The sequence below is a fragment of the Mytilus californianus genome, unplaced genomic scaffold, assembly GCF_021869535.1.
Source record: "Mytilus californianus isolate M0D057914Y unplaced genomic scaffold, xbMytCali1.0.p SCAF_3, whole genome shotgun sequence".
Lineage (NCBI taxonomy): Eukaryota > Metazoa > Mollusca > Bivalvia > Mytilida > Mytilidae > Mytilus > Mytilus californianus.
Window position 1 is genome coordinate 43599006 of NW_026262679.1, and position 118851 is coordinate 43717856.

Consider the following 118851-nt stretch of genomic DNA (forward strand, 5'->3'; position numbering starts at 1 on the left):
TTACAAACAAGAGGATCTGAGTCAAGAGCCTGAATCGCTCACCTGTAATTTTTTGCTTAAATCTTTCATCAGTGATTATTTTTTGCTTTTCAATATATATTAATGAGTGGCTTAAAATGCCATTAAAATGTTCTTTGTATCTGTCATATTTTCTTCAAAAGCAACAAAATGCATTTTACCCCTATGTTCCATTTTAGCCATAGTGCATGGTTTTCTGGCGGATTGGCTCTTGTTATATTTCAACATGGCTTTGCTTCCAAAGCGAAAGAAGAGCGTCATATTAGAATACATGAATTATAATTTTTCCTTTGATTTTTTATCGAGTTATATAACTAGATAACTGTGGTAAACAGGACTGTTTTTATGCAGCTGAGATGCCTTATGCGAGAACCCTAGATTTGTGTTAAATAAATAAATAAATGCTGAAATACGTGCCATTGTTATTATCTAGCGGGCTATTATGTTATTTATAACTAATTGGACATTTTTTTAATACTTCTGGAATACAAAAAATATGACCAGAATGATCGTCGAACTACCCAAAACTTTTGAAGTTGCACATAGGAAGTAGTGCTCAATAGAAATCCGTACGTAGTTTTTTTATCCCCTGTGCTTTTAGCTACGATGTCAAAGAACAATTGTATGAAATATTTCATCGCCGAAAATCGGTAATTACAAGTCGTTTATATTTCCCAAATGGCAAAATGCGCAGGAATATTGTTCATGTACAACAAATCTCTATGATAAAGGAAATAAAGTTATATAAGTGGGCGGTATTTTTTAACTTATCTTGCCAAATAAGGTTGTTGTTATTTTATGAATGAAACGAGGTCATGAAACAGATGCGGAAATCGACGTTGATGGGATGTTTTAAGTAATGTGGACAACTCGTCCCCGGGACATGTCGGACCGAATCCACTCAAACCGTCTAATAAGACAACTTTGACCGTTTGTCAGATTTACTTAGGGTTTCATAAAATATTAGACTAACATGTCTAGCGGAGCCATTAATCTTTTGTTTGTGCATTGGGGTCTATTTAGGGGTATTTGGAGGGGCATGAAGAAGGGAGGGGTTTACTATAGAACCCTATGGGATTTTATTTTTTTTAATTTTCAAATTACTATTTCTCGAAAACAGTAAGTGATAGACACATGCAGTCTTCAGTAATGAGAACAGGACAATAAAAAAAAATCAACCAAAATATAGTGTGAGTCCCTGGGGGGTCATCCCACCCCCTTTCAATTTGAAAATGTACTTTTATCTTGTAAACCGTCGCGATCCCCACCCCTAAACAATATATATACTTGTATGGGACATAAAAGAAATCAAATGAAAATAATTTGGGGGAGTCCCCGGTGTCATCCCACCCCTCTTGTTTGAGAACTTGCAAATGGTCGAGATCCCCGACCCTAAATCATAAATATTTATGTATGGGACAATAAAACAAATCAAATGAAATATAGGGGGGGTCCCTGGGGTAACCCCACTCCCTCATGTTTGAAAACTTGTAAACGGTCGAGATCCCCACCCCTAAACCATATATATTTTGTATGGGACAATAAAACAAATCAAATGAAATATAGGGGAAGTCCAGGGGGGTAACCCCCACCCCTTTCTTTTTGATAACTTGTAAACGGTCAAGATCCCCACCCGAAACCATAAATATTCTTGTATGGGACAATAAAACAAACTAAATGAAATATAGGGGAAGTCCATGGGGGTAACCCCACCCCCTTCTTTTTGAAAACTTGTAAGCGGTCGAGATCCCCACCCCTTAACCATATATATTCTTGTATGGGACAATAAAACAAATCAAATGAAATATAGGGGAAGTCCAGGGGGGTCACCCCAACCCCTCTTCTGTTTGAAAACTTGTAAACGGTCAAGATACCCACCCCGAAACCATATATATTCTTGTATGTGACAATAAAACAAATCAAATGAAATAAAAGGCGAGTCCCCTGGGGTCACCCCACCCCCTCCTGTTTGAGAACTTGTAAACGGTTGAGATCCCCACCCCTAAACCATATATATTCTTGTATGGGACAATAAAACAAATCAAATGAAATATAGGGGAAGTCCACGGGGGTAACCCCATCCCCCTTCTTTTTGAAAACTTGTAAGCGGTCGAGATCCCCACCCCTAAACCATATATATACTTGTATGGGACAATAAAACTAATCAAATGAAATTTAGGGGAAATCCCCTGGGGTAACCCCCACCCCCCTTCTTTTTGAAAACTTGTAAACGGTCAAGATCCCCACCCCCAAACCATATAATATTCTTGTATTGGACAATAAAACAAATCAAATGAAATAAAAGGTGAGTCCCCTGGGGTAACCCCACCCCCTCCCTTATATTCTTACCCCACCCCTTCAATTTGAGAATGTGCTTTTATCTTGTAAACGGTCGAGATCACCACCCCTAAACCATATATATTCCTGTTCGTCATTTCAAGAAGATTTAAATGAAATACAGGGTTAATCCATAGGCGTCACTTATGCATATCACAAACCAATTTGTACTGGACTTTGCCCAATGTCAGGCGACCATGGGAATGACGAATTATTGGAGCTTTGTTTGGGAGACTTCGTAACAGCATCCTGTTACAATTATTTCTTGTCATGTATGGGACAATAAAACAAATCAAATAAAATATAGGGGGAGTCCATGGGGACACCCCACCCCCTCTTGTTTGAGAACTTGTAAACATTCAAGATCCCCACCCTAAACCATATATATTCATGTATGGGACAATATAACAAATCAAATGAAATATTTGGGGAGTCCCTTGGGTCACCCCACCCCCTCCTGTTTGAGAACTTGGAAATGGTCGAGATCCCCACCCCTAAACCATATGTATTCATGTAATTCAAACATTCTCGGGCTTTACACTGCTTGAAAGATTTATATATTTTCTTTAAAATGATATAACAAATCAAATGAAATATAGGGGGAGTCCCTGGGGTCACCCCACCCCTCCTGTTTGAGAACTTGTAAACGGTCGAGATACCCACACCTAAACCATATTTATTCCTGTTCATGATTTCAAAAAGATTTGAATGACATACAGGGTCAATCTCCTAGGTGTCACATATGCATATCACTTTACTTGACCAAACCAATATGAGCTGGACTTTGTCCAATGTCAGGAGACCATGGGAATGACGAATTATGGGGGCTTTGTTTGGGAGACTTCGTAACGGCATCCTGTTACAATTATTTCTTGTTTATTATAAAATTTTATTGATGCAAAAAATGAGTCTAGGTTAATTGAATTTACTTTAATTATTTATTAAATTATTTCTGGGCCTATCATAATATTCATTTATGGCTCATTTTAAAGAAAACATATAAATCTTTCAAGCAGTGTAAAGCCCGAGAATGTTTGACCAACTGTTTTATAATCACCTGTCATTTTATTCCAAACTTGGTATGGAGTAACATCATGCATATGGGGGTGAAGATGGGGGTCATTTACATTGATATATGAGTTGCTTTTGAAAACCTTGATGAAATATTAATTAATTTGCCTTAATAATCAATTCATTTAATGAACATCAGTGTACAAAATACGAATGTTTAATGTTTGTTCTTTCAAATCTTTAAAAAAAATTGAAGCAACACTGCCACAGTTTTCATAATTACGTTTGCCTTGGTTTTTGGTTAACTGCCTACAGCGCTTACAGTGCTTTGATTTTTTTTGGGTCGCCCCGCTATTCCGATACCACATTGGTCCGACACCCCATTGGTCCGACACCCCATTAGTCCGACACCCCAATAGTCTGACACCCCATCGGTCCGACATCCCAACAGTCCGACACAAGCTGTAATTGAAAATCTACTTCATACAAAGAAATGAAAAAGACAGAACTGGTAAATGTATGTACGAAATACCATTATCCTATAAATATAAGGCACTCTACAACCTTGCAGTATTTTGCTTTACAAATACAAAGTGTGACCTAGCTCGTTCATACAAAACACTACTCTAAAAAGGAATTTGATTGATTGATTGCTGTTTTTTTTACTTTCAGTGTTAAATAGTTCATGCATGTTAAAGAATAAAACAAAATAATAATTAATACAAAAGGTATGTCCTGTAATAAGGAATCGACCGGGATTGAGGGCGGAAATTTTGGACTGCCACGGGAAAATAAGGGTATATTGGATAGGCATAGAAATTTGGCCTGGCAACATACTGTCATGAAATAGACGTTCCTTTATAATATATGTCTTAAATATGGAATATTATTTTCACTTGAAAAAATATCACGTTACTTGTTCCTGACGAAATAAAAGGTATATATAATATTTGTTCCAAAAGAAACAGATATTATAGGATTGTTTATAATAAAGTTTCCAGGGGACCTTCTGTTAGGAGGAACAAATATAGGTAAACAAGTGTGGTTGCCACCTACTACTAACCTACCATATTGTTGCAAGGTTGCCGCTCTCTCTACACGAGACATCGGTTTTGATGACCTTTTTCAGACCAACGTGTCTGCGTATTTATACATCCAGCACAACCAAAGGACGCCCCACTTGGTAAGGAGTTTACTTTGTCAAAAAAAAATCAAGTTTACATTTTTTTATACCCCAGTCATCCGGAGAATTTTGGAAATTGAAGAACAGTGTCTCGTCGTAAAAAAAATGTCCAGACAATATGCAATATACTCTCCGAAACTGACGAACTAAAAAGATTTTATTAACAAACAAATACAAACTTATTTTATCCAAGCATGTCGGTTTCCATCTCCACCGAATTTGAATTCAAAAATCGAAACTTTATAGAAAAAAATGAAATTAAGTCAAAATATCCCCATAGTAAAATTGAACAATTGGTTATATTTGGTTCTTTATTCAAAGCTTTATTAAGGTTGTTAAATTCAATTAAATGGACTTGCAGTGAATATTACTGCTTCATATTACCGCTCTTCATTCTGGTCGACCCCTATAACTGGCTTTATTGTTAATTAGTTCTTATCCTTTACATGCATGAAATATTTGCCACTGGATGTAATGACAGATGTATCTCCCATTGCGTCTATGTTGTTGAAAAACGACATGCTTGTCAGTTACGTTGCTTTCGCCGGGAAATTAAATTTTTTTGACCTGATTGAAACAATAGCTGAGTAAGGTATAGTCGTTGATCGGGAAATCAATATACATACTTCTGGTATAAGAATCACTTAGGAAGGAAATGAATGCCTTTATAAGGTATACAGTCACATAGAAATATTTTTAATGAAGGGTAGGCTATTCGTAATGGCGACTTAGATCCATTTAGGGTTTTCAGTATACTGATGTTGATAGTAGACTGCATGTACATTGCTAAAAAACTACGAAATATTGATGCCTGATTAAAATAAATGGAGAATGTGTCCATGGGACACATATGAAGCCCCCGCTTGCATATAACGTTATAAAGGGATATAACTAGAGAACTGTAAAAGTGACGCCACCCTCATTCGAACTTGATCTGTGTTTTAAGGTAATATGCATTGGGTATATTAAGTTTCATAACATTTGGTTAAGGCAAACTAAAGTTAGAAAACGGAAACCAATTTTGGGACGGACGTTCGTTCTGACGGACGTTCGTTCTGACGGACGGACGGACGTACGGGTGCTTAATGCCCCCTTCGCCTAACGACGGGGGCATAAAAATGTTGATCTGCATACCGAGTCCCTGTGCGGCGAACGCGTCAAAAACTGAAGAGTATTATTTGGAAGAGAGATAATCATTGAACCAGCTTACCCACTATTTGAAATACAGAGTGTTCTGTCCTAATTTCACTCTTTCTTAAATATTGGTGCCCATATATACAAACTAAAGTGGTGTTCTTCTTCAACTAATGGCATTAAACTGTTAGAGCACCGTTATTACTTTTTGTAGCTAGAGTTATACCAGAGAAACGGTACCGTCTTATTCACTCATATAATCGTGTACGCAGCAAAGCTTCCTGGTTTCCTTTATTTTCTTACTCTTAGAAAAAGGAAAGAACGGGAGGAGCTTAGACCAGTGCATTCAATTCATTCAATTCTATCACAAAAGTTGTAATTGCACTGACTTGCTAGTCCGTGTAAAACATGTAAAAATAAAGCAAAATGTTATATCTATTGATGTAATGTTCCAAAACATTTGGATAAATGCAGACAAAACAAGTAAACAAAACATTAATTTTGGGGCTTTATTTACTTTATGGAATCCGAACAATATAGGGCTTATCCAAATTTACCATAACTCTAAAACTAGGTCCTACCAATACCTAATCATAATACTAGTCAAACATCTAAATACCTAACCCTAAAATTTAAATTAAACCAAACTCTAACCTAAACCTGAAAATACAGGGTCCCCAACAGCAAATGGAGGGGGAGCTACAAAAGGGAATAGCGTGTTTGATAATGAGTTACTGATTAAAAGGTCGAAGATACCTTAAAAACTGTTTACAGGAGACCAGATCCTCGGTTTTCTCCCTATTTTACCGACCCCTCTCAGTATATTTACATTATTTGGTCTCATTGGCACTTAAACCACATCTTGTTTCCATGCTTATGTTGTTGATGGCAGATCTTTGACTCGGTGTACAGCTTGACCAATAGTATAGTCATCAGTCTATTTTTCGTTATCGTATGATGACTCAAGATGTCTAGTTTTATTAATTGGCGTCGTTCGTTTGCTGTCTCAAACAATCGTACCTCACATTTCCTTTTATTCATGTTTGAATAACTATCGATCAGGCCAGGGTACTAAGCCAACAAAACCTGCCCACCCCGTATTACACAATGACATCCATGTTCAAAGAAACATTCTGTACCAGGTTAGGCGCCCGCAAACATTAACCCCGCCACATTCTGTATGTGCCAGTCCAAAGCCAGGAGCTTGTAATCCAGTGGTTGTCGTTTGTTGCTGTATATCATATGTGTTTTTCGTTAATTGTTTTGAACACAAAACAGGCCGTTAGTTTTGCCGTTTTAAATGTTTACATTTGTCATTATGGGTCATTTATAATAGCTTGCTATGCAGTATTGGATTTTCTTATTGTTGAAGGCCGTATGGTGACCTATAGTTGTTTTTTAAAACGTCTACGTCTTTTGGTCTCTGGTGGATATTTGGCAACAATACCACTTTTATATTCTAGCGGGAACAAGTGAAAAAAGCTGATACCTCAAGAAACCGATCCAAATTAACCCTAACTCTTAAACTATGTCCTACCAATACCTGATCATAGCCAAACATCTAACACATAACCCGAAAATACAGGGTCCCCAAAAGTAAATGAAGATCCGAGGGGGAGCTACAAAAAAGAATAGCATGGTCGATAAAAGAGACATTAGTAGTAAATTTCTTTATCAAATACTTTCAAATTTCTAGAAATACCAAAATGGAGTTATTGATAAATTTAATAAGTCGCTGGTACCGTAAAAACTGTTTAAGGGAGACCAGATCTTCGTTTTTCTCCCTATTCTACCGACCCCTTTTTGTATATTTACATAATTTTGTCTCTGGTGGATACTTATCTCATTTGCAATTAAACCACATCCTGTTTCCATGCTTTAGTCGTTGATAGCAGATCTTTGAGTCGACTCGGTATACAGCTTGACCAATAGTATAGACATCACTCTATTTTTCATGATCGTATGATGACTCAAAATGTCTTTTTTTATTTATTTTGCGTCTTTCGTTTACTTCCTCAAGATGTCTATTGCTTTTTAGTTTGCGTCGTTCGTTTACCGTCTCAAGACGTCTATTGTTTTTTTTTTGTGTCGTTTGTTTGCTCTTTCAAGATGTCTGTAATTTTTTTTTTGTGTGTCGTTTGTTTGCTGTTTCAAGATGTCTTATTGTTTTTTTTGTGTCGTTTGTTTTTCTTTTTTGTGTCGTTTGTTTTTCTTTATTTTTAGTGTCGTTCGTTTGCTGTCTTATGCTTTGAGTTTCTTGACGTCGTTTGTTTGCTGTTTCAAAATGTCTATTGTTTTTTTAGTGTCGCTCGTATGCTGTCTCATACATTCATAACTCACATTTCCTATTCATGTTTGAATAACCATCGATCAGGGTACTAAACCAACAAAACCTGCTCGTCCCGTTTTACACATCCATGTTCAAAGAAACATTCTGTCACAGGTAAGGGGATGGTTGGGCGCCCCGCACATGTTTCACCCTGCCACATTCTGTGTGTGCCTGTCGTAAGTCAGGAGCTTGTAATTCAGTTGTTGTCGTTTGTTTCTGTATATCATAGTTGTTTTCGTTTATTGTTTTATAAATAAATCAGGCCATCAGTTGAATCGTTTGAATTGTTTTACATTTGCCATTTCGGGGCCTTTGATAGCTTGCTATGCGGTATAGGATTTGCTCATTGTTGAAGGCCATACGGTGACCTGTAGTGGTTAACTTCTACGTCATTTGGTCTCTGGTTGGCAACAATACCACATCTTATTTTTATATCCTAGTGGGGACAAACAACATCATAAAACTAAAAAGCAGACAAAATAGTGACAATAAAGGTAAGAGAAATAAAACTAGTGGAACTGTTTTCTTGGACTAAAATTAATGTACAGCCTTGTGAACTAAAACTAACGTATCGCCTTGTGGACTAAAATTAATGTACCGCCTTATGAACTAAAACTAACGTACCGCCTTGTGAACTAAAACTAATGAATCGCCTTGTAGACTAAAACTAATGTATCGTCTTGTGAATTTAAACTAATGTATCGCCTTGTAGACTAAAACTAATGTATCGCCTTGTAGACTAAAACTAATGAATCGCCTTGTAGACTAAAACTAATGAATCGCCTTGTAGACTAAAACTAATGTATCGCCTTGTACACTAAAACTAATTTCTCGCCTTGAAGACTAAAACTAATTTCTCGCCTTGTAGACTAAAACTAATGTATCGCCTTGTAGACTAAAACTAATGCTTTCACCTCTAGAAGTCGGTCAAGTAAAGAAAAGGTCAATAAAACACAATTGCTGAAAAGGTATTGTCGTGGCAAATAAGAATATTATTTATGCTTAATGAATAGGAATTTTAAATGTTTTTAATATATTGAACACATAATGATATTTAGGTATGGGCAATGTCTCCCTTCCCCAACTAAGACAAAATTAATGGTGCACTTAAAAGGTCTTATGACAATTAAGAATATGTATGGTTTAGGTTTTTTTAAAGATATTAAATAATGAGTGGTATTGAAGGGATTGGGCATAACACACAGAGACAAAACCTATATGAAAAAGTTAATATAAATGTAATTAAGACTATATATTATCTAAGTAAGGGTGGATAATCAATGATGTTCATGAGATTGGGCATGTCCCTCAGGGACGAAACCTTAGTTGAATTAAAAAATATTATCAAGGCAATTAAGACCAGACATCGTAAAAGGGTGGTCATCTGAACAATTTTTGAGATATTTAACGATTTATTACACGAAGGACTGGAGCATAACCACCCAGTGGCAAACCCTTAGTTGCATTGAACAGGTCTGGTCATGGCAAGCAAGAAAATATATGGTTATGGAGTGGACATATACAAATCAATAATTTTACCATTAAGGTCAAAGTTCAAGGTCAGTGTCAAATATCAAAACCCTATGTCAACGGATAAAAAAGTTGTTTTAGACACGAAAATTTCCTAAAATCAAGTATTTCAAAATTGAGGACCAAGGTCAAGGTCACACGATAGTCATTGTTATAAGCGACTCACCATCTTGACTCACCATCTTATCGTGATACAACTTCATACCTAATATCAAAAGCCAGTATCAAAAGACAAAAAAATTTGGCCCGGGCATGGTTGTATGAGAAGAATCAGAAGAAGAAATACTACTATAAAATAGTGTCGCCCTCCGTCGAAGAGGAGACATAATTTAATTCAGTACACAAATTGAAACTGATATATATTTATATCTTTTTAGCTAGTTTCCTTCATCATATACTAAGTACACATCAAGCATATCAATTTGTATTTTAGTTTCCGTCAAATTTATTTTAGAATAAAGGGAAAAGAGAAAATAAATAATTTTTTATCCTAACAAAACAATACTAAATGAAACCATATATATTTAAATGATATCAACGAAAAGATTAATTTAATATCCAACAATTTTGTTGTGTTCCTCCGATATCTTTTTATCAATTCCTTTCATCTTTTTCATCACTGAGCCAAGTTGTTTATTGAACACGTTCACATCGTTTCCTTTGTTTGCACTTTTCAATTCTTTTTTCAATGCTTTTGACTCAAACGCGTCACCCATTTTCACCTTTGAATGCTCCATGTAGTCTAAAAGTTTTAAAAGGTCAACTTCAAGATGCATCAGACTTGAGTACATAGGAGAGTTTGCTCCATACAGACCGTCCATCGAGACCTCATTCTCCTTATTTTTTTGTGTAACTATATCGTCGACCTGATTCTTTATTGTGTCAGCCATTTTTTCTATTTTTTTAGCTAATTTTGGTGAAGCCCCTTTTTTCTTCGTATTCACCCTATATAACATCTTTTCAATTTTAGCTTTGATTATATTAGCTTCTTTCTTTACTTGAATTCCCTTTTCCAGTATAGATGCATTCCCTTTCTTTATAATGGCCTTTTCCGTGGTGTTTTTTGAAGTATTTTTGACACCTATTTCGGCAGGTTTCGTTGGATTAGGTGTTCCTAGAATATTAAGTGTATTGTTTTTATTTACGCTTTTTACTCCTGGTTTTGTTCCGTTTCCCTTGACAAGTGTCTTTACGGCTTTCATTGCCGCTTTCTGCATAGTTTTCTTCTTTTTAGAGCCAAGTAAATCTGCAAGTTTCTTTTGTTTCAATGCTGTTCCTTTAACAATTTTTTTCACATCCTTCATAATTGTTTTATGTAATGGTCCCTTCTTTTTTGAGCCAAGTATTCTTGCAAGTTTCTTTTTTTTCAGTGCTTTTCCTTTAACAATTTTTTTCACATCCTTCATAATTGTTTTATGTATAGGTCTCTTCTTTTTTGAGCCAAGTTTTCCTGCGAGTTTGTTTTTTTTCAGTGCTTTTCCTTTAACAATTTTTTTCAAATCCTTCATAATTGCTATATGTAAAGGTTTCTTCTTTTTTGAGCCAAGTATTCCTGCAAGTTTCTTTTGTTTCAGTGCTTTTCCTTTAACCATTTTTTTCACATCCTTCATAATTGCTTTTTGTAAAGGTTTCTTCTTCTTTGAACCAAGTAGTCCTGCAAGTTTATTTTGTTTCAGTGCTTTTCCTTTAACCATTTTTTTCACATCCTTCATAATTTCTTTTTGTAAAGGTTTCTTCTTTTTAGTGTCAAGTATTCCTGCAAGTTTCTTTTGTTTCAGTGCTTTTCCTTTAACAATTTTTTTCACATCCTTCATAATTGCTTTATGTAAAGGTGACTTCTTTTTAGAGTCAAGTTTTCTTGAAAGTTTCTTTTGTTTCAGTGCTTTGCCTTTAACAATTTTTTTCACATTCTTCATAATTGCTTTACGTAAAGGTGTCTTCTTTTTGATAGATTTAAGTATGTCTGCAGTTGTTTTATTATTCAGTGCTTTCCCTTTAACAAGTTTTTTCACGTTAACAAGTTTTTTCACTTTCTTTATTATTGCTTTCGTTATTTGTTTTTTCTTACTAGGCTTTATCTTTTTTGCAAAAACATTCTGCTTCAGGACTTCTCCTTTTACGAGTTTCTTCAACAATTTTTCCACTGCTTTCTCTTTAGGTTTTTTCGTTTTATTTCCAACTTTTATTGAAATACTTCCGTTAGTCTTTTCTGGTTCAAGTATTCCTTCTACAGCTTCTTTATTTAAAGCTTTACCTTTGACTAGTTTCGTCACAATATGAACCACTCCTTTTTTTGAAGGTTTCTTCTTCATTTTAGATTTATCTTTAAGGCTCGTTTTAGACTTGACAGCTACTGGTTTTAAGTCAATTTGTTTTTGCTTAACTTTCAACGTTTTAATCATTTTCATCATCTTATTTAATGCTTTCTTTTGCTGAACGTTGGTCTCATTTTTCGTTTGTTCAGTAGCTTGCTTTCTCTTTAGTTCGGCTTTGAGTGCCTTTTTGTTGGCCTTTTTTATTTTCTTCGCCGCCACTTTGAGTTTCTTTTCGGTAGCCTTCTCTAATTTCTTCACCGCAACTTTGAGTTTCTTCATTTTTTCCTTTTCCAACTTCCTAAGCTTTGTTTTGAGTTTCTTTGTTTTTGCCTGTCCCATCTTCTTAATCTTAGCTTTGAGTTTCATTGTTTTTGTCTGTCCCAACTCTTTAATCTTAGCTTTGAGTAATTTTGTTTCTTTCTGTTTCATCTTTTTAAGGTCAGTCTTGAGTTTTTTAGTTTTAATCTGTTTCATCTTCTCAAGTTTGGTTTCGATTTTTTTTGCTTTAACTTCTTTTATTTGATTAAGCTTAGCTTTGAGCTTCTTTGTTTTAACTTCTTGTTTCAATTTACTTAGCTCTTCTTTGATTTTCTCTGATTCTGGTTGTTTGATTTTCTCTATTTTTGTTGACAGTTTCATTTTTTTAATGAGTTTTGATGTCTTTGGTTTAATCTTTGGTTTAATTGGTGTCTTTGTTTTTTCTTTAAGTATTGCCTGTATGTCTGATTTTAGATTCTTTGCTTTAGTATTAAGTTTCACTGATTTAGTTGGTTGAGACATCAAAGACTTTATCTTTCCTCCTGTAATAGCTGTACTAATAACAATAGGGTTACTTTTCGTTTTCTTCACCATTTTCTTTATTTTCTTTGTTTCAACCTGTTTTAGTTTATCTATATTAGCCTTGATTTTCTTTGTTGCAACTTTCTTCATCTTTATAATCTTATCTTTGACTTTCTTTGTTTCAACTTGCTTCAATTTCTTTAGTTTAGCCTTAAGTTCTTTTTTTTTATCTTCCTGCACTTTCTTAGGTTTTGCTTCGATTTTTTTTAATTCGACCTGTTTTACCTTCTCAAGTTTTTTATCGACTTTTTCCATGTTATCCTGTTTTATGATTTTAAGCTTAGCATTTAGTTTCTTTGTTTCAACCTGTTTTTCTTTCTTGATCTCAGTTTTGAGATTCTTTTTAGCCTGTTTTATTTTCTTAATTAATTTGACTTGCTTTTTTCCCGTAGCAGCTGTACTAATAACAGTTGGTTTACTTTTCATTTTCTTCAGCTTCTTCACGATTTTCTTTGTTCCAACCTGTTTTATGTTCGCTAGCTTAGCTTTGATTTTCTTTGTTTCAACTTTCTTCATCTTTATAATCTTATCCTTGACTTTCTTTGTTTCAACTCGTTTTAATTTCTCAACTTTAGCCTTGAGCTCTTTTCTTTTAACTGTCTGTACTTTCTTAGGTTTTGCTTTGATTTTTTTGGTTCCGACCTGTACTACCTTCTTAAGTTTTTCCTTGAGGTCTTTCATTTTATTCTTTTTTACGTCTTTAAGCTTAGCAGTTAGTTTCTTTGTTTCAACTTGTTTTGTTTTCTTAAGCTTAGTGTCGAGATTCTTTGCAGCCATCTTTATTTTCTTAAGCTTTGCATTGAGTTCATGTTTTTGGGCTTGTTTTATTTCATTAAGCTTAACACCTATTTTCTTTTTTTCCACCTGTTTTATTTCCTTAATCTTTGTATTAAGTTTCTTTATTTTAGTTTGTTGTTTGTCTTTTGGCTCTGTCTTGATATTGGTTTTTTCCGACTGTTTGATCTTATCAAGCTTGGCATTGAGAGACTGTGTTTTGACTTGTTTTATTTTCTTAAGTTTGGTATCGAGTTTCTTTATTTCTTCCTGTTTTATTTCCTTTAGCTTGGCTTTGATAAGCTTTGATTGAGTCTTCTCTATCTTCTTAGGTATAGCTTTGAGTTTCTCTTTTTTAGCCTGTTTTATTTTCTCTATCTTTGCACTGATTTTATTTGTTTTCACCTGTTTGATTTGTTTAAGTGCTGCATTTATTTTCTTTGTCCCAACCCGCTTTATTTTCGCCAACTTAGTGTTGAGTTTTTTTATTTTAGCCTGTTGTTTTTCCTTAGGTTTAGTTTTGATTTTTGATGTTTCAGCTTCTTTGATCTTCTCAATTTTTACCTTAAGATTCTCTGTTTTAGCCTGTTTTATGCTTTTAAGCTTGGTATTGAGTTTCTTTACTTCAGCTTTTTTCACTTGCTTCAGCACATTTTTGATATTCTTTGCTTCAGTCTTTTTGATCTTCTGACGATCAGCTTTGAGTTCCTTTGTTTTAAGTTGTTTTATTTTTTCGAGCTTAACATTGAGTTTGCTTGTTTCATCCTGTTTTATTTTCTTAAGCTTGTCAGTTAATTTCCCTTTTTCAACTTTTTTCATATTTTTAATCACAGTATTAAGCTTCTTTGTTTCAGCCTTTTGTATCTTCTTAGGCTCATCTTTTAGTTTCTTAGATTGTGTCTTTTTTATTTTCTGAAGCTTCAAATTGAGTTTACTGGTTGCAGCTACTTTCACTTTCTTAAGCTGATTAAGAAGTTTTTTTGTTGCAATCTTTTTAACTTTTTTCAGCTTAGCAATGAGCTTCTTTGTTGTTGGTTGTTTTAATTTTATGCTTATAGGTTTAACTTTGAGTTTCTTAGATTCAGTTTTGAGGTTTATCTTTATATCCACTTTCTTTTTCTTTGGGTCATTTTTGATTACTTTGTTAATCTTCTTTGACTTAGTGTCAGCCTTTTTCTTTTTCTTTGACACATTTTTGAGTACTTTTTTTACAACCTTTGTTTTAACCTCCTTATTCCCTGACTTATTTTTAGTGACTTCCTTTATCTGCTTTGTCTTAGTTTTAAGTACTTTGTTCCTGTTCTTTGACTTAGCTTTAGTCGCCTTATTCTTATTTGACTTCTTTTTACCATCTTTCTTGGTCGTCTTTGACTTAGCTTTAGCCAATTTATTTTTGCTTGGCTTAAGTTTTCCGTTTTTAGGTTTGTTTATAATTTTCTTCGAATTCTTCACTTCTTTCTTCTTTATCTTGGTTGAATTTGACTTTGGATCCTTTGCTTTTTCTACTTTAGTTTGGGTTGCCTTTTGAGTGACAGAGGTTGATTTGGATTTCGGAGTTAACTTTTTTTGTAGCTTTTTAATCTCCTTTTGCATAGATTTCAGTGCTTTATTTTTCTTGCTTTTGCCTGTCCCATCCTTCTTAGTTTTTACCTCCGTGCCCTTCACAGTCGGAAGTGTAGTTTTTGTGTTTCCTTTCTTGGTTTTAGATTTCTTTGGTTTCTTGAACTCTATAGGTTCGATTGCTTTTATCTCTGATTTTCCATTCGCCTTAGAGTTGAGCAGCTGTAAAACTTGCGATTTAATACTCCCATCTTTACTTGTCGTTGGCTTCTTTGGACCTGCCGAAGATATAACATTGGCTTTGCGGGTTTGTCGTTGAAAATTTTCAAGCGGACTGTTTCCTGGCAATCTGGAAGAAAGAAAATATAATTGATAAACTGGTAGAAGGAAGACCCTAGATAAAAACCGGATGTTACTAGTAAATCATGTCCACATACTGACAAGTTAGTTAATCGAAAAACAAATCTATGAAATGTGAAGGAGTCCACAGAAGGATTGGTTTGAGTCGGTTGAATTTTATGTATGGACTTAACTTGTGGTGATTCAGATGAATAACTTGATTAATTGATTGCCTGATGCCTGCCGTCGCACCCGGCACCTGTACTGCTTTGGTATATGTAGGTCAACTAAGGAGAACTTGGTTAATCTACTACAAGTCGAAGTGTTAGCGTAGTAGATTATATGGTATGTACTGCGAATATTTTATGTAAAGTGGATAATTGCGAAGTTTCTGATTTTTGTCAGATATACACTCTTCTTTGTGTTTGTCTTTTAGCTATAAAGTAATACACAAGGTAAAAGCGAAGTAATCAATGACAGTACTGTACACGTTGGTAAATGGAAACACGAAAAGACAATTGAATACAAAAACAACATTGATGTTGTTGATAAAGTAAACGAATTATTGTTGAATGTAATGTCTAAATATGAGGATATTATTTTAGTTGATCAAGTTACCGTAGATGATATTGTAAGTGATATTACGACTGTACTATTGAGTGCTGCAAAAGACACATTTGGGGTATTTACTAAAAATTCTAATGGCGAGAAAGGGAACTTTTCGAACAAAGATTTGTTTAATAAAGAATTTAAAAAAGTTAGACAAGAATTTTGAAAAAGCTGAAGACTTTATAAACACTATGGATCTAATTTATTTAAAGAAAGACTTCGACAGTCGGAAAAACATTACAAACAAGAAGCTCTGAGTCAAGAGCCTGAATCGCTCACCTGTAATTTTTTGCTTAAATCTTTCATCAGTGATTATTATTTGCTTTTCAATATATATTAATGAGTGGCTTAAAATGCCATTTAAATGTTCTTTGTATCTGTCATATTTTCTTCAAAAGCAAAAAAATGCATTTTACCCCTATGTTCCATTTTAGCCATAGTGGCTATGTTTCTTGACGTACAAGGAAATACAATACAAAATTTATACTAGATACTCTGAAACTCATTCAGCCCAAGTTTGGCTGAAATTGATTCAGCAGTTTCAAAGGAGAAGATTTTTAAAAGTAAGCAAACTAGATGAACAAATTGTGAAAAATTGTCTTTAAAGGACAATAACTCCTTAAGTGGTCAATTGACAATTTTGGTCATATAAAACTTATCTGTAGATCTTACTTTGCTTAATATTTTTGCTGTTTACAGTTTATCCTTATCTATAATGATATTCAAGATAATAATCGAAAACAGTAAAATGTCCTTAAAATCATCAATTCAGGGGCAATAACCTAAAAATCAGATACCTGATTTGGCTGATAATTTCAGGACAGGTAGACCTTGACCTAATGAATACTTTAACTTCTTGTCAGATTTGCTCTAAATGCTTTAGTTTTTGAGATTTAAGTCAAAAACTGCATTTTACCGTATATTCTTTTTTTAGCCATGGCGGACATGTTTTCTGAGGAAACACAAAATAAAACACAAACTTTATTCTAGATTACCTTAGAATCATTCGGCTTAAGTTTGGTTTAATTTGGTTCAGTAGTTTCAGAGGAGAAGATTTTTTAAAGTTAGAAAACACGATAAACAAATTGTGCAAAATTGTCCTTAAAGGGCAATAACTCCTTAAGAGGTCAATTGACAATTTTGGTCATATAAATTATTTGTAGATTTTACTTTGCTGAACATTTTTGCTGTTTACAGTAATAATATTCAAGATAATAACCGAAAACAGCAAAATTTCCTTAAAATTACAAAATTAGTGGCAGCAACCCAACAAGCGTTTGTTAGATTCATCTGAACATTTCAGGGCTGATAGAACTTGACCTAATGAACATTTTTACCCCTTGTCAGATTTGCTCTAAATGCTTTAGTTTTTGAGATATAAGCCAAAAACTGCATTTTACCCCTATGTTCTATTTTTTGTTCATGGCGGACATGTTTTTTAAACAAAACAGAAAATAAAACACAAACTTTATTTAAGATACCCTAAGGATCATTCAGGTTAAGTGTTGTACGAATTGGTTCAGTAGTTTCAGAGGAGAAGATGTTTGAAATAGTTTAACATTGGAAACACAAGTTATCTTTCTTTGTTGAATGATTGTATGATTGATATTTATGTGTATATATTCAATTAATATTATTTTTGATTCGGGTAGAATACCCGAGACATGGATAATAGGTAACGTCATACCAATCTTTAAGAACAAAGGTAGTAATACCGAACCACAGAATTACCGCCCTATTACTCTTTTGTCTTGTCTTAGCAAGATTGTTACTTCTATTTTAAACACTAGATTATGTGATTATCTTGATGCGTATTCTATTTTACTAGAAAATCAAGCCGGTCAATCAAATCAATTGCTATTCCACTATTGATCATTTATTTTCATTGTATGCACTATTTGAGTTACTTAAATTAAGGAAGAAAAAACTTTACTGTGCCTTTGTCGACTTTGAAAAAGCCTTTGATTTTATTCAGAGAAATTTTTTATTTAATATTTAAACTTTTAGAGAATAATATAAACGGCAAATTTTTCCGTATTATACAAAATATGTACGAAAATGTAAAATCACGCATTATATTTAATGGCGAGAAATCAGAGTTATTTGCTTGTGAATTGGGTGTAAGACAGGGAGAAAATCTTTCCCCTGGTCTTTTCGCAATATTTGTAAACGATTTACAACATTTTTTGAAGGCAAAGATGTACTTGGTGTTAGCTCTATTAGTGATAACCTTGAACACGAGTTGACAGTATTTTAAAAAAATATTTGTTATTATATGCGGATGAGACTGTGATGTTTTCCGAGAGTAGTGAAGATTTACAAAACATGTTACAAATGTAAATGAATTTTGTGATTATTGTAAAAAATGGCAACTAAAAATAAATATTGATAAGAGAAAAGTTCTTATATTCTCCAAAGGGAGACAACCCAAAAATATTTAAATTTTTTATACAGAATAGAGAACTAGAAATTGAACTGATTATAAATACCGTGGCATATTTTTTGCTAGAAGTTGTTCATTTCTAAAGACCCGAAAATACATTTGTGAACAAGCTACAAAATCAATGTATGGTATATTCAAAAAGTGTAGACAAAACAGTTTAAGGCAGCTGGGGTGTCTTCCTTTTTCTTGGAATTTGAAATAGCAGATAACAATCGATCTAAATCTTTAATAAAATGTGCAAATTTCGAGAGTAGTATGTAATTCATGTGTAAGACTTTTCATGTTAATATAGAAAATTAAGTGTTTTATCATATTTACGGCTGTATTCTACACAAGACAGAGTATTTTTATTTGATTTTTTTTTTCAACTTTGACCCATAAGGGGAGATAACTCAGATAAAGTAACTTTTATAATAGAATGTGTTGTGAATTTACCTATTTTATTATGTAGCAAGAAAATGAGTCCGGTGACCCCATTTGACACGAAAAAGCAACACAATTTTATAAAACTTTCTTATATTAATTAAGGATGATCACTCCTCTATTTCAAAATAACAAGGTTTTTAAAAGACTGTTATAGATTGATAGAATATGAATAAGGTAACTTAAAGATTAGAAAAAAATGATAGGTCTGTGTTTTAGTTTTTGAGATATAATCAATTGAAAATTTGGCGGGAAATGGTTCTCTCTAGATTTTTCATACATCTAACACTGACACCCTTTTCCTTTCAAAAACTATGAAAAAATAACAAGGATTTTATAAAATGTTCAAAAATGACTTTTAAAACTATATGCAATAAAATTATGAAAAGAAAAGTATGGGTCAGTGGGCAAAATTTTTATTGGCACTACATGGATAAAACTAGAGGATTCCGAATATCTGACAAAAAGTCAAAAACATGAGTAGCGTTAAATTTATTCAAATTGGCCCACTTCATCTTTAGTGAAAGTATGAAAAAAAAGTTTAATTGTGAAACTGTGATTTTATTAATGATAATAGCCCAAAAATGGGTAAAAATTGATGAAAAATGGGAAAATCATCAAAATTGGGTACTTTCAAATGGCCGTAGCAAAAAAAAAAAAAAAAGAAAGTGCACCACCACATGATTTTTTCTTCACCAATTATTTTTTTTACAGTCATATAAACCTAAAAATCAAGTTAAGAAAAAAAGTTTCATTCTAGAAATTTTTGGCTCCTCAGAGGTGTACATCTCTTTTCAAAAATGTCAATATATAAATTTTTATTGTGTAAATTTAAATGTGGAAGTCACCGATTACCTATTGAAACGGGAAGGTGGAGCAACATATCCAGAAATGATAGGGTGTGCTATCTTTGCGAATCAAGAGACATCGGTGATGAATATCATTATGTCATCAAGACAGAAAGAGGTTGTTACCTAACTATTGTAATTTTTGTCCAAATATATATAAATTTCAACAATAAATTAAACACTTTCACTCCTGAATTTTATTTTTTCGTGGGATTACCTGGCCGAAATTTTATTTGCACGAGCCGTTTGCCTGACCGGAATTAATTTAACATGTGCTACAGCAAAAACGACCTCGTAGTTTTGATCCTTGAAATCTCATGAACCGTAGCGAATTATGCGGTCAAATTTTGATTAAATGTAGATAAATAACTAAGGTTGAGCGTCTATAAACTGTTTGAAGAGTAACAAGTAGTTTACCTTTAAAACGTGTGTCAATAACTTAGTTTGATCGAGTCGAAAGATATTTTTGTCATTGCACCACCGTATAACGCGTTGACTAATAATGCATTCGGAAATATCTTTTAAGCAAACGAGTGTTTCAAAACGTAATTTCTATAAGCCACTGAATCATTTAGCTTCAAAAACCGTTTCCGTATTCGTTTTTCTGACAAGAATACTTGTAAATCTAGCTTGTCGTTCACGTAGATTTTGGCAGCCATTTGTTTACATTTTGAGAAGAAGAAAAAAACTCGAGCTCGAAAATGGCCAACAACTCTTCCAGAGGAATTATATAATATTCCCCACTTTGATGAGTCAATTGAATATAAATTTAACTGCAGCAATAATTGATGTGACTTCTTTACTTTATGTAATCACTCCAGTATTATATGCCTTAATTCTTCCACAAGTGAATGAGATGAAGCTTTCCAATAAAAATCTCAAATTAAACAAAAGGAAATGAAACCAAGAAGTGCATCTTTTCCGAAACGTTGGAAAGTGGTTTTCCAGTAAATTAAAAGCCAACCATTTAGGAACACATTTTGATAGTTATTCTTAGAATGAGGACGGTAACAAATAATTCTTATTTTCTTCGAATAGTTATTCTATAATGCATTCATTTCAAAATGCACACCGAACGTCGACATATGTAGAAATATCATAAAATTACAATACTAGAACCTTGGAAAACTGCAAATAAAGTTCGACAAAAATTCACTGAGGTTTTGAAATGAAACAGTACTGCAAAGGCACATTTATCATAGCTTAAAAAAAAAACAATTTGGCTAATATATATATCATTTTAGAAAATCTCAACAATATTACAAACATTTTTAACCTTCCAGACTTTTCTTGAAAAACAAGCACGGTAATCTTTGTTTTATTTTATGATTTTTCAAAGACCTCAACATGTTAAAGCTATATTTGATATATAATGTCAACATTTAATTTTATAAAACAATGAACAAGAAGTACGCTCAAAACAAAAGTTTTATCGGTTTATAGAATCTAAAGTCTATATAATAAATATTGTTATATCGAAGGGTGAAACTGGAATATAGTGCTGCTGATTTTGAGGCTTATGATAAACGATCATAAATAATATATAACAATAACATAAATATTCCTAAAACATGAATTTAAGCAGGTATTGCATTAATCTATAATCAAAAGGTCTTAATTAAGGGCATACGATACAGTTTTGGTCCCGTATTGGCGTAATGAAATTTTGATGAAAATTTGCATATAGGCTATTTTTTACCTGATTAAATCAAATATGCAATAAAAAAATATACCATCATGTGCTACTTTTTGAGAATTGGGGTTGAAATTTCAGATATATCCTCAAAATTCGGATTTGTGGACGTATTTTTTCCTTTCGACAGAAATACATAACTTTTTTGTTTTAAAAGATAAACACAAGCTGTTTTTTGTTAAATTATTTGTAATTTCTGTTTTATATAAATGTTCTATAAATTTGTACATGTTATTTTTACAAATAACTCATATTTAACAAATGTTCATGAATGTAGAAAAAAAACGTCATTTTTTGCTGTATATTTATCAAATTTAAAATAATTGCACTATTGACTTTTTCATGAAAATTGGTACACATAATCTTCATACGTAATCAAACCAAATGTCATTTTAAAAAAGAAGGGTTCAAGAACTCGTTTTCAAGTTAAATCAGTTTGAATGATAAAAATCAGTCGAAAACTGCATCTTTTCCCGATTAGTCACAGTTTGACGTCGCGAAAATAACAATTTACGTTAGCAACGTCATTACTTCCCCTGTAACTGTATCGTATGCCCTTCACACTTTCGCTCCTGAATTAATTTTTTTCGCGGGATTTGGTGGCCGAAGTTTATTTCCTCGAGCTAATTCCCCGACCGGGTTTCATTTTGCAAGGTTCTACAGAAAAAAAATCGTGATTACGGAAATCGTCGAATTCCAGCAAACGACAGTAAATTGGTCGTTCATAAGCCACGTGGTGAAAGAAAAGTTTGTTCTCTAAGGGGGGTTAATGGCATTTTGTTGATTGACTGCGATTTAAAGCAAAATTATTCTACTTTCCGGTTGAAAATTTGCGTACGGAATTTTTTCTACCTCGGTACTATTTACAGGGGCGGATCCAGGATTTTGGAAAGGGGGGGCGTAGTATTAAAGTTTGCCGAGCGGAGCGAGGCGAAAATTTTCTTTGACCTTTTTTTGGCTAAAAAACATAAAATAAGTGTAAAATGCATTTTATAGTTAAAGTGTAGGGGTTGGACATTTTTGGTGCCGTATTCTCTCCATTAATTGTCTATTATAAAATGATTGGATTGATCCAAAGCTATGTACTAATAAATATTTTTGATGTGGGATTTGTCAGTAAAAAATGGAGATGGAAAATTCTCGTTTGTTGTATGGTTAGTTAGCATAACCTCACAGATTTCTTGTTGTAAACAAGATATACGGCTATTCAATGAAATTTACAATACGACCGACACGAAGAAAGACAAACAAGCAATTTTTATCCAAATGTTTGGTTGAAATGTTTCATCCAACAAGGGAAGTGAGGGGTTCCAAATCGACCAAAGGCTACGAATGAGTCGGAAATGACAATGAAGTTGTGAATGACGGTCGACACATGGAGACATATAGGCCACACCCAGCAGGCAGGTTGCAGTCGGGCCTTGATAAAGGTATTCAGTATATCAGTTCGGCGAAACAGACAACAGACATTCCGGTCAGATATGGGATTCACATGCAACCCCAACCCCCCCTCAAAAAAAAAAAATTACGCCCGTTTTTTATTCATCATGTTCATTTAATGCTAAATAATTTAGTTGAAAATATTTTGTTCTAATAGCAAAAAAGTGGACAAGATTATTGTTTTCAATCCAGATACGGCCAGAATTTTTATTTAAGGCAAAAATTAGGGTCAGTATTTTTTCTCTTAAATATCTCAGACTGCCCCCTTAAATCAAATGGTCCGTACCTTAGACTTTAAATCTATATCTAGAGCTTACTGACTGGGGATCACTATTCAGCAATGTTATTAATGGGCTGGGGCGTGTGGGGTTAAACATGTTTTCGTAGGTAAATAATATTGCTGTGGAACTTTTTTTTTCATGAGAGTGTAATAGAGTATTACTTTCTGTTGGGTGGAATTGTGAAATAGAAGTCAATACGTTCTTGCTCAATACTTTGTCGCTTTGAAGGCGTCATGCTTGTCATCCTCAGCCTAAGCAATGTGTTACTGTAATTTGAATTTCAAAATGACTGAGTGACGTTTTTTTCGACGCACTGGTCAACTCCACCGTAGCGAATCACATGACTTTGACATAATCAATAATATATTACAGTAAATACGAGCGAAAAATATCTTTATAAGTAAAGAATTGTCGCATAAAAATTAAATACACGGGAAATGGCAAAGTTCGCGAAGTCTAGTCTGATTAATCATTTTACAAAAAAAAAAAAAGTGCAAGCAAAGGGGGGGCGTACGCCCTCTACGCCCCCCTCTGGATCCGCCACTGATTTAAATGCGCTTAAATTACGTTTGAACCAATTTTACTTCAAACAAGTGTCATGCAAACGGATAACAGTCGTACTACTGAAGTTCCTTATCCATAAAAAGTATTCCAATCGATGTCTCCAGGACAAAAAAATGCTTAAAAAAGTGTCTGTCGTACGAGAAAATTGCGACCGCCATATTGTTTACATGGTTAAAGAAGAGAGACAACTCCAACAAAATCAGGAACATTAATCCTACCATAAGCAAGAGTTTGAATTTGGAAACTAACAAAATCCGTGCAAAATTGCAAGCAAAATTAAAACCAAAATATTTTATCGAGACAAACAATAAAATGTTGCAGTATTTTATCATTTTCATCCCCATTTGGTTCAGCAAATAAATTTACTTTACACAAACCATTTGTTATACTTCAGTAAATTCCTATATGTACTGTACATGCTGTATGAGATAATTATACAGATCTATGATTTTTTTTTACTTGATGAAAATTTATTGTATTTTGATTTGTAAATCATTATCTGTTTGTATACGTGCATGCATTAAAAGACTGGATGAAATTCATAATTAATAGTTCATGAGAAAAAGTTTTAATGTTGAATTTTTTTTTAATAGTTTATAAAATTTTTGGCATCTTTTAAAATTCATATCTTTTTCATGTTCATACTTCAAAGTTTCTGTCTAGAATTTTTTTTTAACTAAAACTATTCTGCCAGTTCATATGATTTTTAACAAAAATATATGTTTAAAATGTAACATATATAACTTACAAAAATTTACAGATAAATCCTCTAACTTGAATATCAACACTGGCCTGCCTGCATGAATTGATATCGGAAATAAGGATTGTTTATATGTGGTAAATGTCCAGTTTTTTTAAGCAACTAGTCAACAATTAAAACTTTAACAGACGTCCAAACAGCGCAAAAGTAACACTCAAAATTAACAAAACAGTGCTATCCACTTCCATGATCAGTTGTAACAATTCCTTACAGTGTGGAATTTGGTAAAGCATTAAGGCAGGCACAGGTGTTTTCCACAATCATTACAGCCAAATTTGGTTTGTTTAACCGTCTCCTGATTTCCATTTTTTGTCCTCATGTAACATAAATGGCATTTTGACTTCTTGTTGAAACTAGATGGCATATGTCTCTGAACAAGTCTGTTTTCAAGTGGAACTTGTGATGGTCTTCCCCTGCGGATTTCGGATGAATAGCCTGCGACTAATCCTTTTGCAATATTTAAAGTAAAGTCAAGGAATGTCATTGAAGATGGATGGTTATTGCTCATGATAAACAGTTTAAAAGCATTAAATTTTGCCATTTCCAGTAGTACAAAGAAAACCCTCTTACTCCATTTGATTGTTTTATGATTATAGCAGTAGTATTGGATATACTGGTCGGCACGGTCCACACCTCCCATATTACTAGTATAATCTGCAACCATTTTTGGACAAACAAAGTTTTGCCTAGAGAAATTGCCATCTGTATTGACTAGTCTCTGCACTTCAGATGTACTGTCGTCATGAATAGTTGACAAGACATTTACAATTTTTTTATCTTTCCAAGCTGAAGCTACAAGACATCCTTTTTGGAGGAACTTCATACCCCCAGGTTGATTTATGCCTTCTGGTGGTTTACAAATTATATCAACGGGTAGTCCCCTACGGTTTATTCGGACTGTTCCACACGCTGCTGTACCGTAATTTTCAAATAAATCTACAAAAAGCTCTGGACTTGAAAAATAATTATCAGTATACACATGGTACCCTTTACCCTCTAGTTGTGCTCCCTGAAGACACCTTTTGACAACATTACTGGCGAGGTGTAATTGAGGAGTTGCACGTCTCCCTGGATATATGTCTACCCACTGTATGTAGCTACTCTGAGACTCAGCTAGCATCCACACCTTCACTCCCCATTTATGTGGCTTTTCTGGCATGTACTGTCGAAACTGAACTCTACCTTTAAACGGAATCATACTCTCGTCTATAGTGACATTTCTTTTAGGGCTATACTCCTGGTTGAAGCAGGAATTGAAGTGATTTACTAATGGTTTGACTTTAAACAAGGGGTCATAATTTTCAGCACCTGGTAATGGTTCTAACTCTGAGTTTGAAAAGTGGAGGTATCTCATTATCTGTGTGAACCTGTCATGGCTCATGGTTTGCGGAAATACAGGTGTATGCAAAAAATGATCAGTTGACCAGTACATTTTGGCAGATGGTTTCCTATCAACACCCATTTGGAAACAGAGTCCAAGAAAAGCATTCATCTCAGCAACTGAAGGTCTTACCCAGGCCATTTTGTTCTGATTTGGGTGTTGCTCTTTCTGTTTGAGGGCATAGCGGTCAGTTTCATCAATCAAATTTTCAATTAGCATGTCAGTCAGGAAAAGCTTAAGGAAATCTATAGGATCCTGGTCTTGTGGCATGATCCTAGTTGGCCCTGAGATTCCAGAGGGTGTGAAAAGGTGAGGCATTCCTCGTTCATGATATATAAAGTTTTCATGCCAACCATTATGATTATGAAAGACATTACCAGCATCACCAGCAGGTCCAGGGATATCACCATTGATATCAATGTCTGAATCACCGGATTCTATGTAGCCGTCACTATCATCACCTAAACCCTGCTGAAGTAACTGATGCTGGTATCTAGCTTCAGTTTCATCTATTTCACCTTGAGAAAAGCCTTCAAATTCGTCAGATTCATCAGACGACATTTTTTAAACCTTTTTTGACTGAACAAGTGACCCAATGGTGATACGAGACTTACCTTTCATCACTTCTTTTACTTAAATTAACAGATTAAAATAGCAGAAAACACCACTACAGTGTCAGGTTACATGTCTTACTAAGTTGATAATTTTATTTTTACTTCTAACTAAACGAAATATAAGCGAAAACAAACTTTTTTACCGGAGTGCATAAATTGTGTAATATTTTTCCGCCATGATTGTTGACATATTTTCCATAACGATGTCTATTTCCGGTTCAATTTAAGGTCGTTAGAATTTTTGTATTTTTAGCACACAAAAAAAGTAATTAAGGATTAAATTATTATGCCAAAATTCTGGAGATTTTTATCAATTCGTTGATATATAAAATGACCGACAAGAACTATTTTTAATTAGCTTTATTTGTGTTTGCAAATGTGATGTCACCGAGATAAATTTTACTAACGTACAAGCATCTGCTCGACATTTTAAGCATTTAAAAAAAACTACGATCCTGAAGTTAAAGCAAAAATAACCTGAAGTTTGTAATTTTATATTATTAATTTAATTTGATTCGTTGTTGCTTTGAATACTTACATTATTTTGATGAAAAAAACGATTCAACGAGGAGTTTTTCGTTTCGCCATTTTGCAAATGGAGTCCATATTTTTTCAGGTTTTATTTTCAGTTTTCGCATTTGATGAACAATATATCCTTTCAACCATTGTAAAACTCAAATTATGTTATATTATTTTAACTTTATTTACACCATGAACCGAAACCTATGGTTAGAAGTTAGTATTTTTACTTTTGAAGTTGTCGTTCTAAAAATAGAATTTTAGGTATCCTTAAGGATAATTTCGCCCACAGCTCCGTGGTGCCAAAAGGATAATTTCGGCTCGCTCTCCAGGGTGCCAAAAGGATCATTTCGGTACGAAAGGGTTAAATTTTAAGGACATACGATACAAAACAGATCTTCCGTTGAATTTTTCCTTATCTTAAATATGTTGACGCAAACATCGATTTCATTGTTTATATGCAATATTGAAATATACAAACAAACAAAAAATATTCCATCATGACTTTCTTTTTGAAATTTGCATGTTTCATGTATATAAAAACACAATTATTAATAAATTTGTTTATACTTTTCTTAAAAAATAACAAAACTTTCACACGGAAAGAGATATTTTAACCCGTTTTTTTGGCAAAGTGTTCCTTAATATACTGGCCTTTCAGGCATTCCTTAAAATGAAAGTTTAACGAGTTAAAATTTTTATCAAATCATAAAATGGTTTGATATATTCCTCGATATTTGGCATTGAAAACTAGTTTTCAATATAATAAATTACTACCGGTATGTGGTTTGCGAGGATAGATTAGCAATTGTCCAAAGACTTATAATAACAGGAAGATGAGTATTATCTATTCATGATTCTTTTATAAAATTAGAGATGCGTATGTTATTTTTTTTTAGGAAAACGTATGAGTTTTCCAAAGGGCACGTGTGTCGACTCCCCTCTCCAAAACATATAGTTATAAATGGCAAAATTAATTCTTTTGTTTTCGGTATGTGAAACAACCCACCTTCCCCTCAAAATAAAATCAGATTAAAAGTTGAAGTAGCTGGTGCTCAACTTCATGTCCCACCTACAGAAGAATCATAGAATATACTTGTGACTGAGAGAACTGTTCTTGGTGAATGTTACAAGGTATTAAGGTAGATAGGGTGTCTTCCTCCATCTTGGATTTTGAAATACCAGAAAACAATCGGTCTAGATCTTTAAGAAAATGTGCAAATTTTGAGAGTAGTAGGTAATTCATGTGTAAGAATTTTTATTTCAATATAGAAAATGACATTTTTTATCATATTTATGGTTGTATTTTACAAAAAAAACAGAATACTTTTGTTTGATTCAATTTTTTCAAACTTTGCCACATAAGGGGAGGCAACTCAAATGTAAGGGCAGATAATTCAGATAAAGTTACTTTTACAATAGAATGTGTTAGGAATTTACCAATTTTATTATGTAGCAAGAAAACGGGTCCCGTGACCCCATTTTTTATTTTTTTTTATCTGAAAGCATAATATTAGAGCTATCTTCTCATATTTTATCTCAAAATTCTATGGTGTAGTTTTTGTTTTATGGCAGAAAATTGGGTTTTCCATGCATAATCTATACAAAAGTCTGTCAATTTTGCACAACCTGTAGCGTGAAAATAAGCCCCGTGACCCATTCTTTTTATTATTATTTTTAAAAAAGCATGATATAAACTACATTTTGGCAAATTATTAAAAAATTCTATGGATTATAATTTAGACACCCCATCTACCTTAAATGCTTCTAAATTATATTTCTCAAAATAATTAAGACCGTGCAAGTCTTTGAACTTGCATTCCCAAGCATGAAGATCACAATTATTGAATTAAGGTAGATGGGGTGTCTAAATTAGAATCCATAGAATTTTTTAATAATTTGCCAAAATGTAGTATATATTATGCTTTTTAAAAAAAATCAATAAAAAGAATGGGTCACGGGGCTTATTTTCACGCAACAGGTTGTGCAAAATTGACAAATTTTGTATAGATTATGCATGGAAAACCTAATTTTCGGCCATAAAACGAAAACTACACCATAGAATTTTGAGATAAAATATGAGAAGATAGCTCTAATAGTATGCTATCAGATAAGAACAAGAAAGCATGGGGTCACGGGACCCGTGTTCTTGCTACTTAATAAAATAGGGAAATTCCTGACACATTCTATTGTAAAGTAACTTTATTTGAATTATCTGCCCTTACATTTGAGTTGCCTCCCCTTATGTGGCAAATTTGGAAAAAATTAAATCAAACAAAAGTATTCTGTTTTTATTTTAAATACAACCATAAATATGATAAAACATGTCATTTACTATCTTGAAATGAAAATTCCTACACATGAATTACCTACTATTCTAAAAAATTTGCACAGTTTATTAAAGATGTAGACCGATTGTTTTCTGGTATTTCAAAATCCAAGATGGAGGAAAACGAGTTAAGTCGAGTCACAGCAGGATAAAAATGAAATACACAAGGTAAATAATACACATATATGTCCAGTCCTGTTACTTGATTATTAGAATAAAATGGAAAGGGATTTGATATTTTAACAGATTAAATTATAAAGATTGTGGTTAAACAAAATGGTATTGCCAAGGGTCCATTGCCAAGTAGCCATAGACAAGAACAATATTACAATATTTTAATGTAAAAGAACATTTTTTACCCCCAGTTTCATGTATGTTTTTCAATTAAAACTAAGACATTAAAAAGAAACAACTTATTGATATCTTAGTCAATTTTGTATTGAAAGCCTTTGGCGGATCCAGGGACGGGAAAGGGGGGGGGATCCGCCCCTGAAAGCGCCAGGGAAAGCAAAACATTTCTTAAATTTATTGACCAAAACACCCAACCAATACGCCCTAGCTAATATAATATTGGCTTAAAAAAAAGACGACTTTCATTTCTATATCAAACGTTGAGACTATCCAGATAATACCAGATTCTTATATTTTCCAAAATTGGTCAACAAATAAACAGTTTTTACATAAAATATATGCAACCAACTGAAGGTATGTGAAATGCCAGTCATGCATACTACTAATTATATAATAGTTTGTGTAAATATATATGAAAGCAGATGTTGGAACAGGGTATACAATAGTAAGACAAGCAACCCAACGGCACAACAATCCATAAGATATTCAGTTGTCACATAGAAAGACGATTAAGGCATGCAACTGTGTGTATTACATTGTTGTTTACTGGGTGTAATTCAGTAGTAGAGAATTGATAAGAAGTAGTGGATTCGTAAACGATAATCAACGAGCGACTTTAGTCGCAAGTTGATTATCGTTTCCGAATCCACTACTTCTTATCAATTCTCTAGCTTAACCCATTTCTAGTAAAACGACTGTCTGTTTTACGTTTTAACAATGAATCAACAATATTTCATAAAAAAAGTTTGGTATTTTGTCTTTTTTATTCTATAATAGCTGGAAATGAATATATCCACACGGTTCGCATCTATATTTAGACATTTGACAAGTTAACATAAGTTTAATATAACTTAAAGGGGGTGTTAGCTCCCCTTTTTAATACCAGATTTTATTTTTGTATATACATATTTCATTTAATCTTTAATCATTACAAATTATTTAAATTAAATAGATTTTGGTATATTTAATTTATTCAAAAAGACATATATTGATATACAGAATTTATTTATCTTGTTTTGAAAAGTTAAAAAATTTTAATTACCAAAATTTAGAATCTTCAAAATTTATATACATAATATTTAGCAACGTGACTTGTTATAATGAAATCGCAACACCATTATGTCGTTCCTAGTCAATTAAATATTATTAGCGTATATGCCATAAATCTGCCATTTCATAATTCATATTGCTGTTTAAAGTATTAAAATTATGTGCTTACGATTTAAATTGAACAATTATATTTAAATTTTGTTTAAACTGTTTCCGTTTCATTTAAGTTAAGATTATTTTAGCGTTATTACATTTGGTAATATCGTTCACCGGTCAGTAAAATATTTTTTTCTGTGGTACGCATTCTGAATCCACATCAGAATTGCTCTTGCTACGGATGTACAATGAATAATTATGTTGATGTCATAAACTTACCATCAAGATGTTCATAGCCGTGATCGTCTAGTCGTTGATAACGAATGTCATAACGGTGATATTAACAGTGCAAAGTTCGAACCTTGTACGCGGAATGAATTTTTTTCATTGTAATTTTTTTTTCTGGACCAAAATATTGTTTTAATCCTAGAACATGTAGAAGTATCATATATTTCATTTTCATATAATGGCAATGATTTTGTTCTGTTTTTATTGTCAAAGAAGTAGTTTTAACCCGTTTCTTAAAAAAAAAATAACACCCAAAATAAAACAAATTCAATAAACATGAACAAACCAAGATATATATATTTCATTAGATTACAAAAGCGAATTATCAATGAGACAGAAATACAGTTAAATGACATGTATTGACAAGTAAGCGCTTTAAGAGTACTATTTATATATTGAATGATGTCAGCCATCGTGGTCTAGTGGTATCATGCTTAGACTGAAGACTGTATTGATACGAAGAAAATACGCGCGGGTTCGAATCCTACACATGCCACTCGTTTTTGAGAGGATAAAAGATCGTAAGTTAAAAGGTTAAAGTTATAATAAAAGTTCTCTTAAGTTAATACTATGGTCAGTGGATTCTTGAAAAATAAAATAATCTACAGCCAGAACATTAGACTGACGTCAGAGAAATGGGTTAAGCGAAGATTAATTCATTCTGTTTCCTGTACCAAATGGAAAGACGAAAGAAAAATATTGGTACTTGAATTAGCTGTCAATTTCTTTAATCACTCCTATCTGACCAGTCTGACAATGTTAATTTTGTGCAGTAGCAAGGATGTTTAAGAATCTAAATTATTTGCAGAAATGATAAGAAAAATATATTCCAAACTCAGTGTCATCTGAGACCTGGTATATTATATTAGGTCCCAGGTGTCAAATAGATTTAATGATATAACTTATATTAGGAAATCATAAGTTTTACATAATAAACAAGGGGGATTGAATTATAATATAATGCTCAAAGTGACATGTCATAGGCAGTAAATATCAGGTATGTCTGGTGTGTGTGTGTGTTTTTTGTATTTTTGTAACTTTTAAGGGAAAAAAAGGGGGGGGAACAAAATTGAATGAAAGAGGTAAATTCCAAATATTTTTTCAAGGAATATTATGAATAGCCTGGCCTTTGTTTAAGAAGTTTCAATTCAAAATGGAAAAGTCCAAGTGTTTTTAGTAATTCCAGGTAATGAATCCTGGAAGTATCTCGTGTGAAATATAGGCACCTTATATTTTTCAATTATGGGTTGTTTGCCTGTGAAAGAGCTTTCACATGTTTATTATATCTTCGTTCTTAATTGTTAATTATATATTATGGTGTTTGGATGTATAAATACTCATCCACGCCTGCTATTTTTATTATTGCCCCCTGCTATGGTTTTACTAAGATTTCTTACAATCTCTGTTTTTGCCCTGTGTTTGTTATATGTCAGTATTGTAATACATTAGTCTTTACGTCGGGCCTTTTATAACAGTTTTTGTAAGAGTTCTTTTACTGCTTTGCCTATTTATTTCCTATTCCGTAATTGTGATCCTTCTTCATTGTTACAACCTCAAGTTTTTTTTAATTTTTCCTATACCCCTATTTAATTATCATGATTTTACGTAATGGAAAGAAAATTATTAACAACACAACTTCTAGGATATTCACGTGCTTAAACAAACGTATTTGTAATGCCTCTACAGCCAGATTGTTTAATAAAAATGCACGTGGATATCCACAAATTTTACCGTGCAATGCCAAAAAGTGACTAACCTGTTTTAGATTAACTTCACAAAATACTGTAAGGTCGACAGTGAACGGGAGAGCTTTTTCGCTCTCCTTTTCCTGTGACATTACATGAAAAACTCAAAACCTTATATATGTGGTAACTTGAAACCAACCTAAGTGTGGCATTCAATATGTGGGACAGACGGGACGAGAGTATTACAAAAGAAATCAAGAACACCTTTACCGCTTCCGTAGACCTAAAAAATGCAAAAGTTTGATCATAATCTAAAATTAATAAAATTCCAACCACTTGCAACCGTTCAGAAACAACCAGGAGAATCACACAAGCAATTTGAAAAATCACGTGAAGTTCGCGAACTATGTGTGGATAAAAAGACTTCAAACAGCTTATCCTCTCGGTCTTAAATTAATGACAAAATATTAGGACAGGGAAACATTACTAAAACTTCAATCGATGTCATTAATATTGTCGATAAACGACTTAGAAATAAAAGGTCTCATGGCAAACGCAAATCCGTAATCAACGTATTAAACATCGTATAAATTATACACTTGCTGATCTGTTATCTATGATAAAAAATAATGGCAGACATCAAGTATTATGCAAACTGGGTCAGATACTAATAAGTAAATTATATATGCTATTTTTCTGGAGTGTGTTAAAATTTCTTTTTTTAGCCCAATGTATGAATACACCCGTATTATTACAGCCTTTTGTCATCATAGGCTATTTCCTAGTATCGATAAACCTGAAAATCATAAACGGCATTTTCTTAAATTAAAATATATAAATAGAGGTATTGATTTTATTAACTTATCTAGTATATTCAATGACTCTACCATCCAAAGCCAAATACCTCCATATTTTGATTATATAGAACCACCTATTATTTCGTATTCTTATAAATAACCCAGCAGAAGTTTGATTTTAAATTATACGTCAGTTTCATCAGACGTCAATATAGAAAATAATGTTCCTTCCACTTTAGACTGTGAAACATCTAGTTTTAGATATGTTCCCTATGGTCATGTCCTTACAGGAGACCTCAACATCGTCGAAGACCGTTAGGTCATAACTTTTCTTAAGAAAGGACCAAAATATCGTCCTCCATCTAAAATAGATTGGAAACAGTGTCGTCAGGTCATCAAAGACGCTCTGTATGTCTACTGTAAAAATTGTTGTAAACGTGAAAAATCTGATAAAAAATCTCTAGACAGTTATTTGAATAAAATTATGAATACTGTTAATATTCGTATATCTCATTCTGAAAACAATTCTGAAATTAGTAATAGGGTCCATGATATTCCCATTTCTAGAATAAAAATAAACACCAAGTACTCGCAAATCGGTTTGTGTTCGTACCGGCAGACAAAGCAGCAAATAATGTAGTAGTGGTGTCACTGGTGTGACGCATATACTACACGAAAGTTCTCCAAAAAGAAATTACAAATTCATCTACATTCAGGTCCGTACGCTCCACAGAGTGTCAAATAGTAAACAAGCATATCACTGCCACTACCCAGCTTAAAGCCTCTTCCGAACATTTGAAAGTCCCTACTATGAGTTTGTACTGGTTACCTAAATAGCACAAAAAAACATTTAAATTCCGTTTTATCTCCGCATCTAGTAAGTGTTCTACTACCAATCTATCAGTGCTTCTAACTACCTCCCTTACTACTATCAAAGAACTTGTTATTAACTTTTGTAATAAAGCTTATGAAAGTAATGGTATTCATTATTTTTGGAGTGTTAAAAATTCTTTAGAGGTTTTAGATAAAATACATGCTTTTGATGGTCCTTTTAATTCTGTTCACAGTTATGATTTTTCTACTCTCTATACTACACTTCCACACAATCTTATCAAGAAAAAGTTTTTATATTTGATTAAATGGTCTTTTGAAAAATCTCATTACAAATGTATTTGCTGTAACCCGTTTAAAGCCTTTTCTGTAACGAAAAAGGAAAGTATGCTAGATACACTTAGTGGACATGTGAAGATATGATTGAAGCTTTAAATTTTCTCCTGGACAACATATATATGTACGTTTCGGCGATAAAGTGTATCGACAAGTAGTAGGTATTCATATGGGCACTAACTGCGCCCCTTTAATAGCAGATGTATTCCTGTATTGCTATGAATCTCAGTTTATGACCAAACTCAGTAAAGACACGTCATTGTTACATTAAGTTGATACATTCAACAATTATACCTTCCGTTATCTAGATGATATTTTTTCGTTAAATAATCCAGAGTTCTCTAAATATACTACGGAAATTTACCAAAAAGAACTTTATACTTTAACTAAATCTAACATAAACAGCAGTAGTTGTCCTTTTCTAGATTTGGACATTTCAATCTCTAAAGGAAAACTCCATACTAAAATTACGACAAAAGAGACGACTTTTCATTCCCTATTGTTAATTTTCCTTTTTTAGACGGCGATGTTCCTTTGGCTACATCATACGGTGTTTATATATCCCAACTCGTTCGTTATGCCCGTATGTGTAGTGATGTCATAGATTTTAACAAACGTTATCGATGCATCACTGGTAAATTATTAAGTCAGGGATTTCGTTACCATAAATTACGTAAAACTTTTACTAAATTCTTTCATAGATACAAAGATTTGATTAGTAAATTTGGCTGTACCTGTAGAAAACTGATTAAAAACGGTATTTCACATCCTAAATTTTACGGTAATATTGTTCTTAAAGCGCGGAAATCACTATGTGATCCGTGTAAACTCATCGAACTTTTAAACAAACTTATTAGTAAAGGTTATCTTACCAATGTTGTAATTAGATCTTTGAATATAGTTTACATTGGCACTAATATCAGTTTTGTCATCAGCAAATTAAAACATAACTAAATTTGTATTCTTTTCAAACGGGATGTATAAAGACACACCCACGTTCATTTTGATCTATAAAGAGGTTAACTCCTAACTATCCTACTGCCTGTCGATACATTTATTTTTGGCATTGCACAAGTCATGTCTTCTTTGACTGTCCATGACGTTAAAATACTAAATCCCTGGGGTGTGTTTTAGTTGATTTTAGTCTCTGATGCATGATTTTTTTATTATTAATTGTTTTTGGCTTTTAACTAGTTGTCAGTAACTGCGAGTACTCTCAAATCGTACTTTCTTGTTTATTTGACCTGTTGATACTAATTGTAATGCTTTTTTGTTGATGAATGTTATTCAGGGTTATATCTGATATATATACCAGCTTTGATAAGTGTTTGGTATTACTATAAATTTTCACTTTTTCGTACTATGAACATCAAAATTGTTTATTTTGTAAAAATGTTTCTTTCTCCATTTGACCTGTACACGTATACCTAACAACAAAATTATTTTCATTTGCCTGTGTTTAAAGTAATTGCAAATGGCTGATATTTTTGTTCTAGCATATTGTTTTTCTTATATATTGTTTAACATTTCACAGCGGTATAACATGTTACTTTAATTATTCTTCCCTTAGTTTATTTATTTTGTATTTACATTGTATCATAGATCAAATTTATTTGTTCAGTGTATGTTCACTGGTGTTAATATGTCTTTTGATTGAGTTAAGCCATTTCAATTGATATTTTATAGGGTGTCTTTCTATGCTGTGATGTTACACTATTGTTTCAGATAAGGGTGAAGGTTTGGTACCATTAAAATGTTTAAACCCGCTGCAATTGTATGCACCTGTCCTAAGTCAGGAATCTGATGTTCAGTAGTTGTCGTTTGTTGATGTGGTTCATAAGTGTTTCTCGTTTCTCGTTTTTTATATAGATTAGACCGTTGGTTTTCCCGTTTGAATGGTTTTACACTAGTAATTTTTGGGGCCCTTTATAGCTTGCTGTTCGGTGTGAGCCAAGGCTCCGTGTTGAAGACCGTACTTTTACCTATAATGGTTTACTTTTATAAATTTTGACTTGGATGGAGAGTTGTCTCATTGGCACTCATACCACATCTTCTTATATCTACTAACTATAAACAAACGATCAACATAATCCAATGATACCAAGGAAAGTAAAAGTTAACATTTTATATTTAGACTTTGAGAAAATCCTGAGACACTTTCTTTTTAATCCCCCCTAACAAATCAGGTGTTTTCTTTACGCTGAAATATGGACAAGACCTGCTTTATACGCTATTTATTGTTGTGTTTAGAAACGTCACCTTTTTATATAAATATCTCGGGAAAGCCGATTCCAAATCGAGTCAAGGTCAACAATGGCAGCAGATGGATGTTGGACGCTGACAAAACATTATGATCATCGTGAGACGCTTTTCCTTTACACGACGTTTGGAATAATAAACATGAAATGTGTTTTTTTAGTATGATGATGGTATTTTTACGGAACACGCGAATATGAATCTTTACAAAGAGACTTCTGCGCTAAAAAGCTCCGTTTTTGACGAATTGACTTAATTCTCAGGGGCGGATTTAGGCGGGGGCGTGGCGGGCGTGCTCCCCCCTAAAATTTGCAAAGCATGGGTTGTCCTCACCTTAATAAAAAAATATTTCGATAATATTACTTCAAAATTTTTTCGCCTCGCTCCACTCGGCGAAAATTTAAGTTTGCGCCCCCAACCTAGAATCAAGGACCCCTTCCCCCTAATTCTTCCGTAGATTTACGCAAATCAAATGTACATTTTACATTAATAATCGGAAAATATACGAGTGAACAGTTATTGTAATATGTACTTATCGATGTTTAATCAATACTCGCACGCCAGCTCCAGGAAAAGTATCAACACGTCGGTTTACGAAATGACAACAAAAACACGCACTTTCATTGAAATCAATTCGGGCGGGGGGAGGTCGCGTGCAATTTTAATATTATAATGCAAAAGATTGGCATAGAGACGCACAATCCAGTTCAATCCGGTAAAGAAAGTGTTATCTGACCTCATGCCAAACTAATACATTGTTGAAGCCGCCGCCGCCAGAAACAGCAAGGGTCATAGATATCATAATGTCAGTTTATGGGGAACCACTAGTGGTAAGTCAATAAATCATGTATGGAGATGTGATTGCCAATGAGACAACTATCCAACCAAGTTCAAATGAAGTGGATGTAAGCAATTATAGGCAACCGTACGGCCTTCAACAATGAGAAAACCCCATACCGTATAGTCGGCTATAAAATGCCCCGACATGAAAAATATGAAACTTTTCAATAGAGAAAACTCACGGCCTAATTTATAACAAAACAATTTACGAAGAAAAGATATGACAGACATGAACCAACGAAAACCACTGAACTACAGGCTCCTGACTTGGCCAATGGGACAGGCACATAAAGAATGTGGCGGGATTAAACATGTTTGTGAGCGATCAACCCTCCCCAAGTTGACTTATTTAAAGATCTTATTGCTTTGATTGTGTTTACTATTTAAAATTTCTATTTATCTGTTATAGTTTTCAAGATTTTTACCCCCAAAACCTCGAAACTTGCAAAAAAATTGACATTTAAGGGACAATAACTTCAAAATGTTTTTTTTCTGAAAATTGACCTTCACCTGTTGGTCATTTTGTCTCATTGTCAGGTTGCTTTTTGATTTATAAGCCAAAAGGCTTGTAAAGCTGTGGAATTTTAGAAAAATTTTCTGGACAACAACTCTAAAGGGTCGTCCAAATTTTCTGAAAAGTTATATGAGATAAACATTGACCTGCTGATCACTTTAACCTTATGTCAGTTTTGCTTAAATGGTTTTAAAGATATAAGCAAAAGATTTCATATTACCCTGATGTTCTATTTATGGCAATTTTTAAACTAGATTCCCTACGAAACATTCAGGTAAAGTTTGAGTGCATTTGTCCCAGTAGTTTCAGAGGAGAAAATTAAAAAAAGGTTTACGACGACGGACGGACAGTGCGGACGGATGATGGACAATTGACGACGATAAAGGACGCCAATTGATGACAAAAGCTCACATTTCATATTGCTTTTTAGACCAGGTCAGCCAATATAAAGTTTAAATTGCCAATTGGACAACTATCAATCGGAGTCCAAATGACGTGGATGCAAGCAACTATAGGCTTTCAACAATGAGTTGAACCCATACCGTATAGTCAACTAAAAAGGCCCCGGAATGACAAAATGTGAACAATTCAAACTAGAAAACCAATGGTCTTATTTATGACAGAACAACAAAAGAAAAAAAAATACTATTATGACATACAGCAAACCAACGACAACTACTGAACTACAGGCTCTTACTCTGGACAGGCACTTGAATAATATGGCGGGATTAGACATGTTTGTGATCGTTCAATCCTCCCCTAATATAGAATAATGGTGTAACAGTACAACATTAGAACAAACTCTAAAATTCTGGAATTACTTGACTCATCTGATTGGCAGAAATAAAGAAAACGTCCCTAATTAGCATTCCTTGACGTCAGATCTGTCAGATCTGTCAGTGTGGTGTTATATAATAATTAATAATTGTTATAAACCAATTTGTTTGAATAGGAAGGTTCTGAAAATAATAAAATGGCATTCAAGATGTCATCTTAAGCTTTTTGTAAAACATTCCTCGTTGTTCTTAATGCAAATCCATCTGCACAAGGTCATGTTTTTCTCAGTCTCTGGCTGTTAATGACGTCTTTACACTAAATTAATTGGATGTTGGATGTGTACTGATTGACATTTTAGTCTTAAATACATGTTTGTATGTATTAGTTGTTATTGGCTTCGAACTAGCTGTCAGTAACTGCGAGTACTCTCAGATCTAGAAATGGCAATGAAGGTCGATTGAAAACAAAACTTTACGACAAAAGAGAAGGTTTCAGCTTCCCAATTGTGAACTTTCCATTTCTATATAGCAACATTCCAGCAGCGCCTGCATACGAAGTATATATCTCCCAATTGATACGATATTCCCGGGCTTGTATTTCCTATCATGATTTCCTTGATAGCAGACTACACGAATGAATTTTATTTTTACAGGACATTCGGTCTGGTAAACAACCTAGCTTTACCAGACCGAATGAAATTTTACCTGACCAATTTTTTTTACATCTAATTGTATATTATCCGACAAAATACAACAATCTTATGACTTATTGTGCCCTACTCCTCTCCAAAATGCACAAAAACAAAATCATGTGACAAAGAGTGTATACATGTATTTTGATGAAAGTTGTGCACAATTGCTTGAATGCATTTCAGTGATAAAGAAAAGTAATGTCACATTTTATTGGATTTTGACATGAAAATTATTTGTGAACTAAAAATTTTGAGTTTCTGTATAAAATATTTCCTGTATCTTCTTTCATTTTCATATATCTTTTGGTTTTCAATTCTAGTGTTTATATTTCATAGCTGTATTTTGTGAACCTGCTTGGATTTTTTTTATGTTTCAATTGTATTTGATCGGCAAACCCGGAAATTGACCTTATCCGTTCCCGGAATCTGATCCGGTATTGTTTATATTTCCGGTTGATGGCAGCCATTGTTGTTTTTTTCAGTCAGATATGTTTTTACTCGGATTTACACATTACTTGTATGCGATTTTCGGCATAAAGCTAGCGGTTGAACAAAATAAACATCGCTGTCATGAATAATAAAGATGAGAATAAATTTTGAAATTTTTTGGGAATTTTGCCCCCAAAATTGGGAAAAATGTAGGGTCTTTAAAAAAATACACGAAAAATATAACACCGGACATTCGGACCGGAATTCAACAAAATTTTACCAGACCGATCCATTATTCACCGGATTTGTCCGACGGTCCGACGTATTTCGTGTAGTCTGTGATAGAGGATTGCTGCTCACAAGGAAGCTATTAAACCAAGAGTTCCAAATGGTGAAGTTGAAATCATCCCTTCGTAAATTTTACGGACGCCATCACGAGTTGGTTGACCGTTATGGAATAACCGTTTCACAGATGATATCGGATATGTTCCTTATGTCGTAACTACAATACCCTTCCCTTTTCACGAATGTGACCTACCGAATTAGACTATTTACCGGATTTGTAATAACATAAGCAACACGACGGGTGCCACATGTGGAGCAGGATCTGCTTACCCTTCCGAAGCACCTGAGATCACCCCCAGTTTTTGGTGGAGTTCGTGTTGCTTAGTCTTTAGTTTTCTATGTTGTGTCATCTGTACTATTATTTGTCTGTTTGTCTTTTTATTTTTGGCCATGGCGTTGTCAGTTTGTTTTCGATCTATGAGTTTGAAAGTCCCTCTGGTATCTTTCGTCCCTCTTTTATTTCTATACTACCCTACAGAATGACGATTTTGAAAGCGCTGGAAACTTTTAAAAGAGCAGGGATACAGGCGCGCCTTCTATCTGGTAAATGACGTCATAAAGGCGTGCGAAATTGACGACCTTTTTCGGTGAAAGACATGATTCCAGAAATGACGTATGAGTTAAGACTTTTTCAGCTGATTTTTATAAAGTTTGTTCTTATGTTGTGCTGTTACACCACTGTTTCAGGTTAGGGGACGGTGGCGCGCTCACAAACATGTTTAACCCCGCCACGTTGTTTATGTACCTGTCTAAAGGCATGAGCCTGTAGTTCAGTGGTTGTCGTTGGTTCATGTCCGTCATATCTTTTATTCGTAAATTGTTTTGTTATAAATTAGGCTGTTAGTTACTCAATTGAATTGTTTCGTACTTTCTCATGTCAGGGACTTTTATAGCCGACTATACGGTATTGGTTTTCTCATTGTAGAAGGCCGCACGGTTGCCTATAATTGCTTACATCCACTTTACTGGAACTTTGGTGGATAGTTGTCTCATAGGCAATCATACCACATCTCCATATTTTTAAATAGTGCTAATCGCTAATGTGACGACCTAAGGCTTTGAGATATTGTGCGTGATAGTAACTATAATTCATATGTTTTGGATTTTAATAAGGGCAAATATGTAATCGTTTTTATATAATATACTTCTCATAAATTTTTATACCGATTCCTATTTTTAAAATGCACTAAGAGGTGACTTATTCCCCCTTTTTTTTAGATCAATATTTGACAAAGGGTTACTTAAAAAGGAGTTGGAAGTCTGGTTTCATTGTTTCCAAGCTTGTATTTTTCCGGTCACACCAGTAAATGTTTATAGAATACAAAGATTTAGCCAGGTTCGCTACTGGACCAATTTTGGTTTTCGAAACCGGTAAACCCAGGCCAAGGTCAGTGAACCGTGGCCGTGGGCTTCTGGGTCGTTTCGAAATTTACTTTATTCAACACTTAAATACAATGTTGACCGGTTATTCTTTTTAACAAATAAGTTGATTAATGTAACCACAAGTTACCGGACTACAAATTACAATGCGGGTGGTAGTCTGTAAGTTCGTTCATTCAAAATCATGAACGGAGAGTACATAGTACTTTTATGTACTCTGCTCTAACGCAGCAGAAGTTTTCATCGAATGCAACAAACTATTGCATTATCTCAAATATTTACAAAAAATTTCTACATTTTAGCTTACCCATTATAAAAGTCTTCTCGGGAAAAGCGCCTTGCAAAGATGTTTGGCAGTCCGTAAACCAGAAATAAAACAAAGAAAATCAGTTTTGCCATACTGTTTCTTTTCCGGTGTCATGACGTCATGACGTCACAATATTCTTCAAGTGCTCAACCGTTGCAGGAATATAAATGAAAAAAATCCGGAAATAACGCCTGTATCCACGAGGGTTTTGGTGGGGTTTACAGAATAGAGAATATTGGCAAAACAAATGAATATAGAAAAATGAGCAAAAAAAAAAATAAATAGAGAATAGAGAATAAGGGGGTGCAAAAGTATATAGAATGAATGTTGGAAAAAAGAATAAGTCAATAAAGTACATTAATTATAATTAGATTGACATATGATCCGACATTTAAAAGAAAAGCTATCCCATGTGCAGTGTTTCGGTCGTGATATATTTGGCTGTCAGAATTAAGGTAAACAGGTTCAAAAAAAAAAACACCATATTATACCAAAATTTACAAAATTAAAGATTTATTGGCTGAAACCTCATTTTTAATAATCGTTGAGCAAATTGAGATTAGACCTTCTGTTTATGTACGCTAAATTAGAAGAAATAATGCCAATGACAACAAACAACTAATGAATTTTTTTCTAAAAGGTGACAGATTTTAAGGATAGAAGGATATATTAGCTGCAACAGCAGTTTACCGATTTTTAAAATCTTATAAGTCCATTAATTACAAAAAATAAATCTCAAGGTAAAAAAAAACAACCGTGAACAACAACAAAAAATCGCCCCAAAAAGAGACAGACTGTATGAATCTATACAAACAAACATATACTGTATCGTCAATGGCATATACAAAATAAAACAAAAACAAAAAACCGGGAAACAATATCCCTACAAAAGAGACGGAAGAGACCTAGGGGCATTTAAAACTCAAAGGCCGAGAGAAAATGACAACACCATAACATAACGGAAAACGACAAAAAAACCAACAAGTTCACAAAACACTACATATAGAAAACTGAAGACTGAGCAATACGAACCCCCCAAAAAAATAATAATTTGGATGTGATCTAAGGTGCTCGGGATGGGAAAGCACATCCTGCTCCACTTATGAAAAACTTCGAAAAAGTATGAATTCAAACAAAATATCTATTCATATACAATATATTTACGAATTTTAAAAATTTAAAGAACGTCATCCTACGATATTTCAGTCTGCAATAAAATATGTTTGTTTTTTGCTTTTTAGCATAGATTCTCTTATAAACTACTTCTCGTTTTGACACGTCGGGACCATTTACAAAAATGTAGAAATATCTTATACTATACGGCATGGGTTTTGCTCCTTGGTGAAGGCCGTACTGTGACCTATATAGTTGATAACACCCTCGTCCTTAGGTCTCTTGAGGATAGTTGTCTTATTTGCAATTAAATCACTTCTCATTGCTTTTATATAGTCCGTTTTATAGAAGAATTTTAAATGACTTCTTCTTTCTATCAATAAAAACTGATCTACTATATTCTCATTTTTGTCATTACATCTAATTAAAAAAAGTTGAAATTTAAGTAAGTTTCCATTCTTAAGTTTGCTAAAAATTTTGTAAACGTGCAATTCACTATCGTTATTTACTATTACAAGTCTACATATTTTGTAAACACTAAAATTGTCAATTTTTTCCTACTTCGTTTAATTATTGTTAGCGTTGAAGCCCTCAAGACTGGTTTAATTCTTTTATATAAGTAAACCATTTATAGCAATCTGAGTAGTCCATGCAAACTTTTAGAAAGTGAAAAAGATTAATTTAATCATTAATGGATTAATTTCGGAATTTGTTATTCTTAGTATTTATTAAGCTTAACTTTCATTTGCATTTTAATAGATTTCTCCCTAGCTCTGTTTTACTGTTATGATCAAGTTTTTATTGTAAGTTGATATCTTTGTGCCTATTTCTGCTCTATATTTTGTAACTGTACATTAGAATGAGCATGGAAGTATTATATTGACTCTCATTTTACTTCCATGGTATGAGTGATTTCTGATTTTTAAGTGGCTATGATTCTTACTAGTGAGTGCATGCATGCTACCTTAACTGACAGCGAACATAGATTTCCTTGCCTTATTTACAATTTCTTCAGAAGTGTATATATATTTATATATAAAGTGCCTAGAAAATCAACCTAACAATGTTAGAGCAGATTTAATTCTTTACTTCCTCCCCGACAGGGGGTATAGAACCTGTACTTTCACTTCTGCACTTCTACGACAACACCGCCTAGCATTATTAGCATTACACAAACGCCTTATGCATACACGTCTAAACATGTGTCAACTTTATGACAGACAGTCTTCATCGGATAACACGTGGTTATACAGGGCTAACACCATAATATATATATATCATCTCAAATTTAGCACAACAATGTTAGATCTTCAAATTTCCCTCAGCGGGATTCGAACTTGCTTCTGTGATATCATGGCAACACCGCCTGCACCGTGTCCAGGGCCCTAGACCACTCGACCACCTATGCTACATAAAAATATAGCTTTCGGTTGTCGATGTAATGCCTTTCCTCGTCGGCTTATGGACACGGTGCAGGCGGTGTTGCCGCGATGTCACAGAAGCAAGGGTTATTCTAAAACATTTGTTATTTTTTTCATTTTTATAATTTGCAAAAAAATATTCGATTTTTTTATTATATTATTGAAGAATTATTTGTTAGTCTTATTAATATTTAAAGTCAATTGTCACTTATTACATCCAGAGGAAAGCTTTTAACTCATAAACTATAGACCTTTGCCTTAGTATAACTGAGTAGGACTCTATAGGTATCCCCTTGCTTAACCCCCGTGAAACATCAAAATATTCAGAATACCACTCTCAGAACTTAAAAGCAGATTGCTTTACCTCATACTGCCCATTGCTAATGTTTAAAATATTTCCATGTTTCTGCCTTAAACAGCTTATACATTTATGTAATAACACTAAATATGAGTATATCCCGTAGTGATGGTTCAAAACTAGATTAAGCAGTTAAAAATAAATTACTCCGGGGCTTTTCCTGTTTTTAGTTTACATATATACAAAATTTGTAGGCTTTTTAAAAAATCTTTCTGAAAATTCAAATTATTTCTGTACGGTTGACAATTTGGAATTTTATAAAGTTTATTTCCAATTAATATAATAGAGAATGGAAACGGGAAAGTGTCAAAGAAACAACAACCCGACCAAAGAGCAGAAAACAGCCTAAGGCCACCAATGGGTCTTCAACGCAGCGAAAAAATTCCGCACCCAGAGGAGGGCTTCAGCTGGCCCTGAAAAATTAAATACACTAGTTCAGCAAAATGAACGCCACACTAAACTCCGAAACATACAAATGAATCAAAATTTAAAAAAACAACACACAAGACTAACAAAGGCTAGAGGTTCTTGACTAAGGACAGGTGCAAAAACGCGACAGGGTTAAACATTTGTGAAATCTCAGTCCTCCCCTAATACATCTAGCCAATGTGGAATAAACAAACAGCAATACGCACATAAAATCTCAGTTTAAAAGAAGTCCGGGTCCGATTTTTGAATAGGTAACAGAGGAAACTAAGCAAAATGACAATGATCAACATAAATTAAAAAAGACTACTAGAAGTTACTGACATGCCAGCTCCAGACCTCAATAACACTGATCGAAAGTTTATTTCTATGTTAGTCTCATAACCACAGGTATCTTATCGTATACCGGTCTATATATTTTTCTTTCTTTCTTTAAAATCGTTTTTATCGAATTTAGATATATTCTATTAGTTCGCATGTACTTTCTTTAATTCTTACTACTATTCTATTTGGCGAAGAGGACTGGTTTTTAACATCCCAATTTAAATTTAATTCAATTTGTACATGATCTGCCAAGTAAGTATAAAATCATCAGTTTTGAATTATTGCACTGAGAGTAGACTTCCGCTACTTACTGCATAATCACACAAGTACATGTATATAGTAACCAAGGCTGTCTCGTATTAATCTTCTATTTAGAGGCACATGTGTTATAATTGGTTGATTTGCAAATTTTATCCTCCCCCCTCTTAAAAAATAAAAATAAAAACAAGACTGGTCAAATATTTTGGCATCACCCGTGATCTGATTTATTGGATATTTTTATTATTTTATTGCTTATGTTTGCATGTATAACGCTTTGCCATGTTTGTGCTTACTTTTATGTGTGCTTTCTCTATTTTCAATTTGCTTGCATGATTGCGTTTACATGTTTTTTTTTATATGTTTGCGTGTATTTGGTTAAAAGCTCTCTAGAGTTTATGTTTGTAGTTTAAGATATTAAAGATATTTAAGGCAACCGATAGTTTTAAGGGAGTTAACTCTTGGCGCGTTGTACAAAAATATAAAATTTCAAAAAACTTGGAACCACACACTTTATCGGAGAAATTTCATTGTATATATAGCAGTTTGACAAACACTAATTTTGATCATTGAGAAGCTTTATATTTCCTTAACAATAGAACTTGATTAAAACGTTCAGCTGATTTTTACAGAGTTATCTCCCTGTAGTGTGCGTTTGAATTTCCACAAGACGTCAAATTCGGTGGGACGTCATGCGTGTAATTTTCCGTAATAACTTTATAAATCTTTTCAAAAATTACCACAGCTATACTTTGAGGTTTCTACAACATTATGTTGTTTTTCTGAATATTTACTAACCATAATTTTATAAATGCTTTTGGTGACTTGTTTTAAAATTGTAATTTCGGTATATGTTGGAAAATTGAGAGATAAATAAAAAGGACACATAAATCAAAACCAAAGTTATGGGGAAATAAAGGTAACATGTCCCGTCTTCAAGATATAAATTCAATCATGTTTGCTAGATCAAAACTTAGGAAAAAATTTCGAAACGATTGTAAAGTTTTTTTCAACTTTTATCATTTACCCTAATAACAGTTCGATTTTATGAATAAATGTGAAATTCTTAAATAAGATTAAAATGTGAATAAAAGAATGTTTTGGGGGTATGTCAATGAAACAGCAGCCCAACAACCAAAACAAAAAAAAAACAAATAAATGGGGAATGCGTCCATGGGACACAGATGATGCCCCCGCTTGCATATCATATAAAGTTATAAAGGGACATAACTGAAGAACGGTAAATGTGACTCTACCCAAATTTGTACTGATCTGAGTTTTGTGGTAATAAGTATTGTGTATAAGTTTCATAAAATTTGGTTGAGGCAAACTTAAGTTAGAGAACGGAAACGAAAAATTCAGCAATTTTTCCCTTTGTAAAGGGGCATAACTCTAGAACAGTTAAAGTGACACCAACAAAATTCAAACTTGATCTGTATTTTGTAGTAATAAGCACTGTGTATAAGTTTCATAACATTTGGTTGAGGCTAACTTAAGTAAGAGAACGGAAACGTAAAATTCAGCAATTTTCCCATTTGTGAAGGGGCATAACTCTAGAACAGTTAAAGTGACACCAACAAAATTCAAACTTGATCTGTGTTTTGTAGTAATAAGCACTGTGTATAAGTTTCATAACATTTGGTTGAGGCAAACTAAAGTTAGAGAACGGAAACGAAAAATTCAGCAATTTTTCCATTTGTAAAGGGGCATAGCTCTAGAACAGTTAAAGTGACTCCACCAAAATTCAAACTTGATCTGTGTTTTTGTTGTAATAAGCACTGTGTATACGTTTCATAACATTTGGTTGTGGCAAACTAAAAAAACAGACGGACAAGGGTAAAACTTAATGCCCCCTTGGCGGGGGCATAAAAATGTAGAGGTCAACATATGGTCTTACACAATACACGACCGCGGCATGTCTAACTCTAAATTGCCGCGAGACTTTAAATTAAGCCGTAAAGAAATTCAACAGTCTGCAATAACTATACATGAAATGTTTCTCAGTTGGAATATGAACAGAATAAAAAGAGAGGGGTACTTCTGATACAGATTGTTTTTTTCGAGATTTTATGGTAAAATGAATATCCCACTTTGAGCATCTTATCCGTAATTTTAAGCATGGCCTGAATAATTTACTAGTCATTCTTGTATGTATTTATTTTCTTTTTATTTGGACTTCAAAATAAACCCAATCTTATTAATTTATGACGAAGAATATCGATTCAATTTTTTTTATAAATTTGTAATTTTTTTTTTACAAAAGTGCAAAAATACCCAATTTTCAGTCTCAATTTTCTCACGGTGACCTTTGTTTTAAATTTTTATTTTTGTATAACTCCCCCCGGCCTACAACAATAGATCTCCCTTTATATCAATCCAGGCTCTCTCTCCGGGTACTCAGGCTTCCTCCGCCAATAAAAACTAACAGTCGCGATGAAGCCAAGAATGCAGAAAGTGACTTTAAACACCATCAAACAATCATTCAATAAATCCTTCCATACCGTGAATATAAGATGCCTTTGACACAAATACGAAAGTTATAATTATATGCGGTCTAGTTTTAACAAAACACGGTTCGACATAATTCAATAGAGCTTGGTAACAAGAAGATAAGGCTCGTAGAGCAGAGAAAAAGCCCCATTCTTGTGAATGCCATCTACTGCTTGAATAGGAATATACACACACGAAAGGGTTTGGGTTCTAAAGGAAATTTTGCCCGGATAGGTATAACCAGAAGTCCATTACTAGGGGAACCAATTCTGGTATAATATAACAAATAGTTATGTTTCTTAATTCAGATAAAACAATAAAAAGAAAACCTTATTCACTATTATTATCTATTGTGTTAACTTCCATGTACGGTATGGATAATGTCTCATTTAAAATGTCTAAAAGATATCAAGTGAAGCTACTAGTATAGTTTATGACAATCAACGTCTTTAATGTTTTTGCATATCTTATCGCATACGGGTACCACAATTTTTAAAACTTCTCAGCCAATATCCTGAAACACTTCCGAAGTATTTCTTACGGATTGACGTCTAATGGCAGTAACGATTCTTCCATTCAATTCTGGTTACCAAAAATGCATGAAATCAGATTCATACGATTGAGACAGAAACCAGACAATATTGAACAATATACAATATATTCTTTCCGCCATTCCAATAGTCCACAATCTTGTTTGAATTGTAGATTTTACCCTTTAAGGACTTAAAGTAACATGGAGGAAGTTTTTTGTTCAACAACAAAAAAATATCACCAGATTATCATGCTTGTATCAAATTTTACAGTTTACAAAATTATAAAACTAAAAAAATATTTTAAGGTATTTTGAGTTTATTTCATCATCATTATTTTGATTTTTGTAAAGCAGGGTTTCCATTTTATAACTGTGTAATACCATTTGATCATCTTTTACTAGATCATTTCAGCGAAAATTCATTTCAATATTTTTCAATCGGTGTTTTTTTAAGATTTTGTTAAGGTGAAAGCTATACATGTATAAATTTATACATAGTTATGTTATTTTCAGAATGAAATCTCTAGATTCGAAATTAGATGTTCACTGGACAAAACATTCCTCATATTAGGTGTCAAAGCAATATATCAATCAAAGCATTCCATATTTTTTTAAACAAACAAACAAACAAACAAACCAATATTATTGATAATCCATTTTTTTATTATTCCGACTACTGAAGATTGCAAGAAAGTCATGTTGATAGAAACTTCGCTCAACAAACATAGTTTTATATGACGACAAGTATATTCTACTGGACAAATGTTAAAATATTATATCATAGGCTAATTATTCGTCAACTGATATTATAGAATACATTCTATGTATCCACAGACTGTTCATGTAAGCATCGTATATATGTTTCTTAGCTGTCATCTTTAAAGTCATTCAATACTTTCTTGGAAACGTCCTGTATCTGAAACAATGTCAAAAATGTCAAAAGTAAAGCAAAAAACAAAGTATCGTCTACAAATGAAAAATAATGCTAGAAACTTATTTTGCGTCTTATTTCGGGTTTTTTCTTTTAAAAAAATATGTGGAGATTCACATTTCGAGGAAATTTACATTCATAGCTACTTTAATGCAACGTATACGTAAATTCAGAGATATTTCGGATTTTATTGAAATTTTGGATGCATTTAAAACTCGTTGAACTGCATGCAAATATAGAAATATTGGCAAAAGATATGCATTTTTGAATTTGATGCGACTGTCATACAAGTGAGAGTTTAGCTAGCTATAAAACCAGGTTCAATCCACCATTTTCTACATAAGAAAATGCCTGTACCAAGTCAGGAATATGACAGTTGTTATCCATTCGTTTGATGTGTTTGAGCTTTTGATTTTGCCATTTGATTAGGGACTTTCCTTTTTGAATTTTCCTCGGAGTTCAGTATTTTTGTGATTTTACTTTTTTTTTGGCACTTTGAATTATGTTTTCTCGAAAATGCGTCCACAGAATTTTGATTAAAAAAATAATAACAAATCTGGCACTTTACAATAAAATAATGTTTACCATATTATATACATATATTTCACAAATATGTGATTCTGCACTTTTTGATGAAAAGCGTTTTGTAATTTTGAAATTAAATGAAGTATTCACCAATAAAGTGTTTTGTTTAATACTGTGTTGTTTTTATCTGTGTCATTGAAGTTTATCCAATTGTCTGAGAATATCACCTCAGTACCCATATCGTCCTGAACACACATGACATATTTGCCACTGGACGTTAATGTTAAGGTTGCACTTTGTAAATACAGCTGTTGCACAAACCACGCCTCTTTTGAGGAGATATATGATATTCATAGATATTTTGTCTTGTTTACCTACTGGTTCCCAGATATGATCTCTACAGATACAACTTGGGAATTTTACCAGTGTAAATACACATGGATAGCGGCCAAATTATATTCCTAGGAAGACCCAAGGTGAAGGGAGGGGTAGTACAGAATTTTAGTGTAATTTTAAACTCTTAGAAGTTCGCGGCATATAAATGGTGAAAATATGCCGTACAGCCCTATGTTTTGACCTTTAAAAAAATAGTAACTTGCAAAATGAACTTTCTAGTCTAGGATATAATTTTTTACGAAAATTCATAGTGAGAAGTCGCACAGTTTAAGCCATGAAAGGAGTTCCTATGGGAAATTGCATTGCCTATATTTACAGAAGTGCAACCTTAAAGGGAAATCACACTATTTATACTACTAATAATAATTCATTGAAATTTTGCATGTAGACAGATCATACTTCTTAAGATATTTTAGGCGAAAAAAAAATTGGGGTCACCGATGTTGTTTTCGAGATATGACGTCATCAAAACTTAAAGAATCGCGTTATAACGAAATATAGAAAGACCGCTCTAAATTGTTAAAAAAAGACAAACTTATTGAAAAACTATGTTTAACTGGAATAACAAAAACAGTCAAATGTAACTTGTACCTTATGAACATTTATTTGTCTCGGTTTCCTTATTTTTGAAGACATTTGAACATTTCCCGCCATTTTTAATTGCTATTTATAATAGATTTTTCTTGAAATAAAAAAAATCTACTAATGTTTTCCCCTTCAAACTTCTGCAAAAGTTGCAGCTTCAGGGAAGATTTTAAAAGCATAAATAAAAAAGGGGGGTCACCGATGTTTTAAATCCGCTAAAACGGAAATAATCTTTATTATTGAATTTTGGCGGGAACTATAACCTTTTAACGTTATAGAACGACGTTGCTGGCATAACAGCATTTCTTGCAACTCTTGGGTTGAATTAAACCTTTTCACTACAAAATATAATATCATTTTTGAACATTTTTTAAGGTATTTTGATTATTCATTGATATCTTTATCAATCTATCGAATCGTTAAACATAGATACAATAACAGTTTATTATAAAGTAATTGTCAAAGTTGAAGTCATCTCATTTTTTTAATTGCATTTGTTGTATGGGGAAAACGAATGTTTGCCTCATGCCGTATTATAGAAATAATTTTCGGCTTCCAGATAAAGAATCTTCTACCTCGGAAGACTGAGGGTATCCGGGCTGAAAAGTAACACGTTCCTTTTAGACTGCAGGCAGAATAATTTCGTTACCATAATTTCACTAGCTTGTCCATTCGCACCGGGAAGATAAAACCTGAAATGCTGTGTTAAAAATGCCACAAACTCAGCACTTTAAAAGAAACCTATTTTCGGTAGGAATTTAAAATTGGTTCCGTAATTACACAACGCTTCATAATTTATTCGAACTGTGGAAACCAAATTTTTTTCTGAGTTCTATCATCCCGCACCCATTTTTCATACATCGTTTCATGTTCATTGTACATAATATGTTCAATGTTCATCGCCTGTGTATTAAAACTTTATGTACATGTATTACGTATATTCTATTACCGTTCGATTAATCGCTCAACGTTGGTATGTTATGAGAAATACAATGCATCTGATAATTTAGAGTTAATTGACAATAAAATACACATCGCCATATTGATATCAGGAACATATAATGTTCCCAGTTGATGTATTTAAAAAAATCTTTTAATTTGTAATAAACGGATCTAGTTTTTTTTCTTGTTCTGCTACATCTATCCGTGTTTCTGTGGACATGTCGATATATTTTATCTAACTCTAGTTTTATATCGAGCCTTCGACTTTAGTCGAAAAAGCGAGACATAGCGATCCTACATTCCGTCGTCGGCGTCGTCGTCGGCGGCGGCGGCGTCCACAAATATTCACTCTGTGGTTAAAGTTTTTGAAGTTTTAATAAATTTCTTAAACTATCCTGGATTTCTACCAAACTTGGACAGAAGCTTGTTTATGATCACAAGATAGTATCCAGAAATAAATTTTGTAAAAAAAAAATCTATTTTTTCCGTATTTTACTTATAAATTGACTTAGTTTTTCTGCTAGGAAACAATACATTCACTCTGTGGTTAAAGTTTTTAAGATTTCAATAACTTTCTTAAACTATCCTGGATATGTACCAAACTTGGATAGAAGCTTGCTTATGATCAAAAGCTTGTATCTCGAAGGAAATTTTGTCAAAATTTTGTACCTGTTTATCCGTATTTTACTTATAAATGGACTTAGTTTTTCTTCCAGTCAACATTACATACAGTATGCAGTTAAAGTTTTTAAAACATTTATTAGATCCATAAACTATCCTAGATTTATACCAAACTTGGACAGAAGCTTCTTACAATCAAAAGATAGTATCGAGAGGAATATTTTTATTGATTTTTTTTCTCATTTTTGTTGAGCCTGCGATTAACAGCAAAAGTAGGCGAGACATTGGGTTCCGTGGAACCCTTACGAATTTTTTTATCAGATGACAAATGAGAGTGTTGATAACCTTTGATGTAGAATAAGAGTTCGAGTTCCAGCTAAATTTAGAGTTTTATTTTTTGTTCGAATGTTAATTCGAGTAGGAGTTCTAGTTGAAGCTCGAGTTCCACTTAGAAACTTCCGAGTTATACTGTAAGATAGAATAAATTCTGGTAAGAGTTAAAATTTTGAGATCTGAGATCCGATGAAATTAAAAGAAAGATTGCAGTTTCTAATTTCTGTTGGTGCACCTCTCTTTCTTGAATTGTATATTCTTTTATCACATTTATGTTTCAGTATGGTATAGCCTATATACTTTTTTTTGCCAAAACTGATTAATGATAGGTAATTGGAAAATAACTGATTGATTGTGTGTGCCACTTTCAGCACTCTGCTATATCATGTTGGCCATTTTTTTTTAAAGAACCAAGGTATCAAGAGTAAATCAGCTACCTTAAACAAATGGTTGACCTTTATTATACAGTCATGATCGGAATCTGACAATCTCCCTATATCGCTGTTTGTTGACATGCAAGTGATCACATTGAGTGATCTGAACACGAACTAACATCTGAACTACTAGTTTTTGTTTTGTTTTTGTTTTCGTTTTTTTTCTTGATTTTTGCAAAACTTTCAGTGGCAAATATTACATGAATATCAGCACAAATTTTTTTTCTATATGAGATGAATACTCCTTCACAAGACGGACCTTAATGTGATGGTTACAGATTAGCACTCTGAAAGACATGTTACTCTACATAAATACATGTGTGTGTATTAAATATTTCTCTTGTTGGAGTCTTGTAAAGCCAAATATACAGTGTGGATTTTTTGTTGTTGTTGTTGTAGACAGTACGGTCATCAATAGTACAAAAATAACTAGGCATAGTGTTTGATATTCCCAGATTGCTCTGACGTCTAGCGGCCTTATTTTTTAACTTGCTGGTCGTACAGTTCGCTATAATTGACAGTTTGAAGAAATACTACAAAATATGATTTTTTTTTGTGCCCAAATTATGTAAGCCTGTACAAAGCATTAAAGGAAGATTGAGTATAATGTACAATATAATACGGTGCTAAATTTTCTTTGATTTCGACAGACAGCAACCGATGTAAAATTTTGTATGCTTCTTTTACAGTGATGTTTAACTGGCGTTATTCTTATATAACGTTTGATATTTCAACAAATATGATTACTCTACGAATCACTCGTGTTCATGTGTTTGTGCCCCCATACCCCCCTTCCCAAAAAAAAAAAAAAACAGAGAGAGAGAGAGAGAGAGAGAGAGGCGTTTGACACCAAAGGAACATCGAAACTCATTGTTCTTATTTACATCCCTCTGTTGGACAGAAAACTACAAATTCCGGAAGCTGTATGCTTACATGCTGTTACTCTTGGTATATTGTTATTTTTTCCAGTGTATTCCCACATACCGCATCGCGACGATATGCTGCCAACAGTTGGGTTACACTAATGACAGGACAATTGCCCGTATTGACCGGATGAGATATAAATAGTCAGAACTTTTTTGTTATTTGATAGATTATTTTAATATTTGAAGACCTTAGAAATATTAGACTACATTTTATGAATATTTAACAAAAAAAAGTTGACCGGACGGATTTCACACTCACTGATGTACGCTTTACAATATTGAACTGATCGACAAAAAGTGTTACTAGTAATATCTCTTTTGTTTTACAATATTTTTTCATACAACTAAGAAATCTGCGATATTAATAGTTATCTTACATGAACATTTAAACTTCATAGTAAAACAAAATGTTTTTCTAAAAAAAAAAGGTTGACCGGACGGATTTCACATTCGCCGATGTACGCTTTGATTATACTGAAATGATCGACAAAAAGTGTTATATCTCTTTTGTTTTTAAATATTTTTTTTCTTCGTGAAACTAAAAAATCTGCGAGATCAATAAATATGTTAATATAAGAAAATATAAACTTTCCAGTAAATAAAAAAAGTTTTTCTACAAAAAAAAGTTGAGCTGACGGATTTCGCTACAAATAATAAAGACCAGATCAACAAAAAATGTTGATATTTCTCATATCTAACAATATTTTTCGGTGAAATTAATAAACCTTTAAGAAAAATAATTGTAAAAATGGTATCGTATGTAAATACTAACTCAATAATAATAATAATAATATCTTTATTTAAAGAGAGTAACTCATTTGAATTAAACCCAAATGTAAGGTAATTCAATACCATATCAAGACCACTTTCGGCTATTTTTTTGCCATACATTTTGTCCGTTTCGAGTAGCATTTTCATTTTTTGCACTTAAATCAAAACGTCATTTGCTTTCTCTTGATTTAGTGAACGTCCCTTTGAGCGGGCCGCCATTTTAGAAATTAGCAACCTTTACGACGGACTCGAAACGGCGACGTCATAATACGGTCACGACACTATAGTGGCGCCGAGAGCGATGCGTATAAACAATAGTGTGATTTCCCTTTAAGGTAGATGGGGTGTCTAAATTATAATCCATAGAATTTTTTAATAATTTGCCAAAATGAAGTTTATATCAAGCTTTTTAAAAAAAAATGATAAAAAGAATGGGTCACGGGGCTTATTTTCACGCTACAGGTTGTTCAAAATTAACAGATTTTGTATAGATTATGCATGGAAAACCCAATTTTCTGCCATAAAACGAAAACTACACCATAGAATTTTGAGATAAAATATAAGAAGATAGCTTTAATAGTATGCTTTCAGATAAGAAAAAGAAAAAATGGGGTCACCGGACCCGTTTTCTTGCTACATAATAAAATAGGTAAATTCCTAACACAATCTATTGTAAAAGTACCTTTATCTGAATTATCTGCCCTTACATTTGAGTTGCCTCCCCTTATGTGGCAAAGTTGGAAAAGATTGAATCAAACAAAAGTTTTCTGTTTTTTGTAAAATACAACCATAAATATGATAAAACATGTCATTTTCTATATTGAAATGAAAATTCTTACACATGAATTACCTACTAATCTCAAAATTTGCACATTCTATTAAAGATCTAGACCGATTGTTTTCAGGTATTACAAAATCCAAGATGGAGGAAGACACCCTATCTACCTAAAGGGCATCCGATACAGTTTCATGCTGGATTGTCATTTTCATCATTTTGAAATGTGTGGTAGGCCAAAGTGTTTTGTTTAAAACTTTGTTGTTTTACAGCGGATGACCGTGAGGGCATTCCGGTGTTATGTTACCACAGACATTTCTACCCACATGACTTGCGTTTTTGACTGATAACCGAACGTAATTTCGTATAATTACGCGGATATTATCGAGTGCAAAATAACATTCCTTATCGCTTGTTATATATTAATTTCATCAATAAAAATTCATGAAAATAATTTTTAAGAACATAGATAAATGATATGAAAATGTTTTGTCGTGAGAAATATATATATATATATATATATATATATATATATATATATATATATATCAATAACAAATCAAGAATACCGAAAATTTGTGTTAACGCATGCGGAAGAATATCGCAAGAACGTTTTGTAACAAACGCGGGAAAATATGAATTCCTACTCAAATCCAATCTATTAGAAAAAACGAATTATAACAGAAGAATGTCCACCATGCACTTGCACTGCACTATCATTAGAATAGTAGAATAGAATGATATACAAATGGATTGAAATTATATATAACTGTTATACAAATATTAATATAATATATAACAACAAACTGTAAGAGTATACTGATAACAAATGATTATATCACTACAATATAATAGTTATTACGGTGAGGTTAGATTCCCTGTCATTTATTCATCATCCACACAGGAACTAGTCTCAGATAAAAATATATCTGTGTACCTTAACCTAACTTTCAGGTAAAGAGATGTGATTTTTTTCTGAGACAAGTGCTTGTGACCATTTATCCAATTGTCTGAGAATATCACCTACCCATATCGTCCCGAACATACATGAAACATTTGCCACTGGAAGCAACAATCAATCAATCACCTACCCATAGATGTAATTTAGCTGCTGCCATAGTACTGCATTGTTTTTCTTCATATGTGTATTTCTCCATGATTTCTTGAGCTTTCCTGGCGTCAGCTTCTTTGAAACTTGAATCTTTTTGTGTACTTAGCCTTCCCGCTAAAGCTTTGCAATGTAACTGTATATCTTCAAAGTCCTGTAATATAATGTACATTCAAATTGGTTTTTTTTAAATAATTTTATGCCCCCGCCACAGCGGAGGGGATACTGTACATTTATTTCCCGTGCCGGAGGGAGATATGAAGATTTGTTCACCCAAGAATATTCATATTTCACGAGGGCTCTGCCCGAGGGAAATATGATTTTTCGAGGGTGAGCAAATCTTCATATCTCCCGAGGCAAAGGGAAATGAATGTTTTATTCCACTGCCTATGCTTTGTTTACTATCCATACATTAAATATTATTTTGCATACATTTTTTTTCTTATCCGCTTGTTTTTGTAAGTCAAACTAAACACGAGATACCCATTGATAAACAGTAAGGATCAAAATTTAATTATAAGTCTTTTTGTTTTATCGTCTGAAATAAATTTGAACATGATAATGATTTTTGCTATCACTATTTTAAGAAGAATAAGAAGTTCAAAACGTTATGTACATTAACCGCGCGTAACGTCGCACGAAGTAATCCCGACATTTCAGAGGGGAATATGATCCTCAGAATGGAATATGAAGATTTGTTCAATGACAAGTGGGATAGTCTCAACCAATCAAATATTGATTAAACTATCAATATGTTTAAACAGTGGAATAATAAGTGTTACCCTTGTCCGTCTGTACGTCCGATGTTTGAAATTTTTGGTATGCAATATTAAGCATGATTTGGTTGGCCATTTTGCATTTTGTTTGTTATATCTGAGCATGCGCTTGCATAAGACACATGAATTTGTATACAATTCAGATTCAAATGAATGACAGGACATTCGGGAATCATTTTCTTTTCGCAATCATTCCCCAGGAAATCGAAACTAAGTAATGAAAAGTAATAATAACGAACTCCACCTTGCATATGCATACAGGGAGATACCAGGCATATGCGTAAACGGGATAGCATCCCAACGACACAAATAACAAAAAGACATTGTTTATTCAAGCTTATTGTATAAGAAATATACAATACAAAACCTAAACATATGAAAACAGACAATCAAATTCCTGTCAGACAGAAATGTATATTGTGTAATGATTCTGGAAAACAATTATCAACCTTTTACCTTTTACTGAAAATATCGCTTAATCTCGAGAAGTTAAGTGATAGATTAAAATGAGGTCAAGGGCATACAGATTGAAACATAGACAGCTTTATGCAAAAAGCTGACTATACGATATGGGTTTTTTCTCAATGATGAAGGCCGTACGGTGGCCTATAATTGCTTACATTCACCTCATTTAAACTCTGGGGTATACTACATTATAGTTGTCTTATTGGCAATCATACCACATCTCCTCATTTTTTTTTTTATATTAGTGGTAGGTAAATTCGCGAACCTACATGTATGACTCCTACCCTATAAATGGGAAAACATTCTCGTTACTAGTAGATTGAATGTATGATTTAGATAAAACTTAAAACTTACTTAGTTAAAGCATATATACATGTATGACGAACCCAAAGCAAATTTGTCAACAATATGTGACAAAATGACGAAAATAATCACAAAAACACCATTATCAGTAATAATACAATAATTGTATAATTGTTTTGCCACTGAGTAACATTTTTACAGATGACAATGTAGAAAAAGTACAAAAACAAGAGTACCAGGAGTATATCAGTTTATCAGCTTTATATAAAAACAAAAATTCTCAAAATTTGGGAAAAGCCGGAGTCGATTGACAGACTTTTCCTGTTTTGTTTACCTGTATGATATACATGTGTCTTGGAATATAAATCTATCATTTTCTTTCTCGCATAAATGTCAATCATTATTCAATACCCGCATGGCTATTGATAGTAATACCCCGCATGGCTATTGATAGTAACTTACAAACCTCATTTTCATCAACATCACATCCAAACAATACCAGAAGAGCTGTTAAAGTGTTTTTGACAACATCATTCGGAACATTTCGATTCCGTAATTCTAATAAGGCATCTAGCAGCCTGGGAAGATCACACGTAAAACCTTTCAATTGACGAAGAGACTCGGCAAACTTCTCCAATACTTGAATATCGCGTAAGAATATGTTCATAAATTTAGAACTCTTTATCATTTTGATTGTCAATTCTACATTTCCTAAATTTTTTCTCAGTCTTGCATCATGGATTGCTGAAAATAAACATTGATTTCATTGAAATAACCTGAATGTTTTTGTTACATGCATCATAGTAAAAGTGAAATCTCATCTTATAACTAAATTCGTACACATGCCTGTTGATTTCTTTTGGAATTACAACGTAAACAGGCACTATATATAATAATAATACTAAAATACAGTGCAAGCTTGAAATTTTGGAAAATCTGAAGTTCGAAGTTTCATTTAAAAACAATAACATCGTTCCAAGTAGTATCCTCCAAAATCACAAAGTGTGATTTCTTGTTGGTGTATGTGTGCACAATGAATAAAAGAAAAAAAATCACGATTTCACACTGAATGGATAGTATATTGTGGTTTAACGTTGTAAATTACAGGGGAGGTAATGACGTTGCTAACGTAAATTGTTATTTTCGCGACGTCAAACTGTGACTTATCGGGAAAAGATGCAGTTTTCGACTGATTTTTATCATTCAAACTGATTTAACTTGAAAACGAGTTCATGGACCCCTCTTTTTTAAAATGACATTTGGTTTGATTACGTATGAAGATTATGTTTACCAATTTTCATGAAAAAGTCAATAGTGCAATTTTTTTAAATTTGATAAATATACAGCAAAAAATGACGTTTTTTTTTCTACAAACATGATCATTTGATTAATATGAGTTATTTGTAAAAATGAAATGTACAAATTTATAGAACATTTATGAAAAACAGAAATTACAAATAATTTAACAAAAAACATCTTGTGTTTATCTTTTAAAACAAAACTTTTTTGTATTTCTATCGAAAAGAAAAAAACGTCCACAAATCAGAATTTTGAGGAAATATCTGAAATTTCAACCTCAATTTACTCAAAAAGTAGCACATGATGGTATATTTTTTATTACATATTTATTTTAATCAGGTAAAAAATAGCCTATATGCAAATTTTCATCAAAATTTCATTATGGGATCAAAACTGTATCGTATGCCCTTAAATATGATTGCGACACGCCAAATAATGACATTTTTAAACCAGGAAACCAAGAAGTAGTAAATATTTGAAAGTAAAATTTAAAACCTGTAGTCAACATGAAATGTTATGAGAATCTTTGTCTTAGCAACATTTTCATTTCTACTACCTATTGAGAAAAATAATGAGGATGCAGACAATAGAAAGTTGTATAGCACGCATGTATATTCGGTTAGTTTCTGTTCAAGCTGTTTTCGGTTGTATTATTTTAGGGAGCTAGATAGTGAAACTACACGTACATGTCGGTCATGAAACTTTACTCAGTACTCGGAAGAACAAAATTTGTGCTAGAAACACCAAATCCAGTATTTTGATTAATTGAATTCTGAGTCTAAGTACGATAATCGTGCTCCAAATGGCCTGGATCCTTGTAATCTGACATTTGAAATTTGAAATTAATACTAAGACTTGACAATGTGCTCAAACTACATGTGATAATGTATACCAAGTTTGCTACTTTTACCTCAACTGCTGAGTTTGTGAAAAATTGGCATGTTTGTGGTTACTACAATAGCTGACCATTGACTAGTTTCACCCATGACCTGTTAACAATTAAAATGAAACTGTTCCACTTCTCTTGATTAATCAGTTTGGTCATGTCGCATATATAATACAGACAATTATAGATGTCTTTAGTTAATTTTATTATATTGTTGACTTTCTTAGCCTGTCTCATTAACATATACTAGTACCACAAAACTTTTTCATCATAAGGTAGTGTTGGCGACTGGCACATACACATGCAGTTTTAACACATATAAGATGGACACAGCACATAGACGTACAGCACCGTTACATGTAGGGAAATTTAAATCTTAGGCATCATTGGAATACAAGAAGACATACTAAATTGACATGTACATGTAGTACTGTTACAAGTAGTGAATTAAAAACTTTCAATGTGTAGTGAAATACAGACAAACACACTACATGGATGTACGGTATCTTTACAATGAGGCAATGCTAAAAAGTTCACCTCATTGAAAAAAAAATATGCATACTTATATAATCCCCATAAATATTTTGTACAGCTCCATAGAAGAAACTAAATAATGCATGTAACAGCTGTTATCTATATATATATATATATATATGTAAAATAGGAGAGTAAGGCACTTGTTTTCCTAATTAAATCGACCGTTTGATGTTCTTTATAATCAAAAGTTCAGTAACAGAAATATTTTTGATGTATTTTCTCAAAGTTGCTTATATTTCGGACACACTAGGATACATAGGGATTCGTCCTCAATACACTGACAGCAATTTGTACATATACGAGACGCAACAACTCAATAATTTGGTAGCGTCCCGTTTCAGCTGCTAACGAACGAGAAAAAAAGTTATGTTTGTACAGTTTTGGTTTAAAAATCTTCTTTGTAAGAAATAATTAAAGATATCGGCATGTAAAGTCATGCCCCCACTTTCCAAAGTAAAAAAAAAACTTATATCAATTTACCTTACGCTTTTGCTTACACAACTTATGATAAATTAAGTGTACCTTTCCTGAGAGTTAGAACCTCAATTTTCTGTCGGGCATAGTTCATATCAGCATCGTCTTCACCGAGTTGTGTCCTCTCACAATGTAACAAGCATTTGTTTATCAGTTCCATATCATCTCCTTCCATGGCAGTCAGTAGATTACGTCGGGCAAATCGCTTACTCCCATTCTGATAATTATACAATCATTACTTGATGGGTATAAAACTAACGATGCAGTCATTCGTATCACCAGACCAGTAGTCAGCACTTCTGTGTTGACATAAATTATCATTGATATGGTCATAATAACAAATTAACTTTCAAAATACTAACGATTTTCTACCCCAGGAATAGATTACCTTAGTTGTATTTAGTAAAAACCTCACGGAACTTTGGGTCCTCAATGCTCCTTAACTTCGTACTTTATTTGGTCTTTATACAGTCAGAAAGCTGACCCCGGTTTGACCCCATTCCTTAAAGCAACAATGGAAGTCATGTGACTACCATATTTGGGCATTTTTTGGGTCATTTTTTCCTCAACTGAAACGACTCTGTTTCCTCCAAAAAGTCATATCAAATGAAATCAAAGCATGCTGTACGTTACAAATGCCAATTGTGTATACTTTTTAGAAGTTCTCACATAAAAATTGTTTTGATTAAACGTACTGAATTAGAATACAAAGCCTTCAAACCAAAGGTCGTCACTCGTCGCGTCAAGTTTTTTCAACACATCAGTTGAAATTTCTTTCTTAACTTCTGGGGAACCTATGCTGAATTTAAAATATGTGATGAGGCTTTTTATAAACTGGCCCGTGTCAAATTTGTGCCACTTAATACGCTGTAATACGCAAATGTGCCACTTCGATGTGTCGATATTTCTGACGAAGCGGTGCCGATAGTAATTTACGAGTTACGTCCCTTTGTTGACACTTTTCATGAACAAACTTATTGGTACTATCATATATATTATTATTAAAATTATGCACCATATACTGTTATATACAAGTGATTATTATTAAAATAATTTTACTAAATATATGTTGATACTAAAGACATATATAAAACAATTAGGTAAACACATATTATCACTTTTACAACAATTTCAGAACTGAAATAGGGCTTTGATGTTACTCTGTGCCATAATATATTATTCCAAGGGTAACTTTCATATTCATATTTTGGTAAATAATTTTACTGCTGTAACCAATATATATCAACCAGGAACATATATATTGACTGTTCCCAGTATCAACACAGAAATAAATTTCTACTACATAAAGACAAGGGGTAGCCAAAATATGCATGACTACTGGATCTAGACAGGGTTAAAATGATCACAAACAGGAATTCTGTTTCAGTATTGATACCTGATCCTACCTTTTTCATTTACATTAAAAAGAAATTATAATCAAAGTATTCTATTCCTTATTAATATTTGAAATAAAAGGAAATTGATTTGCAATCCTTGTATGATTAAACGAAATATACAATACATTTTGTCTCATTGATTCCATGCAAGTTCTAATGAATGGACTCAAATTATAAAAAAAAGCCTAAACAATGGATAATTATTTAAAATGGTTTATAGCCTAATCATGAACTTGCGAATAAATAAGCTCGGTCTCATATTCTTCTTTTATTTAAAAAAAATAAATAGCTTTGCTTATTAAAAGTATTTCAGAGGGACAGAGCACTTTCTGAGTGCTAAGTCAACAATTATGTTTTAGATCACAAGTCATAAGTAAGTCACACTTCATGTAAGTATTAAAATGCGTTGAATAAGAGTGATTAAAATGCGTCTGAAAGAGATTTTTTTAAGTTCAAAGGGCAATACTTTTGCATTTACTTTTGCAGGATTCCTTTATCACAAAAAAAAATGATACTAACAATGAACTGAGTTTTTTTTAGTCAACTAAGGTTGTGCACATACAGTATAAAATTTCCTTACCTTATTGTTTTAGTTAACGTCAAACATTTCACTTAAAGAGAATAATTAATCCAGTCAAATTCACAGCTGAACTCGCCATTGCTTTTTCAAACAAACACACTAAATGTGTGTGCATTATGTTCAGATGCATGTTGACATCGATGTGTATGACCAAAAAACTACAATGTCAAAAAATGTCTTTCTTTTGGAATTTAGTTCGGATGGGGTTTCCTAAGGGGTGACAGAACGTTAGACTTGATTTTTTTTTAATTTTGAGATATTATTAATTTGTTATATGGTATAATCTTTGTTTATCTGTGAAAAAAGAAGAAAAAATAACAGACAATTTCGCATAATCTATTAACGTAATTGTTAAAAGACGGCCAAAAAAGAAGAAAAATAACAGACAATTTCGCATAATCTATTAACGTAATTGTTAAAAGACGGCCAATTTAAGTATTATTTTCTTTAATAATAAGACACGTGCTTAAAAGATAGAAAGAAATCTATTTCTGATCCCAATGACAAGTAAGAAACAGAAAATAGAAAATTTTCCAAATTGCCGCCAAATTATTTTTTCCGCGAAATTAACGCAATTTCAGAATGGCGGGCTTTAATATCAGTCCCATTGTTGTCTTATGAAAGTAGCAACAACGGTCGTTTCTAAGGGCTTGCTTTCCGACTGATAATTGTATGATTCGAGCGTCGCTGATGAGTAGACGAAACGCGCGTCTGGCGTACTAAGTTTTAAGCATGGTATTTATATGAGTTTATTATCACACTAAGTGCTAGTATGATAGAAAAATTTATAGAATTGGTTACAGTTTGATTAACTGGTGTTATATATATCATTCAATTTGCAACGCTAAATATATACATGTACATCATATGACTGTTCATTGTAGGAGAATATAAAATTCATTCGTAAACGAACTTTAGAAACAGGAAGAAAAGCGAGGTTTCTCCTGTATAAGCAAGGTCAAAGAAATTAAGATTTTCCCTACAATAAACTTATATTGTCATCCCAAATTCCGGAAATAATCAAATCTCGAGTCCAGATAAGTATAAATCCCGAATTCCCGCAAAAATAAAAGCCCAATCCCAAAGTCCCGAAAAAGTTCCTTCAGTCCCTATTTTTAGGGCAAACGATACGGTAGAAAGGGCAGATAATAGTGCATCCAAATGTAACGCGTTGTTTTCAACGTTGCTAAGGATAAGCATACAAAACTCGTGGAAAAATTAATAACGTCATCAAATCGGTTATGTGAATTTGATTTTTTTAATCTTTAAGTATTTGCAATGGAAAATGAGCTTTTTCGCGAAATCTGCTGCGGGTGCATAAAATTCGTGGCAAATGAAGACTTTTCTATTATAAATAAATTCGTATATTACAGTAATTCGTACAGCGTTTTGCTGCAAGGCGGGAAAAGCTGCACACGATAATGCATTAAGAATACACTGCAACGTAATGTAGCGCCAAAAAAGGGAAATGGGATCTGCAGCATTTATAAACTTGATTTTCTATTTCTAGCTAAAAGATGAGCACATAGACCCCTTTTTTTAAATTTTGCAATCGACTATATCCTACTTCAAGTATGTTCAACGATAACGCTTTTTTCTATAATGCATTTGTATAGGCTAGAAAATTGTAAACTTTTTATTACTGATAATTGTATGATTTTACAAAACATGTATCGCATCTAACCTTCCTTTTAGGGACTGCCTTAAGGGCAAGCGACTCAGTAACAGCCTGAGGGGAGATAATGACGTTGCTAACGTCAAATGTTATTTTTCAGGAAAAGATGCATATTTCTACTGATATTAATCATTAGCTGATAAACGAGAACATGGACACCTCTTTTTGAAAATGACATTTTGCTTGGTTATGTATGATGATTATTTGTACCAATTGCTTTTTTTTAAATAAGATAAATATACAACAAAAAATGCCGTTTTTTTTTCTAGTCATGAAAATTGGATAAAAATAAATCATATCCAAAGAATTGTTACACAAATTCATTGTATAATTATGTAAAGAAGATAATAAAAATGCTTTTTACAAAAATCTGCTTGTTTACCTTTTGAAACAAAAAAGTTGGGTATGTATGTCCAAATCCCCGCCGGGATAAATGTCCAGAAAACCGAAATTTTCAGTAAATGTCTAAAATTTCTACCCCACTTATCTCTAAAAGTAGCACATGAAGATACATTTTTTAATACATATTTGGGTGAAAATAGCTTGTTTACATATTTTCGTCAAAAAATCATCGTGGGTTCAAAACCGTTTAGTATGCCCTTAAGGTATAAAACCACTAATTCATAGCCCAGTTGCTTTCTATGTTAAATTCTGCAATTTCAAGCATTAATGGCTACTTTGTCTTAAGTTCAAATAAAGTGGCAGTCATTTCATGTCAAAACTATACCTTATCCTGACTTGTGCTGAAAAAAATTCAACATACTTTTAATTGCATATTAGAACGTACTGCTTCCCGGAAGTTTAATAGTACAAAAACAGGTGCTTCTGATCTGAACAACAGGGAAAATGTGCCCTATTATAATTTTAAATACTTCTTTATTACTCAAAAGAAACTTTCAATAAGGGTTCTACAGTGATCCCAAGTCTCCAAGCTTTCTTTTGATACCAAAACTACCCAAATATTTCACCAATTGATACAGCTATGCGTAGGAACTATATTTTGTTTAAAATATGTACTACTTTCTTGTATGCTCTTTCCGACCGGGCCTGAATTAGTGGTTCTATACCTTAAAGGCCAACAAATTAAGGAACACTACCACCCCCCCCCAAAAAAAAATCTCTTTCCGTTTAAAAAGGATTGAAAAATTTAATTTTGGGTTTCAACATGAAACATGCAAATTTCAAACTGATATATCTCGAAAAATAAGTCATGATGGTATATTTTTTATTGCATATTTCATTGGTGCACTTTGTGTCAAAATTTTAAGGAAAAATCAACGAGAGACCTTTTCTGTACCGTATTCCCTTTTTCATTGAAATCACTCCGATTTGGGGAAACCGAATTTTATGTATGTGTGTAAATAAAAAAGGGGGTATGTAAATCGGTAAATTATCAAGTAGGGCACATGTGAAACCGATACGCTATATTAATGTGAACATAAAGGTTACAGCTTATTTGTTAGTAACTGCGATTGCATTTACCTCATAACTTGGTAACTTTGAAGTGGTCAGGAAATAATTACACACAACAGACATTTCCGGTTCGATTGTATCATCTTGATGTCTTGAACGGTGTCCAGTATAAATTCGGAGGTAGCAATTTTCCTTTGTCTGTGCATCTGTGACTATTTTTAGTTCTCTTGCAGACGTTTGCATATTATGTTCTTTTCCACTGGACTCGATCTTCCATGTAACTTTTTCATTTAATGCTTTCTGTAAATTTTTGTCATTTACGGAAGAATTGGTTATTAATTCCGTTCTTACAATCAGAGTCTTTAATACAATGCTGTCTACAAAAAATCTGATACTGGTAGGTTTTGTTTTGTCTACGTGAATCTGGCCATTTCTGTGAGAAGGTAAAATCAATCCAGCACTTTCCGTAACGGGTCCATAACCTATACCGGCACGTCCAGGATTAAAAGGTAATGGTTTGCAGTCTTGTATTTTCTCATTACAAACTAACTGAAATTCACCCAATCTCGCTAGACCTTGGTTGTGCCTACCACCGCTAAATACTATTTTATATAGTCCCTTTGCTGGGAATTGAATTGTGCAGTTCCATTCTGGAGTGTTCCGTATCATGCTCACAAGTTTTGGAATATTTTCTGGATTGAGTAGATCTGTTTCAGCACCAGAAGTGTTTTCTTTTAGGAGCAACTCATACCATACATCAATTTCATTTCCAGTTTTTAAAGGCGCTTTAAATGAAATTTTAGCTTCACCATTCTTAGAAATAATAGAGCATCTGTCTTCACTAATCATCTCCATACCAAATCTCCAGAATGGCGGGAGAAGATATGCTTTGTCAAGGAATTCATTTCTGCTTATTTGAGGTTTCACAAGCTGCCATTTACTATCGTTAGGATGGCAGGCATACAGAAATTCTTTTGGTTTAGGCATAATGTAATTATCATCAAATGAATTCTGAATCGTGCCTGCAGATTCTTCCGTCCGTTTAGCGATAGTTTGCCCCCCTGCTTCCAACTTTATCCAGCCACCAGAGACCTTTCCAAATACTGAGCGACATGCCCAGAACGGATGTACAATGTGCCAGTTGTCATGGAGATAAACAGCGTTCCACAGACTGCCTCTTTCATCTCTATCACCAGGTTGATAATCGCCAGCTTTACAAATTCCACGTATTTGTGCACATAATACTCCACCTTTTCTGAACAAAAAATATTCAATTTGGTTGTAAAAGCATAAATCTCTCTGTTATATTTTAACATTTTAAAGCATATTGTGAAATCCTCTATTGTTTAGAGGTTAAATTTTAATTTCATATTCTGTCAGAATTAAAGAAATTTGGGTAAAATAATAAAAAAGGAGGTATTACAATATTATATTTTACGTTACTTGCCACTACACTTTGCAATTCTGATAAACTGTTTTTCTAGAAACAACCCCAGACTCTTAACAAACTAAATACGTTACCTACAGAGAGCTGTAAAAAATGTAGAATAAGTAGTTTTCTTTTGTCCTAACAATGCCAAGTATCCTGCTGGTGATGTAGAATTGCCTGGTGACATAGCCATCTGATCAATATTCTGGTTGCTTAACCAAACTAGAATTGCTCTAACCAGGAACGCATCTCTGTCAGGATGATTCTTGAAAGGTTTCTCTAAGTATTCTATAAGATCCTCAAAGGTGGAGGACACATCAGCTGGTGCCTTTTTATGTCGCGGAATTGAAAGGTAGAAATTATAAGAGCAATCTGTATTCAAATTTACATTTTAGCAATCGAAAGGTATGAAGTTAGCAGCAGTTATATTTGTATACATTTTGGATAATATTTTAGACAGCGTAAATACTCTTAACAGGATTAAAATGATATATATATATATATTTTTGTCAATTATGGCACTGAGCAGATGTCATCATAATAACATGATAAAATAAAATAATACAATACTATTATTTAAACGTATTGTTTTCATTTCTTCCATACAAAATCGCAATATTTGCATTATTTAACTTCATCACTATTTCGTAGGGTACAACTTTTATTTAGTAACTCTAGAAAAAGCACATCATTTGCGTTCAATAGATACATCTTTGATCAAAGTCAAACTAAAAATATGGTGATCAAAGAACTATATGAATTTGGAAACTTTATAAACAATGTATAAAAAAAAATCAATGCATTTGGTGGTGTATGGTTTTATCATCTGGAAACAGACATATTAAATATGCTTTTCACTTCATACTATTAAAGTACATTAAACTTTTTGTACGGAGATATCAAATACACCAATGTTAGTCTGTGTAAAGACATGATAAGCGTGTGATAAAAATGTGCTTTGTCGCCATTTTTCAACTTTTTTGAAAGAGGTCAATCGTTCTTAGTTGTGAACTACAAAAGCTACGTTTTGAAAAAAATATCTTTTTTCAAAGTGGAATTATTTTTCCTAAATAACACTATCTCATGAATAAGATTTTTTTTCTAAACTAAAATCAAATATTAAATGAACGACCATGATGTTTTTTTTCCAAAATATTTGATTGTGTAGAATAAAAGTAACAGATTAAAATTTATCAATATTTTCAGTGGTGAACGCACTGGCTCTTAGATAATTTAGGTAAAACTTGACCAATATATGCAAGGTATTTTTTTTTAGTTTTTAAGAATCACTCTCAGAGATACTAATAATGAATATATTTCCCTTATCAAATGAGCAAAGTTGTCATATTTACATACATAACATACAACATAGACTACTTCGGTAATTTTTTTTTTTACCAAATACCCCCCCCCCCCCCCCCCCCAAAAAAAAAAAAAAAAAAAAAAAAAAACAAAAAACAAAAAAACAAAAAAACTCGGGTTTCTCCCTGAAGATCATATGATTGATGCCTTATTGATACACATTTTAAAGTATAACGTTGCTGACATAGTTTTATCGAATTAAATTTCTTACATTTCTTGCATAATTGTCTATCTGTTCCTGGTTAATTATTTCATTGCCGTTTTCGTCTGTTCCGTCATTTGAACCTTTCCTTGCAAACAACATTTGAAATATTTTGTGACTATCATCATTGGCTTTTGGTTCAGGATAACCTTCCTCTGTTGGTTCAAGTTGTATCTGACGAAAGCAAAAACATCTGTTTTTCTTTGTATAAGTTGTGATACGAGACTTTCTAAGGTTGTTTGAATTGTTTGACATTTAGTCATACCGGTACCTTTTATAGCTTACAATCCTTTTTTTTGCTCATTTATGAAGGCTGTGCGGTGACCTTTAGTTGTTTACACCTTTGTCCTTTGGTCTTAATGGATAGTTTTCGCATTGGAAACAATACCTCTTCTCCTTATTTCTATATTAATATCACATCTTTAATATGAAAAAAGTATGTAGGAAAAGAAGGAAGAAACCAAGACATAATCGAGCAGTTCAAACTTTTGACTTGATGAAAGATTTTATGGTTCTGTATATAAAAAAAATTTCGAATGTTATTCTTACTTTATTGAGAAAGTGTATACTTTATATAATATACGGTATGGACTATCAACGACAACATTTGTTTTTGCTGACCGTCATTGTCAAATTTACTATCCATTACACCTTTTTTGGCGTCTTTGTTAGATTAATTTGTATGTTTGTTTGAATTTTTTAGTCAGTTGTGTTGTATATCTGTGATGCATGTTTACACAGTTTTGGTTGCTGGATCTTAATTAATGTCACATTAACCTATTATGTCTGTTTGGGTTTTACCTAATTTTGTTAATATACTGGTACTATAAACAACTGTCATACAAGTGGGAGGTTTAGCTAGCTATAAAACCAGATTTAGCCCATCATTGTCTTCGGAAATGCCTGTACCATGTCGGGAATATGGTAGACTTTCCCCATTTTGAATTTGCCTTGGGAGTTCGGTATATTTGTTATACTTTTCTACTTACCTCATCAGAATCATTTTCAAACTCGTATAAAAAATCACTTCCATCTTCCTCTGTATCATTTGGAGGTGTATTTCTCGTTTTAGGTGTTGGCTGAATATTATCAAATTCATTCGTCTTACTACCACACAAACCCATCTAGAGTTTCCTTTATAGCAAAAAATAAAAGAAAAGGGCTACATGTAAGAATGTAAGACGGATTAAATTTGATTAACCGTACTAGTATGTACCACGTTATAACATATGACTTTGTTATATCTTTGTGATTATAGAAAGGATTATCATCAATGGATTATTGCCAATACGCTGACTGAAATATGTAACGATCATAATGCAATCAGACAAATGAAACATGACATTAGACAAATGAACCATCACATTAGACAAATGAAACATCACATTAGACAAATGAAACATCACATTAGACCAGTATATTTTTCAAAATAAGTTCTTCTCAGTTATGGACAGCCTTCTTGCATTTCACACTCACGGAATATATAGTTTAAACAATTTTTTTTATCATAATAGATATTTCACATAATAATAAATGATTTAGAAAAGCATAAAAAATAACGTTTAATGTCGATAAATAAACCTCTATCTGATTAACACGCATAGTGCATGAACTATTTGAACACGTGTTTCCTATACAGGATATGCAATCACCCCGTGGGGTTGACTGAAGATAGAAATATAAGCATCCGTTGCCATTTGGCACTGGTCAAAACTGACGTTGAATAAGATGCCAAATGTAGAGAGCGTGTCACGCTCTGTTAACCATAAGAACCATTGCAACAAATCTTTTATGGGTCCGTAGGTGAGTTTTGCAAAGCAAAATTTATGCCTATTCAACAAAGTAATTGCCCTCGTTTGAAGGTTTAATTCGAAATCGTCTTCCTTCATCCCGGTCCACCAGCTTTGCAGAGCTCTTATTTGTTATTTTGTTATCGTCGTGAATATGCGTGAAATATTTGCCACTGAACGATAAGCAAACTACAAAACATTCAAATATGTTTCAGAGAGGTGTTTATGCAGTCTTAAACTAAGGTCTCGTTGTCCTATTATTTACAATTTCCTTTTTTTTAATTCATATAATAAAAAAAATGAAAATGAGCACTACAAAAATTTAAAAAAAATCCATTGTAATTCCAACTCAGACATCCTCCAAAGAAAATGGAGAACATTAAAACAAAACTTTAAAGGTCAAATATATAATGTAATGGGAGAGATCTATTGCCAGATATTTGTAGAAAGTATATTGCAAGATTTCACCAATTACTTTTTATTTAAATAATTGAATTTAAAAAGTAATTGGTGAAATCTTTATTTACGGCTCAGGCATTTGCACACGTAATTAAAGATTCGAGTTCTCATACTATTTTGTAGGCACAAATGTTTGATTGGTATGGAAAATTTAATATCAACAGGCAATGAGAAGCATTGAAAATGTTAAAAAGAATAGGATTTACCCAAGTTGAGACATGAATGTATCATTTTGACGAAAAATACCAAAATCTTCATAATAATTAATTCTTCATATAATTTTTTTTTTAGGTTGTTTGAATTCAAATCTTTAAATGTGAAATTTAACTATACACATTGCATCAGATTGTCGGTCAAAGTAGATGACAATAGCAGCCTTTGTTATGGTAGTCAATATTCTAATCTAGTCTACTATAAGTTGTTGAAAAATAAGTAGGCTTATAATTATCAATAAATGCATATTGAATTGTTAGTTAGAAATTCGATTCACATGCACTCTGGGATGGACCTGTTTTTTTTCAATTTCTTTCGTACCAATGATTTCAATGAAATTTCTGCCTTGTTTCGTTTTATTTTCCTTGATTCAAAATGCTCTTGTCATTGCCACGAAGTTTTTAAAACAGGAATTACAAATGGTTCCAAGCTAGTGAAAAGCCAATAACGACTAATAAATAAATCATGTTCTCCAAGACTTAAGCCATGTTTATTTCGGATTCACGATAACAAAAACTTTCCGTTTTGTTTGAGCACTTAAACGCTTAGTATACTAAAAAGAAATAAGTCCTCCCACTTTGGACCAAAGTGATTTAAAGGACCTTTTGACATTTTTTTCAAAAACAAAAATGACCTCAGTTTCGTTTTGATCTGTATTCTTTTGTGGAGATTACCACTCGTCCAGAACAGCATTATAGCCCACGGTGTCATGACATATTTGTTCAATAATATCCCTCGAAGTGTTATCATTATGAATTCTATCGAAAGTTTGCGTATTGAGATATTCGGCTCGGGACAGTTCTCCAATATATTAAGAAATTATATCATAAAGCTCTTCACCTTTGTTCTTTATTTTGCCTTTTAATATTTTTTTATTCGAGCGTCACTGATGAGTCTTTTGTAGACGAAAAGCGCGTCTGGCGTACTAAGATTGCTATCTATGATGAGTTTAGTTAGAACTTCCTTTATGGTTTCATTGCAGGGTACTCGCCTCGAGTTTGAGAATTCGTGGGTTCAATCACCAATCGGAGCAGCAAAGGACTTCAAAATTGGTATTATCTGCCACACCGCTTTTAAAGTCCTTGGTTGCTGCAGCCGCTTATTGAACCTAAGATTTCCTAAGTCAGTAAACAATTCTCACAAGCTGCCCGTAAAACGTTAAATTAAAGCAGAAAGTTGAACATTTGATATGACTTAATTCCATTTAGATTGTATTAAATAAAACGTTATTCTGAAAATGATATTAAGTTTGACATTATGTGTGTGCGTGTATAAAACAAAAAAGTTTAAATTTCTATATACGTATTACAAAATTTGCAACGCTATCAAGTCTAGTATTTAAATTATCATGCTTTTTTATCAGATAATTGTTTTCGAACAATTCTCAAGTTGTCTCTAAAGAATCTCAACTTGTCAAACAACGTGGCCTTTAAAGTGTAACCTGTTTTAAGAATTAAAAAAATCATATTAAAACTACAAAATAAATGTAAGCAAAATAGTTTTAGGTCAGCGTCACTTACAACTAGAGACATAACCTAAACTGGCCTTTTAAACTAGCAATCTGACATCGACACACAGACTACTACAAACAAGAATCAAAGTACTGAAGTACTGAACATCGGATGACCACAAGTTCTTGGGGATGGTCAAAAGCACTTGTTTCAGAAAAAAACAACATATCTCTTTACCTGAAACTGAGGTTAATGTACAGAGATATATTTTTTTCTGAGACAAGTTCGTGCGTGGATGATGAATAAATGACAGGAAATTCAACTTCACCGTAATAACTATTATATTGTAGTGATACAAATCAGTATACATGGTGGACACTTTTCTGTAAGATTGGATACGAGTAGGCATTCATATTTTCCCGCAAAAACAATTACAGAGTTACCGGTCCTCGCAAAAAGTTCTCTGAGATATTCTTCCGCATGCTTTAACACAATTTTACGGTACGTCTGCATTGATATTATCAATGATTTTTTACTTATATATATATATATATCTAACTACAAAACATTTTCATATTATTAATTTATGTTGTAAACAAAAATATTTTTATCAGTATTCATTGAAGAGATGTATTTATATCAAACGATAAGGAATGTTATTTTGCATTCGTTTATGTGCGCATATTTATCATGTTTATAGATCGGTTACAAACCCAAAACTAATTTACATAATGGAAATCTAGGCGATAGCAATACATCTGAATGACCCCAAGGTCATCGCGATGTAAAAACCACTAGGTCGCATCGGAAAATGTACTGAAAATGAAGTCATTATCAACAACTTGGATAGTTCATACAATGTCATGCCAATTTCGACAATGAACATTTAATAAAATTATGTATATTCTGTGTGTACCTTAATTCGTGATGGCTCGGATAGGATAAATACATCTATACTATTAAATCTATACTATTAAATTTGGAGACCAAAATTTTTTAGCCGCTTTGTCTCCGAGCCGACGATCGTCTGAAGTATTATATAATAATAAATAGTTAGTGTATGTAATGTACTTTATAACTTCATATAGTAATTGCTTTAATTAGCGTAGCTTAATTAATTAAACCCCAAATAAAGTTCCGTAGCTGGTTCCTTGTCGTCTACGTTTTGTAAGCAGGCTGAAATGGTTTTGTATTCAATTTGTCTTGAATTTATGACAACTCGCGCGGCTCACAGCCAACTCACACATTCTTACTAATTATTACAACTTGCATCACTTTATCAAACTCGCACCATTCAAAAAAAAAAAAGAAAAGAAATATAATAAACTCGAAGAAATGTGTTTAATCATTAGATTGTTTTCTTCTTCTCTTAGTAAATTCCTCCTTTCTCGGAGCACCGGTGTCACACAGAGACAAAACTCGCACCACTCGAAAAAAAATACTACAAACTCGCACCACTGAAGAAATGTTTTAAATCATCAGAGAGTTCTAGATTGTCTTCTATTAGTTATTTCCTCCGTTCTTGAACTTGACTCGCACCTTTCGAAAAAAAAACCAAAAAAAACTACAAACTAGCACCACTGAAAAATGTTTTAATCATCAGTGTTCTAGGTTGTCTTCTTCTTCTCTGAGTTATTTCCTCCGTTCTAGGAGCACCTGTGTAACACCGAGACAGAAGCTACTTAAAGATTGGACAGTCAAACTCCTATGGAAGAAGAACTGACAAACTTATCAAAACTATCAACATAATGCTCCAGTGCATAAAAACAGTTTGAGAAACACGAATCCAAGCTGTGTATCACCATAAACATTTCAAGAATTCTTCAAATCGCGATCGCGCGGGTTTTTTCTAATTTGTTCATAAACTTAGTCTTATTCTTATGTAAAAAATAAGGAAATGATGTAAGAATACCTTTCCATAAAGACAAAAGGACAAAGATGTAAACAATTGCAGGTAACTGTATGGCTTCAACAATAAGCGAAACCCATACTTTATAGTAAGCTATCATAGGCCCGGTATAACAAAATGTAAAAACAATTCAAAAGTATTATTCGTCAATGTTGAATTTTTCTTGAATGGTCGTTACCACGGGATGTAGTTTCAAAAATGCTTAAAAGATATCTATTATGGTATGTTGCTTCTCCAACTAGGCAATGATTAATTCTACAAAAATGACTCAGTGTCCTAAAGCTAATAGAGTTAAGTTTGTTTATCCCACTTTTCATTATAAAGCTTGGATTTTCTTTGGGAAAAGAGTTGAGTTTTTTTATACCACTTTTCATTATAAAGCTTGGATTATCTTTCGGTAAAAAAAACCCTCAAAACAAAAAACCACAACGTACCAAAAATTAACAAGATTGACCCAATTACCAACCTAATATTTCTTACAACAAGGCATATTACGTTCGTAAGAAAAAAAACTAAATTTGTCTGACTGCACATTTAAGTCTATGAAAAACGAAATAAAGCAATTAAACTTGACGAGGAAAATTTCACTTTCTTTTTTCTACTTAAGGTATTACTACATGTACATGTATTTCTCAGATGACATAAGCATAATAATCATATACACATGACTGCGATTTCGCAAGTCCCTTATAGTTAATGTTGGTATTTTTGTTGAATTTAACTCCTAATATACATTTTAAAGCAGGGTTCCTCTCGTGAAAACCCCAATTAAAAAGTGGAAGCGGGACCGGAAAAAGAGTACCTTTTTAGTTGTGTGATATCTCCTACAACATGGGTTTAACCGTGGATCAATGTTGATTTTTATACTTTATAATTTATAATATCAAATTAAATGGCGCAATATGGTAGCGATCAAGTCAGACTCTACACGCTCTTTTGTTAACAAAGTAATTGACATTTAAATATAAAGTTAATTTTTAAAAACCTTTTTACACTGTTTTCAAGCTTTTTTCAAGGTTTTTAAAAAAACTTAAATACTCTTTGTACGTAAATGTCAGGCGATGAATACAAATTTTTATTACCTGATATGTTTATTTTAGTACTTGACAGTGCGTACCACCTAATGCCAGTAATTTTTTAATTTGTATTTTCTCTGTTGTCATTTGTAACCAAAAAATCACTATCAGAATACTTATTTATCAATATTCAAAGTACCTCGTAACAATATCCGTTTTTAGCTGACTTAGATAAAATGCATTGTTTGAGTAAATACAATATTATGTTAGGTTATCGCCCTGACAATATTCCGATAAACATACATAAAATATGTCGTTAAAATATTTACAGAGCTGTCTTTAGTATTTACATTTCAGGTAGCACATCATAATATTTAATGTAATTATATCAGCTATGATTGATAAAGATGTTCTTATATGATTTACAAGAATTTTTTCCCGCATATTTTCATTTAAACGAAGTTGAATAAGATTATAAGAAGATTATAGGTTATGCCGAGGAGGTAGCAACCAAACAATACACCCCCTTTTAGGAACGACATCTCAATGATAGGATCCGGTCTCCATGATTATTACCGAGGCGAAGCTAAGGTTGACAATGTTTCATCGATGGATAACAATCCGTCATGTAAACAGCAAAACAGTACGTTACAGTAATTAGAAAAACAACAGAAATAAAGCAAGACGTATCTTTTATTTTGACAGTCTATGGAAACGTTCTGAGGCCAAAACGTAGAACTTAAGCATTGTCTTTAAACTTATTGATGAAAATTCAATTCATAGTCCTTTAATTTATTGATTTTAAATGGTCTGCACGAGAGGATGACATTCAAAAAATTGTCTCAGCTGAGCCATGGGATATAGTAAATTATCTCCCTCGTATTAGCCAATCAAAATCTGGCATTTTAATGTGAAGTATAATAATGATAATTAATGCGTTCGACATAGTTCTACAGTTGTAATCCTTATAAGTGTTTCGTTGGAATGATATGTTTTTTTTCCTTGGCCTTTTTCACAATTTTTAATTTTTGGCTCGTTTTTCGATTAAGATGTCATCACATCTAACGACAATCTATTTGGTCTGTTTATCCCATTAGCAAACAAATAAAATATTTGTTATTGATCTATATGTATTTGAATACGTGATATTTATATCCTGTATGATATTGTTAAATATTTATATTGAGAATCATTCCATAACACATAAATAAACGATTAATTTGATATGATTGCGTTTCAATTTGGCAGTGCCTAATGTCTGGCTGTAATGTCATGATGTACTAATATTTACTTGTTGGCTGTAATGTCATGATGTACTAATATTTACTTGTTGGCTGTAATGTCATGATGTACTAATATTTACTTGTTGGCTGTAATGTCATGATGTACTAATATTTACTTGTTGGCTGTAATGTCATGATATACTAATATTTACTTGTTGTATATATACAGGTTGCATTATAATGAACCATTCATTCATATAGTTAAATATTATTCAACCCCATTCTAAGTGATTGTTTGTTATAGTTTAGCGCCACTATCCGTACATAGGTACAAATCAGAAAATTCTTAACTATTTACACACGTGATTTTAAGATAGGACACGCTGGACAGTACAATTTAAAAAAATAAGATAAAATAAAAACTATTTAGCAATGTGTTTGTCTCAGTGGATTTATTGCCACGGTTTAAACAAATATGTCTTATTTTAATGTGTTTAACACCTCTGTTTTTTATTTGTATAATTTCTGAAAATGAAAAACAAAATATGCATAAATTTTGATTGTGAGATTTGGATGAATGCCATTGTTTATATAAGCTTACGGAATCATGGTGGTTGGTTTTATTTGGTAACTGACGAACGATTTTTCCGGCGGTAAATCATCGTAATTTAATATGTTACTGGGAAACTATGTTACATTCCGGTAGGAGGAGATGGATCGTAACCCTTTGCTACTGAAGATGGGCCCTTCCATGCTAGCAATGATGGGCCCTTCCATGCTAGCGAACATGGACCTTCCGTGTTGTGAATAATCTGAAGTAGAAATCGAACGCTTGTTAAAATCGCCCACTACTTAAAAGATAATTTAATTTTGAACGCTTAAAAATAGAAATAGCTTCTTTTTAAAGGTATGTAACAATTATATATTGAACATGAAACTAATTTGAAAAGTTGAGTTCGTATTACATTGTAGCATTGACATAACAATATTGTCGGAATTTCAAACAAAGGTTACACGAAGTAGATTGAAATTACATTCAAATAAATGCTTACTACATAGAGTTCATGATCAGCATTTACAAAACAAAAAACAAAAAAATGTTTCTGTCTCTACAGTACTGAATTGTCGCTTTTTATTTATGCCTTTGTCTATTCGGAATTAGCATACTAGTAAGTACATTTGTACTTGGTCATTTCTGTTGAAGCTCAGAATATGTCTAGAATCTGAGCTAATATTATCAGATACATTTGTACTATAACTATAATAGTACAATTGTAGTATAAATATGCATGTATAAATTATTTAATTGTAAGATATTTTTACAGGAGAAAAAAAAGACATCTTCTTATATCTATCAACTTTTCGATTGAAAAACTTTCCCTTCACCAATTAAGTCGACTTCCCATAGCTTTACAAATGAAATTCGAAAAGGTGTACGATTATGTTGTTTTTGAAAACAAACATTTCTTGCCGTCTAGAATATGACACTAAAGACATACACGTCAGTATCGTTCATATAGTAAAATGGAATACCGTAGACTGAAAACGTTAATGTCCAGTTTTGTATTTCTTGTTACAATTCCAAAATCTTTTAAAAATGCATAAGAAATGAAGACTTTTGTCCTATCCTTATTTTTTTCAGTTATTGGAAGAATTACCATAATTGTGAGGAAGATATAGAATCGGACTTAATATGACATATCAACCTTTTTTAAAGACTTACTTATAACTTTATATTGGACAAACTCAATTGTTAAATTCCAATCAAATTTTATATTCTTATGTAACAGTTTGCATCGCAGTTTAATGAGTGAAGAATGCACAAAAATGTACAATGTTTCTTATTAACGCCACTGGTATGAATAAACAACAAACCTACCTTGCTATTTTAATCCTTAAAACCAAAGAAGTTCATTTCATTCCTGAAAATGAAAGTAGATTCTGTAAATTCCAGAAAGCGGCCACAGATGAATCGATCAACTAACCGTACAATTTATCCTGATTTAAATACTTCATGTTACCTGTTTAGGAGTGCTGTAGCAATTGAGTTTAAACAAAATTTTTAAATTACACTCGAGTTTTTCTTATCAAAAAGAAAATTTTGACATTTAATGAGGTAGTTTTGACAGGGGAGATCAAATAGTATGATAATAAAACTGAGATAATAATAAAGTTGGCCTTAAATGGAACGGTACATGTATAATTATTGAGTAAGACAACGGTTGAAGACATTACATATTGATTACATTTTAAATAAAGTACACTATAATTACTGAACATTCTAAATACTTATTTTCGTAATTGTTTTAATTATAATTGTATCCGAACAATTTCCTATTTCAGCACGTTACCGACTGCATGTAATCAAAATGTTCTTATTAATCCAATTAAAGTCCTATGGGACATCATGTACTAAGTATACAGTATTTTTTTGATTTTTTCAGAATCATTATAACAGTGTATTTTTTACTATTGTTTTATTGGAATGAATCCTTTGATTTATGCATACTGCTCTTGTAAAATGTCAACATTAACAAGAACTTAGAACTTTTGGACAGTGATAAAAATACCGAAAAACAACAGAAGCGAGTCATGGTATAAAATTCAACAGATGATGTTGTTTACTTTCTACCAAGGTACTTCTGTTTTATTTTTCTTATTTGGTACTCTCCATCCTTTTCCATTCGATTTACTAGAATGCAATAAATTTTAGAAAGTTTATTCATATAGTGTTTTATGGATGGGCGGAAGAGAAGATTGGGTGCAAATTTGCTTTGCAATTTTGTTAGTCCTTTTCCGCTAAATTGTCCCGTACCACAAATGGAGCTACCACTATGAAATTTGTGAAAAACCTGGAATTTTTAAGAACTTCAATTACGGTAATGAAAGTGAAAACAACATATGATTTCCCGGTTTTTCCAATCTATGGAAAAAGGACATTTATCACGTATATTTAAAAACTATTAAATATATAGTAAAGCATATCGTAATGTATTTAAAATCCATCATATTTATTAACTATCGTATGAATTTACAATTCACTAGCTATGCACGTTAAGATGCATTGAAGTATGCAAATATAGATAATAAAAATAAATCAAATGGTAATGTATGTTTAAAAGGCACAACAGAAATCCTCGCCCGACTATTGATCAAACCAATGTTTTGATTGCTTCAAATTGGTAAGTTAACGTGGGTATGCAATCGACACTAGTATTGAAAATCTAGACTTTCTGAAAAAGGAAATAAAATCCCCGCCTTTGTTGTTTATGGAGAATTCTTTGTATAAGTTTGCAAATACCAGTGTTGCCAATTTACTAATATTAACGGGATTTAAATTTAAGAAAATTTAATGTAGCACATTGAATAGTTTTGAAAAATAAATTAGATATACATTGCGTAGGTTTGATCATCGTTTATTACTTACATACAATTCGATAAATTCGTGTAAAATTCATCAGAAGGTTTAATTTCTTTTTTATCCCATTTTTGCTTCGTTACTTATAGTGGTTTATGCTTTTTAAGCTTGCCAAACATTTGACTTTGAGTTTCGGAAGAAGCCATTCAGAGAAATAACAAATACCAGGTTTTACATTTTTTTTTTAATTCTATCTTCGCATTTGAGTCGAGCTCGCACACACTTGGTGGGTATTCAACTGTGCTGGTTTATGCATTTTAGAACTCCGTTGTAAAAGCTGGGATAGAACATAGTATAATAGTCCCAGGTAAAAAAAATCGCTTAACTGTTATATTTTGTTTAAATATTATTGAATAAAAATTTGTAAGCTACATGCCCATTAAATTTTGAATATACATGTAATGCAAATAGAATGCGGAAAACTATATCAAATTCGACGCAATAGTAAGTGCAATAGATATTTTTTCTAAAAACAAATATAAATTGTCGCTCACCTAGGTCTATATGCATATTCAACAATATGGACTAGAATAGAATTCATGACAAAAATCTCTTTTGTTAATCTTATATTGCTGATAATTTTTATCTGCATACAGTTTCTCTCTGTCTTTTTTCTCTTGCCAAAACCACAAAAAAAGGTATACAAATTGTCATTTAAGAGCAATTACTACTACAAAGAGTCTACTAAAATTTCGTCAAAACTTGACTTATTTGTAGATCTTGTCTTGCTGATAATTTTTAGACTATTTTGAGTGTCTATCTATCTTTTATAGCTTTCAAGATAATAGGCGAAAACGTAAAATATTTGTAAAAATCGCCAGTAGAGAGCAAGAACTCCAATAAGGAGTCGACAAACAATTTCGGCTATGTTTACTTATTTGTAGATCTAGTCTTGCTGTTCATTTTTTGCTTTTTAAAGCATTATAGTTTTCAAGATGAGACAGAACACTAAAAATGGGTAAAAATTGTCATAACAGAGCAATAACTCCAATAAGATGTGAACTTAAGATTTTGGCCAGTAGAAATTTTTGTAGATTTTGGATTGCTGATCATTTTTGCTTATTTAAGTTTCTATCTATCTATCATAGTTTTTAAGGTGTTTGGTAAAAACGCAAAAAAAATGGTGAAAATTGTCATTAAAGGGTAATAACTTCAATAAAGGGTCGTAAGATGATTTCAACCCTGTTGACTTATTTGTAGATCTTTACTGTCTGATAAGTTTTGCTTATTGAAATTTCTATCTATCTATTATAATTTTTCAGATATTAAGCCAATTAAAACGCAAATAAATTGGTAAAAAAAGTCATAACAGGGCAAAACTCCAATAAGGAATTGTCAGACGATTTCAACAATGATGTTTTTTGTAGATCTCGCCTAACTGATCATTTATGCTTATTTAAGTTTCTATCTATCTATTATAGTTTTTAGATACTAGACAAGAGCGCAAAAAATTGACAAAAAGCACCACTAAATGGCAATAACTCCAATGAGGAAAGATCTGATTATTTCGACTATGTTTTGAATTTGTAGATCTTGTCTTTCTGATAATTTTTCCTCATTTAAGGTAGTTCTGGGGTATACCGCCATCTTGAATTGTACAATCTCAGTAAATAATCGGTCTACTTCTCTGTCCAAATCTGCAAGTTTGAAGACAGATTTTCAATGTATAGGTTACAGTGTTTATTTAAATAAAAAAACTTAGTTATTCATTGCATTATTGAAAATGTTTTAACAAATACCAAATATTTGTGCTTTTAGAATTAATTTTTCAAATAAGCCATTTAAGGGGAGATAACTCTTTTAGTAAAAAATTATACTGGCCCCGGTGCCATAAAACATTTTTTTTCTGAGTAAAAACATATTCTCAGAATGAATTATTTTACTCAGCTAAGAATGAGCACTTTTTTATCCGCCATAAAAAATTTCCTCAACGTTGAGAATATTCTCAGCTGAGAATTTTTTTTCTCAACTGAGAATTTTTTTTCCAGTGATGTAAGCGGTAAAATAGATGTTTGGAAACTAAAAAGAGTTCCAAACTTCGCTAAAACGCAGTTTGATCTCTTTAGCAATAATGTAAAACATAAAAAGATGATAGATACAATGACAAGACCGTAATGAAAAGTAAAATTTTGTAAGCATCTGTTACCACAGTCCTGACAAAAAGTCACAGGATATAAAGTTTGAATTTATAAGAGAAAGATCTTGAAATATTTGAGTTATTTACCCGTAGCTTCTTATAAATATATATTACTTTTTATATTTCTTTATTTATCTATATTTAATTTTTTATAAAGATTAAATGTAATCCTCGTTGACGTTTACGCGAAGAGTGCTTTCTTTCACGTCCGCACTTCTACCGAGTATGGCATGCCAAATAAACATTTAAAATAGTTATTACTGATCAATAACATACATTATGTATTCAGACGACATAAGAAGATACCATGTGACAATTCTTACTTTTAAGTCAATTGTTTATCAAAGTGAAACAGAGCTGCTTTTTTCTTAGATCTACAAACAAACAAAAAAACAAAACATAACAAAAAAACAAACAAACAAAAAAACAAACAAACCGGATATTGAAAGCCAGTAAATAATTTTAATAATTTTAAATTTCATATTTTCGGACAATGTACATGTATATATTGTTTTTATCCTGAAATTTACACTCAACACTTGAAACTTTAGTTGTTAAAATCTAAATCATTGTCTCTAATTTTTCAAAGAAATCGACATAGTTTAAAAACGGACCGCGAAGAGGAACCCAAAATGAACTGGTATGCAAAAAGAAATATCAACATTACCGCTTGCTCAACATGGAAGAGGGGTAACAGGAGACTTTATTTGTACAAGTACAAATAAAGCAAAAAATTATTTGTGTACCTGTTATTTGTACAATAGTTGGCTGATTGCAGGATAAATAATTTTAATCCGTTTTCAATATTCAAGAAATGTAACTTTTAATATTAATATAAATTTGATACAGAATTAAATACGATTTAACAATTATGCAAGTAGTCATAAAAATTGCTCTGCATAATGAGTTTAATATCATATTGCACAGGAAGAGAAAAAATGAAAGTACGACGTCGTGTGAGAAGGCATGGCATATATTGTCCATTACATTTATTAACAACACCTTGTACAAATATTCTCTTAAAAAATAAAAACAGTTTAATAGAACAAACAAAACTATCCGTCACAATGATATATGAGGGTCTTGAAAAGGGGGAGGGTGTTCTATTTTTCCGTATCCTGTAATTCTATTGGCCATTATTCTCTATTCTCTGTTTTCTGTAAAATTCGTGTGTTCTGATCGTGCATATCTCTATCATGATTTTGATATGATAGATGTTTTGTCTATATCAACGATCGACATATGTATGACGACACTACCCAGTAACACCCCCCCCCCCTCCCCTTTTCTCCTCCCCCGAATATCTCACTGTACTGCACAAATGATACATTTATCAGTTTTGACTAATATCTGTTCAAAACCAAACAGGGGGAAATTATTTTACTTTCATTGTAATAATTTGGATATCTGAGATAATAAACAGAAGATAGGGTGAAGTTAGGTATATTTGATTATAGATATAAGAAGATGTGGTATGAGTGCCAATGAGACAACTCACCATTCAAGTCAAAATTTATAAAAGTTAACCATTATAGGTCACAGTACGGTCTTCAACACGGAGCCTTGGCTCACACCGAACAGTAAGCTATAAAGGGCCCCAAAAATTACTATTGTAAAACCATTCAAACGGGAAAACCAACGGTCTAATCTGTATAAAAAACGAGAAACAAGAAACACTTATGAACCACATCAACAAACGACAACTACTGAACATCAGATTCCTGACTTAGGACAGGTGCAAACAAATGCAGCGGGTTTAAACGTTTTAATGGTACCAAACCTTCACCCTTTCTCTGAAACAATAGTGTAACATCACAACATAGAAAGACACACTATAAAATATCAACTGAAATAGCTTAACTCAATCAAAGGACATATTAACACCATTGAACATACACTGAACAAATAAATTTGACCTATGATACAATGTAAATACAAAATAAATAAACTAAGGGAAGAATAATAAAAGTAACATGTTATATCGGTATGAAATGTTAAACAATTAAAGAAAAACAATATGCTCGAGCAAAAATATCAGCCATTTGCAATAACTTTAAACACAGGTAAATAAAAATAATTTTGTTGTTAGGTATACGTGTACAGTTCCAATAGAGAAAGGAAATATTTTTACAAAATAAATAATTTTGATGTTCATAGTACGAAGTGAAAATTTATAGTAATACGAAACACTGATCAAAGCTGGTATATAGACCAGATATAACCCTGAATAACATTAAATAACAAAAAAGCAATACAATTAGTAGCAACAGTTCAAATAAATAAGAAAGTACGATTTGAGAGTACTCGCAGTTACTGACAGCTAGTTAAAAGCCAAAACAATTAATAATAAAAAATCATGCATCAGAGACTAAAATCAACTAAAACACATCCCAGGGATTTAGTATTTTAACGTCAAGGACAGTCAAAGAAGACATGACTAGTGCAATGCCAAAAATAAATGTATCGACAGACAGTAGGATAGTTAGGAGTTTAACCTCTTTATAGATCAAAACGAACGTATACATGTATTTGGTTTGTAGATATGAGGTACCAGTACTGCAAAAAAAGTAAAAAGTAGATTTAAGAGAGATGAATCTAATAGAAAAAAAATCGACCACCTGCACTAGATTTTATCCTTGATAAGCCCAACTGTCCAACAAAATATAAAATATTGCCTATTTATCAACTATTTTGGAGAATATTAAAATATATTTAACATTTATTGGTAGTGAACAAAAAATGCTATAACCCCAAAAATTCAAAGACAACTGTTATTCGTCCTCGAGTATTAGTCAAATAGCCCTTACCAAAAAAATTGTTGTTTTAAATTGCAATGAATTATGGATCTTACAAATATGAAACCGAAGACGTAATAAGCATGCTTGCGAACGAGAATTTTTGATTCTGCAATTCTATTAAATTCCCGTTGATTGTTCATTTATAAATTTTGAAAATATAAAGAAACTGAGATTTCAACTCGGGCAAATTTGACCTTCGACTCATTTAATTGGCGCTGATTTTAAAGTCTTTTTGGTCATATTTCTGATTTGTTGTTTTCAATTTGTTTTCCACTATTGCAGAGTTTTTTTGTTGTCAATGGTCATATTGGTCTGACCTCAGACAAGAAATGCTTTATCAGTGTTGTAATGTGTAATCATTTCTGACACAATACATGAGAAGTATGTAAGGTTGACTTTGTCTGCAATAGTGGACGAAATGGTAAGTCAAGATTTGTTAACTCCTCATGCAAGATCGTGATTTTGGAGCAAAATACTGATGCTTACGGATGTACAGAAATTGCATCGCTTCCATACATCAATTGACCAATTCCGTATTCAATATTTCATTCGATTTACCTTATTCTTAATTTTAATATATAAAAAATGTACATTTTAGCACCCCATTATTCAGTCTATTTTCTTTCTTTTTTTTTTGCACATGTTTTTTTTTTCTTTGGGGGTGGGGGGGGATATTTTCTATTCTGTAAATCACCTCATATATCTTGGGTAATTTCAAATAAAGATCTGATATTCAAGCGGGATATATAATGCATATAACTACTAGTGTAGGAGTATCTACAATGAGAAGCTGTTTAACTGGTCGCTTTTTTGTGGTCTCTTTTAAAATTCGGTAAGATTAATATGCTACAACCAACTAACAAAGATGGGGTTATCAACTTAAATTTTTAATTCCCATATGATATCACAGAATTGTAAGACATATTTTGATTTCTAAAGGTCAAATTATGTTGTATGCTACTAAATTTTTCAATGTTCAAAGAAAATGTTACGGCCATATTTGGAATATTTCTACTATATTGCATTTTTGATAGTATCAACATACTTATGCTCATTTTACAAAAATCATACTTATTTTCATTTATTTCTATGAATAGCAGATGCTGCTTAAAGAATTTTATTGGGTTTAAAAGATATTGGATGCTCTCATGATTATATTAAATAACTTTTGTAGTTGTTAGATTGTTTTGTCTAAAAAAAAACAACTTTCATTTATGTTTATAGCATATTTTAGAAAAGTGTCTACAGAAAATGAAGAAAAATATTAAAATGGCATTTTCACCATTGATAGATGCTGATGTAATTCTTTTAATTCTATATTGAATACCTCAGCATTTGGATGTTGGCTTTTTATCATTTTGAGATTCTGGCATCCCATGACATCATTATTTCCGCTCAAATATCCGATGCCCACTAAAATGTGGGTGATTTCATACAACAACAAAGGAGCAGTGAAGCTATTTCACACTAGATTAAAAAAGTCTTTCAATCTTTTATAAAATTCATAGTATCACAGCACCGTATGTACTTTTTGTATTGTTCTAACAATAGTATGATTGATTATTTTAAATAAATCAACAAATTATGAGCCCCGGCGCCATAAAACTATTTGAGTAAATTTTTTTTACTCAGCCTGAGAATTTTCTCAATTTTTTTATTCTCAGCAAAATACACCGCCATAAAAAATTCTCAGATATTTTTTTACTCAAAGTTAAGAATATTCTTAAATATTTGAGTATAGCCAAAACCATACTTAAGTATAAAAAAAAATCTTATTGAGGGTATTTTGATATAAAATTACAACTGTCAATAGGGTTTTTGTTAAAATTTGCATTGAAGAACGTCACTAATCTACACAAATTAAATTGTATCCGAAAAAAACATACACATCTTTACTCAGTCCAACATTTTTTGTTTGGTTAATGTCGTCTTTTTCATACATTTTCTTTAGGATAAATATTCAAAATCAATTTTGTCAAAAACTGTAAAAATTGAGGTTTCAGCCTTTTTCCATTCAAGGGCAATAACTCCTACAAGAAGTCGTCTGACAGTTTTGATGAAAATATACAATAAGTAGATCTAATCATTCCAAACATTTTGAACCTGTCAGATTTTCGGAACATTTTTGACTGCTGTACCTCTATTTTTGACATTTTTACCATTATGTCTTTTTGTTTTGTTCACACATTGTTGTCAATGCAATGGAATTTTATGCGACTGTCATATAAGTGAGACATTTAGCTAGCTATTAAACCAGGTTTAATCCTCCATTTTCTACATAAGGAAATGCCTGTACCAAGTCAGGAATATGACAGTTGTTTTCCATTCGTTTGATGTGTTTGAGCTTTTGATTTTGCCATTTGATAAGGGACTTTCCGTTTTGAATTTTCCTTGGAGTTCGGTATTTTTGTATACAATTTTAATAGGAGGGCACATTTGCCCTGTTGTTCAGATCAGAAGTACCTGTTTTTGTACTATCAAACTTCCGGGAACCAGTACGCTCTAATATGCAATTAAAGGTATGTTGAATTTTTCAGCACAAGTCAGGATAAGGTATAGTTTTGACATGAAATAACTGCTACTTTATTTGAACTTAAGTAGCCATTAATGCTTGAAATTGCAGAATTTTACATAGAAAGCAATGGGGCTATGAATTAGTGGTTTTATACCTATTACTGAAAGGCATGTGAAATTCTATTTTTAGAAATCATACCCTTTACAATGAAAATTAGTCACATTTGTTGTCAGTAATCATGTTACATTATTTTTTTTTATGTAACAATCATGTTGGTGTCAAATTACAACCCTCAAATTGCTACAATAAGGTATTTTAGTCTTTTGTGATAATTTAGCATGCACACAGTTAAGATTTTACCTGAAGTTTAAATTTTTGCATTACCCAAGACTGAAACCAATGAAACATGTATATTATGACTAGTTAAAAGTATAAATATTGCTTTTGGTCAAATTATCTAGTGAGTGTTCATGTTTTATTGGGTTTCTTAGTGAATCAAAATTGATGTATACTTATATAGGATTTCCAAAATCTCACTTGAAATGCATTTTATAACCAGTTTAGCAAGTTGGGAGATACATAAATTGCTCTTGTTGATCCATGTTTATACATAAAAATATGGTTTTTACCAAATCGCTCTCCTTTTTCAACATGTAGAAAAAAGGGGGGTCAAAATTATTTATTATTTTTTATGTTTGGACCACTGTATTTATATTCAAGGAAGAATCTTTGATAAAAATAAGACAAATATGTAAGGACACTGTTATTTGAGTAGATATTTTAAACAAATAAGAACTGGTAAACATTGAAAAAGTGTCATATCTGTCACTATTAGTATCCATATGGAGTTTTCTTTGTATACCGCATATGTTACTACCAGTCCAATTTGAGCTTGAATTCAGTAATATTGTGTTTTGACTAATGCTTTATGTGTTTTTCTGTGCTAGAAATAGATCATAGAAGGAAATTGATTCAAGCAGAAGTCAATATAACAAGTTATCGCACCGCGGGTAAATTATCACGTTGTGATTGGTTTAACGCCGTCACGTGGTGACCCCCTATGGATCCGTAGGGGTTAGTAAATATCATAGGGGGTTTATGACGTCACGTCTACTGTTAATGGTGACGTCATCTATTAATGTTGTTGTGTTTCATTGTTTATTTTTCTAAAAAACGCAGCAGAAAAAGTCCCGCGTGCGATAAATTCGTTATACGGTTCACTACTGACCCCCTACGGACCATAGAGGGTGAATAAAATCCATAGGAGATTCGGCCTTCAGCCTCACCCCCTATGGATTTTACTAACCATCTCTGGATCCGTAGGGGGTCAGTAGCGAACCATATAACTTATATTAGGTGCTGTTATAGGTATAGAACCACTAATTAAGACCCGATCGGAAAGAACATAAAAGAAAGTAGCACATATTTTAAACAAAATAGTTCCTACGCATAGCTGTATGTTTGTCAATAGGTGGAATATTTGGGTAGTTTTGGTATCAAATGAAAGCTTGGGGACTTGGGATCACTGTAGAATCATTGTTGAAAGTTTCTTTTGAATAATAAAGAAATATATACAATTTTGCACATTTGCCCTGTTGTTCAGATCAGAAGTACCTGTTTTTGTACTATCAAACTTCCGGGAACTGCTACTTTATTTGAACTTAAGACAAAGTAGCCATTAATGCTTGAAATTGCAGAATTTTACATAGAAAGCAATGGGGCTATGAATTAGTGGTTTTATACCTTAAGTGGATAGTTGTCTCATTGGCAATCATACCACATTTCCTTATTTTTATATTAGTTGACCACTTGAGTTTTGTATGTGAAGTTGAACCAGCATATCAATTTTTATAGAAAAAAATAATGGATAGCTTCTGGGGAAATGATGAATAGAATGTCTTTCGTCGATTTTAATTGCAATCTACTAGTATATTATTTTGCATTTATGTATTATGTATATTAGTAGATAACAATATCACCAAATTTTATAAATCACTGGATATGTACTTACCACGACGATTGTCACTGTCTAGTACTTACCCCTCAGAGTCCTGAGCACCTGCCCTCAACCCCGGGTTTTGGTTAGGTTTGTGTTGCTCAAAAAGAGAAAATAAACTGACAACGCCATGGCTAAACAAGAAAAAAAGACCAACAGACAAACAGACAAACAATAGTACACAAAACACAACATAGAAAACTAAAGACTGAGCAACACGAACCCCACCAAAAACTGGGGTGATCTCAGGGGCTCCGGAAGGGTAGGTATATCCTGCTTCACATGTGGCACCGGTCGTGTTGCTCATGTTAGTACAAACCTGGTAATATGGTCCGAGTACACAGTTATTTCGTAGTGCATTTCTTTTAGACAATAAATGAAAATTAAAAAAATCCCACCTGCGCTTTCTCAATAATATTTTTACAGTGTGTTGTACTACTTTTGGGACAAATTATATCAAAATTATAGAAAACTTCATCGGCTCTAACTCAAAATATGGACAATTTCATGTTAAGGGGGTCTTCAAATCTTTTGACAGCTTCCGAAGTGCTAATTTTTAACATTTTTCAGCTGGACCAAATCACTACTTCACTTTAAAATTCATGACCCAAATTTTTTTACAGTGTCATTTCACCCCCCTACTTACTATTTGAGTCATAAAACATGGAGAAATAAATTTGGAAGGGGTATAAAAAAAATCAACAAGTAACACACTGTCCACACTAGGGACTATATTCGTGGACAACGAAAATCAAAGGACGATAACTGTGTACCCGGACCTAATAGGGTAGAAAAAGTTGACCAATCTTAATGAAACTTGGTATGACCAAAGCTTATTAAATTATAAGACTGCTTACAAAGTTTCATGGCAATAGGATATATATTATAGACAATATGACTAATTCTATATTCAACTTTGCGTGTTAAATTTAGACATTAAAATTGAAAATTTTCAACTATCAACATTTGGGGCTTAAAAAATTAAAATATTGGAAAAAAATACTTTTGAAATGCCTTAATATATAATATATTATGTATTAAAAGCAATAGAGTACTCATTTGATTTATCAGACTTATCATAATTATTAAAAAGTCAAATTTATATGAGCCTGTGGCTAAAAATGGAGGTTTTCCAATGAAGGGGGGCCTTACATGAAGATGTAATATTTTCCAGCAATTTTAAATTTGTAAAGCTTTTTGGTTATAAATAATCCTTACATATGTATTTAATGTACTTTAAATGGAAAGAAAACTTACAAATAACATATCACATTAGTTTAAAAGGGTCTTAGGCCAAGTAAGACTGAAAATAATTTAGGGTCAATTTAGGCCGTATCACATATTTACATTTAAAAATGCATATTGAAGCTATAGGAAATAAAATTTTGTGTCTTTTCTATCATTTCTATACTCAGGTGACATGATACAATAAATCTGAGCACAAAAAGACTCTTGCATTCAACTTTTTTTGCAGACAGTATGGTCTGATACAAAGATTTTTCACTTTTAAGTGAAAAACATGCATGCAATTTTAGTCTCAACAGGCTTATATTTGAACCACTTGCTATCCTACAGAAGAAAAGAAAGATATTATGTGACATAAAACAGGTACAAAAGACATTGTTAAGTGCTTTTTATACAAATTTAGTGAGGTCTTTATAATGGACTTCAACTTTTATGTTCCAAGCTCCTCACATTTAACTTGATGCAAACAGGGCGTTAGACGAGGATCATATATACAACACATTTTGCACATATTGTCTGAGATAATCTTCTTTTCTGTAGATTCAGAGTTCACAAATGAGTAATACAACTGGATTGAAGCATAGAAACACAAATATTGACACATAAAAACCTGTCAGATAGAAAGTCAGAATGCCACTTATGCATCAAAATTGAAAAAGCTATGAAATGCTTATTTTGACCATAAAATGCCAAAATTGGTCATTTTTGCAGAAATTCTATCAAATAAAAGTTTAAATCCTTTAGTTTTATGCTATTTGATAAATTGACACCATCAAATCATTCAGGGAAGTTGCCAAAGTACAGATTCTATATTTCCTGATTTCACCTCTTAGGTCCGAGTACACAGTTATTTCGTAGTGCATTTCTTTTAGACAATAAATGAAAATTAAAAAAATCCCACCTGCGCTTTCTCAATAATATTTTTACAGTGTGTTGTACTACTTTTGGGACAAATTATATCAAAATTATAGAAAACTTCATCGGCTCTAACTCAAAATATGGACAATTTCATGTTAAGGGGGTCTTCAAATCTTTTGACAGCTTCCGAAGTGCTAATTTTTAACATTTTTCAGCTGGACCAAATCACTACTTCACTTTAAAATTCATGACCCAAATTTTTTTACAGTGTCATTTCACCCCCCTACTTACTATTTGAGTCATAAAACATGGAGAAATAAATTTGGAAGGGGTATAAAAAAAATCAACAAGTAACACACTGTCCACACTAGGGACTATATTCGTGGACAACGAAAATCAAAGGACGATAACTGTGTACCCGGACCTAATAGGGTAGAAAAAGTTGACCAATCTTAATGAAACTTGGTATGACCAAAGCTTATTAAATTATAAGACTGCTTACAAAGTTTCATGGCAATAGGATATATATTATAGACAATATGACTAATTCTATATTCAACTTTGCGTGTTAAATTTAGACATTAAAATTGAAAATTTTCAACTATCAACATTTGGGGCTTAAAAAATTAAAATATTGGAAAAAAATACTTTTGAAATGCCTTAATATATAATATATTATGTATTAAAAGCAATAGAGTACTCATTTGATTTATCAGACTTATCATAATTATTAAAAAGTCAAATTTATATGAGCCTGTGGCTAAAAATGGAGGTTTTCCAATGAAGGGGGGCCTTACATGAAGATGTAATATTTTCCAGCAATTTTAAATTTGTAAAGCTTTTTGGTTATAAATAATCCTTACATATGTATTTAATGTACTTTAAATGGAAAGAAAACTTACAAATAACATATCACATTAGTTTAAAAGGGTCTTAGGCCAAGTAAGACTGAAAATAATTTAGGGTCAATTTAGGCCGTATCACATATTTACATTTAAAAATGCATATTGAAGATATAGGAAATAAAATTTTGTGTCTTTTCTATCATTTCTATACTCAGGTGACATGATACAATAAATCTGAGCACAAAAAGACTCTTGCATTCAACTTTTTTTGCAGACAGTATGGTCTGATACAAAGATTTTTCACTTTTAAGTGAAAAACATGCATGCAATTTTAGTCTCAACAGGCTTATATTTGAACCACTTGCTATCCTACAGAAGAAAAGAAAGATATTATGTGACATAAAACAGGTACAAAAGACATTGTTAAGTGCTTTTTATACAAATTTAGTGAGGTCTTTATAATGGACTTCAACTTTTATGTTCCAAGCTCCTCACATTTAACTTGATGCAAACAGGGCGTTAGACGAGGATCATATATACAACACATTTTGCACATATTGTCTGAGATAATCTTCTTTTCTGTAGATTCAGAGTTCACAAATGAGTAATACAACTGGATTGAAGCATAGAAACACAAATATTGACACATAAAAACCTGTCAGATAGAAAGTCAGAATGCCACTTATGCATCAAAATTGAAAAAGCTATGAAATGCTTATTTTGACCATAAAATGCCAAAATTGGTCATTTTTGCAGAAATTCTATCAAATAAAAGTTTAAATCCTTTAGTTTTATGCTATTTGATAAATTGACACCATCAAATCATTCAGGGAAGTTGCCAAAGTACAGATTCTATATTTCCTGATTTCACCTCTTAGGTCCGAGTACACAGTTATTTCGTAGTGCATTTCTTTTAGACAATAAATGAAAATTAAAAAAATCCCACCTGCGCTTTCTCAATAATATTTTTACAGTGTGTTGTACTACTTTTGGGACAAATTATATCAAAATTATAGAAAACTTCATCGGCTCTAACTCAAAATATGGACAATTTCATGTTAAGGGGGTCTTCAAATCTTTTGACAGCTTCCGAAGTGCTAATTTTTAACATTTTTCAGCTGGACCAAATCACTACTTCACTTTAAAATTCATGACCCAAATTTTTTTACAGTGTCATTTCACCCCCCTACTTACTATTTGAGTCATAAAACATGGAGAAATAAATTTGGAAGGGGTATAAAAAAAATCAACAAGTAACACACTGTCCACACTAGGGACTATATTCGTGGACAACGAAAATCAAAGGACGATAACTGTGTACCCGGACCTAATAGGGTAGAAAAAGTTGACCAATCTTAATGAAACTTGGTATGACCAAAGCTTATTAAATTATAAGACTGCTTACAAAGTTTCATGGCAATAGGATATATATTATAGACAATATGACTAATTCTATATTCAACTTTGCGTGTTAAATTTAGACATTAAAATTGAAAATTTTCAACTATCAACATTTGGGGCTTAAAAAATTAAAATATTGGAAAAAAATACTTTTGAAATGCCTTAATATATAATATATTATGTATTAAAAGCAATAGAGTACTCATTTGATTTATCAGACTTATCATAATTATTAAAAAGTCAAATTTATATGAGCCTGTGGCTAAAAATGGAGGTTTTCCAATGAAGGGGGGCCTTACATGAAGATGTAATATTTTCCAGCAATTTTAAATTTGTAAAGCTTTTTGGTTATAAATAATCCTTACATATGTATTTAATGTACTTTAAATGGAAAGAAAACTTACAAATAACATATCACATTAGTTTAAAAGGGTCTTAGGCCAAGTAAGACTGAAAATAATTTAGGGTCAATTTAGGCCGTATCACATATTTACATTTAAAAATGCATATTGAAGCTATAGGAAATAAAATTTTGTGTCTTTTCTATCATTTCTATACTCAGGTGACATGATACAATAAATCTGAGCACAAAAAGACTCTTGCATTCAACTTTTTTTGCAGACAGTATGGTCTGATACAAAGATTTTTCACTTTTAAGTGAAAAACATGCATGCAATTTTAGTCTCAACAGGCTTATATTTGAACCACTTGCTATCCTACAGAAGAAAAGAAAGATATTATGTGACATAAAACAGGTACAAAAGACATTGTTAAGTGCTTTTTATACAAATTTAGTGAGGTCTTTATAATGGACTTCAACTTTTATGTTCCAAGCTCCTCACATTTAACTTGATGCAAACAGGGCGTTAGACGAGGATCATATATACAACACATTTTGCACATATTGTCTGAGATAATCTTCTTTTCTGTAGATTCAGAGTTCACAAATGAGTAATACAACTGGATTGAAGCATAGAAACACAAATATTGACACATAAAAACCTGTCAGATAGAAAGTCAGAATGCCACTTATGCATCAAAATTGAAAAAGCTATGAAATGCTTATTTTGACCATAAAATGCCAAAATTGGTCATTTTTGCAGAAATTCTATCAAATAAAAGTTTAAATCCTTTAGTTTTATGCTATTTGATAAATTGACACCATCAAATCATTCAGGGAAGTTGCCAAAGTACAGATTCTATATTTCCTGATTTCACCTCTTAGGTCCGAGTACACAGTTATTTCGTAGTGCATTTCTTTTAGACAATAAATGAAAATTAAAAAAATCCCACCTGCGCTTTCTCAATAATATTTTTACAGTGTGTTGTACTACTTTTGGGACAAATTATATCAAAATTATAGAAAACTTCATCGGCTCTAACTCAAAATATGGACAATTTCATGTTAAGGGGGTCTTCAAATCTTTTGACAGCTTCCGAAGTGCTAATTTTTAACATTTTTCAGCTGGACCAAATCACTACTTCACTTTAAAATTCATGACCCAAATTTTTTTACAGTGTCATTTCACCCCCCTACTTACTATTTGAGTCATAAAACATGGAGAAATAAATTTGGAAGGGGTATAAAAAAAATCAACAAGTAACACACTGTCCACACTAGGGACTATATTCGTGGACAACGAAAATCAAAGGACGATAACTGTGTACCCGGACCTAATAGGGTAGAAAAAGTTGACCAATCTTAATGAAACTTGGTATGACCAAAGCTTATTAAATTATAAGACTGCTTACAAAGTTTCATGGCAATAGGATATATATTATAGACAATATGACTAATTCTATATTCAACTTTGCGTGTTAAATTTAGACATTAAAATTGAAAATTTTCAACTATCAACATTTGGGGCTTAAAAAATTAAAATATTGGAAAAAAATACTTTTGAAATGCCTTAATATATAATATATTATGTATTAAAAGCAATAGAGTACTCATTTGATTTATCAGACTTATCATAATTATTAAAAAGTCAAATTTATATGAGCCTGTGGCTAAAAATGGAGGTTTTCCAATGAAGGGGGGCCTTACATGAAGATGTAATATTTTCCAGCAATTTTAAATTTGTAAAGCTTTTTGGTTATAAATAATCCTTACATATGTATTTAATGTACTTTAAATGGAAAGAAAACTTACAAATAACATATCACATTAGTTTAAAAGGGTCTTAGGCCAAGTAAGACTGAAAATAATTTAGGGTCAATTTAGGCCGTATCACATATTTACATTTAAAAATGCATATTGAAGCTATAGGAAATAAAATTTTGTGTCTTTTCTATCATTTCTATACTCAGGTGACATGATACAATAAATCTGAGCACAAAAAGACTCTTGCATTCAACTTTTTTTGCAGACAGTATGGTCTGATACAAAGATTTTTCACTTTTAAGTGAAAAACATGCATGCAATTTTAGTCTCAACAGGCTTATATTTGAACCACTTGCTATCCTACAGAAGAAAAGAAAGATATTATGTGACATAAAACAGGTACAAAAGACATTGTTAAGTGCTTTTTATACAAATTTAGTGAGGTCTTTATAATGGACTTCAACTTTTATGTTCCAAGCTCCTCACATTTAACTTGATGCAAACAGGGCGTTAGACGAGGATCATATATACAACACATTTTGCACATATTGTCTGAGATAATCTTCTTTTCTGTAGATTCAGAGTTCACAAATGAGTAATACAACTGGATTGAAGCATAGAAACACAAATATTGACACATAAAAACCTGTCAGATAGAAAGTCAGAATGCCACTTATGCATCAAAATTGAAAAAGCTATGAAATGCTTATTTTGACCATAAAATGCCAAAATTGGTCATTTTTGCAGAAATTCTATCAAATAAAAGTTTAAATCCTTTAGTTTTATGCTATTTGATAAATTGACACCATCAAATCATTCAGGGAAGTTGCTAAAGTACAGATTCTATATTTCCTGATTTCACCTCTTAGGTCCGAGTACACAGTTATTTCGTAGTGCATTTCTTTTAGACAATAAATGAAAATTAAAAAAATCCCACCTGCGCTTTCTCAATAATATTTTTACAGTGTGTTGTACTACTTTTGGGACAAATTATATCAAAATTATAGAAAACTTCATCGGCTCTAACTCAAAATATGGACAATTTCATGTTAAGGGGGTCTTCAAATCTTTTGACAGCTTCCGAAGTGCTAATTTTTAACATTTTTCAGCTGGACCAAATCACTACTTCACTTTAAAATTCATGACCCAAATTTTTTTACAGTGTCATTTCACCCCCCTACTTACTATTTGAGTCATAAAACATGGAGAAATAAATTTGGAAGGGGTATAAAAAAAATCAACAAGTAACACACTGTCCACACTAGGGACTATATTCGTGGACAACGAAAATCAAAGGACGATAACTGTGTACCCGGACCTAATAGGGTAGAAAAAGTTGACCAATCTTAATGAAACTTGGTATGACCAAAGCTTATTAAATTATAAGACTGCTTACAAAGTTTCATGGCAATAGGATATATATTATAGACAATATGACTAATTCTATATTCAACTTTGCGTGTTAAATTTAGACATTAAAATTGAAAATTTTCAACTATCAACATTTGGGGCTTAAAAAATTAAAATATTGGAAAAAAATACTTTTGAAATGCCTTAATATATAATATATTATGTATTAAAAGCAATAGAGTACTCATTTGATTTATCAGACTTATCATAATTATTAAAAAGTCAAATTTATATGAGCCTGTGGCTAAAAATGGAGGTTTTCCAATGAAGGGGGGCCTTACATGAAGATGTAATATTTTCCAGCAATTTTAAATTTGTAAAGCTTTTTGGTTATAAATAATCCTTACATATGTATTTAATGTACTTTAAATGGAAAGAAAACTTACAAATAACATATCACATTAGTTTAAAAGGGTCTTAGGCCAAGTAAGACTGAAAATAATTTAGGGTCAATTTAGGCCGTATCACATATTTACATTTAAAAATGCATATTGAAGCTATAGGGAATAAAATTTTGTGTCTTTTCTATCATTTCTATACTCAGGTGACATGATACAATAAATCTGAGCACAAAAAGACTCTTGCATTCAACTTTTTTTGCAGACAGTATGGTCTGATACAAAGATTTTTCACTTTTAAGTGAAAAACATGCATGCAATTTTAGTCTCAACAGGCTTATATTTGAACCACTTGCTATCCTACAGAAGAAAAGAAAGATATTATGTGACATAAAACAGGTACAAAAGACATTGTTAAGTGCTTTTTATACAAATTTAGTGAGGTCTTTATAATGGACTTCAACTTTTATGTTCCAAGCTCCTCACATTTAACTTGATGCAAACAGGGCGTTAGACGAGGATCATATATACAACACATTTTGCACATATTGTCTGAGATAATCTTCTTTTCTGTAGATTCAGAGTTCACAAATGAGTAATACAACTGGATTGAAGCATAGAAACACAAATATTGACACATAAAAACCTGTCAGATAGAAAGTCAGAATGCCACTTATGCATCAAAATTGAAAAAGCTATGAAATGCTTATTTTGACCATAAAATGCCAAAATTGGTCATTTTTGCAGAAATTCTATCAAATAAAAGTTTAAATCCTTTAGTTTTATGCTATTTGATAAATTGACACCATCAAATCATTCAGGGAAGTTGCCAAAGTACAGATTCTATATTTCCTGATTTCACCTCTTAGGTCCGAGTACACAGTTATTTCGTAGTGCATTTCTTTTAGACAATAAATGAAAATTAAAAAAATCCCACCTGCGCTTTCTCAATAATATTTTTACAGTGTGTTGTACTACTTTTGGGACAAATTATATCAAAATTATAGAAAACTTCATCGGCTCTAACTCAAAATATGGACAATTTCATGTTAAGGGGGTCTTCAAATCTTTTGACAGCTTCCGAAGTGCTAATTTTTAACATTTTTCAGCTGGACCAAATCACTACTTCACTTTAAAATTCATGACCCAAATTTTTTTACAGTGTCATTTCACCCCCCTACTTACTATTTGAGTCATAAAACATGGAGAAATAAATTTGGAAGGGGTATAAAAAAAATCAACAAGTAACACACTGTCCACACTAGGGACTATATTCGTGGACAACGAAAATCAAAGGACGATAACTGTGTACCCGGACCTAATAGGGTAGAAAAAGTTGACCAATCTTAATGAAACTTGGTATGACCAAAGCTTATTAAATTATAAGACTGCTTACAAAGTTTCATGGCAATAGGATATATATTATAGACAATATGACTAATTCTATATTCAACTTTGCGTGTTAAATTTAGACATTAAAATTGAAAATTTTCAACTATCAACATTTGGGGCTTAAAAAATTAAAATATTGGAAAAAAATACTTTTGAAATGCCTTAATATATAATATATTATGTATTAAAAGCAATAGAGTACTCATTTGATTTATCAGACTTATCATAATTATTAAAAAGTCAAATTTATATGAGCCTGTGGCTAAAAATGGAGGTTTTCCAATGAAGGGGGGCCTTACATGAAGATGTAATATTTTCCAGCAATTTTAAATTTGTAAAGCTTTTTGGTTATAAATAATCCTTACATATGTATTTAATGTACTTTAAATGGAAAGAAAACTTACAAATAACATATCACATTAGTTTAAAAGGGTCTTAGGCCAAGTAAGACTGAAAATAATTTAGGGTCAATTTAGGCCGTATCACATATTTACATTTAAAAATGCATATTGAAGCTATAGGAAATAAAATTTTGTGTCTTTTCTATCATTTCTATACTCAGGTGACATGATACAATAAATCTGAGCACAAAAAGACTCTTGCATTCAACTTTTTTTGCAGACAGTATGGTCTGATACAAAGATTTTTCACTTTTAAGTGAAAAACATGCATGCAATTTTAGTCTCAACAGGCTTATATTTGAACCACTTGCTATCCTACAGAAGAAAAGAAAGATATTATGTGACATAAAACAGGTACAAAAGACATTGTTAAGTGCTTTTTATACAAATTTAGTGAGGTCTTTATAATGGACTTCAACTTTTATGTTCCAAGCTCCTCACATTTAACTTGATGCAAACAGGGCGTTAGACGAGGATCATATATACAACACATTTTGCACATATTGTCTGAGATAATCTTCTTTTCTGTAGATTCAGAGTTCACAAATGAGTAATACAACTGGATTGAAGCATAGAAACACAAATATTGACACATAAAAACCTGTCAGATAGAAAGTCAGAATGCCACTTATGCATCAAAATTGAAAAAGCTATGAAATGCTTATTTTGACCATAAAATGCCAAAATTGGTCATTTTTGCAGAAATTCTATCAAATAAAAGTTTAAATCCTTTAGTTTTATGCTATTTGATAAATTGACACCATCAAATCATTCAGGGAAGTTGCCAAAGTACAGATTCTATATTTCCTGATTTCACCTCTTAGGTCCGAGTACACAGTTATTTCGTAGTGCATTTCTTTTAGACAATAAATGAAAATTAAAAAAATCCCACCTGCGCTTTCTCAATAATATTTTTACAGTGTGTTGTACTACTTTTGGGACAAATTATATCAAAATTATAGAAAACTTCATCGGCTCTAACTCAAAATATGGACAATTTCATGTTAAGGGGGTCTTCAAATCTTTTGACAGCTTCCGAAGTGCTAATTTTTAACATTTTTCAGCTGGACCAAATCACTACTTCACTTTAAAATTCATGACCCAAATTTTTTTACAGTGTCATTTCACCCCCCTACTTACTATTTGAGTCATAAAACATGGAGAAATAAATTTGGAAGGGGTATAAAAAAAATCAACAAGTAACACACTGTCCACACTAGGGACTATATTCGTGGACAACGAAAATCAAAGGACGATAACTGTGTACCCGGACCTAATAGGGTAGAAAAAGTTGACCAATCTTAATGAAACTTGGTATGACCAAAGCTTATTAAATTATAAGACTGCTTACAAAGTTTCATGGCAATAGGATATATATTATAGACAATATGACTAATTCTATATTCAACTTTGCGTGTTAAATTTAGACATTAAAATTGAAAATTTTCAACTATCAACATTTGGGGCTTAAAAAATTAAAATATTGGAAAAAAATACTTTTGAAATGCCTTAATATATAATATATTATGTATTAAAAGCAATAGAGTACTCATTTGATTTATCAGACTTATCATAATTATTAAAAAGTCAAATTTATATGAGCCTGTGGCTAAAAATGGAGGTTTTCCAATGAAGGGGGGCCTTACATGAAGATGTAATATTTTCCAGCAATTTTAAATTTGTAAAGCTTTTTGGTTATAAATAATCCTTACATATGTATTTAATGTACTTTAAATGGAAAGAAAACTTACAAATAACATATCACATTAGTTTAAAAGGGTCTTAGGCCAAGTAAGACTGAAAATAATTTAGGGTCAATTTAGGCCGTATCACATATTTACATTTAAAAATGCATATTGAAGCTATAGGAAATAAAATTTTGTGTCTTTTCTATCATTTCTATACTCAGGTGACATGATACAATAAATCTGAGCACAAAAAGACTCTTGCATTCAACTTTTTTTGCAGACAGTATGGTCTGATACAAAGATTTTTCACTTTTAAGTGAAAAACATGCATGCAATTTTAGTCTCAACAGGCTTATATTTGAACCACTTGCTATCCTACAGAAGAAAAGAAAGATATTATGTGACATAAAACAGGTACAAAAGACATTGTTAAGTGCTTTTTATACAAATTTAGTGAGGTCTTTATAATGGACTTCAACTTTTATGTTCCAAGCTCCTCACATTTAACTTGATGCAAACAGGGCGTTAGACGAGGATCATATATACAACACATTTTGCACATATTGTCTGAGATAATCTTCTTTTCTGTAGATTCAGAGTTCACAAATGAGTAATACAACTGGATTGAAGCATAGAAACACAAATATTGACACATAAAAACCTGTCAGATAGAAAGTCAGAATGCCACTTATGCATCAAAATTGAAAAAGCTATGAAATGCTTATTTTGACCATAAAATGCCAAAATTGGTCATTTTTGCAGAAATTCTATCAAATAAAAGTTTAAATCCTTTAGTTTTATGCTATTTGATAAATTGACACCATCAAATCATTCAGGGAAGTTGCCAAAGTACAGATTCTATATTTCCTGATTTCACCTCTTAGGTCCGAGTACACAGTTATTTCGTAGTGCATTTCTTTTAGACAATAAATGAAAATTAAAAAAATCCCACCTGCGCTTTCTCAATAATATTTTTACAGTGTGTTGTACTACTTTTGGGACAAATTATATCAAAATTATAGAAAACTTCATCGGCTCTAACTCAAAATATGGACAATTTCATGTTAAGGGGGTCTTCAAATCTTTTGACAGCTTCCGAAGTGCTAATTTTTAACATTTTTCAGCTGGACCAAATCACTACTTCACTTTAAAATTCATGACCCAAATTTTTTTACAGTGTCATTTCACCCCCCTACTTACTATTTGAGTCATAAAACATGGAGAAATAAATTTGGAAGGGGTATAAAAAAAATCAACAAGTAACACACTGTCCACACTAGGGACTATATTCGTGGACAACGAAAATCAAAGGACGATAACTGTGTACCCGGACCTAATAGGGTAGAAAAAGTTGACCAATCGTAATGAAACTTGGTATGACCAAAGCTTATTAAATTATAAGACTGCTTACAAAGTTTCATGGCAATAGGATATATATTATAGACAATATGACTAATTCTATATTCAACTTTGCGTGTTAAATTTAGACATTAAAATTGAAAATTTTCAACTATCAACATTTGGGGCTTAAAAAATTAAAATATTGGAAAAAAATACTTTTGAAATGCCTTAATATATAATATATTATGTATTAAAAGCAATAGAGTACTCATTTGATTTATCAGACTTATCATAATTATTAAAAAGTCAAATTTATATGAGCCTGTGGCTAAAAATGGAGGTTTTCCAATGAAGGGGGGCCTTACATGAAGATGTAATATTTTCCAGCAATTTTAAATTTGTAAAGCTTTTTGGTTATAAATAATCCTTACATATGTATTTAATGTACTTTAAATGGAAAGAAAACTTACAAATAACATATCACATTAGTTTAAAAGGGTCTTAGGCCAAGTAAGACTGAAAATAATTTAGGGTCAATTTAGGCCGTATCACATATTTACATTTAAAAATGCATATTGAAGCTATAGGAAATAAAATTTTGTGTCTTTTCTATCATTTCTATACTCAGGTGACATGATACAATAAATCTGAGCACAAAAAGACTCTTGCATTCAACTTTTTTTGCAGACAGTATGGTCTGATACAAAGATTTTTCACTTTTAAGTGAAAAACATGCATGCAATTTTAGTCTCAACAGGCTTATATTTGAACCACTTGCTATCCTACAGAAGAAAAGAAAGATATTATGTGACATAAAACAGGTACAAAAGACATTGTTAAGTGCTTTTTATACAAATTTAGTGAGGTCTTTATAATGGACTTCAACTTTTATGTTCCAAGCTCCTCACATTTAACTTGATGCAAACAGGGCGTTAGACGAGGATCATATATACAACACATTTTGCACATATTGTCTGAGATAATCTTCTTTTCTGTAGATTCAGAGTTCACAAATGAGTAATACAACTGGATTGAAGCATAGAAACACAAATATTGACACATAAAAACCTGTCAGATAGAAAGTCAGAATGCCACTTATGCATCAAAATTGAAAAAGCTATGAAATGCTTATTTTGACCATAAAATGCCAAAATTGGTCATTTTTGCAGAAATTCTATCAAATAAAAGTTTAAATCCTTTAGTTTTATGCTATTTGATAAATTGACACCATCAAATCATTCAGGGAAGTTGCCAAAGTACAGATTCTATATTTCCTGATTTCACCTCTTAGGTCCGAGTACACAGTTATTTCGTAGTGCATTTCTTTTAGACAATAAATGAAAATTAAAAAAATCCCACCTGCGCTTTCTCAATAATATTTTTACAGTGTGTTGTACTACTTTTGGGACAAATTATATCAAAATTATAGAAAACTTCATCGGCTCTAACTCAAAATATGGACAATTTCATGTTAAGGGGGTCTTCAAATCTTTTGACAGCTTCCGAAGTGCTAATTTTTAACATTTTTCAGCTGGACCAAATCACTACTTCACTTTAAAATTCATGACCCAAATTTTTTTACAGTGTCATTTCACCCCCCTACTTACTATTTGAGTCATAAAACATGGAGAAATAAATTTGGAAGGGGTATAAAAAAAATCAACAAGTAACACACTGTCCACACTAGGGACTATATTCGTGGACAACGAAAATCAAAGGACGATAACTGTGTACCCGGACCTAATAGGGTAGAAAAAGTTGACCAATCGTAATGAAACTTGGTATGACCAAAGCTTATTAAATTATAAGACTGCTTACAAAGTTTCATGGCAATAGGATATATATTATAGACAATATGACTAATTCTATATTCAACTTTGCGTGTTAAATTTAGACATTAAAATTGAAAATTTTCAACTATCAACATTTGGGGCTTAAAAAATTAAAATATTGGAAAAAAATACTTTTGAAATGCCTTAATATATAATATATTATGTATTAAAAGCAATAGAGTACTCATTTGATTTATCAGACTTATCATAATTATTAAAAAGTCAAATTTATATGAGCCTGTGGCTAAAAATGGAGGTTTTCCAATGAAGGGGGGCCTTACATGAAGATGTAATATTTTCCAGCAATTTTAAATTTGTAAAGCTTTTTGGTTATAAATAATCCTTACATATGTATTTAATGTACTTTAAATGGAAAGAAAACTTACAAATAACATATCACATTAGTTTAAAAGGGTCTTAGGCCAAGTAAGACTGAAAATAATTTAGGGTCAATTTAGGCCGTATCACATATTTACATTTAAAAATGCATATTGAAGCTATAGGAAATAAAATTTTGTGTCTTTTCTATCATTTCTATACTCAGGTGACATGATACAATAAATCTGAGCACAAAAAGACTCTTGCATTCAACTTTTTTTGCAGACAGTATGGTCTGATACAAAGATTTTTCACTTTTAAGTGAAAAACATGCATGCAATTTTAGTCTCAACAGGCTTATATTTGAACCACTTGCTATCCTACAGAAGAAAAGAAAGATATTATGTGACATAAAACAGGTACAAAAGACATTGTTAAGTGCTTTTTATACAAATTTAGTGAGGTCTTTATAATGGACTTCAACTTTTATGTTCCAAGCTCCTCACATTTAACTTGATGCAAACAGGGCGTTAGACGAGGATCATATATACAACACATTTTGCACATATTGTCTGAGATAATCTTCTTTTCTGTAGATTCAGAGTTCACAAATGAGTAATACAACTGGATTGAAGCATAGAAACACAAATATTGACACATAAAAACCTGTCAGATAGAAAGTCAGAATGCCACTTATGCATCAAAATTGAAAAAGCTATGAAATGCTTATTTTGACCATAAAATGCCAAAATTGGTCATTTTTGCAGAAATTCTATCAAATAAAAGTTTAAATCCTTTAGTTTTATGCTATTTGATAAATTGACACCATCAAATCATTCAGGGAAGTTGCCAAAGTACAGATTCTATATTTCCTGATTTCACCTCTTAGGTCCGAGTACACAGTTATTTCGTAGTGCATTTCTTTTAGACAATAAATGAAAATTAAAAAAATCCCACCTGCGCTTTCTCAATAATATTTTTACAGTGTGTTGTACTACTTTTGGGACAAATTATATCAAAATTATAGAAAACTTCATCGGCTCTAACTCAAAATATGGACAATTTCATGTTAAGGGGGTCTTCAAATCTTTTGACAGCTTCCGAAGTGCTAATTTTTAACATTTTTCAGCTGGACCAAATCACTACTTCACTTTAAAATTCATGACCCAAATTTTTTTACAGTGTCATTTCACCCCCCTACTTACTATTTGAGTCATAAAACATGGAGAAATAAATTTGGAAGGGGTATAAAAAAAATCAACAAGTAACACACTGTCCACACTAGGGACTATATTCGTGGACAACGAAAATCAAAGGACGATAACTGTGTACCCGGACCTAATAGGGTAGAAAAAGTTGACCAATCTTAATGAAACTTGGTATGACCAAAGCTTATTAAATTATAAGACTGCTTACAAAGTTTCATGGCAATAGGATATATATTATAGACAATATGACTAATTCTATATTCAACTTTGCGTGTTAAATTTAGACATTAAAATTGAAAATTTTCAACTATCAACATTTGGGGCTTAAAAAATTAAAATATTGGAAAAAAATACTTTTGAAATGCCTTAATATATAATATATTATGTATTAAAAGCAATAGAGTACTCATTTGATTTATCAGACTTATCATAATTATTAAAAAGTCAAATTTATATGAGCCTGTGGCTAAAAATGGAGGTTTTCCAATGAAGGGGGGCCTTACATGAAGATGTAATATTTTCCAGCAATTTTAAATTTGTAAAGCTTTTTGGTTATAAATAATCCTTACATATGTATTTAATGTACTTTAAATGGAAAGAAAACTTACAAATAACATATCACATTAGTTTAAAAGGGTCTTAGGCCAAGTAAGACTGAAAATAATTTAGGGTCAATTTAGGCCGTATCACATATTTACATTTAAAAATGCATATTGAAGCTATAGGAAATAAAATTTTGTGTCTTTTCTATCATTTCTATACTCAGGTGACATGATACAATAAATCTGAGCACAAAAAGACTCTTGCATTCAACTTTTTTTGCAGACAGTATGGTCTGATACAAAGATTTTTCACTTTTAAGTGAAAAACATGCATGCAATTTTAGTCTCAACAGGCTTATATTTGAACCACTTGCTATCCTACAGAAGAAAAGAAAGATATTATGTGACATAAAACAGGTACAAAAGACATTGTTAAGTGCTTTTTATACAAATTTAGTGAGGTCTTTATAATGGACTTCAACTTTTATGTTCCAAGCTCCTCACATTTAACTTGATGCAAACAGGGCGTTAGACGAGGATCATATATACAACACATTTTGCACATATTGTCTGAGATAATCTTCTTTTCTGTAGATTCAGAGTTCACAAATGAGTAATACAACTGGATTGAAGCATAGAAACACAAATATTGACACATAAAAACCTGTCAGATAGAAAGTCAGAATGCCACTTATGCATCAAAATTGAAAAAGCTATGAAATGCTTATTTTGACCATAAAATGCCAAAATTGGTCATTTTTGCAGAAATTCTATCAAATAAAAGTTTAAATCCTTTAGTTTTATGCTATTTGATAAATTGACACCATCAAATCATTCAGGGAAGTTGCCAAAGTACAGATTCTATATTTCCTGATTTCACCTCTTAGGTCCGAGTACACAGTTATTTCGTAGTGCATTTCTTTTAGACAATAAATGAAAATTAAAAAAATCCCACCTGCGCTTTCTCAATAATATTTTTACAGTGTGTTGTACTACTTTTGGGACAAATTATATCAAAATTATAGAAAACTTCATCGGCTCTAACTCAAAATATGGACAATTTCATGTTAAGGGGGTCTTCAAATCTTTTGACAGCTTCCGAAGTGCTAATTTTTAACATTTTTCAGCTGGACCAAATCACTACTTCACTTTAAAATTCATGACCCAAATTTTTTTACAGTGTCATTTCACCCCCCTACTTACTATTTGAGTCATAAAACATGGAGAAATAAATTTGGAAGGGGTATAAAAAAAATCAACAAGTAACACACTGTCCACACTAGGGACTATATTCGTGGACAACGAAAATCAAAGGACGATAACTGTGTACCCGGACCTAATAGGGTAGAAAAAGTTGACCAATCTTAATGAAACTTGGTATGACCAAAGCTTATTAAATTATAAGACTGCTTACAAAGTTTCATGGCAATAGGATATATATTATAGACAATATGACTAATTCTATATTCAACTTTGCGTGTTAAATTTAGACATTAAAATTGAAAATTTTCAACTATCAACATTTGGGGCTTAAAAAATTAAAATATTGGAAAAAAATACTTTTGAAATGCCTTAATATATAATATATTATGTATTAAAAGCAATAGAGTACTCATTTGATTTATCAGACTTATCATAATTATTAAAAAGTCAAATTTATATGAGCCTGTGGCTAAAAATGGAGGTTTTCCAATGAAGGGGGGCCTTACATGAAGATGTAATATTTTCCAGCAATTTTAAATTTGTAAAGCTTTTTGGTTATAAATAATCCTTACATATGTATTTAATGTACTTTAAATGGAAAGAAAACTTACAAATAACATATCACATTAGTTTAAAAGGGTCTTAGGCCAAGTAAGACTGAAAATAATTTAGGGTCAATTTAGGCCGTATCACATATTTACATTTAAAAATGCATATTGAAGCTATAGGAAATAAAATTTTGTGTCTTTTCTATCATTTCTATACTCAGGTGACATGATACAATAAATCTGAGCACAAAAAGACTCTTGCATTCAACTTTTTTTGCAGACAGTATGGTCTGATACAAAGATTTTTCACTTTTAAGTGAAAAACATGCATGCAATTTTAGTCTCAACAGGCTTATATTTGAACCACTTGCTATCCTACAGAAGAAAAGAAAGATATTATGTGACATAAAACAGGTACAAAAGACATTGTTAAGTGCTTTTTATACAAATTTAGTGAGGTCTTTATAATGGACTTCAACTTTTATGTTCCAAGCTCCTCACATTTAACTTGATGCAAACAGGGCGTTAGACGAGGATCATATATACAACACATTTTGCACATATTGTCTGAGATAATCTTCTTTTCTGTAGATTCAGAGTTCACAAATGAGTAATACAACTGGATTGAAGCATAGAAACACAAATATTGACACATAAAAACCTGTCAGATAGAAAGTCAGAATGCCACTTATGCATCAAAATTGAAAAAGCTATGAAATGCTTATTTTGACCATAAAATGCCAAAATTGGTCATTTTTGCAGAAATTCTATCAAATAAAAGTTTAAATCCTTTAGTTTTATGCTATTTGATAAATTGACACCATCAAATCATTCAGGGAAGTTGCCAAAGTACAGATTCTATATTTCCTGATTTCACCTCTTAGGTCCGAGTACACAGTTATTTCGTAGTGCATTTCTTTTAGACAATAAATGAAAATTAAAAAAATCCCACCTGCGCTTTCTCAATAATATTTTTACAGTGTGTTGTACTACTTTTGGGACAAATTATATCAAAATTATAGAAAACTTCATCGGCTCTAACTCAAAATATGGACAATTTCATGTTAAGGGGGTCTTCAAATCTTTTGACAGCTTCCGAAGTGCTAATTTTTAACATTTTTCAGCTGGACCAAATCACTACTTCACTTTAAAATTCATGACCCAAATTTTTTTACAGTGTCATTTCACCCCCCTACTTACTATTTGAGTCATAAAACATGGAGAAATAAATTTGGAAGGGGTATAAAAAAAATCAACAAGTAACACACTGTCCACACTAGGGACTATATTCGTGGACAACGAAAATCAAAGGACGATAACTGTGTACCCGGACCTAATAGGGTAGAAAAAGTTGACCAATCTTAATGAAACTTGGTATGACCAAAGCTTATTAAATTATAAGACTGCTTACAAAGTTTCATGGCAATAGGATATATATTATAGACAATATGACTAATTCTATATTCAACTTTGCGTGTTAAATTTAGACATTAAAATTGAAAATTTTCAACTATCAACATTTGGGGCTTAAAAAATTAAAATATTGGAAAAAAATACTTTTGAAATGCCTTAATATATAATATATTATGTATTAAAAGCAATAGAGTACTCATTTGATTTATCAGACTTATCATAATTATTAAAAAGTCAAATTTATATGAGCCTGTGGCTAAAAATGGAGGTTTTCCAATGAAGGGGGGCCTTACATGAAGATGTAATATTTTCCAGCAATTTTAAATTTGTAAAGCTTTTTGGTTATAAATAATCCTTACATATGTATTTAATGTACTTTAAATGGAAAGAAAACTTACAAATAACATATCACATTAGTTTAAAAGGGTCTTAGGCCAAGTAAGACTGAAAATAATTTAGGGTCAATTTAGGCCGTATCACATATTTACATTTAAAAATGCATATTGAAGCTATAGGAAATAAAATTTTGTGTCTTTTCTATCATTTCTATACTCAGGTGACATGATACAATAAATCTGAGCACAAAAAGACTCTTGCATTCAACTTTTTTTGCAGACAGTATGGTCTGATACAAAGATTTTTCACTTTTAAGTGAAAAACATGCATGCAATTTTAGTCTCAACAGGCTTATATTTGAACCACTTGCTATCCTACAGAAGAAAAGAAAGATATTATGTGACATAAAACAGGTACAAAAGACATTGTTAAGTGCTTTTTATACAAATTTAGTGAGGTCTTTATAATGGACTTCAACTTTTATGTTCCAAGCTCCTCACATTTAACTTGATGCAAACAGGGCGTTAGACGAGGATCATATATACAACACATTTTGCACATATTGTCTGAGATAATCTTCTTTTCTGTAGATTCAGAGTTCACAAATGAGTAATACAACTGGATTGAAGCATAGAAACACAAATATTGACACATAAAAACCTGTCAGATAGAAAGTCAGAATGCCACTTATGCATCAAAATTGAAAAAGCTATGAAATGCTTATTTTGACCATAAAATGCCAAAATTGGTCATTTTTGCAGAAATTCTATCAAATAAAAGTTTAAATCCTTTAGTTTTATGCTATTTGATAAATTGACACCATCAAATCATTCAGGGAAGTTGCCAAAGTACAGATTCTATATTTCCTGATTTCACCTCTTAGGTCCGAGTACACAGTTATTTCGTAGTGCATTTCTTTTAGACAATAAATGAAAATTAAAAAAATCCCACCTGCGCTTTCTCAATAATATTTTTACAGTGTGTTGTACTACTTTTGGGACAAATTATATCAAAATTATAGAAAACTTCATCGGCTCTAACTCAAAATATGGACAATTTCATGTTAAGGGGGTCTTCAAATCTTTTGACAGCTTCCGAAGTGCTAATTTTTAACATTTTTCAGCTGGACCAAATCACTACTTCACTTTAAAATTCATGACCCAAATTTTTTTACAGTGTCATTTCACCCCCCTACTTACTATTTGAGTCATAAAACATGGAGAAATAAATTTGGAAGGGGTATAAAAAAAATCAACAAGTAACACACTGTCCACACTAGGGACTATATTCGTGGACAACGAAAATCAAAGGACGATAACTGTGTACCCGGACCTAATAGGGTAGAAAAAGTTGACCAATCTTAATGAAACTTGGTATGACCAAAGCTTATTAAATTATAAGACTGCTTACAAAGTTTCATGGCAATAGGATATATATTATAGACAATATGACTAATTCTATATTCAACTTTGCGTGTTAAATTTAGACATTAAAATTGAAAATTTTCAACTATCAACATTTGGGGCTTAAAAAATTAAAATATTGGAAAAAAATACTTTTGAAATGCCTTAATATATAATATATTATGTATTAAAAGCAATAGAGTACTCATTTGATTTATCAGACTTATCATAATTATTAAAAAGTCAAATTTATATGAGCCTGTGGCTAAAAATGGAGGTTTTCCAATGAAGGGGGGCCTTACATGAAGATGTAATATTTTCCAGCAATTTTAAATTTGTAAAGCTTTTTGGTTATAAATAATCCTTACATATGTATTTAATGTACTTTAAATGGAAAGAAAACTTACAAATAACATATCACATTAGTTTAAAAGGGTCTTAGGCCAAGTAAGACTGAAAATAATTTAGGGTCAATTTAGGCCGTATCACATATTTACATTTAAAAATGCATATTGAAGCTATAGGAAATAAAATTTTGTGTCTTTTCTATCATTTCTATACTCAGGTGACATGATACAATAAATCTGAGCACAAAAAGACTCTTGCATTCAACTTTTTTTGCAGACAGTATGGTCTGATACAAAGATTTTTCACTTTTAAGTGAAAAACATGCATGCAATTTTAGTCTCAACAGGCTTATATTTGAACCACTTGCTATCCTACAGAAGAAAAGAAAGATATTATGTGACATAAAACAGGTACAAAAGACATTGTTAAGTGCTTTTTATACAAATTTAGTGAGGTCTTTATAATGGACTTCAACTTTTATGTTCCAAGCTCCTCACATTTAACTTGATGCAAACAGGGCGTTAGACGAGGATCATATATACAACACATTTTGCACATATTGTCTGAGATAATCTTCTTTTCTGTAGATTCAGAGTTCACAAATGAGTAATACAACTGGATTGAAGCATAGAAACACAAATATTGACACATAAAAACCTGTCAGATAGAAAGTCAGAATGCCACTTATGCATCAAAATTGAAAAAGCTATGAAATGCTTATTTTGACCATAAAATGCCAAAATTGGTCATTTTTGCAGAAATTCTATCAAATAAAAGTTTAAATCCTTTAGTTTTATGCTATTTGATAAATTGACACCATCAAATCATTCAGGGAAGTTGCCAAAGTACAGATTCTATATTTCCTGATTTCACCTAATAGGGTAGAAAAAGTTGACCAATCTTAATGAAACTTGGTATGACCAAAGCTTATTAAATTATAAGACTGCTTACAAAGTTTCATGGCAATAGGATATATATTATAGACAATATGACTAATTCTATATTCAACTTTGCGTGTTAAATTTAGACATTAAAATTGAAAATTTTCAACTATCAACATTTGGGGCTTAAAAAATTAAAATATTGGAAAAAAATACTTTTGAAATGCCTTAATATATAATATATTATGTATTAAAAGCAATAGAGTACTCATTTGATTTATCAGACTTATCATAATTATTAAAAAGTCAAATTTATATGAGCCTGTGGCTAAAAATGGAGGTTTTCCAATGAAGGGGGGCCTTACATGAAGATGTAATATTTTCCAGCAATTTTAAATTTGTAAAGCTTTTTGGTTATAAATAATCCTTACATATGTATTTAATGTACTTTAAATGGAAAGAAAACTTACAAATAACATATCACATTAGTTTAAAAGGGTCTTAGGCCAAGTAAGACTGAAAATAATTTAGGGTCAATTTAGGCCGTATCACATATTTACATTTAAAAATGCATATTGAAGCTATAGGAAATAAAATTTTGTGTCTTTTCTATCATTTCTATACTCAGGTGACATGATACAATAAATCTGAGCACAAAAAGACTCTTGCATTCAACTTTTTTTGCAGACAGTATGGTCTGATACAAAGATTTTTCACTTTTAAGTGAAAAACATGCATGCAATTTTAGTCTCAACAGGCTTATATTTGAACCACTTGCTATCCTACAGAAGAAAAGAAAGATATTATGTGACATAAAACAGGTACAAAAGACATTGTTAAGTGCTTTTTATACAAATTTAGTGAGGTCTTTATAATGGACTTCAACTTTTATGTTCCAAGCTCCTCACATTTAACTTGATGCAAACAGGGCGTTAGACGAGGATCATATATACAACACATTTTGCACATATTGTCTGAGATAATCTTCTTTTCTGTAGATTCAGAGTTCACAAATGAGTAATACAACTGGATTGAAGCATAGAAACACAAATATTGACACATAAAAACCTGTCAGATAGAAAGTCAGAATGCCACTTATGCATCAAAATTGAAAAAGCTATGAAATGCTTATTTTGACCATAAAATGCCAAAATTGGTCATTTTTGCAGAAATTCTATCAAATAAAAGTTTAAATCCTTTAGTTTTATGCTATTTGATAAATTGACACCATCAAATCATTCAGGGAAGTTGCCAAAGTACAGATTCTATATTTCCTGATTTCACCTCTTAGGTCCGAGTACACAGTTATTTCGTAGTGCATTTCTTTTAGACAATAAATGAAAATTAAAAAAATCCCACCTGCGCTTTCTCAATAATATTTTTACAGTGTGTTGTACTACTTTTGGGACAAATTATATCAAAATTATAGAAAACTTCATCGGCTCTAACTCAAAATATGGACAATTTCATGTTAAGGGGGTCTTCAAATCTTTTGACAGCTTCCGAAGTGCTAATTTTTAACATTTTTCAGCTGGACCAAATCACTACTTCACTTTAAAATTCATGACCCAAATTTTTTTACAGTGTCATTTCACCCCCCTACTTACTATTTGAGTCATAAAACATGGAGAAATAAATTTGGAAGGGGTATAAAAAAAATCAACAAGTAACACACTGTCCACACTAGGGACTATATTCGTGGACAACGAAAATCAAAGGACGATAACTGTGTACCCGGACCTAATAGGGTAGAAAAAGTTGACCAATCTTAATGAAACTTGGTATGACCAAAGCTTATTAAATTATAAGACTGCTTACAAAGTTTCATGGCAATAGGATATATATTATAGACAATATGACTAATTCTATATTCAACTTTGCGTGTTAAATTTAGACATTAAAATTGAAAATTTTCAACTATCAACATTTGGGGCTTAAAAAATTAAAATATTGGAAAAAAATACTTTTGAAATGCCTTAATATATAATATATTATGTATTAAAAGCAATAGAGTACTCATTTGATTTATCAGACTTATCATAATTATTAAAAAGTCAAATTTATATGAGCCTGTGGCTAAAAATGGAGGTTTTCCAATGAAGGGGGGCCTTACATGAAGATGTAATATTTTCCAGCAATTTTAAATTTGTAAAGCTTTTTGGTTATAAATAATCCTTACATATGTATTTAATGTACTTTAAATGGAAAGAAAACTTACAAATAACATATCACATTAGTTTAAAAGGGTCTTAGGCCAAGTAAGACTGAAAATAATTTAGGGTCAATTTAGGCCGTATCACATATTTACATTTAAAAATGCATATTGAAGCTATAGGAAATAAAATTTTGTGTCTTTTCTATCATTTCTATACTCAGGTGACATGATACAATAAATCTGAGCACAAAAAGACTCTTGCATTCAACTTTTTTTGCAGACAGTATGGTCTGATACAAAGATTTTTCACTTTTAAGTGAAAAACATGCATGCAATTTTAGTCTCAACAGGCTTATATTTGAACCACTTGCTATCCTACAGAAGAAAAGAAAGATATTATGTGACATAAAACAGGTACAAAAGACATTGTTAAGTGCTTTTTATACAAATTTAGTGAGGTCTTTATAATGGACTTCAACTTTTATGTTCCAAGCTCCTCACATTTAACTTGATGCAAACAGGGCGTTAGACGAGGATCATATATACAACACATTTTGCACATATTGTCTGAGATAATCTTCTTTTCTGTAGATTCAGAGTTCACAAATGAGTAATACAACTGGATTGAAGCATAGAAACACAAATATTGACACATAAAAACCTGTCAGATAGAAAGTCAGAATGCCACTTATGCATCAAAATTGAAAAAGCTATGAAATGCTTATTTTGACCATAAAATGCCAAAATTGGTCATTTTTGCAGAAATTCTATCAAATAAAAGTTTAAATCCTTTAGTTTTATGCTATTTGATAAATTGACACCATCAAATCATTCAGGGAAGTTGCCAAAGTACAGATTCTATATTTCCTGATTTCACCTCTTAGGTCCGAGTACACAGTTATTTCGTAGTGCATTTCTTTTAGACAATAAATGAAAATTAAAAAAATCCCACCTGCGCTTTCTCAATAATATTTTTACAGTGTGTTGTACTACTTTTGGGACAAATTATATCAAAATTATAGAAAACTTCATCGGCTCTAACTCAAAATATGGACAATTTCATGTTAAGGGGGTCTTCAAATCTTTTGACAGCTTCCGAAGTGCTAATTTTTAACATTTTTCAGCTGGACCAAATCACTACTTCACTTTAAAATTCATGACCCAAATTTTTTTACAGTGTCATTTCACCCCCCTACTTACTATTTGAGTCATAAAACATGGAGAAATAAATTTGGAAGGGGTATAAAAAAAATCAACAAGTAACACACTGTCCACACTAGGGACTATATTCGTGGACAACGAAAATCAAAGGACGATAACTGTGTACCCGGACCTAATAGGGTAGAAAAAGTTGACCAATCTTAATGAAACTTGGTATGACCAAAGCTTATTAAATTATAAGACTGCTTACAAAGTTTCATGGCAATAGGATATATATTATAGACAATATGACTAATTCTATATTCAACTTTGCGTGTTAAATTTAGACATTAAAATTGAAAATTTTCAACTATCAACATTTGGGGCTTAAAAAATTAAAATATTGGAAAAAAATACTTTTGAAATGCCTTAATATATAATATATTATGTATTAAAAGCAATAGAGTACTCATTTGATTTATCAGACTTATCATAATTATTAAAAAGTCAAATTTATATGAGCCTGTGGCTAAAAATGGAGGTTTTCCAATGAAGGGGGGCCTTACATGAAGATGTAATATTTTCCAGCAATTTTAAATTTGTAAAGCTTTTTGGTTATAAATAATCCTTACATATGTATTTAATGTACTTTAAATGGAAAGAAAACTTACAAATAACATATCACATTAGTTTAAAAGGGTCTTAGGCCAAGTAAGACTGAAAATAATTTAGGGTCAATTTAGGCCGTATCACATATTTACATTTAAAAATGCATATTGAAGCTATAGGAAATAAAATTTTGTGTCTTTTCTATCATTTCTATACTCAGGTGACATGATACAATAAATCTGAGCACAAAAAGACTCTTGCATTCAACTTTTTTTGCAGACAGTATGGTCTGATACAAAGATTTTTCACTTTTAAGTGAAAAACATGCATGCAATTTTAGTCTCAACAGGCTTATATTTGAACCACTTGCTATCCTACAGAAGAAAAGAAAGATATTATGTGACATAAAACAGGTACAAAAGACATTGTTAAGTGCTTTTTATACAAATTTAGTGAGGTCTTTATAATGGACTTCAACTTTTATGTTCCAAGCTCCTCACATTTAACTTGATGCAAACAGGGCGTTAGACGAGGATCATATATACAACACATTTTGCACATATTGTCTGAGATAATCTTCTTTTCTGTAGATTCAGAGTTCACAAATGAGTAATACAACTGGATTGAAGCATAGAAACACAAATATTGACACA

General features: G+C 32.0%; 2 protein-coding genes across 2 annotated transcripts; both read right to left on the reverse strand.

Annotated features, from left to right (window-relative positions):
- Positions 1-9831: 9831 nt before the first annotated feature.
- On the reverse strand, positions 9832-42373 carry LOC127734633 (CAP-Gly domain-containing linker protein 1-like). The gene is made up of 2 exons (XM_052244613.1): positions 42248-42373; positions 9832-15380 (listed from the first exon to the last, which is right to left on the reverse strand). The coding sequence occupies exons 1-2, from the start codon at positions 42337-42339 to the stop codon at positions 10094-10096; spliced, it is 5379 nt and encodes a 1792-aa protein (XP_052100573.1). The 5' UTR covers positions 42340-42373; the 3' UTR covers positions 9832-10093.
- A 7436-nt stretch (positions 42374-49809) lies between these two features.
- Positions 49810-80425, reverse strand: LOC127734635 (uncharacterized). The gene is made up of 9 exons (XM_052244616.1): positions 80255-80425; positions 71304-71448; positions 70324-70488; positions 68843-69078; positions 67391-68576; positions 62305-62473; positions 59527-59804; positions 57500-57670; positions 49810-50085 (listed from the first exon to the last, which is right to left on the reverse strand). Exons 2-9 carry the CDS (start codon positions 71436-71438, stop codon positions 50035-50037), a joined length of 2391 nt encoding a protein of 796 aa, XP_052100576.1. The 5' UTR covers positions 71439-71448; positions 80255-80425; the 3' UTR covers positions 49810-50034.
- Between the last annotated feature and the right edge of the window lie 38426 nt (positions 80426-118851).

What these genes read in the sequence shown, in the direction of transcription:
- LOC127734633 (XM_052244613.1), bottom strand. Translation starts at nt 42,339, where the DNA reads ATGGCAAAACTGATTTTCTTTGTTTTATTTCTGGTTTACGGACTGCCA. An exon ending in CGAGAAGACTTTTATAATGG is followed by an intron (nt 15,381 to 42,247) that starts GTAAGCTAAAAT and finishes TCTTTCTTCCAG; the next exon opens with ATTGCCAGGAAACAGTCCGC.
- LOC127734635 (XM_052244616.1), bottom strand. Translation starts at nt 71,438, where the DNA reads ATGGGTTTGTGTGGTAGTAAGACGAATGAATTTGATAATATTCAGCCA. An exon ending in TTTTTTACAGCTCTCTGTAG is followed by an intron (nt 68,577 to 68,842) that starts GTAACGTATTTA and finishes TTTTTTGTTCAG; the next exon opens with AAAAGGTGGAGTATTATGTG. An exon ending in GGTTCTAACTCTCAGGAAAG is followed by an intron (nt 59,805 to 62,304) that starts GTACACTTAATT and finishes GTTTATTTTCAG; the next exon opens with CAATCCATGATGCAAGACTG.